The 144,179-nt window shown below is 40.6% G+C and overlaps 2 protein-coding genes across 31 annotated transcripts; one reads left to right on the top strand and one right to left on the bottom strand.

The window, feature by feature from the left end:
* Positions 1–42,697: 42,697 nt before the first annotated feature.
* On the bottom strand, positions 42,698–65,216 carry SLC38A4 (solute carrier family 38 member 4). 2 transcript variants are annotated; one of them, XM_082773301.1, is made up of 16 exons: positions 62,499–62,640; positions 60,775–61,005; positions 60,112–60,202; positions 58,865–58,980; positions 55,798–55,871; positions 55,574–55,666; positions 53,860–53,941; positions 53,676–53,758; positions 53,522–53,580; positions 52,847–53,125; positions 52,649–52,728; positions 51,482–51,582; positions 50,398–50,522; positions 47,895–48,039; positions 47,164–47,261; positions 42,698–45,690 (listed from the first exon to the last, which is right to left on the bottom strand). In XM_082773301.1, exons 2-16 carry the CDS (start codon positions 60,891–60,893, stop codon positions 45,589–45,591), a joined length of 1,647 nt encoding a protein of 548 aa, XP_082629427.1. In that variant the 5' UTR covers positions 60,894–61,005; positions 62,499–62,640; the 3' UTR covers positions 42,698–45,588. The 2 variants fall into 2 exon arrangements, with proteins under 2 accessions (XP_082629427.1, XP_082629426.1); XM_082773300.1 differs by lacking the exon at positions 62,499–62,640 and adding an exon at positions 65,063–65,216 and having other exon boundaries at positions 42,699–45,690.
* A 9,674-nt stretch (positions 65,217–74,890) lies between these two features.
* LOC309879335 (uncharacterized protein) lies at positions 74,891–134,915 on the top strand. Of its 29 annotated transcripts, XR_014317707.1 has the most exons (12): positions 74,918–74,979; positions 76,857–77,023; positions 79,052–79,150; positions 84,769–84,813; positions 89,327–89,499; positions 111,063–111,207; positions 112,192–112,341; positions 114,373–114,454; positions 117,856–118,020; positions 125,464–126,477; positions 129,084–129,138; positions 129,438–134,915. XR_014317707.1 is itself a non-coding variant. In XM_082762923.1 (7 exons), the coding sequence occupies exons 1-7, from the start codon at positions 105,783–105,785 to the stop codon at positions 129,493–129,495; spliced, it is 654 nt and encodes a 217-aa protein (XP_082619049.1). In that variant the 5' UTR covers positions 105,233–105,782; the 3' UTR covers positions 129,496–134,915. The 29 variants fall into 29 exon arrangements, 7 of the variants coding, with proteins under 7 accessions (XP_082619049.1, XP_082619050.1, XP_082619055.1 ...); XR_014317704.1 differs by lacking the exon at positions 79,052–79,150; XR_014317705.1 differs by lacking the exon at positions 79,052–79,150 and having other exon boundaries at positions 112,192–112,408.
* The last annotated feature ends 9,264 nt before the right edge of the window (positions 134,916–144,179 follow it).

Raw genomic sequence — 144,179 nt, 5'->3', positions numbered from 1 at the left:
GCAGTGTGGAGGGCTGAGGGCACTTCTCCAGGTGTTGTGGCTGGATTTGCAGGAGCCTGTCTCCCCAACCCCTTCTACATCATGGGGCTCAGGGGCTCTCCCTGGCAGTATGCTGAAAGGATCCTGTGCTGCCTTTGAGAGGAGGTGGTTAGCTGCTCTATAAAGTAATAGTTTTTTCCTGAAGTGTAATGTGAATGGATTGTAAGCAATGCACGTGGTTCCCTTCTAGGCTCACCATGCAAGAATGGTCTGTGTGTGTGTGCGTGTGTGTACGTTACCTCTTTTGCCTCCTCCCCAGCAGCCATTTCTTCTCCAAACAGTAACAATTCAGTTCCTCTAGTTTCTCATCCTAGCTGAGCCCTTTGATCAATCTAATATTTCTCTGAACCTTTTCCAAAGTTTCTGTAGACTTTCTACCTTGAAGGAGCCTCACAGAAAAATGTAAACCTTTTTTAGGCAGAATATTTCTTGTTCTTCTGCTCCTTTTTTTTTTTTTTTTTTTACTGAATGCTCACAGCACTTTATATAAAATCTAGTGTTGTAGGAATTTCTTGAGTATTTCTTCTCATTCCTGGTGTAGGGCCCAACCAATGCCCATTCAAATCTTTGGTGGGCTTAGAGCAATAACCTCTGTTTGAAAACTTACAGTGTTCCTTACTCTGGATGTCTGCTGTATCTCAGGCTTTCCCTTCTTCAGACATACCCTCTCCTACCTTGCTCCTCTTGTCACCTGTGAATGGCACAGATGGGGACATTTTGCCTGCAGGAGCTGTGCAGGAACTCTGTGAGTCCAGAAGGAAAAGCGGAGGTACTGCAGCTGCTGGCCAGCCTCTGCTCCTGCCTGTGTCTGCTCATGTTCATGCTCAGCAGCCACCCTGCTGTTAGATGTCAATTTTACAGCTGTTCTCAGACCTGGTTCTGTTGCAAAAAACATGCAGGAAGAATTGTTTGAGGGACTTAGACTCTGCTGAAACATACCTACTGTATTACTGCTGGATTTCCTTTTCTTCTTCACTGCCTTCTCCTTCACCCTCTTCTCAGTGTAGCGTGACTATAGGTTCATATAGTTGTGCAATGCAAAACACGAGATTTTAAAACAAAACAAAAACACAAGAAGCCTGAACTGAAATTGCCCCTTTAAAGCAGCAGCACGAAGTCTGGCCATGATCCAGCCTGGAGGCTTTCCTTGGAACTGCTCTTTAGGACACAGATTCCTGCAAGAACCCGATCAACTGGGCTTTGCCAGGCAGCTAAGCCCACTGCAGTCCAGCAGAGGATCTGCTTGTTCTCCTCCTACAGGCTTCTCTGGGGCTGCTTGTCTATAAGAGGGAGTAAAGAAAGGGAATGGGAGGACAGAAATGTAGCTGTGGTTTTAAATCCTCCTGCTTCTTGAAGGATTTAAGCCATGTAGGTGAAATAGTTCAAGCTTTCTTTATGGAAAATGATTATCTTCGTTTCACATGTTCTTTCTGCTGTGCCTCATTAAAAGATTGTTTTATTGTTGGACTGTGCTGAACTCTTACTGGGAAAATTATTGCTCTTTGTTTTCTGGCCTGATCTGGTTGCCTTTAGAGCAAAAAGAAATCTGTTACGTTCAGTGGGTATAAGTGGGGAGGTGAGAACAAGTGTTGCAAAACTCAGTGCGTGCTCTGAGCGAGCAGAGCCGAAGACTGAGGTCCCTTGTGTGAGCCACAGTATAATTGAGGGCAGAAAGCACATAAACAGAGTTTATTCATTTCTAATTTGGGCAGTGAAGAGTCTACCCACTTCTTACTGTCTGGCTCAGAATGACAAACAGGTGAGCCTGCCCGCTTTGTTTTCCACCGGGACATGGCTGGTTTGCAGGGCCACCTCAAAACCGGCGCATATGTGTGCTGCTCCTCACAGCAAGCGCTATTTAGGGGCATATATGCGCTGCTGCTATTTAAAGCATCTGTGCCAAGTCAGTGTTTGAAACCCTGCCTCTGACCTGGTTGGCAGGATTGGCAGCATGGAACGTATGGATCAACGTCTCCTCGCTCTGAGCTGACTCACAGGCCAGGTCTCTGAGGCAAGAGTTAACTCAGGGCATGCTCTCATCCCAAACGTCTCAATCCTGCTTAATTTCAATGAATCTGTCATTGCATTTCGCTAACAAGGGTGAAGCGATCGCAAACATTAGTGTAATCTCTGCTTTTATTTATTTATTTATTTATTTATTTATTTATTTATTTATTTTCTGCTGGGAATGAAACATTTATTTCTGCTGCTTAGAAAGCCCAGCCAAAGCTCATCCATATTTCTGATGCTGGATGCTGTCCACGAGTAGATTGTGATTTAGTTCTGTATGACATAGAGTTTTATTTTTTGTTTTTAAAGGATATAGTTTATATAATTGCACATGCGAGTTCTTTAAAAGCCCATCGACTGAGCTCTTTCTTCATAGTACTCGAATGAGAACACAGTGTTTTCTGTATTGTTTGGAATAGCCTGGGAAACAATGCCTCCCAGTGTGAACAGATCTCCTTCAGTGCGCTGGCAAACTCATCTCGGAGGAATGTGGTTATCGACTAACCCATGATTTCTGATAGCAATAGCTAAAAAGAGTGGAAAAGTACTTGGCTGCCTGCAGCCCAATAGCATAGCAGCTCAGTGACGTGCATGATAGAGTTGGTTCTATTTAAAATGGCCATAAATCCCCTTGGCCTAACGCAGCATCCTGGCTGGCCAGCAGTGGTAACACAACTGTGGGCGAAGGCCTCCAGAGGTGTAAACTGGTGCAAACTGGTGCAGTTCTGCTGGTGTCAGTGAAGCAGCCCCTTCCACACCCGCTGAATATTTGGTCCTGCCATACTTTAGAGCAGTGTCACTTGCAAAGTGCATATCATGAATTAATGCTTGCACTTGTGGGAAAACGTTTGGATGGAAAATGTAATCATCCATTGTTACCGAGAGTGTCTGGATTCAATGACTGAAAGTTGGCATCAGTTTGTAAAATATAAATTAGGGAACATGAGGAAAAAATACACTTGGAGAGAGATTATTTTTTTTTTTCCCCTGGGTGGAGATTGGGAAGAGAACAGGTTTTGAGCTATTTCTCCAATGAGAGGAAGGGAGCCGAGGGATTTCAGTTCTTGGAATACTACAAAGGTCACTGACACTTGTCCTTGCCTCAACTTGGAGGCTGCCCAGATTTTGGGAGCGAGCTACTACTTCCACCCAACGTCCTATGCGGACAGCATTCTGGTAACTTTCCGGGGGCGGATGAGCTGCAGAAGGGGGCTCTGAGGGGCTGCTCCCTCCCATGCCATGAGCTGTGGCTCACAGGGAGCTGCTGGCTGGTCAGTGGCAGATTTAGGAGTGGGCCATGGTGAGAATGGAGGCCGGTGGTTTGCGTCAAGTGGTGAATCAGGAGCACGGGACACTGATCTGATTTCCCTTTCCTGATTTTCCCTTTCCTCCCAGTGCAAAAGAGACATGGACATACTGGAGAGAGCCCAGTGAAGGGTCATGAAGGTGATGAAGTGACTGCAGCACCTCTCCCATGAGGGCTGGGAGAGCTGGAGCTGCTCAGCCTGGAGGAGAGGAGGCCAAGGGGGGATCTAATCTATGTCCATAAATGTCTGAAGGGAGGTTGCAAAAAACATGCAGTTAGGACATTTTCAACGTTGCCCAGTGTCAGGACAAGAGGCACTGGGCACCAGCTGGAGCATAGGAGGTTCCCCCTGAGCACCAGGCAGCACTGCTGTGCTGGGTGGGTGCCTGAGCACTGGCACAGGCTGCCCAGAGAGCTGTGGGGTCTCCTCCTTGGGAATCCTCTAAAGCCACCTGGACGTGACCCTGGGCAGCCTGTTCTGGGTGTCCCTGCTTGGGCAGGTGCTGGGGCAGGTGGGCTCCTGAGGGCCTGCCAGCCTCAGCCGTCCTGGGGTTCTTGGTCTCCACTTCCCCTAGATGAGCTGGGGCTTCCTTTCTCCAGCAGATGCTGAAGGCTGAGCTCTCCAGGCTTTGTCAGCCAGATGGACTTTGGGGGCAGAGGGAACATGGCAGGAACATGCTGTTGGAGCATCACCTGATGATGTTTTCACCGTTCTTCCTGGATTTCAGAGTGGTGTTTGTGAGGAATACCCGAAGAAGCAGAAATCTCTGCAAACCCAAAGGAAAGCACTTACTGCCCTGGCCTTTGTTGGAGTTATTGAGACCCAGCTGGGGCTGGCAGTTCTCTGCATTGCACAGCTGAAGCCAAGAGATGCTGCTAAAGCACCCAGCACCCCCAAATCCCCTGGGCCTTGTGTGGCTGGTGCCTGCATGAACACTGGTATTTGGAGAACAGCCTTGGTGCCCGCCTTCAGCACTCTCATTTGTTTGGCTTTTACATAAGTGGCTTTCCCAAGAAATATTTTAACCAGCAGAAAGGCCAACAAAAGGCAAAGCGGCACTGACACCACGGCTGCGTATTTCATCAGAAAGACTGCCCAGGTCTGGCACCGCCCTGGGGCCCCCTCTTCCTCTGGCTGCTGTCACCTCTCCCTCGGGTTTTAGTGCTGCAATCTCACATGCTGCGTGTATCGGGGGGAGTTCAGCTCCCTCGTATCAACATGAACGTGGATTTCCTGGGTTGCAGGCTAAAGTGCAAGTTTCGGAAGCTTTCTGTTTCGAAACAAAAGGATTTGAGTTCCTCTTTCTGAGGCAAGGCGTGTGCACAATGCAGTTGCTGGGAGCAGCCACACCACGGCACCAGCAGTGAAAATGGGCCTGCAGCCAAAACCCAGAGCTCATGTCAAAACACGCTACAATAGCACATTTTACTACAGCGCAGGAATGTTAATGCGATACAATTAAATATTATGTTGCAAGGAAATTACATGTCCCGAACCACTGCAATATGGACGTGTGACCCTGGGGAGGCTCGTTCTCCCCGCGCTGTGTTTATAGCCGTGCCAACCCGCCTTTCCCACAGCTCCCCTTTGCCATCGCCCTGCAAAACGCAACCCTCGCTCCCAGCCCGTCCAGGCTGCCTCTGGCACCCCACGTCTTGCGCAAGGGGGCCAGCTGACCTTGCTGCTTCGGGGAACTGCCAGCTCGTTTCGTAAGGAGACAACCCCAGAAAGTGTTTTGTGCGGAGCATCAACCAGAAAAGGGGGGCCATACCCCCTCTCGCCCCCCCCAGCAGGGGTGGGAACTGTGGGGCATGCGCTCCCCTGGCCCTGCTGCGGTTCCCAGGGGACGATGCTGTGAGCAGGGCCGGGTTTGCCTCCTCCCCATTAGGCAAGGCCTCGTCCCCCTGGCCCCATTCTCCCCCTGGGTCCAGGGGGACTTCCCAGAGAGGGGCTGCTGACGGAGGCGTGCTCCCACGTGAGGGCAGAAATAGAGCTGTGTAATTGCATTTCTCACGTTGGACGGGTTTCTCAGGTGTTGTGTCACTGACTGAGCGGTGCTGAGCGAGGGGAGGACACCTTAATTACCACGTGTCACTGCTGCAGAACATCAAAATGTCTTTAACAGTTGAAACGGTTTTCCTAGATCCTACAGACTGGGAGAGAGCCATCGCATGGGGAAGTGATGGATTTGCAAGCCAAAGCCTTACATTAGTCATTACTTGTCTCACTTTGCTAGTTCTGAGTTACAGGACCAAAACAGAATACGTCACAAAGAACTTTTAAGCAAGTCATTAACGTTTTTTTTTTTCATTTTGGAGGCTGGCAGGCCTGCAGGTTTTTGGTTTCTTTGTACGGTTCTGTTCACCACTTCTGAAATACACCTTGTTTAATTTTAATTTGCAGGGGAGAGGAGAGGAGAGGAGAGGAGAGGAGAGGAGAGGAGAGGAGAGGAGAGGAGAGGAGAGGAGAGGAGAGGAGAATCATAACTGAATTAAAACCTGCTCTGACTCCTGTGCATGACAGGGGTCTCTGGGAGCAGATAAGGCAGGCTGCCCCTGAGCTGTCCTCGAGAAATGCCGAGGCGAGCCAGGCTGCTGCTGCTGCGCTTTCCCCAGGAGAGCACACAGGGCCCGGATGCTGATCTGCAGCTTGGAAAGCTGAACCAGCCACACGAGCCTCACGCAGGCAGCAGTGCAAACCTCAGGATGTGTTTGTTGCCACAACTTGTATGATTTTCATCAGCCGTTCAAACTGGAGCCAGTAATTTCCATTGTTGCCGGGGGAGGTGGTTGGGAAGAGAGGGAGAAAGGCTGCATTATGGAAGAACTTGGAAATTTTTGTCCTTTCTTCTGTCAACAGATAATTTTTTTTTGTGGTCTAACTACTGAATGTTTACTTTTTGGATTTTTCTAAGGATGAACTGCTGCTTTGGGGAAGCAAAGCAGCTATGAAAGCTATAAATGGGTATCCTAAATTTCTATCAAAAAGAGAAAAAAAGTAATTTTGTCTAATTGCTGTTTTCAATGCTAACATACTAACTGGGCCTTCTTCATCCTCGGTGCTTTTGTCCCAGGAAATGAGCCTGCCTGTTGGCAGCCCAGGGAACAGCAGGGCCAAGGACCTCCAGAACCTGGGTTTTCCCCACCACTGCCTCAGGACACCATTCTCTGCTACCTGCCTGATTGACCCAGGATGCCTCCCTGGCCAGCTCCTTGGACACTGCCTCTTCTGTTCAGTTGTCTAGTTGAGCCTTTTTGGGGGGCTGATTTGGATCAGGTCTAACACTGATGCATTCAGTGCATTCACAACACAGTGCATTCAATAATATTTTTGGTGACACTGAACCTCAGCTGAACCAGGTGCATGATTGTCAAGACGTCTAGCATTTAAGGTTGAATGTCCTTTTGCCACTCCACAGAGTACAGGTACTCACATTATTGCCTTTTCCACACAGAAAAGGCAAGGTAAATCAATTTACACTGATTTACATCAGTATAAATAATCCCTTTTGGCAAGTTCTTCAGTCAAAAAATTAGCCTATGAGCTAAAACTGTGAGGGCAATTCCTCCATCTGTAATCCAAGAAAATGTCCTGAAATTCTGGGCAGTGGGAGAGAGACTCCTTATAGTTATGCAGACAAAAAATTAGCAGTCGCTCATTTTTCAGAGATCACCAAGCAGTCGTGTTTGCACTACTGGCTCTTTAGTGGTACTTGTGCTGACGTCTGTGCTGGACGTGTCCTGCTCCTGACGACATGCATAATTAGATGTAGCAACATCATGGGCTTTTTAATCTCTTAAAGACTCCTTGACTAATATTTATGTTAGTTAAAGTTGTAATTTAATAACATCTTATGCAAGTCCATGCACATTTTTATGCACGCAGCGGGTCAAGTTCTTTCCCGTAGGCAAGGTCTGCTGGTGACAGGTATTTGGAGAGCTGGCTGTAACTGTAGCTACCTACACAGCACCCTGCACGTTGTCCTTACCTGCTGTATCTGGACAATGCAGACAGTGCTGAAAAACTGCTGTGGTGTGACCACATCTTCTTCCTTACCTTTGGCTCCTGCCTGGCTTGTTGTCCTCAGAGCTGGAAGGGTGGTGCAGGGGGACTGATGCTGTCTCTGCAGCCTGGTCACTCGTGCTGCAGCAAGGAGATTCCCACTTGGTGTGGAAAGGGAATTCCTCTCCATTGCCCTGCTGGATAGCTGAAAAGGGAGGATTTGGCCAACCCTTTAGTCTGTTAGCTGATGCTTCCACCCAGCCAAGGGCCATCTCCCCATTGCAGCAACAGCAGCACGACACCAGGGGCATCCAGGCCCTTTACTAAATAAAAGGGGCAGAAGAGGCTCCTTGGCATCTATTTGGCAATTTTGCAGGTCAGTTTTTGTACTTGAGGTAGATTAACAGCAACACATGTGAGTTCCTCTGCATTATGCAGTTTATTTCAGCCCCCGATTGGGTTACATGGTGTGCACTATTCCTCCCGTGACACTTGACACAGCAGCTGCCAAGGTTGGTTTCTGGACAGGCCTGTCCTGGGAACAGAGTGTGCCGTGATCTCGATAAAGGGTGCTCAGCCTGCGTGTATGTCTCTGCTTGCCCCTTCCATTGCAGCTTTGTTGTGGGAACTTTCACGAAACCCAGGCCAGCTGCTTCCTAGCTTAACACAAAGCACGTTAATTGGGGCCGCTGCCTTTGGAGAAGCGGCCAGCTCCTACAAGTACTTGTTGTCTACATACACTGCTTGTCTCCACACATTGCAGAAGTTTACCTCATCCCCAAGTTTGATACAGAGAATATTAAACATCGGTAAATGGAAACATATAAAAACTTTGCAGCGAGTCCTTCGTGGTCCTGTACCTATTAAAAATAGATGTCGACAGATTTGATTTCCACTTGTCAGGGCAAAAAAAAAACTGCCAGGAGGTTCATCTGTGTCTGTCACTGACTATATTTTCTGGTTGCCCTTTTAGTCAGCTCCTTGCATGAGTTCTCCTCAAAAGGTGTGTATTGTATAGAGTATGGTGTTTAGTGTTTAGTGTTTAGTGTGTAGTGTGTAGCGAAGCTACAATAGTGAAGCATCCTGAATCAGTTCCTCTAAAAGGTTATCAGCTACTAAAAACCAAACAATTGCTAACTACAGATGTAGCAGCAGCAGGAGTGGAAATATTTGCATCTTCTTACTATGCTTAACTTGATCATATTTCTGTCTATGTGTTTAAGATGGTTCTTTGTGCCTTTCTAAAAGATTCTTACAAATTACAATTTCTGTGCACCTTTTAAAACACATTAACTTTTCAGAATTATGTAAGACATGTTGGCAGGCAGAGCCTGTATCTTGTTATGGCACCTTTTAGTTTTAGGATAATCATCCCCATGCTACGAGCTCCCCCAGCCACTTGTGCACCAGCACCTACCAGTGAGCACGGTCGGTTTTGTGTTGAGAGTCACTGTGCAAACCCTTCCAACCCATTCTTGCCCTGCTGTGACCTCCTGAGCCCCTCAAATCAAGGGCAGAGCTCTCCTGACGTTAACAGCAAGGATGAGCTCCTAATCCCTGTAAGCACCTTTTCTTGATGACCCCTTGGTGCCCGTGGTTTGCTGTTGACTGTCAGTGTACTTGGGGCAGCATGTCTCTCCCAGCATCACCGGCACCCACGGGTGACCTGGGCGAGTGGTGAGGAGAGACCGAGGCTGGGGCCAGAGGTACCCTTTGGAGGCAGCCAGCGGGGAGGTCCAGGGGTGCCAGGAGCACACATGCAAGGCTAAAGCAGAAGGACTCGATGCTCACAAGCCACAGATGCCTAACATATCTAACATGGTAAGCTCCAGTCCTGCTGCCTGGTGCCTGGGTCACATTAGTTTCAGCAGTCAAGCGGCTGATTGCACTGCCAACTATTTTAGCTCAGTGACCTTCTGGAGAAATGAAATAGGAACTGAGCGGTTTTGTGGTTCAGAAGCACCAGTTTGTTTCCTAGCATGACAACACTGCTGCTCTTTCTCTAGGAAGGTTGCTTTCTTGGCTAGTACCCTGGTGGCAGCAGCCAGAATAATATCAGCAGCCTCATGCCTCAGTTAACTCGGCTGTATATGACATTAAAGAGCATGCCAAGGCAGTGAAAATGGCAACCTGAGCAGTGGTGGGCGGTAGCCATTCATCTGCTCCTTGATGTTTTCCCTGCTGTAGAGCCCCTGTCCTGGTCTGTTTGCCCCTCACAATGGCAGGATAGATAAGGCCAAGTAGAAACTGCACATGAGGAGGAATGGCCTCTTGTCCTGAGGGTGTTGTGTTTGTGGCTTGTGAAGTCATGCAGTGAAATTGTCTGGGTTTGGACAGGGTATGGAGAGACCACCCTGCACTGCTGGCTTCGTGGAGTGCTTGGGATGGCAGCTAGGCTGGTTTCCCTGGGTGTCTGGTCCATGCTGGTGGTGGCTTAGCTGTGGTATGACTTTACCACAGCCTGGGGAGGGATCTACGGTGTACAAGAGAAAATGCTGACCCCTGTGCCTGGCCCATCCCTCTGCTCTGTTCCTATGCAGCCAGCTGTGCACCCCAGTCCTGCATGGTGTGGGGAGGAGGAGAGGGCACAGGGGTCTGTGCCCCTTGCACAGAAACCTGTGTATGAGCCGTGAGCCAGTGCAGGGGCGTGCAGCAGGGAGCAGGGGCAGCACCGTGCCAGCACAGCGCTCCCCTTGCTCAGCTTGCAGCCTGACAACATGTAGGCAATGAGATCCAGAGCCAGGAAGATGCTTAGTCCTACCTGAGCAGTGGGGTGCACTGGAAACCAAATGCTCCCAGAGGAACTGCCACCATGCCTGTGGGTGCTCCAGTTTTCACTGGCAATGTCCTGGAGATGCTTTAAGTTTGGTGGAGCTGTGTTGTCTGATGCTGGCTCCATTCAAAATGCTTCCCCAGCTCAGGCCATGAGTGGTTCAGCACCATGTGCTCAGATTTATCTCCCCAGCTGTGCGGTTGTCATCCCGGGCTCCTTTCCTAGGCCAGGAAGGGAATTAAGTGTGTATGGAGAGAGCTTTATCTTATATTAAAGCGGCTGTTTACCATCATTCTTATCCAGCAGCTCAATGCCTGCAGACCTGCTTGGGGTGTGTGTGACAGGGCTTGGGGTCCCCTCTCTGCCTGAGCCCCTGGATCACTGGGTATAAACCACCCTGCAGGAGAGGTTTCACGGCAATGCCTCCTTGCCTTGTGATGCATGTAGTATTTTTAAAAGGCTTTTTTCCCCAGGCCACTGCTTCTGTGACCCCTGTGCCCACTGTGTGTGGGGCTGGGCACCCTGTGGGGCAGCAGAGCCCTGAGGGTGCTCCCTGAGTTGTTGCCCAGAGCAATGCAGGACACGGCCTCATTATCCACCTGCTCCCCACAGGGATCACCTTTACTGTTATTGGCACATTCGGTTAAGACTCAAAAAAGAGGCTGTCAGCAGCTGATCTTCCCCAATTTTTTGTCTCCGTGTGAAACATCAGCAGCTGCCCTGGGCTGCCTCACACCTGTGTTAGCACCTTCGCACACACTGGAAATAAAGCTCACCGTTTTATTTCTCCAGGATACTTTTATCGCCTGCAGAGAGATGCTGTGCCCTGGTCTCTGCCGTGATCTGGCCAAAAGCAGAGGCTGTGCTCCTGCAAGCATCCTCCTGGTGCAGCCAGCACAGGGAATGCTTGGGAGGTGCAGCCACCCAGAGCACAGCGCTGCCCAGTGAATCTCCCAGCCCTGTGCCTCTCCCCTGAGCCCCAGGGCCCTGATGCTATTTTCTGGTTTTACTCCCTTTCCTCATGCAGAGATCAAGACCCCAGAATGGAAAACAGAGAGCAGCCTCCAGCCTTTTTTTTTTTTTTTCCCCTGTTAGTGTTCAGGGAAAACAGAACTGAAACCAAGTGCTTGGGGACAAGCTAAAATTAGAATTCCTCATGAATGATGACATTCCCACCAGAGAGGAAATTAGTTAAAATATACTTCTTTCCCCATGGGGCCTGAGTCTTCCCTGTGGCATACAGAGCTTTTCTGTGCAGCAGGGAGATGCCCAAGTATGCTGCTTCCACAGCAGAGAGCTGGCTGCTGCTTCATTACAGCAATTAAAAATGGAGTTGGTAACACAATAAACACACTTATCAAACGAGTTTGCTTTTTAATTCTCTGGACTTTTTTCTGTGAACATGATGCTGGCAGGAGGTCCTGTTGAAGCCATGGGCATCTGATTCATGTCCCCACTGCCCATGGGCTGGGGACTGGCTGCCCCACTTGGCTGAAGCCCTGAAGCCCATCCAGGGATGCTGGGACACGTTCTGGTTCCAGATAAAACTGCAGGAACTGCTGCTGGTGGTGCCCCCTTTTTTCATGAGCCTTAACAAAATGGATGGGTCAAGGAGAGAAAGATGCCCTCTGGATTCTTTGAAGGGCCATGTATCTGTTGCATAAATCAAGTTTAGAGAGCTTTTCTACTGTGTCCTCAAGAAAAGAGCTGCTGTGGAGCAAAGGAGCTGAAGTGTCTGCTGAAGCATCTATCATGACACCAAGTCTCTAGGCTTTAAATAAAGGAACTGCAGCTGAATGAAGTAGGCTGACTAAAGCCAATCAGCCGCTTGTACTTTAAACAAAGAAAATAGATTAAGGTCTCTGCCAGCCACGTTGCTGGGAATAATGGTGCTGTGCTACATGCACTGAACCTGACCTGGGATATGCTGATTTATCTGCCAAAGCCAGGCTGGGTTCAATGGCCCTGCCTGACTGCAGGGAGGCTGTAAAGATGTACACTCTGAAGAAGGCAGCCCTTGCTTGCACTGAGGTGGGAAATGACTACTTCTTTTGGACAGCATCAGTGCCAATCAAATCCTAAAGATCAATAAAAATGTGCTGTAAAAAATCCCCACAAAACGACCAGTCCAGCCTGTTGAGGGAACGGCTCTGGATGGTGACTACCATACTTATAGAGTGAGAAATATTGATATAGGCTGCATTTCTTTAACACATATTAACAATAGAAGACATATTTTCAGGTTTGGGATTCAGATGTTGAGGTAGGTCTGTGTGGCCAGATTCCTTGATTCCTGATTCCTTGGAAGTGTGGTCAGCCTAGGACTTGGGGGCCCAGCACAAAGTGGTGTGAGAAGGCCTTCTAATGCTCTGTTTGCCATGAAAATAATAGAAAAGCCCTTAAAATAGGCTCTCAGTTCACAAATGAGAGGTTGGGTGTGAGGAGGGGTAAGTACATCACATCTTTTCTTCCTATCAGCTGTGTACTGGTTAAAGAGGAGAAGTTCAGAGCGTGCCCGCTACAGATACCAAAGAACTAATGAAGCAGTGGATAGATGGAGAATAGCTCCTCTGGAGACAGCGGCAGGCATTAAGCCTGTCCTTTACATCAGGCAGGATCCTGAGCAGAACTGTTAACGGGCTGCAAAATACACGTGCTTCTTTCATGACCCTCCTTCTATGGACATACCCTTTTTCTGTTTCTGCAGGATGTTTTCCAAGCAGTAACTCCTGCTCCCATTGCAAGGTGATACATCTCCTGAAGATGAAATGTTTCCCCACTGGTATTTGTCAAATTAATGTAAAAGTTCTCTTTAAGCATGCATATGTTTAATGCAATTTTAGAGCCTTATTTTAAAACATGTCTGTTTTTGTTTAGGTAAGCGTAGCAAACTTGGTGGTTAGGAAGTAATGCTCATTGCTACTGCTATTATGGTGATAGTTAAGCCAAAGCTTTTCAGCATGAGTGGGTGAAAATAGAAAAAATATCATGTGGCATCATGTCTTCATCTCATGACATGGATTTTTCTCTTCTCTTCTCTTCTCTTCTCTTCTCTTCTCTTCTCTTCTCTTCTCTTCTCTTCTCTTCTCTTCTCTTCTCTTCTCTTCTCTTCTCTTCTCTTCTCTTCTCTTCTCTTCTCTTCTCTTCTCTTCTCTTCTCTTCTCTTCTCTTCTCTTCTCTTCTCTTCTCTTTTCTCTTCTCTTCTCTTCTCTTCTCTTCTCTTCTCTTCTCTTCTCTTCTCTTCTCTTCTCTTCTCTTCTCTTCTCTTCTCTTCTCTTCTCTTCTCTTCTCTTCTCTTCTCTTCTCTTCTCTTCTCTTCTCTTCTCTCTTCTCTTCTCTTCTCTTCTCTTCTCTTCTCTTCTCTTCTCTTCTCTTCTCTTCTCTTCTCTTCTCTTCTCTTCTCTTCTCTTCTCTTCTCTTCTCTTCTCTTCTCTTCTCTTCTCTTCTCTTTTCTCTTCTCTTCTCTTCTCTTCTCTTCTCTTCTCTTCTCTTCTCTTCTCTTCTCTTCTCTTCTCTTCTCTTCTCTTCTCTTCTCTTCTCTTCTCTTCTCTTCTCTTCTCTTCTCTTCTCTTCTCTTCTCTTCTCTTCTCTTCCTTCCTTCCTTCCTTCCTTCCTTCCTTCCTTCCTTCCTTCCTTCCTTCCTTAGCTGGCTCTGTTTGCCTTTTTTCCTACAGGGTGCTCATGGCACGCGGAGATGCTCACGTATAAAATAGGACAGGGGTTTCTGTCCTGAACTGGGGACAGGGCAAGGAAGAAGTCTCTGGGGGAAGATCAGTGGGGATTTAGAAACTGGCATTCTTGTGAGCAGTCACTGTGAATGTTATAAATTGAATTCTGTTTCATTGGAAAGCTTTTTATATGGTCTGAAACCCTTCTCCAAAGTAATTACAGTATTTATTAAAAATTTTTACAAGGCTACGTGGTATGGAGGGGAACACATACATAGCAGGGACAAACCAGGAGAGGTTCCTTGGCAGGAGTCATTAATAAGCTCAAAGGGGAAGAGACTGTCAGAAAAAGGAAATTCTCTGGCATGGCAGAATGGCAGGTAATTAATAATTACTGCAATTATAGTAGGTAATAACTACATATATTCTGACTGCTCATCAGTGGCTTGCCAGGCTTCATTGCTTGCAGATTCTTTCTGGTTAAAAAAAAAAAAAAAAAAAAGCAAGCAAATCTCATCAAGTTTTGGTGTGAGTGCAGCTCTTTATGAAATCTGCTGTTTGATATCAAGCCAGAGCAGCTCTGCTTTCTTAATGGAGGCAGAGGAGTCCTGAAGGCTTCTGCAGGCTGCCCGGGGCTGGCACCAGGGCTGCCAAAAACCCAGGCTTCTTCTGCCGAGCCTGCGGGCAGCACTGCTGGGGTGCGGGAGCGTGGCTTCTCCTCACACCCATCCTGCCAGCACCCAGCACATGCTGGCTGTCCTAATAGACCACACGGCTCTGTTCCTTGGGGGCCAACACAATGCTACGGCCTCAGGAGATGGAACTGGAAGAAAGTGATTTGCATTCCTGAGGCATTAGGAGAAGGGAAAAACTGGGAGGTGAAGTCTGCCTGTGGAGGAGAGTTGTGTCTTGTGGCAAAAAGCGCCTCAAAGTGAGGCTTTTTGTTAGTGCTGCTGTCAGAAAAGGTCACACTTCCAGGAGCATTTGCATCATATCCAGGTTGCATGAGTGGTTCTTGGCAAAAGAAGTCCCTGTTGCTTACACAGGGATGTCAGAGCTGGGCAGAGAAAATAACAGGGAAGTGGATTTCTCTGTGCTAAGAGGCAAAAGTGCAAGAGAGCACCTCTGCAGGAAGACCTCAGCTTCAAAAAAATAGTGGAATAAGGGTACAGGGATTAAGTAATAAGGGTTTTGGGTATGTTAAAAATAGGAAGTTGAAGTAGTTCTCAGCAAAATACATGCTTTTTTAGACCACTGATCTCTGACAGCCATTAAAATTGAGTAGGGAGAATGATTTATTTATGTACATTCATGCAAAACAATCAGCTCTTGTATGCTGTGATCTAACTGTATGGGTGAGAACTGTTCAATCAGTTGGCTTTTGTGGAAATCCAATAAAAAAGTACATGCAAACTTCTTAGCTAACATGGGACATGTTTCAAAGACATCACGTTTTTTCTTGACTGGGGAAAGGTCAGCTACGCAATAGTGAAACGAGCTGGGAAGCTTGTGCACTGAGGACGAGTGTGCAGCTCCAGCGACTTAAATGCTGGTGGGTACTTGGAAAGGTTGATTTGACTGATGGGGAATATCCCCAGTGCTGAGAGCTGTCTGCCTTTTATCCTGCTGTGTACAGCAACTGGCATATCGAGGAAGATGTCGTTTGCAGTGACAGTGCTGTTGAGCCATGGCTGTGTCAGCATGTGCCATTTTCAGGTAGCATCCCTGGCGACCCAGGACAGGAATGATTGCCTCGTCTGTTGTACAATGGATTACACAATGTCTCATTGTGAACAAATCTTGAAGATAAAGGATGGCTTCTGAATATAAGAAGAAATGTGACATATCTAGTGGACAATTTAAGGCTGAAAAAGTGCTTTAGACTATGAGATGCCCACAGTATTGTTCATAGCACACACTGCAGAGGTGCAAACATTAGTACTTGTCAGTGAATGTTGGAAAGAAAGGAAGGGGTCCAGAATTCACAGGTAAGGTGGCAGACCTCAAAGGGGGATGCAAAGCTTTAAGCAGAATTTGTCACCTCGCTCAGATTCCTCCCTAGGAGGTTTGGGTTTGTGTCCTGAGAGGGTTCTGGAGGGGTGCAGCCTAGAACAGGCCAGTGATGCCCAGCAGGCTCCTAGGTAGGAGTTTCAAGAGCCAGGCTGTTTTGTAAACAATTTTACCACTGTTGATGATAAACACAGAGTTTTTGGATGTGAGGGGTGCCTTTCCCATGAGCTTGATGTGGTAAAAAGGTGAACAGCCCCACTGAAAAGCATCTGGCCATTGTTATTACCAGATTTTTCTCAGAAAAATGAGGTCTATAATGAGATCTGTGTGGTACCGGGAATTTGGCAAAATAGATTAAGACCTACAGGTTTTCAGAAAACCAAGCTGATTCAGTGAGGGTGTCCAAGACACTGACAGGACTCTCCCACTTAGTACCCAAAAGAAGAGGAACAGACTGCCCATCCTGAAACTGCAAGTAACCAACACCAAATGTGTTCCCAGGTTCCCCAAATCCATCGTGGTGCCTCTCAAAGGGCTTTGGGGTTGTAAACATGCTGAAGGGGAGTGCTTCCTTCAGAGAAGGATGTCTGTCTGTTCCTCAGTGCCTTGTGTATCCCAGATAACCCTGCTGCACATGTAACAAGAAGAGGTGTAATGCTGGCATTTGGTCCATGGAAAATTTCTGCGTGCCTTTGAAGAAGGGGGGCTTATATTTAAGGGGCTTATATTTGCCAAAATTGTGGCATTTATATGGTGTTTTTCTCAGAGGGCCAGACAAGTTCCCTTACACAAAGCACCCATTCAATGCAAGCTGGTGGTACCAGGATTTCTGCTGTGACTTGAAATGGGAAGGACAAATGGAGCACGTTCTTGTTTGTTAACCAAGACAGAGAGAGATGACACATCTGAGAGCTTTGTGAGGAAGCAGAGTTCTTTCCAAGGCTGGAGAAACAAAACTGATAGTTGCTAGGTCACTGGCACAGGAATTGAAGGAAAACAGAGGGATGCCTTTAACACGGTGAGAAACAAAGGCCATCTTTGGAAGGTCTCCTAAAGAGTTAGCTTGTGACAAACACAGGCTGTGACTACTATTATTGTTACTATTGTTGTTGTTGTTATTATTATTATTATTAAATGGAATGGCCTTTGCAAAGGGGTTTAAGTGGCACAGGAGAAGGGTCTACTGATGAGACACGAGATAAAGGGTATTATATTTGTACATGGCAAAGCAGGACGTCTCTTTTCTGACTCTCTTGAATGCTGTCACATTTCCCTGTGCACTATAAATGGTGACTTGTAAAGCCCTCAGAAAACATACCAGATTCCTGGTCCTAATTGGTGACCTGATGGTTGCTGAATTCCTCATCAGGAGCCACTGAAATGATACCAGACTCCAAGGACCACTTGTAAAGCCTCTGCAAGAACACATTTACCAGCTGTTTGGAAGAAGGAGATTAATTCTTAAAGTTGAAAGCATTGCTAAAACAACTACTTGTGAAGACACTGAGTACATTTCCCCCCATGTCATTCTTTGGATATTTTGCTTTGGTGACTACCAAACACTTGTGTGCCCAACACAAGTTTGTTCCTCCTGCCCATCTTCCTAAGCAGGTATTTGTGTGGGAGGCTGTTTATGGATGCCCTCTTCCAAACACAGCTGCACTTCTGATGAGATTAGTTCTGGCAGTCGCCCATCCTCTCCCCTGTGACCAGCCTGTGAGCTGCAAGGTGGCAACCTCCAGCAAGGCACAGCAGCAAAGTGCTGCAGAGGTGGGATGTAGGGGGCAATTGTGGCTTCAGGTGACTTTATTGCTGCTGAGCCCTGGAAGGAACTGTTTCACTAGGCCATCTGTCAGGCATCAGAGACCCTGTGAGCCACAAGTTAAAATACTGCAGAATTAAAAGTTACATAAACTGGGCTGTTCTTCCTGTGGGAATCCCTTGGAACAACATTATTTGGTATAATAATTCTTATTGTTCCTTTTTTCTTCTGTGGTGTACAAACTAAGCACTATGGTGTTGAAAGGCTCCCTCCAGCAGCATATTTTACTGGGCCATCCCAACCACTTCACCCCAGGCTGTCTCCTTCCTTCCTCAGGGGGAGCACAGTACAGTACAATTGTCATGTACAGTTGTCATACAGTACAGTTGTCATGTTTGCCTTTACCTACTCTTTTTACATTAGATAGGATTTTTCCTTTTTCTTCTATTCTGTCTGTTAAAAACTCCACAGTAATTCTCTCTCTCCCTTTACCTTTCAAGCTGCATGTAGGCCTCTGCCTCTCAATGATGGCTATATCCAGAAGGTTTATACTGTTTTAATAAATGGTTTACAAGCCTGCTTAAAATTCTTTCCTCTGTTTAATCTGCAATTTTTCAAAACAGTTTAAAAGGCCTTAGGGATTTCATTGCCCGTCTTGTCTTTTTAGGCTTAAGGCCCAGGAACTTTTTGATAGACTGCCTGCCTCACTGCAGATGTACTTTTAACCACAGTTTTGTTTGGAGAGGTAATGCATACCTTCACCCTGGAATCTCCCAACATGAATCTGCAGTTGATCCCTCCCATTGCTTCTTATAAAACTTAGTTTTGGGGGGTTTAGGAAAAATATAAACAGTCCATAGTTAGAAAGCCATGTTTTTACCTGCTTCTGAGTTATGATTTCTGGCTGCCGCAGAGGGGTTAGGTCCTTTCAGTCTCAGAACCTCACTGGGCTGCAGTAAATCCTGAAGACCCCCTTCACTGTAGACATGTCTGATAGCTCCAGTGTCACCTGCAGGACTTGCTTGTACCACAGACACTGACATCAAGATAAAGACCATTTTTATTAAGCAATTGGTGAAAGATATCATTTCAAAGCAGTCTGAGAACAGAAGACACCTGTACTGTTAGAAAGTGAGGGTCACTTAAAGCTATGTTCATTTAACATGCCATCTTAAACATCTGTGCCAAGGACAGGGATGGAAAAAAGCAGCTAGAGTCTGCAGCCAGCCCCAGCTCTCCGTGATCCAGCATGCTCCCGAGAGCTGCCATCAGCCTCCCAGTTTAGTGCTGTGGAGTGGGCTTGAGTCCCATGGGAGACCTTCTGCAGAAGATCAGCCACAGAAGATCAATGTCAAGATGGGCATACATGGCCTATACCATACTTCTAGTGCAGGCTAGGTAACATCACGTTAGGAGGTGTACAATCTGCTCAGATGTTTATATGTAACAGACCAAACATTTATTAGGATGAGTCCCAGCTTTCTACTCCCAAAGCTGAGCTCAGCTGCAAGCTGATACACATCTGAGGATGCCTGTAATAGATACTGGCTGAGTCTCCTGAGATGCAGGAGGCTCTCTTGGGCATCCAAGGGCTGTAACCTTGGAGTTATTGATCCCTGCTAGAAAAAGTTTCCAATATGATCTGAGAAGGGATTAGGAAAGCCTGGCTGCTGGTTGAATTTATGTTGCTGTCAACTTTACAGCCATAGAGAGCTTTTATTTCTACATGCAAGTTCCCCTTAGAATGAAGAAAAAATACAGATTTTTGTTTTCTGCATTTAAATCTTTTGGCATGTTTAGGAAAGCATTAAACACCTCAGCTCTTTCAAACTGCTGTCTGTTTCTTTGCCTTTGGAACTATGACAATTGACACCAGCTGAAGCCTGCTACGCTCCAGCTCACTGATGTTCCCAAATGGTGCAGCCCCGTCAGAGAGGCAGCCCCCTGTAAGGAGTCTGGCTGTAAAAGATTGAATTACTTATTTGCAATCAGAGCCACCACTCAAGTCTCTTCTCCACAACGTACTTGTTCAAAAAGTAATTAAAAAAATGTTTGAGACTTTTATGTTACCTTTAACATACACCCAAATGATACATCTGCTATTCCTGTCTGAAAGCTTTGCCATAAACTCACTGGGCCAGGGATTTTCATGGCTCTTTTCATTAACATCAATTCCGGGACAAGCAAGGAATGAATAATGCTCCTAATTTCAAGCTGATATTTTTGATTACAAAACTCATCCCATAATTGAAGTGTATGCTTCTTGATATTTCTTAAAATCTGCTGCTCAGAGCTTCTGAATATGCATGTAACTGAGATCATAATTGTGCTGCAGCATCTTAAAACTGTTCAATTTTGGACTCTTTGAAGTCTTGTACATCTCTATCTTCTGCAACAAAAATGAAATCAGAACAAGACATTAAGATTTATTTTTCCCATGAAAATAGCCCATTCCAGCTAGCATACTTTTAAACAAGAATTGGAATGTGATAACACATGCTAGTGCTATTTGAAACTGCCTATATTTGCTTTTCTGTTGTGTTCTTACAATAATTGAAATTAGGTGGAGGGTGAATACCAGCAGGTGTCCTAATTTCAATTCATTTTTTTTTTTTTTAAAGACTAAGCCAGAAATGAATACTAAAAAATGTGTACACATTTGATTCTAGGAAGATATCTGATATATTTGAGGCAACTGTCACCTTTTAGAAGTTGAAAAACTTATTTTTGGCTGCCCATTATCCCTATTTCGGTTCTGCGAATAACAGCAGAAAATTAAGAAGTGTTTTGATAGAGCAAAGCTTCCTTTATATGTTAATGTGAATTCCAGAAGGTTTGTGCAGTCTAAATGTAATGCTTACTGGGCAACTGCTGTTGCTGAAAGGGGCTGCAATAACAAGAGCCTAGCAGTTAGTTTTGGTACAGGGAGACTTGCAGGAGCCAGGAACTTCCTGAGAGCACAAGTCAAAGGGGCAACTTTTTAGATTTTTCTCCTAAATATAGCTCTTTTGAGCAATCACAGGAGTTAAACAAGCATTAAATGTTGTTGTTAGGGTTGCTGGAGTGAGGCTGTGAGGTATGTGGGAGGCTCCACCTTGAACTCCCCTGGACTCGGGGCCAGGGAGCAGAGGTGAGGGATGGGTGAGGTGGGGGTGCACCCATGCCCAGGGAGTAATTCAGAATTTGGATAACCTAGCAGGAGTCTGTCTCGATATCATCCTGAGGGATGGGGCTGGAGAGGTGAAAGAAGTATGAGTTACATCAATAAGGGATTTGCCTAAGCTCCCTACAGGCTCTTGGTTTTGGCTATGTGTGACAAGGATGTGCAGCCCCTCCTGTCTCACGCTGTGATTTAGAGCCATAGTCTTGCCTCTTGGTGGCTGTGGGGATTTTGACATGGACAAATTTTCCAGAAACTCATTTCTTAAATTTTCCCTCTTCGTCTGTGTTTGAAAAAATAAATCACTGTTGCTTGTCTTGAACTCCAACTGGATATTAAAACAAGCTGGACTTTTACTTTATTTTATATTTTTAATATCATCAAATAATTGTTGCTCTGCAAATGCATATTAGCTGTTGGTGCCTATAGATCAGGTTTGAATGATCAGAACATGGAAGAACTATTCAGAATTATCTGAATGGGTTGGTTTGATGTTGCAGATATGAAACAAATATGGTGAACAGATACATTCATAAAAGAAGCCAAGGGCTTAGGGGGTAAGTGGTGGAGCCAGCCTCTTCTTTCTCCCTTCAAATATCCTATAGTCTCCTGCCTGAGGTGCTTCCTAAAACAGTGGTTTGTAAACCTACTCTGAATTGGACCCACGCTCCTCCTCTGAACTTGTCCTACATGTCGGGAAATGGAATTTGGAGGAGAGCCTCTATCAGCTTCTGCAGTGACAGTGTGCTGTCTGGTGCAGTGGGAGATAAAGTAACTGAAAAAGGTTAATGTTTGGCAGCAATGTTAAATATATATATATATGAAAAAATCTCCAAACAGGTTTTTCTTCCATTTTCCTATTCTCAGTGTACCTCCTGTGCACTGGGAGAGGCTGTGTGTGTGTGATCTCTGGGGACAGTCCCGCCCTTCTCTTCTCTGCTGCAGGTTTTAGTAGCTGGAGATGTTTACCAGCAGCAATGTTTGTTGCAAAGACTGCTATTCTGTGCTTAATGGTGAAGAACAGAAATCAGCTCTGTCCTAATGTATCTGTTCAAAGAAGGAGGAGGCTCAGAGGTGTCATAAAGGAGCCTGTATTTCCAAACTCAGCTCTGAGGCACTCTGTGCCCGGTATGGTGCTATGAATCCTCCCACAGACTCAGCACAGCTTTCTGGACGCAGACCTGCTGGGGTGTGAAAGGTGCCAAGGGGACATTCCTCCCTCCATCTGGCAGCACCGCCAGCACAGCTGCACATTGTGGTGCTGAGGTGCCCCCCTGCACACACATACCCTAACCCTCCCCACTGGCACAGGGCCTTGTCAAGCTTCTGATGGAGAACATTTCTGTTCTCCTCTCCTGGAGGTGGCAGTTGTGCCTTGGAGCCACTCACACAGTGTTTGATTTTGATGCTGGGTCTCAGCAGGCTCCTCCTCAGGTGCCTTTGGACTTGATGATCCTTGTGGGTCCCTTCCAACTCAGATATTCTATGTTTCTATGATTTTGGAAAGCCAGCATTGCAAGGGGGAAAGCCAACATTGCAAGTGCAGTAGGGAAAGGCAAGGGTGCCTGCTTCTGGGAGGATTATGACTCACTGCAATGTCGATGCCCCCCATTTACCTTCTTTTGCCGTCAGCAAGTACACTGGCTACCCTGAGAGAGGCCAAGCCACAAGAGAACCATGTCCATTTTGCTCTCCTTAGGTAGTCTGGTGCCTATTCTGCCCATACCTGGAGCCAGCCCTGCCTCTGAAGTACCCTAGTGCTGGTGCTGCCGTGTGTGTAGCCCCTTCCAGCCAGCTACCAACCCAAGGAGCTCCCTAGATCCAGCTCCTCACTGATGGAGGGTGATACCTGTCCCGGTCCAACAGCTTGTCCTTCCTGGAGCACTTGTGGATGCTTATGGCTTGCTGTATATCATTAAAGAGCTTCATAACAAAGAATGACTTTTGTGTCCAAAGCACTTGGATTTCCAAGCCACTGATTTAAAACAGAAGTGTACTTACTTACATGCTGCCGTCCTGTACTCAGCTCTCATGCCCACAAGGAGATGAGGCTGTGTTCTCTGGGAGACCAAGCCGCAGCCTACCCGGGGCAGACTTCATGACTCTGTCAGTCTGGGTGAGCCTCAAAGAGCTTTTGCAGCCCTCTGTCCCTGCTCCTCCTGCAGGCTTGATCTTGACCCTTTGATCTCCGGATCCACAGCCTTAGGAAAAACAAGAGTTTCACTGGGGCTGGGGCAGAGCCGTCACATCTCCCAGGCTGTAAATCTAACTATTGTGTTTGAGCCCTGCCTGTGATGCTTCTTATCGAGGTCATTGTTCTACCCTTTCCTGTTTGGTTTCTTTCACAATTTCTTTTGAATGGGCTCCCTAGTAAGGAGCCCATCATAAACAAACACATCAAGCTTTGCACAATGCAAAATAACACTGATTTCCCAGTTCTCATCCCCTGCACTATAAGAAGTGCACCCCAAATTTAAAATGAAAGAATCCCAAAGGGATGGAAAACATCTAAGAAAGTCATGGCCTTGAGGGGCAGCCACCACAAGTAGCTCGGTACCCCACAAACCAGTTTCCAGCTTACCCAGGGTTTTGGTAAGTGGGGGAAAATATGGGTGTGGGCACATGGAGTGCCCCCCAGCCCCCCGGCAGCACTCCTGCTCCAGCCCTCCAGCAAGGTCTCGTGTTGATTCAGTGTCCTCTAGTGGCAAATCCGTGGCACAAGCGTGGCAACAGAGGAAAATGGGGACCCCTCCTTGCCTGGCTTCGTGACAATCAGCAGAGCTTACGTATCTTGCGGGAAGGAGGGGTGTTGCACATCTTGTCCAAGCCATGTGCGTTATGTGTAGCACCTGTGTGGTTTTCCCCTGCCACAGGTTGCTGCGGTCTGCTTTGGCCTTTGGTGTTCGACGCGCCAAGCAGGCTTCTGGAGGGTGCTGCTATTGCAACACTGTGAGATATTCTTACAGCTGGGGAAATGTCCACAATTTTTCAGGGTTGTTCACTATGAGCTAGATACTTCAGAGTAAAAACAAACAAACAAACAAACAAAAAAAATAAAAACAAGCAAACAAACAAACACACAAACAAACAAACAAACAAAAAAACAAACTGCTTCACCTGGATTAAAGATAAAAATTGAAGCTGAAACAGGGAGACTGAACTGGCTCTGCTCCTGCAGCTGGCAGGGAGTCCTGCAGGGCCTTTCTCAGCAGCAGCATTACTCAGGAGGGCTGACAGACCAGTCCCCAAGTCTTTCCCCTGCATGCACTGGGAGTAACACACTCACTCTTGATGTCCTCAGCATATTGGCACAAATTCTTCTTGACATATTCAGTATGAAGTATGAAGGCTTTGATTACTTAAAGAAGAATAACAACCAGACTATATTTAAAGTGCTTCTCTTGATCTCCTGCTTTAAATTACGCTATTTCTCGCTCTTCCCCCTTGCACTTTTATTCCCGTCCTCCCAAATTCTTCCTAACTCTGCTGTTGGATGCTGTTTCCCGACTTATGATTTAGTGATTTCAAAACCCTTCAGACTCTGGGTATGTTTTCTGTCTGGAGATGAACTCTGGCTAAGCTCATTTCTAGCGGTGACATGAAGGCATGACTTGTTCTTTTGGCATGCGGCACAAAGTTGATAGAGAAATCAAAAGATCAAATGGATCTCTGCATTAGGCTGGCTTCCTGGAAAAGATGATGCACTTTTGGTTGTTATCAACACAAGCTCCCAATTAAAAATATGTCCTAACACTACCATTGAGGCATAATGATTCAATTTCTCAGATAATGGAGTATTTCTCCACACTAGAAACACAGCATTTTAGTGGCTGCAAACGCCTCCCCTCTTCTCCCCCAGTGTCATTCTATGTTGCAAAAACACATATCAAACCTTTGGCTGTATTCATTCTCCCACAAATGTGATGTTGAGTACTATCTAGTGTTTTCCTTAAGCAGATGTGGAAAATTCCTTTTTTATCCATTTATTTATTTTATTTATTTATTTATTTATTTTTATGCCATTTGTCCTATTTCTGCTGTCCTGAAGAGGGCAAGGAAAACTCTTCAAAACGTCTGAGGCTTTTCAGATGATGCTGGCTGGCTGACTGCATTTATTATACCGGGAGAAATCAAGACTGCATAAAATTAATTTATTTCTACTTTTGTTTGCACAATGTTTTGCATCAGACAGACTGGTTTCAAACATCGCCAACAGATTTTTTTTCTCCAGCACTCCCAACTGTATGGATAAAATGCAGAGCTAGTTCTTGGAGGTGGTACAGGAGCTAGGCCTTCCCCCTGCCTTGCTAAGTGTTGAGAAGCTGCAGAGTTCATTCTAACACACCTCTGGTCTCAGTGATGCCTCTTTGTAAAGTGGAACAATTTCAGGCTTAAGGACTTCTGAGTTGATTCAGGTAGAAAGGAAGCTGCTGTCTTCTGGGAGGAACCTAGACCTGGCTCTGCACCTGGCTGGGGCTGGCACCAGCTGAGGACAGCAGCCCCCCGGGATGGTAAAACAGCCCTGGACTTATGACTTGCATGGACCAAGCTAGTGCCCTGGAAAGCTAGGTTTGCTGCTTTCTTGCACTTGAGGATGTGCAGAGGTAGATGCTGAGCTGTGTCTCTGCCCTGCACCATCCCTTCCTCTTCCTCCCCAGGTAGGACCATCCTCTTCTCAACCCCCTGAACATAGCATGGCAAAACCCACTGCTGGCCTTGAGGCTAAGAAGCCTAGAGCTGGCTCAGATGGAATCTGCTGTTAGTCATGGCTGGGGAATGGGTAGAAAAGGCAGGACTCACACTGGGGAAAGTTATTGAGGCTGGGTTAGGGCTCAGCTGGAGCTTTTGTCTGATTGGAAGTATTTTGCCTCAGATGCTCCTAATTCCTGCTGGTTGTAGAAGCCCAGGGGAGCTGGGAGCAGCTGCTTCTGTGCTAACTGAGCCAGGGTGCTCTGTGATGTCTGCAGAAATAATGTCCCTTGTAGCTCTTGGCAATATTTCCATTTTCCCACCATGTTCCTTGAACCTATGTATAGAACCCTGCCCTTTTCCCTAGCTGCTGGCTGGGCAAGAGGTAATGCATTTTTTGTCTGGCTGGAGGCACAGCCAAATGGCCAAACAGACCAGAGGAAGCAGGATCAATCTGCAGCCTTTCCCCTGGTAAAGGCCCTGATTTACATCCTTATTCTCTCCCTAGATACTCAATTTCATACAACTCTTAGAAACGTTAACTTCTTGAAGGCTGTTATGTTCTGTCAGATTGTGCTGAAATGGGCTAAAAACTGGTACAGAAAACAGCAGGAAGATCTGACAGACAGAGAGACAAAGAGAAATTGCATGATCTTCATTCCTGTGGGAACCCAGGCTGATGTGATGTGCTTTATCCTAGCAGTTCACTCTGAGCAGCGAGACTTGATAAAAGATGATATGGTTTGTGGAACCGGAGGCTGTAGCTTCCAGCATGGCTTCATGCCTCTGCGCTTCTCTGCCATCTGCTGCTCATTACCACCCCACATGGACCTCTCACCCATGCCAGCTAGGCTGTCCCCATGGCTTTGCACTGAGCAGCCTGCACAGGGGTGGTTCCCTGCCCAGCTCTCACACCCACTCACTTTGTGCAGTGCAGCATAGGTGGAAGCTCAACAGAGATTTGAAGAATTTTTTTTTTTTGACTGGAGTGTCTAGATCATACTTTTAAGTGCCCAAATCCTATAATTATTGGACGAGATCATTGTGATACTAAAACTACTGGGAAGCTTTCTGATGGATCCTATGTGAGAAATTCTCTCTGAGTTGAGGCAGCCTCTCGTGAATGAATAGTACTGATGGACCACACTTTTCATTTGATGCGATCTTTTGCTTCAGATTATGCAAAATGTTTTTTAGATGCTTATTTGCTCCAAATAGTTATGTAAGACAACTTAGAATCATAGAAACATCTAGATCAGAAAGGACCTTCAAGATCATCAAACCCACCTGTCAACCTGACCTACTGAGTCAGGGACACTAAACCATGTCCCTTAGTGCCATGTCCACACCTCTCTTCTATAGCTTCAGGGGGTGCCACACCTCTCTTCAATACCTTCAGTGGTGGGGACTCCACCACTTCCCTGGCCAGTCCTCCATTAGCTTACTTAATCCTTCCCCATTTAATCCTCTCAACTACCTCATTCTTCTATACTCTGGGGAAGATGAACAGGAATTTGATACCCAAGAAGAAATGGGAAGTTTCTACACTATTCTACTTGTGCCTTGTCACCTTTCTTCTTAGACAAGGTGATGTAGTGATAGTGCATATCCCTTCCTTTAAACGGGGTTTGAACAAGAGTCCCTACAATTAACTACACAGTGAACAAGTGAATAAAGATCAGGCCTGATCCTATAACTGGTCAAGAACAGGAGAAGCTGATCTGATAACACAGGGATCTGTCCTGACTGATGTTTTAAAAACTGTTTCTTCTTAAGCTGGTGGAACATGGAATAATGATGGCCAGATATAAAGCTGATAACATTTTATCTAGGTAAATAAGAATACTGTGAGACTCAGTTATTGGAGGGACCAAACTAAGCCAACCAACATAATGATACAGTAGTGTATTAAATGCTGTATATGCATTTGGGAAGAGTAATAGGAGTTGGAAATGATTTGTAGTCACTCAGGAAATCAGATGTCATTGTGGATAGCTCAGTGAAAACATCTGGTACAGAAGATCAAAGGCAAATGCTATTTTGGGTTGGAGTACAGAGCTATTGAAAGTAATATGATAACATAATGTTTCAATCAATACTGCTTGGTAAGTTGTGTTCAGTTTCAAACATAGATATACAGCCAAAGAAGCACAGTGGAAAGGACTAGATTGTCAAAGGTGGTGGTATTGAAGAGACAGGTGGTCGCTGGGGTCATGAGATGGCTGGGCTCTCTTCCTGATGCTACTATTGGATTGTGGGACACTTACATCAAGACAATATTTATTTATCTGCAGTAATGTAGGAATCCTTGGAATTGCTTACTTATGGCAGTGGTAGATACTACAACACTAGAAATCCTTCACTCAGGTGTAGATTTTTTTTTTTCCTTTGAGATTTCAGGGAGTCTTCTTGTCTGTGTTCTCATAAAGACAGGTAGTAGTCCCTAGCCTTTACGTATATCAGTAGGGAAGGAGTAAGAGGGGAAGGAAAACTTAAGAAGTTGAGTCACAGTTTACAGATGATATAAAAGATTCTAGGAACACATCTGAAGTAGGGGAAGAAATGTAGAGTTGTTTTTTAATGAGGAAGACTAGTGAATCATAGACACAACAGAATACCTTTGTTGCTAGCTCATCCACTTTTATGTGGCTGAGTTTCCCAGGTTTAAAATCCCCAAACTTAAAGTCTTTCAATCAAATTAGAAAATTTTTCCTTATCCTACAATGAAATACTTCTTATGTACCAAACCAACACCTGACCTTCTTCCTTTGGCCAGCCTGTAAAGGAAAACAGGTGGCTGAAGTATTTCATGTACTGTTTTTTCCAAACTTCTGGTTTTGATACGATTTTATCTATGAGGGGCTCAGAACGTGGATTAAAACTGTAAATATTTTGATAAATATTTATCAGGGGCTCATGGACATTAACATGAGGGAGAGGAGAAATGCAAGGCCTAAGCAGTCTAAGAGGGATGGACATTACCATGGTGAATTTCAAATTAAATCAATTCAGGAAACATCACTATTAAACTTCATCTAATTAATTTAATGACTCTGCCCAGAGAGGCAAAATCAAATGCAGCATTACAAATAAGGTGCAAGTGCTTATACAGCAGCAATGCTAAAGAAGGGATCTGGGTGTTACATAGGATCACAAGCCAAACAGCAGTCAGCCACTTATATTCAGAATAGGAAGCACGGGGAGGCATTTTCCTTCCTCTCTGCCCTCCATAAACCAAATTGAGTGTGAAGATAGACTGCTAGCCTATTCTCCCTTTCTGTATAAAGATTGTTCTGCTACTGAAAAGGCTGCAAATGTAATTCTGGAACATGTGAACTAGGATGCTGTGGGATCTGGAACAGAAAATACAGACAAATTAGATGGAGAACAAGAGGTGAGCAAGAGAAACTCCTGAAGGTTTAGAAAACAGCCCCTGTGAAAAACATTGAGAATATATGATTCTTTGGATTGTTTAAGATGGCTGAGAGAGAAAAAAAATGAGTAGAAAGTGGCCATTTTAATGAGCTACTCTGAATATTTAGCTTTGATAGCACAGGCCCCAGAATTTCTTATGGTAATATGTCCTTCATAGGTGATGTCATGCAGCCACCTAGGGGGTGTGTTTCAGAAGGGCATGACATTTTGAAATAAAAACTTGGAAGGAGGACTGCCCTGCTGGTATTGATGACATGAGCTCTGCATTTTCTCTTGGAGAACTGTTTGGATGTTCTGGATTTTGGTTCTGCGTTTTGGCCCTTAGATGGGGGTGGGCAGGGCAGGCTCCATGGCCCCTGGCAGCATGTGGCACCTACTACCCATGACTAGGAAACACAAAAGTGGATTTCATAGTGTTGTGCTGTTTTGGTGCATCAGGAAATGGAAGCTCTTTAGCAATGGGTTCCTCCCAAGGCAGTGTCATTAGAGAGTTGGCAAGCAGTGGCCACTGCTAAACACGTGGGGCATTATCTTCAAAGACTCTTCTTAGGCTCCTTTATGCAGGAAAGTTTAATAACTCATGAGAAGGGTATGTAAAATACAGAAGGGTTGATTTGGCAATTACGTGCTCTTTGAAGACTGTTTAGCCTGCTCTGGAGTGGCCAACCTTTCATAGCCTGGGAGACAGGAAACAACAAATATAAATGCCATTAAAGTGCCGTGGGCCTTAAAGCACTCAATTTATTTTTTTCATGGATGTTATGAATATAACACATGCTATTCACTCAATCTTTGCTTTCTTTGACTGTTTTAAAAGTATAGTTATTATTTATATATATTCACAAAATCCTGTTCTTGACAGCAAACTCATCAGTTCTAGTTGTCTGGAGGCAGAACTACACAAAAAAAACATCTAGAATTAGTCTGTGACTGTTTCATGCTACCCTGCAGCACTTGTAAGGCTGAAGTTCGGTACCCTGACAACTTATCCCCAGGTGTAGTAGCCTCTCCTTGAAGTACTTGGACCCTATATCTTTACTTTCAAGTAATGCACAGAAAAAGGATTATTTTAGCAGTTCTCAGCTGCTGTAAAACATAGTTTCCACTGCTTTCCAGGCTGAAAGAGTAATCCCCAGCCACTGAGCAAAATGCAAACATACTGGGGAGCAGTGCAAACTCAGATAGTTTTCTGGAAGGCTGACCACTGCCAAGATGCAACACAGCCTCAGGACACAGCAGAGATGACAGTGGTTGAAGAGCAGCAGCAGCACACTTTCCATCAGAACTCTTCCAGGTATTTTTGGTGGGAGGGATACAACAGCCAAGCAAAGTCAACTCTAGGACTTTGATACTGCAGATTGTGCCTTTGGGGTCTAAAACACAGCCAAAGCAGACAGGGTATGCATAGGTGGTACCACAGAGGGGATGCATAATTTTTTCCTGTCCCACTGAGGATGTGTCTGTTCAAGCATCTGAGGAAATGTGATTCAATGTGTTCAATATGGGGACAATGGTCACCAATTAAAAAAAGCCCCATGTGTTGCAATGTTTGAATTTACAACGTTATTGCCCACAGTGAGCAAAGCCAGTGTAAGACCACAGACTTAGTGAGCTGTTATCAGGACTTTTTAAGGCAATTGCTGCTGTACTGAGGAGTATCTCATAAAGTTGAGGGGTTGAAATTTCCCACTGTTCTGAAGATTGGTATTTATACCTGGGTAATGATGGACCCTTGTGTTCAGAAACACAGCATACAGCTCTGATGAGTCCGATGTGAAAATCTGAAGACAGTGTGGGTTATTTTTCTCAAATTTGGTGCCAATTTCCGAGCCAAGGTTGTTCAGCTAGCATTAACCATGTTAGCTGTAGGGACAGCCCTCACATGGGAACCTCTCCTTCTCTTCCCCAGTTTCCTGGTGTAAAAGACCAGTGGGTTACCTCTTAGCTGGGTGAAGTATCAGTGATCTATGGCTATGGGCTGAACTTGAGCTCCAAGTTGCAGATAAAGTCATCGGTGTGGCACTTAGCTTAGTGGAGCCCAAGCTAGCTGGAGCCTTTTAGCACAACAGCAGTAAGAATATTAATAATAAATCAGTGAATGGCTGAGGGATTTGCCCTAAAAGGAAATCTCTCCAGCTCTATTCTTTCCAGCTATGTTGTTTCTGGGATGTTGGTGTGCTGTTTTCCTACAAAAAAGGGCCCTTTTTTAATGCTTGATACAAGATGCCAAATCTTGAGGTCCCACTGCTCTGAATAATTGAGAACACAACGTCCTTTCCTACAAAGTGATTTAAGTCTTGTGATCCACTATGGTCTTCTCATATCTGATTCTTACTTTAAATGAGCAGATTTTGAATTCTATATGAGGGTGAATAAGTAGTTACTCATACATGCAACCTGATTTCATTGAATGGAGTTAGCTGAGCATGACTGCTTAGCTGCTGGCATAAAGAGCTCATGACCTGCCTGAAGTGACAGTACAGTCATTTTTAGCAACAGTACATTTTCCTTCCTTTTCAGACTTGAAGCAAATATGTTCCTGGATGCAGGAAAAAAAAAAAAAAACACAACACAGTACCCAGGGTCCCTTGCAAAATAGAGGAACTGACTAAGTGAACAAAAAAGAGGGAAAGAGTCCTCAGCTGAGCATGTCAAACCTATGAATCAACTTGTGAAGTTGTTATTACTTTTTTTTTTTTTTTTTTTTTTTTTTTTTTTTTTTTAAGCTAGCTTGCTAAAACAGTGATTCAACTACAAGGCTGGGGAGGGCAACCTGACCTCTTCTAGCCCCTGAGGGATTCCATTGCGCTTTTTCCAAAGTAGCAGGTGTTAATTCCAGAGTCCTGGCATAAGTGAGTTTGGGATTACGGTTTCTGTCCTTGGGCAGTGATTACTGAATCAGTAAAGCTTTCCTTCAGCAAGAGCTGGATGCATACCAAAGACGGTCTCAGGATGTGACCGTAGAGATCTTACCCTAAATCCTTTTTGTTTTCAGTTGACAAATCTATTTTGTGGCTGCTTTCCTTCCTGTAGTTTTGCTGTTGTGTAGTTTTGCTGTTGTGTAGTTTTGTGTTTCAGTCCAGAAATGGTAACATTTACTAAGCTGAAGTACCTCATCTGTTATATCATTGGCTAAAGAGGTGTTAGATAACGATACTTCATCAGTTAAAGAGCAATCCGGGACACTCCAGATTTCATGGGAAGATATATTTGTAGTTCTTAAGCCTGTTGATCAGATTTACTTTTGTGGTCCTAATTTCATGATAAAAGTAAGTTGTGCATACTCAGAAGGAATATAAGGTAATATAATTATTGTGCAAACCCCTATGAGAGACTGGGAGGCAATCTGAAAGAGACAAATCTGGGAGCAGGGGTATCTGGGAACTACTCTGCATAAATCCCCCATATTATCAAATTTCCTTCTTGGCCCCCACAACCAGCAGAATTCTCTCTATCTATAGAAAAGCTTATGGACAGCTGCCAGTAGATGATGCCTGGAAAACAAGAATGGGACAGCTGGTGTGGAATGTTTGACCTTGCTTTATGTGATCCTGATTTATAAAAGATACTGGAAATCTCAGGGCTCCCATGACTCCGGTGGGAATCACCCTTTCCAGCCCTGTGGAGCAACCTTCTCAACAAGATCTAGAAGCCACAAACAAAGTTTTCCACGAACCCTGGAATCTTCCTAGTCATTGATTCACACCCCCAATGGGAATTTCAAAGATGTTCATTGGTGGTGGTTTCATTCTGTGCAAACCATTTGTAGGAGACATGGAATAAATTATGTCATTGCAGCTTGAGAAAACCTACCTAATAATCATGCAAAAGATTCAGCAAATTGCTTGCACAGTGAGAATTTTAAAATCTCAGCATATAACCTGAGTGGCACAAGGGTTTTCAGAAGTGCATTAATAATGAAAATAATAAAACATGGAGGAAAAAGGATGAGATGTGTAGAAGCTCTCCAATGCTTTAAAATAGGGCTATTAACCCAACAAAATGTTCCTCTCTTTCTTCTTCTTTGTGCTCTGCTTCTGTGGTCTGTCTTCTCAATCAAACAAAAATAGCTCAGAAAAATTGAACACTTCAGACAAATTTTCAGAATTCCTGGGCCTTCCAGTAGAGGGAAGTATTGTTTCATTTCCTTTGGCTTTGAAAGGTTTTGTCAGTGAAATAAGGTAAAGTACAAAGAGATAATCAATACTATACAAACACAGAGATGGAAACAGTCACTTGGACCTTAGTCCTTCAGGATTATGTATGCCCCGTTGTCTTGCAGAAACAGATGCTCAAAATAAGTGAATGCATAAAAACTTGGGGATTAGGCCCTAAATCATTTAATATGCATGTGTAGGACAGAGAGACTGTACCAAACAAAAGTCCTGCAATGGAAGCTGAAAGTACAAGTTAAAGTTTATGTATGCTATTGTAAGCATTTTCCTGGATGACAATTGTTATCTTAAACTTGCTTATTTCCTCACTGCTGTAGATATATCCTGTCAGGTTTCTGCTACTGAAGGGGCTGGAAGACCCTCACAGTATAGGTATTGCATCTTCCTGAGGTGGTTCTGTGTAAAGCAATCCCAAATTTCTGCATTACACCACCAGGAGTGCTTGTTTGGGGATGGCTTCCCAGTTGTCTTGTGGGTGCCTGGAAGCTGGCTCACTGAGGACCAGAGGAATCAGATCTGAGCCAACTATATATATATATATATATATATATATAAAAACATATATATATATAAACATATATATATATATGCCCTCCTGCAGCAGAGCATGAGGGAACAGGGTGCAGCAGTACGGAGCCAACTCAGGTTCACCAGCACCTGGGGCTGTGGGTGTGCAGTTTCCAGCTGGCTCAACACACATGAACCTAATTTGGGAAACTCAGTTGTACTGAAAATATTAGGGCCAGAATACAGACCTGGATGGCTGCCCTTAATTGTTCACATACCCCTTGGTAGGATTTTCCCCGCTGCCAGTTACCAGTCCTGCAGACTGAGGTGGACGGGGACAGTTTGGACATGGGCTGGTGACCATTCCTGGGGGCAGTGTGGACATGGACATCTTGCCCAGGGGTGGAAGCAAATTTGTCACTGAATCATAGAATGGGTAAGGTAGGAAGGGACCTCTGGGGATCCAATCTGGTCCAATGACTTCTTCAAGCAGTGGCATCTAGAGCAGGTTGCCCATGTGGACGGTCCAGCTTGTCCTTGGGGTGAAGCTCAGAGACATTTTGTGTGATAGTATAGCCACAGCCACCTTGCCCTGAGTAGAGCTGGCTTGGGTATTTCCGTCCTGGGAGATGCTGTCTGCAGAGGAGACAATCTGCTGTCTGCTAACTGAGAGCTGACCAAACTGATGTTACTGCTGAGGGCAAGCCTGGCCACAGAGCCACTTGGCCCCCCAGCATGACTGCACCCCATGTGGCTTCATTCATTCAGGCAAAGATATGGTGTGTGGCCCACCACAGGCTGCAAAAGCAGCCTGCCACCCTGGGTGAGCACTGGGATCCCTTCTTCTGCTGCTCCATCTGTATGGCTATGGCTATCATTACCCCATCCAAACACCCTACTGCGCAGCTCATGGAAGGCCTCAGTGGTGATGGTTAGGTGAATTCCTCCAGGTCGCTTGCCCCCCCATTTTTTTTTTTTAAACACCTTGAAAACAGACAATGGCTGACTTCTCCCCAGAGGGTCAAGACAGACTCACCTGCTGTCATCTGCTTCTCCCCAGTTCAAAGAAGTATGAGCACAGAGACTGAGCTGGCATTTCCTCCATTATAATTGGAGTAAACCAAAACATCTCTGAAAATCTCTCTCTCTACTTCTGCTCACAGCTATTGAGGAAAATTTGTTATTTTAAATTTGTTTGTGCCACTCCTCCTGTGCTGACTACTTGGTGCCTCAGGAATGGTGTGAAATTACCTTTGCCACATGAAGCAGCATCTCATAGCATCTTCCTCAAAACGTGAGTCAAAGGGTTGGACAGACAACAGCCGCTGCTCTCTGTGAGGCAGTGTAGAACAGCAGTGACTGTGTATGACCTGTCACCATGCCATTCAATCAGTTGGCAGGTGGTGCTTTTAGGGTCAGGAGTGGGTATGGCAGAAATTCCTCCTCAGCTTGTTTGTAGTAGTTTTCAGGATTAGTATGTCATGGTCTGCAGTAACTGAAGAAGTTGTCATGCTCTTTACAGAGGCATGAGCAATCAGGAAACAGCAATTAGAGATTATTCAAAATTGCTCATTTCTCTTGTGCACATTGTGTGTTACTGCATGCAGAGCTGTTTGATCTCAACAGAAATGCAGAGAGAATTTTTCTTTCCTCAAACAGAGAATTATTTTGTTGGTTACAATAGATATATTAACTCAGAAAACAGATATTAGTCCATTTGTTTTAGTACCAGCTCCATTCTATTCATATCCCAATGTCAGGACAAGAGGCAGTGGGCACAAACTGGAGCACAGGAGGCTCCCCCTGAGCACCAGGCAGCACTGCTGTGGTGGGTGGGTGCCTGAGCCCTGGCATAGGCTGCCCAGAGAGGTTGTGGGGTCTCCTCCTTGGGGATCTCCAAAACTCACCTGGACGTGGTCCTGGGCAGCCGTCTCTGGGTGTTCCTGCTTGGTCAGGGGCTGGGGTAGGTGGGCTCCTGAGGGCCTGCCAGCCTCAGCCATCCTGGGGTTCTGTGTGATTTTGAGGTACCCTGTAAGTTAAGGGGTATCAGCTGGCTGCTGTCAGTAACCCTGCACACAATGATGGACAGGCATGCATTGTCAGAAGAAAGGGTTTTGGCACTTGAAATAGTGCTTTTCCTGTACAATTTACTACTGGCATTTGCTGGAAATTCAGTTCCTGCAGTGAAGCCTCTGGGACAGACACATGTGCTCATCACTCGTTTTGGATCCTGCTCATCCCACAGTGTTCATGGTGCTGCGGGCTGCCCCAGCAGGAGATGCCTGGGCACTTCTGGGTGTCCACATGGAGGTGGGATGTTGAGTAGTGCCAATCTGGAAAGTGCATTTAAGGTACAAAAAAAAATCTAATTGGTGCATAATAAACAGACATCTTGCCTTGTGTCAACAGTACTCTGTGCACATCACTACAGCTTCCTCCTACCCTGTGACTACTCTCGTATCTAGCTTTGCACAACAATGTTTAAAATAGTCACCCCCAAAGGCTGGTTGTCTTAAAAATGATATTGCTTTGGGCTGTGACTCATCACTATGATGAGAGACATGGAAGAAATTGCAAGATGCAATTCCTTATATTGCATAAACTTCAGCACTAGTTTTGTGAGCTCCCTGCTGTCAGGTTGCACCCCTGCCTCCCCTTCCATAAGGATGTAACCGCAAACAGAGGTGGCAAATGAGGTTATATCTTCTTTCTGAAGATGGGACAAAATCACATAGTAATAATAATAATCATCTAATATTTTTGTTTTCTGATTAGGATTTTTCCACATCGACGTTAAAATCTGTTTGAACTTTGGATGTAACTGAGCTGAATACTTTTAAAGGACACATCGATAATATCAGTAGATCAGTGGAAACTCAATCTAAATCCATCTGACAGTCAGCTCAATTTTCTTTATTCAACATAAATGTAAATATAAAGTGATTTTAACTCAGAAGTTAGAAACATTGCGCATTTTGTCACATATGTCAGGTGCTTGGCTCATCATATTTTAGGTTCATGATATTAATGAATGCCAGGGAACAATGACACCTCAGGAAAAAAAAAAAAAAAAAGCCCAGAGGATTATGCTGAAACTGATAGTTTATACAGGGGTGACAGGCTTGATGGAATAAAGCACATGCTTAGTGTCAGTCTGGGTTAGTGCTTGCATGATTTCCTTCCATTAAAAGATAACATGTGGGGGTCTTCAGAAGAAGGGAAATTATTTCAGGAACATGTTTAATGTGTTCCTTCTTGTGGTTTCATTGCCGCTTGTCTTTGGATGCACGTGAATTTGTCTGCCTGCTTTTTCTGGAGCAACTTCATGCCAGCCAGTATTGGATATATGGTGCATCAAGTCTGCATACCTCAGCAGAGATGATCTAATGGTTCAAGGCAAAATGTTAACTCCATATTTACTTATTCCTGTGCATTGCCATAGGAAGACTTGGATTTTGATGAATACATTTGCTACTTAGTTAGTTCTGGACAGTTTTAGCCAGACACTGGATTTCTCACAGATTATGTCCTGTCACTTGATTCAGCCCTGAGCAACCAGTAATTCATGCAATATACAGTGCATTGGCCGTCGTCAGTCTCATGGGATTATGCCTGGTCAGTCTCATGGGATTATGCCTGCTCTCTAATTGGTGAGCTGAAACTTTTCGTGAAGGGCTGAATGAGTCCATTGGGACTCAGACCTTTGTACAAACATATATCAGTGTGAGTGTTGCCATAGCAAAGTGTGTTTGTGTATTATCCATCACAGATTGCATGTCTGCCCGAAGCAGCAGTGACTACTCTGGTGAATTCGTTTGCACATCAGTGCTTTCCAGGCCATCTCCTTGCACAAACTGTCAGCAGCAAAGTATTTTTGTGTCTGGGAATGAAAAGAGCAGACAGTGCATAGGTGATATTTAAACAGATGTTGAAGAAAAGTTTGTATTCTCCTAGTTGTCTGCCTCGTGCACACCAGCTGAAAGAGAGAGGTTTTCATACCTCCCCTCCAAAGCTAGGGCCAGGTGGGTGAATCTGTCATTCTGCCGAACCTTTGTCCCTTGTCTTCTGTTCACCAACTTCAGCATAATTATATACCAATATGAATGTACTACTGAGTTTACGAGAGCAAGTAAAAGTTTTTATTTGCTGTTCCTTAAAGGAACAGGTATTGCTGACTCTTTTCTTTCTCTTCTTTTTTCTTTTCTTTTCTTTTCTTTTCTTTTCTTTTCTTTTCTTTTCTTTTCTTTTCTTTTCTTTTCTTTTCTTTTCTTTTCTTTTCTTTTCTTTTCTTTTCTTTTCTTTTCTTTTCTTTTCTTTTCTTTTCTTTTCTTCTCTTCTCTTCTCTTCTCTTCTCTTCTCTTCTCTTCTCTTCTCTTCTCTTCTCTTCTCTTCTCTTCTCTTCTCTTTTCTCTTCTTTTCTTTTCTTTTCTTTTCTTTTCTTTTCTTTTCTTTTCTTTTCTTTTCTTTTCTTTTCTTTTCTTTTCTTTTCTTTTCTTTTCTTTTCTTTTCTTTTCTTTTCTTTCCTTTCCTTTCCTTTCCTTTCCTTTCCTTTCCTTTCCTTTCCTTTCCTTTCCTTTCCTTTCCTTTCCTTTCCTTTCCTTTCCTTTCCTTTCCTTTCCTTTCCTTTCCTTTCCTTTCCTTCCCTTCCCTTCCCTTCCCTTCCCTTCCCTTCCCTTCCCTTCCCTTCCCTTCCCTTCCCTTCCCTTCCCTTCCCTTCCCTTCCCTTCCCTTCCCTTCCCTTCCCTTCCCTTCCCTTCCCTTCCCTTCCCTTCCCTTCCCTTCCCTTCCCTTCCCTTCCCTTCCCTTCCCTTCCCTTCCCTTCCCTTCCCTTCCCTTCCCTTCCCTTCCCTTCCCTTCCCTTCCCTTCCCTTCCCTTCCCTTCCCTTCCCTTCCCTTCCCTTCCCTTCCCTTCCCTTCCCTTCCCTTCCCTTCCCTTCCCTTCCCTTCCCTTCCCTTCCCTTCCCTTCCCTTCCCTTCCCTTCCCTTCCCTTCCCTTCCCTTCCCTTCCCTTCCCTTCCCTTCCCTTCTTCATTTTTTCATTTTTTCATTTTTTCATTTTCATTTTTTTTTTTCATTTCCATTTTTTCATTTCCTTTTTTTCTTTTTATGATAGATTCTGTAAAGGGCAGGATGGGGTCACTTTTTACTGGCTTCAAATGGTTTCTTGTGCAACTTTTTTTTTTTTTTTTCCCTATAGGGCAAAAATTTATTCCACATTGAAGAAGACAAAATTCTGTACCTGGCACCATGGTGCCAGAAGACAATACTTAGCATGCCGCACAGACCCTTTTCTCCTAGAATTCACATTTTATTGTATTACCAATAACATGCTTAGTTCATATTATTCACTGACTGTGGAGACTAAGGTAATATGAAAGGAAACTGAAAGTGAAACTGAAATTCCTCTTTGGTGAATGGAAACAATCCAGTTTGACTGCAAGGGAGTTATCTTATTCTCATCCTAGTAGTTTATTTCCTAGAATTTACAGTGATAATCCATCAAAGTATGCACTAAATATTGTAAAATAAGTTTTTAGCACATGCTCATAGCCATGAGGCCTTTTTCTGATTTGGCTTTGAATCTGGAAGATGTTAGCTAAAGGCTGAGGACTGACTTAACTCCAGTGTTTAAGTAACACAGCCTTTATGGTTGTTGTGCTTCTAAGCAGCTAGAGCAGGTTTAACTGGTATTTACTACACACTCCCAACTCCTGAAGTTAAGGAGGTGAGCCCATTGCTGCTGGTGGCACAAGGTCCATAACAGAGATACAGTTTTCAGTCTCATCCAGAGAATGCTGGTGATGCCCTCTTCTTTTACAGGAATACTGAACTTGTCCTTGTCTTGCTTTTGTACCTGAAGACAGGTAAAATGTTCCCGTGGTAACCAAAAAATCTGTTCATGACTCTGGCAGTGTGTATGAGTTTATATGAGACAATGAGCTGCCTTGATGAGGGTGCCTGACTCACTCCACCATAACAGCAATTACACTGAATGCAACCTGTTGTATTTACATAGCACCGTGTGGTCTTGGGCATTGAAGACAGTTTCGGGGAAACTCACAATTTCTGAGTAGTCTTGCCTTTCATTTCCCAATAGCTTTTAGGAACACGGTTGCTTTAATTTCCCGTTGCTGCTTTAGCTGCGTGTTGTGAGGGTGTTTGCACAGCTCACTGTGGGTGAAGCAGTACTCAATGTCCAGCACATTCTTAATGAGCAATGTAAGGAACCACATTCCCTGCAGCAGCCTAGGGTTTGACGTATGATTTCCTGGAGAGGATAATGGGGAATGTATTATTTCTATTGCGCCCAGTTACTCACAGATATAAAAGCAGGGTACTTCAAATGTTTGCTTTTAGGGTGGATTGAAACAGGTCTGAACTCTATTTTGTAGAAAGTTTATGAAATGATTTGTAGAATGAAAAAACTTTTTAAGGTCAGTGGGTGCTTTAAGACAGCTTAGGCACCCTGGGTATATTTATATTGGTTCTCTGTAGGTTCCAGATATATGTAGCTGATGGAGGGAAACAGGTGGCTCCTAACCCCTGCAACAAGGTTTTGAGGACATAAGTAGGGCACCTATTTCTGTCTACTAGCAATGCATTAGGCTGAAGTGTCTCTGAATGGTGAGGAGGTGTTTTTGCAAGCCAAGGGGAGAGCACCAAGTGACCTGTAGAAAATAAATAATGTGGGGTGTCTGAAAAGGTGTCTGCCTCGGCAGCTGCTGCTTCATGGGGAAATCCGCAGATAATAAGAGCTGGTGGCTTTGTTTAATTGTAAGGCTCTAATTTATTTGAGATGGACCAATATAAAGGTGGGTATTCAAAGGACAAATGTCAAATCTTAGTGTCTGCAGTTACATTAACCCATAGACGTGAAGCTGTGGGGTCAGTTTGACCACAGCAGTATGGAAACTGGGCCAATTGCTTGAAGTCCATGTATGAAAGCTGAATCCACCAACCTCAGGGAGAGAGGATGGGATGAATCAGGTGTTCTGTGATGGAAGAGGCAGAAGTTTCACATCTGTCAGAGAGGGAAATCAAGGCTGCCATAAGGCTTCTCCTGAGAAGGAGTCTGGACCCTACTTCTGGGAATAACCAGCTAAGTAATAAATTATACGTGGACATCCTGTTGTTTAGGACAGGGTAACTTTCCCAAGCCTTAAGACACACGTGCCAGGAGAGGTGCATGCTGTACGTAAAGATGAATGAATGCTGCAAACACTTTCCATTTGAGCACGTGGCATTTGAAGCATCTGTCTCAGAGTGTCCCAGAGAGCTCTGGCCAAGCAAATGTCCCATTATATTTAGTTTTGCTTCTGCTGGGAGATAAACACCTTCGGGTTTATTGTTAGTAACAGAACAAGGTCTCCAGGATGCTATATTTGTTTCCAAGCTATTTGCCACTTTACGATGCGTTGGGTTTAGCACTTAGCTCACCACATCAGCAGGGGGATTTAGCCTCTGTCTGACGCAGCTCCTCGTGGTGCCCCGCTGACGAAGACGGCTGCCCTGCAGCCCTCCGAGTGCCACCGGGTCAGGCCGTGGCAGCTGGCCGTGTTTGTGGGCTTGCTGCAGAGCCTCAGCACGTGGTGGGTGCATGCTGGTGGTGGCTGTGTTGTCACTGCCCTCCTCTAAGCCACTGGAGGCAGCAGCTCTTTGCAGGTTTAGTGCTTCTGAGAGTAGTTAGCACTGTTTTACCTTTTTTTTTTTTTTTTTTTTTTTTTTTTTTTTTTTTAATGTCTGAAATGACAAACACCAACCCAGGAAGGTTGCTTAATCCAGCTGTGGAACAGGAGATTACTTGAGACACCTTCCAGCTTTATTTCTTTTATGAAAAGTCTTTTTCATCCAGGTTTAGAACAAGCTTGTAAAGCATTTGCAATAAGTGATGATTAAATTAACTAAAAGCAGCTTCTGTTCTCCAGATTTTTTTTTTTTTTTTTTTTTTTTCAGGATGTTACTGGACACCACCACGTACTGAGGACATGTTGAAGGGATCATCGGAGCAGCACTCAAGCCAAGCTCCATGGCAGGAATGCCAAGCTGCCACCCACGGCTCACCATGAACCGCTAGCCAAAGCACCCAGGCTGGGAGCTGCTACCCTCAATGGAAAAACGGGCAGGTTTCCACTTGGGTCTGCCTGGGCTGCACCACAATTTTGTTGCAAGAGCACATTTTCAGGAAAACTTCCATTGAAATTTTAAGCCAAACGAATGGAAAATTTCCATCTCTACCACTGACTATACCTCTTAGTGTGTAGTTGCTGACTAGGTCTAATGACTATTATGTCAGCCATTGAGAACTAACCAAGCATGCCAAGGTTTACTGAAAATTAACACCAGAGCCAGCTGCTTTGTGGCTTATCTAGTTCTGCTGACTTTCTTTCAGATAGATGTTGTTTAACATCATCTTTGATTACTTATGGACTAGAGAGGACTTTGCCCTCTAATGAGTGTCCCTTGTTCCGCTTCTTTCCAAATCCCAAACTGATATATTTATTGATAATTTCTGTGTGTTTTTTTTTTTTTTTCTTTCTTTCTATATCATTCCTGACATTCTTATCATGTCCATTGAGTGACACAGCTCTATGTCTGCTAGAATCCCTAATACATTTTTTATTTTTTCTCCTTGAAGGCATGTTTTTTTCCTTTTCTCTAACTCCCCTCATTCACTTGCCTTAAATTTATCATGTTTAATTACACAGATTCCTGATGCAAGAAATTTTCAGCTCACAAAATATGAAGACAGAGCAAAGGAGAATTAAAGGATGTGTAACCACAGGGAGAAGATCCAGGAGGGCTTCATGTCCCAGACCAGCAGCAGGGCAGACAGAGGTGGCAACATGGACTACAGGCTGATGGTGCAGGAGGGGAGGTGAGAAGATGCTGAGGGCCGCCCTTGGATGCAACATTGGTATCATTCATGCTGTGGCAATTTAACAAGTTTTTGGGTCTACAGTGCCCCCTGGCTAGTGTGCAGGCTGTGAGTGAGGGCTAGGGGGCACGGGGAATGTGGTTCTCATATGAGCTCATCGGTGCTAGTTAGACCCATATATTTTGGGCTACGATTATACACCAGACAACTATGTAACAGCAGGAAAACCTACAGCTGCAGTGCTAGGAAACATTAATACAGAGCGCTACCATCTGGTGTGCGCTCCCAGCAGCGGCTATACTTAGCTGCTGTGCTGCGTATCCTGGCTAATCCCCTGCTCTGAAGTGCGACACATTCAGTGTCGTGCAGATAACCTCACTTTTAATGCCAGCCATTCTCTGCCCAGTGATGTCTGTGCAGCTCCATGAATAGATACAAAACAGGGTACGTAACAGGGTTGCTATATGAAGGGGCTGCCATATCTGGTCTCTTGCTCATCTGCAGATTGGTGGATACACAATTTTCTCTCCTAAAACGGAACACAGGTTTAGTGATGCTCATGTTCAGGCTACCAGATTGTCTCTGCTTGATTTCCAAAATATTCCTTCTCTTGCTATCCTAAAACAGAAGGAAAAAGATCTGCAGTCCTTGAAAAAAATCATTTATTGTACATTAGTGGATGGTTTTGTAATAAAAGTCCTCATTGTCAACATGACAGAACAAAGAAGAAACTCCAGCATACACCATTCTCAGCAGTGCCAACAAGTTACTGTGCAACACCAGCCTTACTCCCACCATGAGCAGCAGCTGCATATTGCTGTGAGCAGCACATGTTAACTGCAATATCTGACATTTTGCAGACTTTCTACCATTAACTTGGACAGCAATAGCTTTGTGCCATGGAAAGGTAGTGACTTGTGCCATTGTCCCATACTCTTTCTGTTACTTTTCTTGAGGTCATATATATTTTAGGTGAGCTACATGAATTTCTCAGCTTCTACACGCAGCTGCAGACTACATGTACTGTACTTTTGCTCTGAAATGAAAATGCAGTTACAATTCAGTCCTTCCATACACATAACTCAGTAACTCCAAGAGGAAGAGAGGTGTGTGGGTGTATTGCTATAACTCTAGTCCACATTATATGTCTCCTCAGAAATAAAGCTACATTCCTGGTATTAGTCTGCTTAAAATAGAACAAAGTGTTATTGGAACCTTTTTTTTTTTTCTTTCAAAAATGCAAAACCAGACAGCATTCCCAAGGAAGCGTGCCCCAGTGTATTAAGGATACAGTACTCAAGTGAACATAAAAGAGTGCTCATAAAGACAGCAGTTGGCAGGGAACATATCTCTGGTACACTTTTCTAGTCAACTTGTATGTGTACCCACATTTAGGTACATGAACACATAGACACACAGAGTGGATTTTGTGTGAAACTGACAAGTGGGCAGAGACATTTTTTGTGTGCTCTTTGGCTTTCAGAGTTCACATGTGCATGCAACAGATTTCTAAGTTGGATAATGCAAACTCCAATAGCAGGAGCCTGGATTTGTGTAAGCATGTTAAACCCAGGTCGCACCTTCCCACTTGTTCCCTCTGCTATGGAGCTTGTGTCACCTCTCTGACTACTCTTCCTTGGAGAAAAATAGTATGAAGTGTACATGTAGAGTGGGTACCCCACAGCACAGACAAAATTGCAGTCTGGAGGGTACTGAGTGCTAATTAAACATCCTTATAACACAGAGCTTCACTTTTTTTTTCTCTCTTGCACAGCTGCATAGCATGATACACTTGAGATTATCAGTAATTTCTTTTCCTTCGCATGCTGTTGCTTAATTATGCATGCTGTTGGATGCTGGCATATCCATAGCCAAGCTGAGATACAGCAACAGAGTGAGTTACCCAAATTTGTGTTTTACAGTGGTAATACAGAACTTTGATGCACATATTAAAAATTCTCAGGAGGAGAACATCTTGCAATTTATTGTAACATAAGTAGTAAACATCTGAATTTGTTTTTACACAGGTAATGGCTGGGGTTTGCAACAGGTATATTTCAAACACAACTGAATAAAGATGAACCTTTTACAAACCCACCAATCTAGAATGTTTTCTTCAAAATGATTTTAAATGTGTGGCTATGAAAACAGTGATGTGTAAAAAAAAATCAAAAATCATGTACCATAGGGTAACATTTTTATAACTGGAGGAAAACAAAGGATTATATACATAAATACACATATTTATATATATAGCAAATTACAGTTTCCTGCACTGAATGTTTATCAAATAGACAAGTACTGAACAATACTGGATAGGGTGCTTTGCCACACCTTGTGGTCTCCTTAAATTCCTGTGAGAATGGAAGACAAGTTTTTATGGACGATTCAACTTGTTCAGTGATGCGATCTCACACAAGAATAAAAAAAAATATCAAAGAAAACCAAAAAATCCACTCCAGAAGTGCCTGACATTTCCAGCACAGGCGTCTTTCACAGCAAAACACAAATGCTCAGCTGTTCTTCAAGCACTTGCCCCAGCACAGGGGCTCCTGTGCAAGAGAACTTTATCATCATGTGCAGCCATCACATGCCGAGGGTGACAAATTTGGGCAACATATCTGATGCTCAGCTTTTTCCACGGTGCTTTGGCAAGCTGTGCCAAAGCTGTCACCTTTCAGATAGACTGATCAGTGGAGAGCAGTCACCTTTCTGATCCCCTACAGAAACGGTACCCTTTATCTTGGAGCTGGGCAGCTGCTCCTATGTGCTTTGGGTACAAAACAAGGCACCAGCTGGTTTTCTGGCTAATTGCCTTTTCAGTGCTCTAGGAACTGTGGTTATTAATGTAACGGGAGAGGTCAAAAAGAGCGGGACCAAACTACTGTTGAGGACTATATACACAGCTACTCTTATTTGGGTTTTGAAAATAGAAAGCATCCACACCACACATTTCATTTAACCTGGCCAGAAATGCTAAGCTCAGGTTCCTAATGCATAAATAAGTCCTTAGTGACAAGGATGACGCAGACTCCATTGGGTTCTAGTGACCTTACCAGAAACTGTCTTCAGAATATTGCAGTTACTAGCTAGGAATAACAGTTCCATTCAGGTGTCCTTTGGAGCACACAATAAAAACATTGAGGGTATAAAAAGCACTTGGTTGTCTCCACAGGTTAGTGGTGTCTGGAACTTGGGGGGTTGTAAATCCAGTCCATTACAATGAGAGTCATACTCACAATCATGAAGATTATGCCAACTATAAGAAAAATTAGAGCCTGTAATTGGAAAATAAAATTGTATTAGTGAAGAAAGTGACTGAGCAGATGATGGTTCACAGACATTGAAATCACATTTATATAACGCCCAGGGCCTGAATTTGGGTTTTTCTCTGGGGTTAAACATAAGTAATACCATACAGGGCTATGTGCATCAAGTTAATTATATGTAAAATTTCAGTCTAAAAAGGCTGGACTTTACAAGAGCAAATTTAAGGAATGAAAAAAAAAAACAAAACAACTCCCACAGTTTTGTTAATGTGAATAATAACACAAAATATAACTGATTAACTTTTTTTTTTTTTAATTTAAAAATTGACCAATTTTCAGTGAATGTTCATTGTTTCTGCTACCAAGAACAGCTTGAATTAATCTTTTTTGTCCTTATTAGACAAACAGGTAAGCCCATCTCTTTTCTCTGAAGGCATTTCTGTGTGTATTAAAATGATCCAGATGCTTACTTTTCCCCTTTGCCTCAGTGGGGCTTTAGCTTACCCTAATCTGTCCACACTTAACAATATTCTGCATCACAACACAAAGATGAATATTGTGTGTGGTCTTAGTGCAGGGTATGAAATTCTAGATGTGCCTAGCACAGAAACACAAAGAATGAACAAAACGGCATGAACAAATATTCAAAGTCTCTCTCTAATGATAGTTCCTCCAAAAGTTGTCTTCATTTTATGATAATAAATCTTTCCTTTATACTTTCATTATGTACCAATAGAAATTCTTCCATCCCAATTAATTTGCTTTTTGTGAATGTATATACAGATGTACATATGCACTGTTTACATGATGTGTATGCATATACATTTCACCAATATATTTTCTGATTAATTTTTCAAAGGACATGTCCTCAGTGATGTTGTTAAATGTGCAGATGACTATTCATGTGAGCATTAATGCAAAGATAAAAGGTACTGCTGCAGCAGTCCAGCGTGACAAAAACATATGCTGCGTATAAATAATAGACATTCATATGTATCTCCTGTAGGTACGTGAATCTATCCCAGTGGAGAACTGCCATCTCTCTATCACTGCATTATCTCTGCAGTACAACCTCCTTCTTAACCTTGACCTCAGATCTTCCTGTTAATCCACAGCTGACCTTCCAGCATCAACCAACAGCTCCTTATGCACTGTTTAGGTATTGTTTACACAAGTGCAGGTGTTAACTAGAGATTAGACTGGATTAACTAAATGCCTTTTTCTAGTGATAAAAGACACACTTTAAACTAGACCCTTACTGAAGTTTACTTATCACTAGCAGTGGAGCCCTAAACTCTTTGGTTCATGTACCCTGGCTCTCCCTGCTACTGTGAACAACACTGCCCGACCTGTTTTGTGTGATCCCTGGCAATTTATGATCAACTGCCAGATGTTGCAGGTCAAAGCTCTAGGATTTGTGTCCAGAGAAAAGCACACACACTCCTATCATCCTTCCTTTGCAATTGCTGCCAGCATCCTTACCCCAATCTTCTGGGGAGAGCTCAGGGACTCCTTCTTAACGAGCCGCAGGTAGAAGGCTGAGGGGAGGATGAAAATCAGCATGGTGGCAGAAGAAGCACCTGGAAGAGAAAGTGGAGCTGAGTACTGTGGTGTGATGCACAGCTGGCATGGTGCATCTGCAAGGTGCAACAGGACGTGGGGCATTTGTACAGAGCTCTCCTGTGGTCACCCATGACCCCCAGAGCTTCTATTCCAGGCTGCAAAAGAGGTTGCTCTCTGGTTAGGGAATAATTTCAGTGGGGTTAATGGGGTCTGATTTGGGACATTTTCTTTGGAGTCCTATGGTTCCCTTCTTCTGCTGAGGCCCGTCCTCAATGGTAGCATAGAGATGTCCAAGCACTTATTTGAGTACTCAAATAAGAGGCTGAAGAAGTAGGAAATCACTGCCTGTGATGTAGATGTCCACATGTGAGCTGGCCAAGTGGGGACAAACCAATTTTTATCAGTTTTTATACTGGGTTTATTGAATTCCTTGATCTTCATGCAAGTTAGCAACAAAGGTGGATATCATTCAGCTTTGCCTGTCAGCTGTTTGGGAATTCCTATGTCCCTTTTAACTAAAACAAAATCAAATATGCATTTTTTTTTTATTCCACTCTAAGACCTAAATGGAGATTGTCATTCAGTCCACAAATGCAAATACGTTGTGGAAAGGATAAGCACAGTAAACAAAATGTATTTATGAAACCTACCGATAAATCCAAAGATGTCTTTAATAGTTGGGACGAAAATCACCAGCAGGTTATTAAAAGCAAGAATTACTGCTGCAATCAGGAAATGTCTTATCCAGCTGAACGGCCTTTTGGGAAACAGCAATGCACTGATAGATGAACGGATCTGTAAGATGAAAACCATCAGGGAAAGCAGTTAACAGCAGTTAATTTATCTTTGCTGTTTTAATGACCTATGCTGGTTACTTTTGCTGTGAGAAATTCTGACCAAAGAAATGTGTTTTCAGTCTTTGACTCCCTTTATATAAATCTCACTTTGGTGTAGGTCTTTGAGAACTGGGTTCACAGTTTAGTGCAGAAACTCAAATATTTGCAGTGTAGAAGAAAGACAAGTAAATAGGGTGTAAAATCAGGGAGATGAAATCTGCTCAACTGAAAGATGCTGGTATCAGCAAAAGAAAACAACAAAACACACAGACACACACAAAACCAAACCAAACCAAAACAAACACACACACATATAAACACACACACACACAAAAAAAAAAAAAAAAAAAAAAGAAGCCCCCACTATGAATACTAATCATCAGGCAAAAAATACATGGATGAAATATGAGTTGCTGTCTTCCAGAACCTGATCCCTCTGAAAATCCCACGAGTTCTGCAATTTACTTTTGTGAGAGAAAGAGCAATCTTTTGTTTTACTTACATTAAGTATACAAATATACATATGAATATGTATATATGTAAAAGCATCTCTTGCAATGTCATTTGGAAATTATATATATAAAATTATATATATATGTATAAAAGCTGTTGCAGAGGATCCTTTTTGCTTCACTTTCTCACACAAGAAAGAGGTTTTTCTTCATGAGATGGAAAGTAGGAAAAAGGTCAGCTGCAAATCCCTTTGATGTCAAGAGATAGTCTTACTCTGGAGTACTGTGATAAGCTTAGAAGACTTGGAAGGTAGAAGTTGAAAAAAAGTGTGCTTACACTGGAAAAAACCCTCAAAACTAACTTCTTTTTAGTTATTTTAAAACAAAGCACTTTCTGTATGAGTTTGGCAACTCCGTAAGTGTATGGAGTTCTGTCAGACTTGGAGCCTGTCATTTGGAAACATGGAATGAATTTTGCACGTTATGTTTTTCAGGTTGGTGTGACAACATGTTATGGAGAAGAAGGCAGATTGCAAAACTTTTGTCTGGTTCCTCAGTTGGTATAAAACCGCATCACCCCACTGAAGAGTCACTGCCTGCATTCTTGTTCACTTGCTGTCAGCATCCTCTGCATTATTTCTGCTGTGATGTTATCCATAAAATGAAGCTATCAGACTGAAATTTTACAGTCAGTAATGTTTTTTTTTTTTACAGTGACTAATGGTACACAGACCTATATTTATTTATTTATTTTGATAGCAATACATTTTTTTTTTTGGGGAGGGGGGGGAGGGCATGGGAGGCTGCCTGTCCTGATGGGCCATACAAAGTTGTCTAATATACTAGTTTTAAAGAATATGACATTTTCTCTGGGCTTTGATATTTTATCTCTCTCTCTCTCTCTTTTTTTTTTTTTTTTTTTAATAGAACATTTAGTGCTGTGGTATGTAACTGCTAAGCCTTTGTACACTATTTGGATATAAAAATAATTATGCAGAGAGCTAAAAATGCAAAATACTGTATCTGACAGATAGAGGCTTTTGCAATGCTTAGCTTGTTTTCCCATGAATAGCGCTCAGCAAGCTAAGACAAATTTAAGCACTTAAGTCATTGGCTTAAACATGACATCTGGGGCAGAGCGTCAGAGCACTCTTAGCTAGATGTACTGATTGCTGCGGGTACTTTAGACCAGGACATATTTTGTTTTGCAGGCAAGCTTGAGTGGTGATCACTGCTGTTAAGTATTTGCCAGCGAGCCTGGAAGAAATACGTATGCAGAGCTTGTGTTTGCAGCCGGGACAGTGGATTATCTCTTAGCAGACAGAAACATCAGGCCATGATGAAGATCAACAGGAACCTGACAGCAGCGTGGTGCTGGGCTGGTGTCTGCCCCACCAAATGGGGTGCCAGTTCCCCAGAACTCACTGGCTAGCACTATTTTCTCCCCAGCAGCCGGGGGAAGGCACGGAGAGTCATGGTCTGAGCTGTGTGCACCCTTGTGAGTTTGGGTGCTGTGGTAGGTGCATATGTCTGTATTAGGAAATCTTATAGGTGGTTTGACTACATCCCCAGTCCTCAGTATGCACACTGCTGCTCTGTTAAATATAGCACAGGGAGAGCCAGGGCGGTCGTTGCTGATTTATTTGTGATTTATTTATAAAGACTGATTTATTTCAGTCTTTCAAAGTTTGCAACCCTAGCTGCTGAAGGTTCTTGCTCCGGGCAAGCTACGTGTGAGAAAACTGACCCTGCCAAATCAACACTCAGGCCTGCTTTTCTTTAATGTTAGTTAACCTATCCTAAGTACCCACAGTTAGTGTGTATGGGCTGTGCCCAATTTCAGCTCCAGGAGCTCTGTTACTCACAGGGAAAAGGACAAGGGGCACAGTCAGGGTGACAGCCACCAGAACTGCGAGGCGAACAGACAGAAGGAGGGTGTCGAAGGTGTACACCTTGGTGTACGTATGAAGCAGCTCATCTTCGACTTCTCCTACAAAAAGGAAACAGAGACGAGTTGAGTGCCTTAAGCAGTATCTGCACATGCAAAAGGGAAACCTTTATCCTGTAGCCCAACAAGATTAGCTCCGGCCCAGCTGCTGCCATCAGATCCATGTTACAGGCTGGGCACGAAAGAGGAATTTTCCCAGCATGACTGATGCAAGTCCATCATTCAGAGACGATGAGGGTAACACAGCTGTGAGGTGATGCTTTTGTACTCCAGCATCTCAAATGATTTTCTCAAAGTCATTAGGTTGGTGTGGAACCTGAGGCAAAAATAATTTCTCTGTTACGAAACAGAAAACAACCAAGTGAACTGGGAACAGATCCCTGGACCTCCACCCAAGTGTCCCAGCCCTCTCACCACAGCAGTGTGGTGCAGGTTGTGCTGTGTCATTCACTTCTGTGCCGTAACAGAGGAACTAACAAGGTAAAAAGAGGTGCTGTTTGCATAAACTGGTGTGCTAATATAGGGGCTACTCTATTTACTTACCGGTTAGTCCTGCTCATCCTTATTTTCTTTACACTAGAATGGTTTGCACCTGTTTTTCAGCACAGGTGAGGCTGAATTAGTGGTGTCAGAGCCATGGTGGGTAGCTCTTAATAGCGTCGTGTAAAGCTGTTGAACATTAGAGTATTTTTGATTTTGCCACTCCCGGACTTTGCAAGAGCCAGGTTTAAAGAAGCTTTCTGTCTGAGTTCACAAAATCAACTGCTCCCACTGCTAGGTAGCCCTGAGACTCAGGGTGGGTGAGGAGCTTGTGGCCTGACTGGATAAGTCTCACCAGTTATGCAGGAGGTTACAAACAGCACATTATTTCTGGATAATGCTTGTGCATGAATCCACGCCCACAGAAAACACATGAACACTTGAGCCTACATGTGGTAAATCCATCTCGCCAGATTCAAAATGGGAGGGAAAATTCTGGAGAGAACAGGGTTTTGACCTACCATAGAAGGTAAGATATCCAAAGAGACCAGCCAGAAGATACATGATAAGCATGCCGGTGATGGAGATGTTTGAGACATTCTGCATCCGCTTTCGGGAGCGACTGAAGTAGGAGAGAAAGGGTAACAGTGCTGTTCTTACAAAGCCTCTATTTGCACAAGTACTCTGAGGAGCAGTAAGTTCATAGCAACTATGAGTTATACAGATCTCCTGAAGCTTCACAGCTCTGTGCAGAACAGCATAAAAATTAAATTTTCAATAGAAAGTTTCAATAGAAACTTCACTTCTACTATTTACTTGGTGACAACATGTAGATGAGCCACATCATTATTTCTGTGTCAATCTCAAATGATGTATTTTAAACAAAAAATGGAGTGTCTACAATTACAGGGCTGGTAACAATATTGAGACAAGAACTTTTAGCCAGCTTTGTATGAACATGCCCTTATATTTACAGAGAACTGTTCTGTAGGTTCAAGAACCTCCTGCAGGTCAAATCCTTTCTTTAGAGATCCCTTGGTTAAAGGGATCCCTTCAGCTTATGGTGCCTGAGAGCAAATTCCACGTCATCAGAAAATGTTTACTTCTGAGGTTAAACATATTAAAATAAGAGGCAATGGGTCTTGGTCTCCTTGAGTTTTACAGCACAACCTCCTGTAAGGTAATTCTTGTTTCTTAGCCCTTCCCAACTGTCAGCTCTGTGCTAGTTTAAGCAAATGTATCTGATTTTTGATATATAATCATCAAAACAGGCCAGGTTAAGAGTCTATATAAGACACCCACACCAATGGCATCCCAGGAAACTTTAAAAGTAAGCAATAGCTGACCCAGGCACAGAACTGATTAAGATATTTTTAGAATCCAGAATTCTCTGTTTCAGCACTGTCTGTTGTGCAGTCAAATTCCCCAATATATCTCATGTCATTCAAAGGACTGTCCAGACTCCTTCTTTCCTAAGTAAATATCGATCAACATGTCTCTCTGAACAGCGGCTCTTTGTCACCGGTATCTGACTATTAGGTGAAAGCAAAGCCGATATCTGTTTACTATGGCACACAATAAATCATTATTGGGTGGGTGTCTACACACCAGCAATCAAGGCAGAACAGGTAGAAAGTGATCTCTGTTATGGGTAACTGGAAGGATGGGACAAAATTTAAGAACCTTACTCTTTCAGTTCACTGTATATTGGTAGCACCTCAGGGTGGCATACGAATGCAAATGCCAGGATGGGTATTGCATAGGCAGTCTGTAAAATAAAGCTCCCATTAGTAAGAACGGTCACTGCTGTATCTCTGACTTTTGGCAGGCAGCAGTTTAGCTGTGGTACGAATGGCAGAAGACAAATTCTACAGGATCTCTCTTACCCGTGAGTTGAAGACAAAGTATTTGGGCTGACACAAGTCATTACTGTCGCTGTGTGCTTCATATTCTACACCACTTCTGGGGAAGGTATCTCTTGGCTCCTCAAGGCCTGGCATGTGCCCAGCTGTGTTGTCCATCATGAAATTCACACCAGAGCTGAATGACTCATTTGGTAACATGACCAGGTGCATTGGCACTGTGTGATTGGTGGCTGTCCAGTTTTCAACCCCGTGCGCCATGATGGGGAGAGGACAAGGTATTTGGGATTTCTTGAAGATTACCTGCAAAAGAGTAGACAATGTCATCAGAAGAGTATTACCATAAGAGATTACATTTATACCCATGATAAGCCAACAAGAATAAAAATAGACACACAGAAGTGAGAGGAGAAAGAGAGGAGGCACGAAACAAACTGTTATCACTTCTGCTTCTCCTGCGAGTATTTATTGTTACTCTAGTTCTGTCACTGCCCTGCTTTATATTTCATCCTTTTAAGTGTTGCTTTTTAGGCTGATTTTTTAAATCTGGTTTTGTTCAGCACTAGGCTTGTTGATTAGATTCACTTGCAGGTGCTACTCTAACATCCACAATAAATTGTTATGGTAAGAGATTTAGCAGTGTTGCACAGTTTACAGGCTCTGTATTTGGTTAGAGACAAGTCCTGAACAGTAACCTACCACACTGACAAAGAAAACCATACAGGTCAGCGAAAAACCACTCGTATAACCAAGATAACCTGTGAAGCAAGAAAAAAATACACAGTTCAGCAGCATATAAATTCACAATCCTAACAGAAACAAGAAAAGAGGTTAAGTGGGATATTAACCTTACCTAAGGTTTTTAGAAGGGAGAGGGGAAGAATAACCCCAACTGTTACAAGTATAACGAGGTAGTTCCCATTTAGGTACCATTCTCTGAAGAGAGAGAATTAAAAACAAAACCAAAAACAATAATTACCATCGACAATGAAGTGAAAAATTTTCATCTAAGGGTCTGGTTGAACAAAGGTACTTACCCAGAATTCTCCTCGAGTTTCATAAATGCTCTGATCACTTCAGGAAGTTCATATTTAATAATAAAGAGGTAGCTTGACATTGCTGAAAAACAAGCAAACACCTTCAGGGAAAACAGTATAATTCCAACAAAATAATTTGTTTTAAAAAACATTGGTGCTATATGAAAAGCATACAGTTTCAATAAGTCAGTTTTTGCTAAAATGGAGAAATGAGTTTTTTCAAATAGTGAAAATAAAGAAAAGGTATGTTCTCTTGATATTGTTCTTTGATAAACAAGTCCTGAATGACATCTAGCATTTAGCCTTACAGTACAATAGCCATTACTCAACTAAAAACATACTCTAGTCACTGTTATGAAATTTACACTTTCGAAGTTTTCTTTTGCTTTTCTGCTCTGTTTTTCCAGTGGACATCATCCATCTACTTTTTTTTTGTAGTGACTTTGGTTGTCACTTCCTCAAAACCAATTTGTCTCTCTTGTGCCCTCTATTTCTAACTTCTTCCTTCCAGTACTCTACTCCATATATCTAAAAAGCTAGTTTTCAGTATTCATGGTGGAAGGGTCGACTTCTATATATCTCGTTGAAATCTACTTGCAGAAGGCATGATTTTTAAAGTTATCTTACACTGGCCACAGAGAGTTCTTTGGACACCTATGGATCAACCTGGACAGTAAGTTGAAAACCACTGGACTACAGGAACAGCTATTCCTCTCTCTCAGGGAAACATTCTTCCTTCAGTTCAACAACAATTAATATCCAGGCTTGGGGAAGAAAAGGAAGACCATGGAATAAGAGCTTTTATGAACACAATCAAAAAAATCCCAATCAAAAAGTGTTTCAATACAGAAGAGATATGAACCACCTCTATTTGGGTAGCAAATATGCTCCAAAACAACAGTAGAAATTTGTTACAAAAGATTTGCGAAACATTCCGAGTTCCATGACAGAGGCTAGAAAAAGATATATGTTTCATTGACTAATAATGCATCATTAGTCAATGATAATATTTATAGTGATAATCACAGAATCATCTAGGTTAGAAGAGACCTCCAAGATTACCAAGTCCAACCTCTAGTGCAATAATAATGCAGCTTCTGTCAACTACCTCTCCTGAAGAAATCAGGAAAAAATGTACAAACTCCCCTAAGCTTTCTAATACAGTGTATACAGTGTTCTCCAGTATCCTAAAAGGTTTCTCCCTGGGTAGTAAAAGGAAATAAGCTTTGGTGCTTGAACATGCAGGCTTATGCCTGCTACTTATGCCTGCAAGTAGATTGTCTCCATTCTGAGAGGACGGAGGTTGCTTGATAGATATTTCACAGGAATTATCCTTGTGGATGAATACTTTCAATGATCTTTCTCAACCACCCAACATCTTGGAGAGATCACAGTCTAGATGTGTTTTCAAGCAGAGAATTTAGTTGGCAAATGAATTACTGAAGAGCTTTTCTTCTCTGGAGAAGTCAGTACCATGGGCTTCTCCTTTTATGTGGGATTCATCTTTTCTGACTTGAGTAAGATGTCTTGTCTGAGCCATGGTCAATGAAGAGAAATGGCCAAGCCAAGCCATCCTTATGGAAAGGATAATGCATATTGTACCCTTCTCATCTCTGATGCTGTTTAGTCAGAGAGAGGAGAGAAAGTACTTGTGCTCTGTAGAAAAGCACTGGAGGGTAGAAAACCTTTTTTTCTAAATACTTCTTACCCTTACCTCCAATATTCTGCATTGTAACCGAAATGAAAACACCACACTTCCCAGGCCATCCAAATGCCTTTTCCCCCAGTTTTTCATATATTAATGAGCCTGAAAAAAATAATAAAAAATAAAAATAAACATGGGCCACTACATTGGGTACTCTTGATGAATTGCATTCCAAGGTAAAAAAACGTGCATGTAGTAGGGACTTTTGGTCAGTCACAACCTGATCTTCATACCTCCTTCTTTTGATGTCTTCAGTAAGAGGTGGATGGAGTAGAGTGACAGTATTGCTACACAGAGCAGCAGAATTCTGCAAGGCAAAGCAGAAATTGGAATCCCATTTAAGACATCAGAAACACTCAGTTAATTTGAATGTATGCTTGTTCTCAAATTTTTACGTCTTAGTAAGACTCAACTAAAATAAACAGATCTCTGTGCAAGAGTCAGGTCTTTGGTCTCTTACTAGCTCATTGACCTCTCCTTTAAATCTCTCTCCTAATGCAGATTTAAACAAACAAACAAACAAACAAACAAACAAAAACACAAGCAAACAATAAACCAACCAACCAACCAAAAAAAACCAGCAAATCCAGAACTGTGTGACAACTTCACTGCCAACTTATGCCTAGACTTCTGCCATTTTACCAAGTAATCATGAAGTTGTAGAGCTTAGCTTTAAATGTACACTTTGCAAATTTCATAAGAAATCTTCCATGGTGCTAAAAAGTGTCATGACACTGGAAAACCTGCTTTTGGAGAGTTTGCAGCATTCTCTTCCGGCCTAGTTTACTTAAAGGTACTGGTGCCTCCCTTCATCAATTCTGATTACGGACATATTCCTTCTACACAACATTGCACACTAAGTGATTTCAGCTATCATCCTCTCACAAAATACTGGCAAAAATTGTAGCTTTATATGACATTTTCAGGGCACAATAATGTGGGCAGCATATCTTATTACCACAACCATCTTGTTGTCAGCCTGTGCAAATGTTGGGCAGAAGGGGATGTGATGACATGACTGACATGACAGAGCTAGGAAATACTTACTCTACATATGTCCACTACTCCATGGCTGAACAGGAGGTTGTGCCTACACCTTCCATTCCACTGAATGCAAGGTTTGGTATAAATATGGGAGACACTGATAACTAAGTTTGTAAATGAGTTATAGTCTAAGAGGAGACATAGGTGTAGGGGTCAGGTGATGGTCTCCAGACCATGTTTCTTTCTCCAAGAGAGACAGTCAATGCTAGAGACTTCACGTGAGTGGGGTTGTCTCTCATGCTGTGGGTTCATGCTGTACAGAAAGGGGTGATCATGTCTGAGGCTGCAGTGTATCCTTCCAGGATGGCATCTTTCTCAATGGCACCCATGCAGCTGCTATGCAGAGACATGGTCTCTAAGTCCTGACACATGGGGTGTAGCTATAGTAAACTAAAGCCTACCTGGTGACACTTCCTGAATACTGCCAGGCAGCAGAGACATTCTGGTGTTTGGCCCATGCCAATGGAAACCTTCCCCATGGCAGAGGAGGATGTAATGGGAGCTGCTGGGGAGCTTCTGAGTTTCTAAAACTCAGCCCTCTTCTTGGCTTTACTGTGTAGAAAATCTTCCAGCATGAGAGTAGTTGGGCAATATGAGAACCATAAATGAACTGCTGCCAACATAGTCTAAATTAGAATTAATGTACGTCAGCTTCTATTTAGTAGATGGAATTTTTCTGTCCCACTGACACGAACGTCATGATCTGACAGAGGAACCTCTGTCAAGAGGATGCATGCCATGGGGGTAACAATATCCCTACAGAGTTCTACAATTTAAATAAAACTCCTTCCTCCACCAGAAGGGAGAATGTTCTCATGCAAAAAGTATGGAAGTAGAACAGAAAAGAAAATGAGCTGCAGGGTGGAGAAATCCTTTGTTTTTACTATATAAGACTCCATAGGGTTGCTGTAGCATTTCTGCAGGGTTGCCAGCAGAGCACTTCTTTAGCACTGCCAGCAGAGCTAATGTCATTAGGTTCACATCCGACTTTTTTTCAGTCACTCTTGTGAATGAACAGAGCCCAAAGAATAAAAATATTACAAAGGTAATTTTTTTTTTTTTTTCCTTCTCTCCCCAACAAAGCTTGATGTATCAGTTTTCTCTCCAGTGATAATTTATGGTATATTGGTTAGCACGAGTGCTCAGACAAAGTTGGGGGAAAAAATCCTACATTTTCCAGACTCTAATGCAGTCACTTGTAGAAGTATGTTCCATTTTGTATCTGTAAATCCTATATCTAAATTATTCAAGTGCAGGTGCTGGGAAGTACTTACCCAGGAGAGTGGCAGCATTTGCATCTACAATTAATTTTCAGTTATAGATTCTACTGGAAAAAAACAGGAGGTGTTTCTTAGCAACTGGCAGCAACGTGTAGCATTTCAAATGCTGTTGCTGTTCTAGTTAAACAACCTCCAGAAGAAAGAAGCCACACAGAGGTAGCCATACCACCTGATTTAGAGGCTTGTTAAGAGTTCAGTAATGTACAACAATGGCCTATTGTCATATGGTACTGTCATACTGCATTCCAGCCTAAAAGGGGGAATAAAATTAAGGGCCCGAGTTAAGATTAAAAATGATTATTAAAACAAAACTAAACCAAACCAAACCCACAAACCTTTTGTAGTCTCATTTGACAGGGTTAGCCATAGATTAAAGAACTTCACAAGAATATCTATTACTGTCTATCAAAACCCATTCTGTATAGACACTGCATGTCAGCCACATACCTCTGCAGTCATCTGTGCACACCAAGTACAAATAGATTGGGGGAGCGGCACCAAATCTGAAGAAATCTGTGCATGCCTTTGCATTCAAAGCCTACTGCCATTTCAGACTTGTATCAAATATTCTTCTCCCATTTCTACACAGTGATTGGATAGTTAGGATGATGTAAATATATACTTCATGTGTGATTTATTGCCTTTGTAGAATTCCCATAATGAACCAGCAAGATTGCTGTTGTTATTTTGGGACCAATATACTGTTCTGCCCCTCTATTTTTTTTTGGACTACACAGCATCAATGGACAGTTGTGTTCCTGAAACAAAACAGGGCTAAAGAAAAACAAAAACGGTTTGTCAGCAGTGGATGGCTCCTTGCAGGGCAGCTAAAATGTTTTCATTATAGAAGGTCTTACAAAACATTTCAGCTAACAAAACATGGCTCTTAAGCTTAACTTACCTCTCTAACCACCCCAAGAAAAATAACTCTACCTCACTGCTTATATTCTATTCACTTTTCTTTCTATGTACTTACACAAAAAGGATAATTCCTGTGTTGGCCATGGCATAGGACAGCCCTAAGATGCCACTGCCCATAATGGCATTGCTGAGGTTGAATGAAGACATGCCAAAGGAAGCTCTGCCCCGGTGCTGTAGGGAACAAAAAGAGACATTACAACTAACTTGCATTTTATTGAGCGCAGTGGGCTAATTGTCCTCACTGCTGTTTTTCCCTCTATTGATGTCTTGATCCTTAGAGGAGGAGCCTTGTGAAGACAACAGTCTGCTGAGGTGAGATAGCCACAGCTGTCTGACTGCTGGCCAGCCTCTATAGAAACACATGCTGCTATCTAATAGATTTCCCAGTTACTGTTTTGACAAGTTCAGATGATTAACTTAAAAAGCAATTCAGCCATTTCCTGAGTTTTTCTCCAACTAAGATGTATTACTTTCTCTATGGAGCTAAAAATGTGTCAGGGGGCAGGGTGGAGTGTGATGGAGGAAGGTCTGCGTGGCTCAGGTGGGGGGAAGGAGAGTGGAGAGGACAAAAAACAGGAGGCAGGAGATGGTGTGTGAGGGAGTCACACCCGCTGCCAAGTGGGAAGGGATGAAGGAATCTGGCTCTTAATTTTAACTTGCAGTTACAAAGAATATTCTTTTCTTTAACTGGATGGTTTTATTTGAACAATCCTAATAAAATATGTAACATGACCAGTAACATAATTCCTTTCTTTGTCATCAACTTCAGGATAACTTTGAATAATGTTGAGCACAGATAACCACAAACACACCCCAGAAACCTTTGCTGTCTTGCCATTTTCCTGTGGAGTTGCCTACAGAGATGGAGGAACACTGTGCCTGTTGTGTTCAGCACTGCGAAGCTGAACACGAGTGTCCCGTCTTTCAAGGAAGGCAGCTGGGTGTAGTTTCCCTTACATGGATGCTGGAAACAAGCAGTACAAAAGCTAGGGCCCACCTCTAACTAGAAATGGACAGCCCCCCCCATGCGGGACATCTTGCGTAGTACAATACAGTTGTCCTACTAAGTATGAGTGTGAGCTGAGGAATTTTTCTGATTGCTTGGGAAGGGAATACCCAGCTTTACTTGCAAGACAACAGAAAGAGATTGCTGCGCTAACTGTTAGAAAATGTGTTTACTCTTCCAAAGCCAAGATTATGCTGATCAAGCTCCAGAGTAACTTCGTTTACTGAAACTTTTGGAAAATGATTCAGGTCAATATGATTTAATTGTAATTACCCTTAAAAATGAATAAAACTTACATATTCTTCATTATAGTCTTCCAATTTCTTTTTACCCAGATATCCATTTGTAAGGAACTTCTGACTTTCTGCATCATCAGTAGCAAATGGACTGAACAAAAAGAAAAATACAAAAACGTTAGATAAGGCTTATGACACTTGTTCACTGTTATGACAATCATTGCTTTTGGTCATTGGATGAAACTTTCCTTTGGCATTGCAATGTATATTTAGAGGTCCTCCAGAAAAAACAAACACTTTTTTTTCTCTTGTTGCCCATGCCCTGGCCAGGGCTGCCCCTCTCCTTAATGGCTGCAGCACAGCGGGAATGTGCTCAGCTCACAGTGCATTGCGTGCATATCAATTTACACATTGATTTGTGTGGCTGGGGTGGTTGGGAGTTACCAAGTGAGTGCTCAGGGCTGCAAAGAGAGCCTGCAAAGGTCACTTCAGGCAGTGGCCGGCACAGGGCACCCTGGGCTGCCCCTGCTCTGCTGGGCACCGCATCTGTTGAGCGCAGAGCGGGGAGGCTTGGTGCAGTTGGAAAGTGCTAGCTAAACAATCACACTAATTTCAGCATATTACCTAGGAAACGTTTTGAGTCCCAGATGCCATTAGTGAAGCTCGTTTTTCAATCACTGCTTTTTAGCCTTAACAGAAGAGCCTTCCCATTTAAACGCTTACCTCCTAATTGCAGCCTTTTCTGAATCAACCAGCTCCGTGTAGTTGTCTTCGAGGCTTTCCCCGCTGTTGCTCTGATCGTCGAGCTCGATGTTGACTTTTTGCAGCTCCATGCGATCCATTAGAGTGGTCAGCGCTTTCCAGCACACACACTCGCTCCTTCAGGGTAAACAGCACTGCAGCGCCTGCCTGCTGGTTCTCCCTACCATGGGGGGGCTGCCAGAACACTCTGTTCTGCAAACAACACACAACAGGACTCATTACAGTTTTCCTCAAATTAGAAAAACGAGTGTGAAGCATTGGTTTTGTGTTTGTTCTCTGTAACAGCATTAGGAGAGGAGGCTGTTGCAGGCTGGGAAAATTCTGGGCAAGCATAATGTTCCTTTATGTGCCAGCACTTAGCCCCTCTGTCTCCCTTGAAATTGTGGAGAGGGCAGTGGCCAATAGATGCACAGTGGATGCCCAACATCTGGCAACATTACAGAAACAGAAGAAAATAGTTACTGGAATTGCTGTTTTTGCATTGCAAGTGATGGCTGTGCAGAAGCTGTCACTGTTAGAAATGAAGGGAGTATATCAGGGTTTCACTACCATTGCTTTAAAACATACATACACTTTAGGGAAACCCTTAGTGTTTTGAATCATTTGTTATAAGATGAATATTGTCAGTTTTAAATGTCTTGAGGATTTGTCCCCTTTGCTGGGTTCTGTCTGAGAAGGCGACTATGTCTGCATGATCTACTTTGATAATGAGGCGGTGCAGTTCTGTTATAGCAGTTTCTGTTCTTCAGAATATCTGTGTCTAATCCTTACCTGTCCCACATCTGGGAGATCTGTCTCACACATGGTTTTAAACAGGTATAAGATTCACGATCTTTACCTTTGTCATAAAAATTACAGCTTTTAAAATTCATATGAATAAATGCTCAGCTCTCTCTATGAATTGAGGGAAATTGTCCAAATCAAAGTTACAAAAAGGACTTCACCCCCAGGATTTCAGCTCTTTCTTGTTAGTCTCATCTTCTGAGACATTTACGTTCAATTGCTCATTCCCACATTCAGGAGGAAAACATTCTGCAAGAAACTTTGCAGTTTTACAATACTCTTCCCTTCCCCAAGATACTCCTTGAGGCACCTTGCATCTCCATTTCACAGCTGGGGAGACAATGGAACACAGCAGGGAGGGGAGCGAGCAGAGACCAGGTAGCATTGTAATTCCTGGCACAGCTGGGGCCAGCCCTGCAGCCTCCTAGCACTTCACCTTCTGCCTCACAGTCAGGCACACTGGCTGGATCCATTACCTTTTTCACAAATATCACATGCTAAGTACAGACCAAGGCTTCATAACAACATCAGAAAACATTGCAACTAATAATTTCCATGTCTGGCCCTTTGTAGCACTAAACTTGCAATTATTGAATAGCCTTTTTCCTGGTTTTGCATTTGTGCATGTGTAAGTCCTCTCTTGAGGACCAGACCTTCACTAGACTCTGCTGCTGATCACATGCTGTCCTTAAGAGCATCTACAAATGTATCTGTAGTGACAAAATGTTAGAATGCATGGGCTTAAAATGTAAACACAAACTTTAAATACCAGTCCTGGAGGCTAAAACCAACCATGGGCCAGAAATTTAAGTCAGCTTCCTTACTTCTCTCTAAAACCATCCACCCAGACCAGACAACCGAAAAGGAAAAGCAATATCAGAATGCATTAGGAGATTTCCTACCAGAGGACGCGGCTCTGTTTACTCCTTTCTGCTGCCACTCGGGGAGTGCGAGCGAGGGTGATGAGCGCCCGTGGCAGCAGGGCAGGCTCACGTTCCAGCGACCCGGGGATTCTGCCCAGTCGGGGTATGAATAACACCAGGAGACTAACAAAATTAAAAAAAAACTCCAGACCCTCCCAGCTGTGGCTTCATTCACTGAACTGTCTTCAAACGCAGACGCTGCCCTGTCCAGGGAACAGAGTCCTTCCAGCTCCTGAGGCTTATTTTTAATCTAATGTGTAAAAGTCAAGCAGGCACATCTGCCTGCTCTTAGCCCTGCTCTGATGAAATGCACGCTACCAAGTGCTCATTGGAGAAATGTCTTTTCCAGGAGTGGCAGTCCAAAATATACACATCTTCAAAGAGTTGGGAAACAGAAAAAATAAGCCAAAAAAGTTTCCAGGAGTTAAGTTACACAGAGGTTAGACTGAGCAAGAATTCTGTACAGCACAGCTAACACAGTTTGGAAAGGGGAGCAAAACTTGACCAGAAATATGCGTTACAGTGTAAGAATCATTTGGACATTGTCCTGTCAAACATTTACACAATGAGTAATCTGATTTACAGGCGTCATCACGAGAGGCTATGGAACTACTGCATAAAGCAGTGATTTTCAATATACATTTTTTTTTTTTTTTTTAAATTTGTGAATTCCTAAAAGTCTTCCAGTGAAGGTGCAAACACTTGGGTGGCAAAATTAAGACTATTGAGTACACAGCCACTTGCAGTTGTCACTTTTTAGAGAGCAGTTGGTAGAGCTCCAGGGGTCTGCACAGCTATGAGCTGAAAGCCATTGGCATAAATGTGGGCAGGATGAGACCCATCAAAAAAGACTCAGCACTAGGTTTGAATCCTGCTAATAACTTTGACATTAACTACAACCAAGAGTGTCTTTGATCTTCAGCAGGACTTGGCAGAGCCATCCCTTAGTCAGTGGAAATCCATTTCCTGATGCTCCCAGCATTGCAAAAGACCCACAAAACTGAAGGATTTGGGAGGATGTTGAGGTCTAACGTGCCAGTAACATGTGCCCCCCATGTACTTAGAAGGGGCAAGCAAAGCAAGGGGGGACCACTACCACGCCCCTGCATGACCACGCAGCCCTTGTGTTTCTGTTCTACCTGCGAGCCGTTATTTAGGAGCTGGGGGATATGCTAGCTGGCTAATGTTGAGAAGAAAATCCTGGCTGCAGCAGCCTGCTGCTCCCAGCCCAAGCTCCCTGTAAGGGCTGGTAGATGGGCATGTGCCAGTGCCAGGGCCAGGGCCAGCACAGCACGACATGGCTACCAAGGCCAGTCAGGCCTGTGCCCTGCCAGAACACAACTCCTCCCATGAGGTGATTTTCAGGTAAGCCAAAGGTCTGCTTTAGCTCCCCAGTGGTTTAATGCTTTCTGCTTCAGAATTGTGAATTTGGCACCTAAAACCCATTGCAGAAACCTAAACCCATCAAAATCTACCCAGCTTTGTCTCACTTCAGAATAATTTTGTAAGTTTGAAAGAAAGCAAAAATCTCTCCACTTCTTTTTCTTTCAGTTAAAATTGATAGTCTTTGGTTATATGCAAGAAAAATCTCTTAGCTCTACGGCATTCCTTAAACTTGGCTTTCAATATGGTGATGCATTTGCTGCTTCCTATGGCATTCTTCTAAACAGAAAAAAAATTCTGAAAGTATTGCATTAAAATGGAAATACTGGTTGCAAAAGATGTCAGCCTATTATTAGAGGAAAGTTATTCCTTCTTATACAACTATTTTTTCTGCTCAAATACAGGGTACAATTCTGCTTTGTTATTAAATAATGATTTTCATAAATGACTCAGAAAATTATGATTTTTTTTTTTTTTTTTGGCATCTGATAGCACAATGTTATTGATTTCCATCTGGTCTGCTGTTAGAACATTTAGAGAAGGGACAACCACTAGGCAAATCGTGCCAGGTCACAGATATGACTAACAGAATTTTTGTAGGTTTTGAAGTATCAAGATTTGTAAGCTCCACCATGGTATCTGATTTAGCAGACTTTGCCAGATTCTTCATCTTCATGACAGAGAGTTTGCAATGTTACTGTCTGCACAGCTATTTAAAAATGAAATAAGTGTTATCACTGTGAAATAAACAATTAAAATGCAAAGCCCATTTCCACAAATTCATTTATTTACTGGAATATTAGCCAAGTAAATCAAGAGCCTTGAAGTCAGCCAAAGGCTCCAAAGGAAAGTGGGCATTTATTTCTTAATTGTCTGGTCAATTTCAAACAACTCCTGCAACTTCTCTGGTTGCTTACATTTTGTTTGTCCATATATAAAAAAAAGAAAAATACAATGAAAAGACTAAATTTAATTCCTGAAGAAATTCCAAACATACTTGCCAACATAAACAACTATGTCAGTAAATCTTAAGGAGCCCATCCTTCAAATTACACTTAAATTTACATATTAATTGCATTTTTAATTCTCAGTTTTTGAAGATGTGGACAGTGTCTAAAATACATTGACTATGCATTGTAAAGGAAAAGTTTTAAGTTTACCTCTGAGTCAAGCTGGTTCCCTTGCTTGCTGGCTAAGCAGGTTCTGTCTTTTAGGATTTGCACCTGTAATGAAAAGTTTGCTCATGTGCAACCTAGAGCAGTTGGACAGTGATTTAAAGACAAATGGGAGTGTATCAGATGAGCCAATCAACATCTGCTACACCCCAACAACTCCCTTTGACAAATTTGCGTCAGCTCTTTTTAAAAAAAAGGGGAAAAAAAAAAAAAAAGAAGAAAGGTAAATCAGTTTATTGGAGCACACTGAGGGCAAACATCTCCCTTACCAGAGCTATTTGCTCTCAGAGCTTAGCACTATTACAAAATGCATCTCTGCAGAATGCTTCACCCAGGCTCGACCATGCTTTCACTTGATAATCTTGAGTTCTGAGCCACCCATGCACATTAAGTTTGCAGCAGCACAATACCAATATGCCTTGAAAACGGCGTTTGGGAGAAGTAGCTGAGGGCTCCCACATGGCTCTTATCTCTGCAACTGCAGAGACACCTCTTGAAACAGCAGTGGGGTGTGCGGCGGGGCTTAGTCGGAAGCTTTCAACCAGGCTGGCTGACCTATGACTTAGTTTCCCAGTTGAAATATTTACCATAAGAGCAATTGTGGAGGTGTGTGTCAAGTGACAAATACTATTCATTTAACTGCAATATAGGCCTGTGGAGAACTACTTCATTATCTGCAATGTGACTGCTATGCTACAGAATTTAAAACCTTTTATCCAATTATCTAATGACCATAATTAAGAAAAAAAAAAAGATATAAAACCAAAAGCCCACCTGCCTCTTTCCTTACCTCTCTTCCTCCCTCCCGTGTAGGCTTTGTGATTAAAACCCTGTAATTTTTAATTCCTATGAGTCCCTGTGGAGCCCTTCAGACTGTGTTAGCTCAGTTTGGGTGACAGCCCGCAGGGACCCAAGCACACGCTGCTGTAGGTAGCCGGGCAATTTTCCCTGCTGTGTTTTCCTCTGAGCTGGTGCTGACTCATCAGAGCTGCAGCCACCCCAGGGGCCATGTCTGTTCCCATGAGATGTTGTGGGGACCTTCTGGGTGTCCCATCCCAGGTGCCTCCATCCCAGGGGAAGCACGGAGCTCCTGCCGACTTGCTACAGCCACAGACTGTGGTGTGCCATTTCATGATCTCCCACTCCAACAAAATCTGACTTCCAATATAGCCCCAGACAAATAGTTTAACAAAAATAATCTTTGCCTCCTTCAGCTCTGCATTCCCATGAAAATGCAGTTGATAATGAGGACTGTTAGGCCAGAAGATGCCAAAAGCAGCACAAGGCAAATAGTAAGAAATGAAAGCTTTGCAGCCAGAGGTCCCGTCTTGTCTTAAACCTGTTAGAAAAATGGATAAAATTCTGGGGTTAGACTTGCTGAATGGACTTTGAATCTCAAAGCTGTCCGTATATTCCTTTGCATCAAATGGTCTAATAAAGGAAACAGACTCTCCCTCTAAAGCATATGGCACAGAAAAGGTGCCCTTAATAAATTAAAGAAGTTCACAGTTGCCTGAAGGAATCACGTTATGGCACCAAAATGCTGATACCTTTGTGTAGATGTGTTGTGTTGCGAGAGGGGCTGGGAGGGGAGCCCTGTTTGCTCTGCACACTGACAGAGCCATGGGTATGGGCGGTTTCCTCCCTGCGCTGTTGTTCATGCGGGTGTCTCATGTAACAACAGGGGAGAGAAAAACATTTCTTTAAACAAATGAAAATAGGATCGTAAACCATAAAACAAACAGCAGGGAGATTTGGGGACAGATGTACTAGCAAATCAGCAACAGCTGTGAAAATTACTTTGGATATGTTTTTTTGGAACCTGATTAAAAAAATAATAATCAAGATGAGAGTTCATTTCCTTTCCAAATACCACAGATATCAATACCTATGTCTAACACCCATCAGTGGGGCATAATTTTCTCCAGGGCCACATCAGGGTGCTTTGGTGGATCTTTCTGCTGCATATGGGGGCATCAAGCCCACAGCATTTGGTGGGAGTGCCCCTGCCCCAGCACCTGGCACTCCAGAGATGCCAAGCACCATCAGCAATATGGGCAGGTGGGCCTGGCATAAACCGTCCTCATGCTTGTAAGAAATTTTGTCTGCAGAAGAGGAGACAGCTGTGTTAACATGGGGTTTCTTGACATTGCCAGTTCTTTCTGCTTACCCCTAAGCAGAAAATACTGGCTAGCTTTTTCTGTGAAAAAAACACAGCAGAGCAAATGTTGATGTGCAATGTTCAGCCAGAAGGAAGACACACTGCAACCCTTAGGACTGCAGAGCCCTTTCTATATCATGTCTTCAATGTGCCTGTGTTTGCTTTCACAGTTTCTGAAAAATAAAACTATGCATTTGCTAGGATTACTTGAGATCGTGCATGAGTTTAAAAACAAAAATATAGTTTCTTGTTTCTAACAAAGAACAGGATTAAATTATTGATTATAATGTTCGAAACACAGTGAACAAAAGAAAGGACAACCTTGGAATATATGTGACACCCATACCTGGTTGCAGCTGGTGTTAGGTCTCTGTGAGACGTGTCTTTGCTACCAACACTTCGCTATCAGAGGAGCTTCCCATAATTTCAAAGAAAGTCCAAGCTCACTACATTTGATCAAAGCTCAATAAAACTGCTAAATAAATCTCTTATTTCTCAGTTAATTAGTGGTACTGCCATACAAGCTCTAACAGTCACCTCAGTGTCTGCGGAGCCCCTCAGCAGGGAGGGCTTCCCTGCTGTGTGCAGACCCGTGTTTGCCCTTTCTCTTAGGATGCTAAGTCAACTGCAGCTAGAACTGCAATACTTGTTGGACAGTATATTATATGTTCCTTCCTCTGGCTTTTTCGGCTAGCTACCATCTCACAGAGACAGCACGTGATGCAGTAACACTTGCAATCATTTACAGGAAAACATTCCAGACATGGCAGGTCTGAGGACTGAGGGCAGATTTTTCACCCAGAGAAGCCTCCCCAAAAAATCTACTATAGTAAGGAGGTGTTTCCAGAGAAGAGGCTTGCAGGTGGGACTGGTGCTAGTGGTGTTGGTAGTGCCTTTATATAGAGCTCACCAGTCCGAAGAAAAAAGCAACCAAGGTCTGGCTGTGTGAACTGGAGGCATTGGCTCAAGGACAGTCCATCAGGTCCCTCAAACATAAGGAGCTCTGGGGCACTGAGGAGGGACCCGGTGCTTTCTGCCAGCTACCTCTACCCCAGCCACTGCCCCACATGGACAGTTTTTTTTTTTTTTTTTTTTTTTTTATTTATTAATAGAATGTGAGGTTTTGTTAACTGTTTTATTAGCATTTTCTGTTTTTGAAAAACACAGGAAATCCCACTTTCACTTATTAACTAAAAATAATAATGGTAATATGAGTGTTTTAAAGTAACTGCTGCTCTCTGAATCATACTGCCTTCCTCTTGCCTTGTGTCTGTGCTTGCTTTCAGCTCAAATACTATTCTCTGAAAGAGCAGGAGATTTTGTTGGAGCTCTGAATTTAGTTTTTATTCTCTACCCATCACCATTGGCATGGAAGCACACAGTCTATAAGGAAAAGCAAAGTGTGTGTTAATACCTTGCTGTGGCTGTCTGCTCTTCACCAGCACACTAGAAAACAAAGTGATCCTGGTTTAGCACCACTTAGCATCAGCATCATTCAATCCCCTGGTTTTGAAACCAGATGTATTCAAAGCACCTTTCCCTATACAAACATCTACATACGAGTCCAAATCCACACTGTGGAAGGTTAGTACACCTTATACAGGGATCATTTCAGCAATAGCTGACACTTGATACTCTTTATACTTAGCAACACACAGGAATCAAACAAACACACAAACAAACACCCCCCCCCAACTGATCATTTCACAAGTTTCTTTTTAAGTTCAAGACCAAAAGGGGTAATGTGATCTCCTGCCACTCAAACACCCTGAATTCGCTCCCAAATCCTGCAGATCCAAGGAGACACATGATTCAGCTGCACTAAAACATTTGGATTTTTGGAATAAAAAAGTTTGGGAAGAAGGGCTTATTAAAGCTAGCAAAGGGGAAATCAAGGGGGACATGATAGCAAGCTATAGTTATTTAAAAAGTAGTTACAAAGATGACAGAGCCAGATTCTTCTCAGCACTGCCATACTGGCCAGACATGGGTTCAACAGCCACAGAAGGTGCAGGACGAACATTAGGAAAAAGTTTTTCTATAGGCAGGTAGTGCAATTTGGGAAGATGTGGCTCAGGGATGCAGCGGAGTTGCTGTCATTGGATATTTTCAAAACTTTGCAAGGCAAAGCCATGTTTGGGCTGAGCTGGTTTTCATGACAGCCCTGCTTGGTGGAGGCAGCTGTCCCCCACAGTCCTCTTTCAGCTGATGTTTGGTGAGTCTGAAGCTGCTTAGTGACATGAACAGAAAAGCAAAGATACTAAAGATGCCTTCAAAATTACTGATGGCAGGAACGTGATTAGGTGAGGCATGGCCAGACATTAGGCAAACAACATTCCATGCATCAGAAACAGGTTAAAAAAACGACAACAAGCAACTCAATTGTGCATTGATTTCTTGAGGAGATTTGCCATAGAAAGTACTACAGGTTTTGGCTTAGGAAAACTTTTCTTCTTCACACATACACTGTAAATACATAACTACCTACACAGAGCTGAAAGTGCTCTTTTAAAATAATATTTTCAAATTTTGCAAAACAAAACTGAGGATAGTTGGCAAATGTATTAAATTCTTTGTAGCAGAATAACTGGTATGTTCTGAAAAAAAGGCTGTTTTTCATTTCCAAAAATATAGTTCCTTCTTATCCTCAAGTTTATTCCAGTCTCTCTGAAACTAATGAGCTTCACAGGACAAGTACAAAAAGCTGCATTTGCAATTGCCCACAGTAAACTGAGGAAGAGCTAAATTAGACTGTTTAATTAAACTCAAGTGATTCAGTTTAAGAAATAAGATTCCTCATAATAAATAGAGATTTCAGAACAGTGTCTATAATTTACAATAAATTAATTTGTTTACTATTGTGCTTTGTGGCAATGTGCTTATCACATTCTGTATAGCAGAGGATATTTATTTGTGACATTACTGCATCTCCCTATTGTAATGATTCCTGCCAATGCACAGTGTAAACATTTATTATTATCCAATATTTTTAAGCAGAAGTTAAAGACAGAGAGGTTCAGATTCATAACACCTAGCAAAAGGCACTTCCCTGCCATGGCTGACCACAGAGATAATTTGCCTCGGGGTCTGTAAAACTGCAGTATTGGGAGACAGAAGCCCACCTGGAGCGGGCTTACCATTATGTCACCAGCCAGCTTCTTTAATACACTTCAGTAAGTGCTTGAAGGTTGGTGGTGTGAGTCTGGTCTTTGGGAAGGGTATAGATGTTATTTATAATATTTAAAAGAGGAATTAACTATGAAAAAAAAAAAAAAAGACATTTCTATTTGAATATCAGGAAGGGACAAAAAAGTCCTCTCTACATTTTTGCCCCAGGTCTTCTTGTTGTTCCACACCCTCACAAAAAAAAGATTACTTCAGTGGTGGCAATCCCCCCTCCAATATTTTTGGAACACATTTGGGAACATATTGCACTGTCAGGACAATTATTTCTGGCTTCAAGCCTGTCTGAGTGGAGACAGGGGCTACCTGGAGATTTTCTCTGCAAGCCTGTGTCTCTTGTTTGCTCTGGAAGTGCCCACATGTGCTAGAAAGAACATATTGTCCATGCTTTACATGGAAAGAAACTGAGCAAACAAAGCAGCAGGGCAGAGGAATGATGAATTCACTAGATAGTGAATAGCCACTGCTGGGTAATACGCAAGACAATACCACGGTTTTATATGCTTTATAAATATAATAGCTCACAGAGAAATTTCATGGAGAAATTTAGAGAAAGTGTTAGTTCAGTTTAGCCTCTCTTCTTGCTATACAGGTACTTATAAAAATGCTAACATCCTGATCATTTTGAGCTACATATTGCAATTTATCTTTGCACTGTGGCATTTGCTAAATGCAGAGAACTGCTTTTTAAGGTGACTAAGAGAATACCAGTGCTTTCTCATAGCTGCTGTCACATTCTGCCCCAATGTGAGTGAGTGACTGCACTCAAATGTGCCTGCAGACCGATAAACATGACTTGAATGAGTGGCGCTGAGACTCAGGCCCTAGGAGCATCCAGAGATGTGTTAAGGAGCTCTGCTTCTTTTAGGATCTGGAAAAAGTGCAGGTCCAGATCTGTCAGGATGAAAGGAGCTAAACCTAGTTTGATATTTTGGTATCTATGCTCATTTGAGGTGGATAATTTTTGCAGCAACTGCAGTGACCTCTGGATCCTGAGATACTTGTTAGAAGCAGCCTAGCTCAGACATGACCTGCTGGAGTATTTCATCCAGCTGGTCCTCAGTCTCTGCTGCCATGTCTTATGGAGGCCCTTTAGATCTGAGCACTTGTGAGCTAGTCTGCTGCCTGCCACCACTTCCCTGGAGCCCAGTAGGGCCTGTGCATGAGCAGACATGTCCACAATAACCGTGGTACCATGAGCTAAATACACTTGCAGTCACACAGGACTGTGGAGAGCTCATCATTTGTCATTTAACAGTGAACATACACACACAGTTTTGCTCAAGCCAACTAATCCAGAAAAGCCTATGTTTATTTGGCAGTGCACAAATGCCACCATATGCATCATCATGGTGTGCCATCACTACTCTTCACCTCAGGGCCACAGACCGAAGGGCTGAAAGAGCTCTCATGGAGCCATCTGGATTGTATTAGCTAGACTAGAGCAGGTCAAAGGAAAGGAAGAGATTATTCCCCTCTGGAGCTTTTTGTAGCTCCCATGGTGAAGAAAAAGAAGCAGGTAAGGGGACAGGGCACGGCTTTTATCAGACCAGTGACTTAACTGGAAAAACTGGGCTACCCTTCCCAACAAGCAATTGTCAAGTCTATCTTTGAACATGTTTGTGTTAACCATGATTTAGCTGTCTGTATTTCGATCATTGTTAAATTAGGAGCCAACAAGCTTTAATAAAATTTATATTAAAAACAAAACAAAACAAAAAACACTGATAACTTACTTTCACCAGTCATCTTTAGGATCCCATGACTACATTTCTGTTTATAAAGATAACAACATGTTCATATAAACTAGATGAGATTAAAATCAGTCTATGAAAACAATCAGAATTCCCTTTCATTAGCAGACTCTGTGGGAGAGCAGTACTGTTATTTGTACTGTCTGAGTGGTGTGTAATACTTTGCAGCACTTAATAACATTACTTAGACCCTGAGAGCAGAGTCAGCTCTTTAGAGGAAATTGGGATGAGGTACCACTCTTAAAAAGGTTTTACATTTACATGAGGGGAAAAGTATGCGTTCAGAGACCTGTGGGTGTTGACAGCTTACAGGGATTTCCCATTTATTAAAATGAGTAAGAAAGAGGTGAAACTGATACATTACTTGTCCAACAGAGCAAGAGAACATTTTTCTCTTCTGGCAGTGAGAGGAAATGCCATGTTTCCAATCCTGCTCTCTCCAGTCTGTATGGGAAGGGTGCCCTACAGTTAGGTCAGGACATAAAACTGAATTCCTTGTTCTGCTGCAGACTTTTCCTGCCTTCTTGAACACACCTCTAGGAGAGCTTAGGCAGTCAGAGCCCCCACCAATGTGTTGGGCACTGGTGCTCTCCCTGGGGAGGTCCCAGAGGTGTGCAGAGCCCTCAATGGCATGGCCACCACCCAGACACGGCTGGGCAGCTCAGGATCTGGGCAAGTCAGGCTTCACAAAATCAAAGGTTCTTCACTGTTTGGTCTGCCCAGACACACCAAGCATGTACATGCTGTTAAGGGCTGGACTGGCTTTGAGCATGGGCAGTGTCAGTGCACATCTGTCAGTGCACATAATGCACCTCACAGGCAAACTTTCAGCAGCTGAGAATAAGATGTCTCAATATCCTCCATGGATTTAATACCCCCTCTGTTCCCCAGTCTTCCACCTGCAAAACAAGTGATTTACTGAATACCTGTTTCACTTGAACATCATAGAGGTAAGTATGTTCAAGACTAAGCAGCAAAAGAGTTTGCAGGTCCTCAAGGGAAATTGGCTGCCATTTATCCTCTGCTATTTAATGAATGAAGGATAGAATAAAGACATGTAAAAGGCAAAGTATAAAAAGAAAGGGTTAAAAAGATCAAAAGCATACACTCTATGAAACATTTTTGTTCTTTTTTTTTTTTTTTTTCTTTTTCTGTTGACACTTCATATCTAGAAAGCTTTGTCTCTGTCAGTTCCACATACTTCTCTTGATAGTGTTCCTTACCCCATGGTAGTAACTTTTTGTAATGCTTTATTAGTTTCTAAAATAAAATAAAATAAAATCACCAGATGACTTGCAACGATTCATGTTATTGTTATTGCTCATTATTTTCATTTGTCACATGAGACAATGCCTGGCTGTGCATTTTTCCTCTTTTAAAAGAGAAATCTGGCTCAGCTCTGAAGGCCTCAAATTGTGTTTATTATACTAGCTGGGACATGTTTATTACATTGTCATGTTTCTATATCCCTCCTGCTACCTTGTGAAGAAGATACTTTTGCTCTGACTAAACTGTGAAAACTCTGCAAGGTTTTGTCCTCTCTGATCAAGCAATCGATCCACTGAGTTCAACAGCCTCCTGTGATGGTAACCAGTACCTGACCCAGCAGATTGTCCCCTACCTTTCAGTACTGCACCTAATCCTGAGGCACTCCATGGTGAAGTCTTTTTCCAGACTTCCAGTCCTAATTAATGAGATTTCCTGAGTTTTAAACTCTACTCTTTCCTAAAAAAAGTGAGTAAGAAATGGTCATGTATTGCTTGCCTGTATGGTTGTTAGCATAATGGCATTTGATCAAGAGGAGAAGCTGCAGGAGACATATGTAATAGCTAAAAATAACAATGATAAAGCAGCAGTAATGAGAACCTTACCTTCATATTGCAGCTGCAGTGAATTTGTGCAGAACCTTGGCTGAGAGGCTTTCCAGGCACTTAGCTGAGCTTTTGGGCTCCTGAGCCTCAGCACGATGGCAGAAACACTGCCTAGTTACTTCTGAACACAAACAGCAATCAAGGAAATTCACCTTATGGGAACTGCCTTGATTGTGGACCATATCTGAAAGTTTAACAAGCTCTGTCTTTCGGACCTGGCACCTGGAGATGTGCATGTTCCCTCCTGAGTTCTGTGGCTTGACCTGATCAGCTTCACTGCCTTTCCCTACAAATCCTGTGATGTCAAGATTGTCCATGCCTTGATAACTAGTGGGATGTTGCTAGAAATGCACTACAGGTTCATTGTGGCATGAAAACCTCCCAAACGTGTCTGCTTGGCTTTGCGGTGATGTCAATATTTATTGTCACTGTCAGAGACCCAGGAAGATTACATAGACATGGTCAGGACACTGCACTTGTGGTTCATGTAGGGTTACATAAAGCACTCTCCCTCTGCTTTTGAATTTTAGCACCAGAACTGGGTTTTTCAATCACTCCAAAAACTGTTGGGAAAGAAAGAGAACCAGTGACAGACATATCCTGTCTTCTGCTCCTTGCTCCACAGACCCCAGCTGGGTATGAACCCCAGCGGAGCCTTTCTCACATTATAGTCCCACAGCTCCCTTAAGTCAACATAGGCAAATGCTGATGCTAAAGGAGGCAGTGCCAACTTCCCACTGACCCAATCACTATTTTTACTCACCTTGCTTCCTCAGTGACTGCAAATAGTTATAAATACATATGGGAGGAAGAAAAAGAGGCTAGTTTTAACCCAGAGCATAGCCCTGTTCCCACTCACTATGTTGCTGCATGAACATCTGGCAGAAGAGGGAGATGCCAGGTCAATAAGCAGGCAGAGGTGAGGACTGGAAGGTAAGCCAGGACTGCTTATTCCAGTTTAAACTGATTGTGGAGCTTGCAGGTAACCTTGTATTCTGTTCCCTCAGGGTGGGTGTCTGAAAGCGGGAGGCAGACTTCACTGGTCCATTACACCCCAATTAGGCAGACAGGATGAAACCAATTTTGTCTCCCAGAAAATGCCATCAAAAATGTTTAAGCTAGTCTAAACATAGACTAGAGTACCATTCACTTACAAAGTGCTTCACATTATCCATGATGACATCTAAAATCAAGTACCGATAATTTCAAGTGAAACACAACCTAGTCAAGTTCTTTTAAATCAAAATTGGTCTCATCTTTCTCTCTCTCTCTCTCTTTTTTTTTTTTTTAAATGAAAATCATTTGCCTCATAAAAAGTTTCTGTGTTTCAGAAAATTTTATTGAGAATAATGTTTCTTAATAATGAATCTTATAACAGCATTACTTAAAACAATTAAATCAATTAATTCAATAAAATTCTTCAACTGAACTGCAATATTTTGGCACTGTGACTGATTAAGTTTACTGCCTTTCCAATTAATGAAAGATTGGTTCCTTTAGCAATTACACTCTGATTAGTCCACAGCAAGAACATTTTCCATTACTCATCCCCCACTGCTATCAAAGGACCTTTACTGCTGTCTTTTCATTCTGACTTTAATTCTAAATTAACAGAATTTATCACAATCCTTGCTCAGTAGAACTCTTTGAGAAAAATTGATTTTGAATTTTATCACTGCTAAAACCTCATTGACACAGGCAAATCCAATGACTAACACTGTTAGCCAATGAAAGATCATCCCAGCCACTACCACCTCATGTTTTTAGCTTTATTTTAAAAATTGTGTTTGTGGCTGTTCAAGGTCAAATAAGAGTTAGTGTCAAAAAGTGGGACAAAAATGTAATTGTTTATCACAAGATATTACAAAATAGCCTGAAGAATCTTTTCATAGCCCAAGTAATCAAGCTTCTGTCAAGGTAAGATAATTGTCAATCAAGCTTTCAATTCAAACACAGCTGCTAAAAATCAGAGACAAGTGAAGCCAGGCACTTCACTGCAGTTTGAGCACCTAGCTCAGAAACAGAGTATGGATGGAGGTTAGCAGTAGCTGAGAACCCGTTGTAACTCCATACAGTTATAAAAGCACTCAGAAGAGATGTCTGTGTTGTGAAGTTTTTTTTCTTGCTGAAGCTGAAAACAAATGCATTCACTATGCTAGTTAAAATGTTACTTAATGAGAAATTATTTTAGCATATTAGTTTTTCCTGTATTAAAGGAAAAAGAGGTTCTTGATTTCCAATAGACAATTAACATTTCTTTTAATGAAATCTGATTAGTATTTTTTTTTTTTCTGGCTCAGCAGACTGAGTGAACATGCCAAAGACTTTGAGCATACCTCAATGAACTGTTGCCATTCCTCCAAATACTTACACTTCTTTATTTCATACTTGCCTATTGTTTATAATTTGGAATTACATACACAAGTATCGCTAAATCAGAAATATATTTATATTTTGCTTTTGTAAGCTGTCACCAGTAGTTCATGTGTTTTTTTTTTTTCCTATGTTAAAAGGTATTGTGTAAGTTTTGTCATCTACTCTTCTTGACTGTTTTAAGTAGAATTCAAATTAAAATCTAGAAACCAACACTTCTCACAAGAAATTAACTTTCTACTTTTATGTACAGCACATTCATACACCACTATTGTTTATTATACTGTTGTGTAATTTTGCACATTGATTAGTCATTTCGTAAATCTGGAAAACACAATTCCCAGGTGATGACCATGACCCTAGAAAAAGTTTAGAGAAAACAACCTCATTACGAGACATACCTTGCAATAGATGTTTGTTTAACTGGAAATCCACAGGAGCAGCTGCCCAGTGCAACAGTACATATTTGCTTCTGAATCCTTTCTCAAAGGCACTATTTAAACATGTTGATGAACTGAACTGAATTTCTCCCCACCTCCATTTCAGCAAAACAAGGAGACTCAGAAGATAAAATTTGTTTTGATATTGCAAGTAGTGCTATGTGGTAAGTGAGAAATTTGCTTTCAATAACCCTATTTAAATAGGAATGTGAGAAGTTTCCATATTCCTGTACAGATGCAATGTCTCTGCGTACTGCTGCTCAGTCACATTTCTATTTGAAAATGAATTAACTTCTATTTCTAGAAGTGTTTGTGTATAGAGCTCCTACTTGTCCATATTTGGCTTGATATTAAAGATCTGGCTACTCTAGCTTCACCACTTCGGCAAGAAGGAAACGATAATTTCTGTGTAGAGAATATCAGTCCAGTTCAGGTTATACAACATTTCAGATCTTGTTCTTATGTATGTTAAACTGCAAATCACTGACATTGCTAACAAAGGTTTTATGATGTTTACAGCTGGACTAGCTATCACTTAATTTCAAGCAGCATGCTGAGCAGCAACTAGTGATAACAAGATTTTCAGCCGCCCCTGTTCTGGGCTAAGTTCAGTGCTGTGACCTAGAGGGGAAAGTTTGTGTCTCCCTAGCCAGTCACACTTTACAGTTCCTTTCTGGGCTCTGTTTTAGCCTTTCTTCTGCCAATGACTGCATGGGAATCCTTTCAGCTTGTCAACACCTGGCTTTAATTAGCTGGAGAAATTTCTCAAAGTGCTCCTTCTCACTTAGAGCTGCTTTCTTCAACAATCATAGCTCCAAAGAAAGGAATTGGGAGTGACAATAAGCAGATCATCAATGCACCATGGCTGAGATGGTGTCACTCCTCCGTTCCTCCACCCTTAGCCCAAGATGTAAATCATCAGATAGAGCTTGATCCAATGTCCTTTCTACTCCTGTGGACAGCATTTATGCATGTGATCACCTTCACTCTTGCACAGAAGATCTGAGCTAATTTAATGGTGCACTAAGTGCCTCAAAAACAAACTTTCTCAGAGCAGGAATGTTTTCCACAGTGAAATAGAAACAACAAAAAAGCACAAAATGAATCATGTTGTAAAGATGTGTGAGAGTTGTCACAGCTATATCAAACAAAACTAAAAGTGTTCATCAGCCACTTATTTTTTCATTTGCTTTGTGTCTTTATCTGCACCCATGTCTGTGGAGAGTAAACCATAAAGCAGAAAAACAGACTGAATCCAGAAATACTCGTGCAGGCTAAACTCTTATTACAGGCAAAGGAAGGTCTATCTGAGTAACCTTATCATAACTTTTTTTTTTTTTTTTTTTTTTTTCTGTAAAAGGGAAAAAATGCTAAAAAATATAATGTTCCTGCTACATCCAGCAAATTTACTTCTCTCAGTTTTTAATTAATCAGAACATTGCACACCAATCTGTTTTAAAGGCAAAGTGGTAAAACCATGCCTCCTAACAAGACTTGTGCTAGGCTTGAGAGCCAAAGGTTTTTTTCTTATATCTCATTTTTTTTTTTTTTTTTCACATTTAGTATAATTTTCTGAGTTTTGTTAACTTACCATGTCTTTTTACCTTCTTTACAATGCCTTTAACATATGAAATATGGTGCTTAAATTTTTAAATCTAATTGTTGTATGAATTAAAGAATTGCAGAAAACAAATTATATTAGGAATCAAAAGTGTTCCATTAATTAAGGTCATGAATTGCTAGAAAAACAGAAAGATAGTATATTTTTTGATGCAGTGTTAAGAAAATGTCTTTTTTTTTTTTTAAATCAATAATTTGAAGCAAAATGGGCTATAATAATGTATAGAGAAACAGTCCATAGTGGTTATAAAATCCAAATCATCCGATGAATTATCAAAGCAAGATGGTAATCTTGACTACAAGTGCTTGCAAAACTCATCAGTGGCAATGACATTACACTTCTTTTTTTTTTTTTTTAAAGCTTTAAGGAGTTTTAGTTCTGATGATAGAAAAAGTGGGATAATTTTCTCCCTATTTCACAATGATTTTGTGAGAATCTTAATGCTTGCAGAATGCTTTGATTTGTTAAAATTCTGTATGAACACTCATCTTTTAATTAGTCATCTGATCTTAATGTAATATTCTTAAACATTCTTAATGTATTTCTTAATAATTTTTATATGGTCTGTCAGCTGATATCTTTTACAAGGCTGTGTGTACCATGATTTGAAAATGAAATTCAAAGTATTGACAAGGTGATGAATCTTCTCCTCTGAATTTTACATACTCAGGTAATACTATTGATTTTTCTAATGTGATTAAAAGTCTCAGACTGTGGTTCTGCATTCTTGCTTTCTTGTGATAGTAGTTTAAAACAGACTACAATCATGTCAAATCATTTACCAAGGTTATCTGTTGCACGATTTTCAAGATATAGAATCTGTGGCCCAATGGTGGCCTGTAGGTCTTTTCATAAAGAGGCTGAATTTCTGGATTTATCTGATACATTTTCTGTCATAAGAATAGAGAAGGTAACAACAAGCCTTACAAACCACTACTGAAGTTGACTAAGTGCTAGATTTCTCATAGAAGAAAAGTGATGAATATTTATGGTTAACTTCAAAATGATCCATTGTGGCTCATCGTGGAATAACAAATGCTTCATGTTGATGATTTTTTTTTTTTTTTAAATCATCATTTGGATAGGCTCCAATTTTTGACATATTTTGTTTACAGATGTCTCCCATAAAACCTGTAGAATTCATTATGTTCTATTATTCCTTTATTTATAACTCTGGATAGTATTTTCTAAATTTTTAGTGTTGCAGATTTTGACCCTGAATGCTGTGAAGTTAGATACTACCTTATATTTGGAAAGAAGGCCTTACAACAGAAGGCTCAAAGTACATGATCTACTTCTCATCTTCTTGTACTGTAATACTTGATTTTGTGGACCTTGAGATCTGCCTTATTATAAGTTGCTGCAGAAACCAAACAACTATTTAGGCAGTAAAATCTGAGTCCTATAGCTGTTCAAAACAACCACACCCCCAAAACACTGTCAAAATTACTTCAAGGATCTCTGACTCTATTTTATCATCAATGGCCTTGATTTATGTTGGGCAAAAACCCATTTTCTACAGTTTATGATAAGGCAACATCTAAAATGCATCACATCTCTCTCTTTCTGACTATGGGAGTAAATACTTAAAAAATATCCTTCCCTTCTTATTACCAGCTAATGATGTATATTTATGCTGTGTTTGAGTTTCTCCATCCAACCGTGTTCATGACTTACAGGAAAGATGTGTTTGTTCAGCTTCACTGTTCAGCCAATTCATTAATGAGTATACACTCTTACTGGCTGACATGAAGCACATAAGAAACAGTTCCACTTAAACCTATAGTCTTCATAAGGTCAACATACAACTGCATATACAAATTCCTATATAATTATCTGATCTCACAGGCAAGTTGGAAAAAGGTTATTTTTACTCTAAATTTTGACTTTTCCATCCAAATCCTTAATCCCTGCAATTTTGAGCAAAAATATGTGCATTTAAAAATACTTTAGTATCATTTTTTTTTTCCCTCCTCAGAAATAGTATTTGGTATGAGGATTTTTGATGAATATAGACATTTCCTATTCTAGTTAAAAAGAAAAAAAAACTCATACAAGAATAACATTCAATCAGGTCAGCCTACAAATTTATACAAATGCATAATGCAAGAGTTATCCTGGAATACACAGGAGATCTCACAGAGAAATATCTTCTCAGAAAGTTACTTACTCTTTTTCAAAGTAAATGATTAGAGAAATAAACAGGTCACAAAAAGATAAACGTATTTGATTACTTCCAGCAACACACTTCTTTCTTATATGTTATCCTGGAGAATGACTTAAATAATTGCTAAAAAAGAATGCACTGGAGTCTACAAGTTACATTTCTGATGCCGTTTAGTTAAAATGAGTCATTAAATACAAGAACTAAGGACCTGATTCTCCTTTACACAAAAGTCTCTTTATGCCACTCTGGCAGTACAGAAAAGCTGTAAAACAAGTAATGCAATTAATGCCTGACTGAATGCCTACTGGCACAGACTGGAACAGTGAAATGAAAATTAACCCCCGATTTTTTCTAAGCATTTTTCTAAATGGAATGTGCTATAACTGTCATTAAAATCACTAGCTACAAAAGAATAAAAACTGATTTTTTTTTTTTTATTTTTATTTTTTTTATGACAGAGGATTTCAGAAACTAATTGAAGCTGTGAAAAAAATACACCAAAAGAGTGAAAAAAAGTTCTGTGGATTTCATTTAGGAATAGTTTTTTCTTTTTGGATGAGTTGCAACATGAAAACAAGTATTTATGATAGAAATGCTGACATAACTTCACTAATAGCACCTCTAGCAGAGATTGTTACAATGTGTATTTACTCAGGTACTGCATTAAATAAGAGATGTGAACTCACCATAGCAACTCCTGCATCACATTGCAGATATGCTGCTTCTAAGATACGGCAAATGTTTCTGAAGGAATATACACGAATATTAGGTAAACATCAATCAATTGCAAATTGGGTTTTAAAAATACTTTGCTAAAGAGTATTATAAAAAGCAGTATAGCTTGATGCTATGTAAATTAATAAATTATGGCTGGACTTTGCTTTTTATTTTCTCACAATTGTTACATCAAAATGTAATTTTAAGCAGCTCCCAACTGTCTATGAGAAAAATAGTGGCGAGCGCATTATTGAGATCTTCCAAAATGTGACCATGAATCTTTACCCACCCAGCAGACTCATCTGTCCCTTTCAGGCCTTCTCTTTCTGCCATCCTGAGATCTTACTAAGATACTGCTCCACAGGAGATCCAGAGGAATTATATAGATACAGTCAAGACTGGAAGTAGGTTTTCTACTGAATGGCCATAGTCGATTTTTAAACATATGACTATTTTCTCTTCATTATCACTCTACTCTTACTTTTCAGTTTGATTTTGATCCACTAATATGTATTCATTTAACTAGTCTTTATTCAAATGGATTTCTATTATTTGCACGAACAAAATATCATTATACTGACAACATTACTTTTTTTTTTTTTTTTTCCCTTAAATTTTCATCCTTTTAGTGAGTCTCCTAGGATCGATATAAGTATTTTCTGTGTGGAGTTTAGTTTTGGCACTCTTCTTTTGGTGGCCTTAATGTTCCAGTATTATATCTTAATGAAAAGCTTTTAAGTTGCTACTGAGGTACCATCAACTTCAGCTTGACCAAAATCCTTGGCAGGTTGCCTGTTCATATATATCAACTTTAAATTGCTTCTGCAGTACCTAAAACAATATCCTGATGATGTGCAGTGGGTAGTCATGCCTGCTGCAATCAAGATTTTGCTGTGAGATCTTCCTTATACTCTATCCAAAAATTCTTAACAGACAGGAAGGTGAAGTAAGTGATCACACTTGCTTTGACCTTTTCTTGGTATTAAGCAACTGTACTTTTCCTATATCATTTGTACAAAGGGAATACCTATTTTCTCACATTACCTGAGAAGACTGATAAAGAACATAAACAGCACTTTTTGTTTTGTTTTGTTTCTGCCTTAGTTTGCCTCTATAGGTTCTTTCATCACTGCTGGCCAGCTTTGTTGGAAGACACATGCAGTATCTTTAATCACTTGGTTATGTGTCCAGGCACAGGATCTCATGTGAGCAGCTCAAGAACTGTATGCAGCTTGAGGACTGCAGGCTTCCGTCCTCTCCATATCTAGTTTATGGGGAGGAGGAGACTGAGAGAAGGCTGCTAGTTCTACCAAATTACTACTAATCTAAAGACATGGTTATCTTTTCTTGATCCTTCCCCCAAGTCTACTTTTGCCTACTTGCATGGATCAACTACATGATTTGTCTGTGAACTGGGTATTTGAAGATATCCTCTATTTTCTGAAGACAGGAAGAGATTACACTGGGTGTTGTTCAAAATAGTGGTTCACCTGGATGCAAACTGACATATACATTGCATTTGTGAATGTTGAGGGCCAGTATACTAAGATGAACCATAACGTACCCAGATGCTCACTGTCTGTAGAAACATGGGGTGTTTTACCTACAGATTTCTTCCACAGAATGTCACAAAACTAAGAAAAACTTAATTTCATGATTCACCACAGAATCATCTATGGGCCTAAACCTCTGAAGTGTTATCCAGTGTAATCAATAGCAATTATTTTCTGCACTTCACATCAGAAACCTCTGCGCTTCATGGAAAACATCTTGGTAGTTCTTCTATACTTGAGCATTGCATCTGCCTCAACATCAATTGCAGGCCAACAGAGAGATGCTTCCTGTAAGAACACTTTGCCACCCTCTAACATCTATCTGTAGTATAAGAGAATAGGTATTGAATACCAGGGTAGGCCAATAGACCTGTGTCCAGGACTATGTTAAAGTAACATAATATAATACTGCTGTTTATCTAAAACAACGGGTCTGACAAGCGTTATTTTTAGTCTTAGAGGAACTGTATGAGTTCATGTGCATTTTTACTTGATTTTTATTATATTTCAAGCATTCAAAACTTCAGCAGAATAAGTTGTGTGAAGAATACCACCACCTGAACAAAGCGATAAATGAATTGAGTCCTTGTTCTTGGGACTAACAAGGAGAGAAAAAAAGCTGTTAACTGAAAATATTTAGGCATCTTCAATGTATTGAAATTTCCATGAAATGCCAAAGTCCAGAAAAGACAGAGAAATTATAAGATCCAACAGTTATTGTTCAGGTGCATTCTTGATTCATATCCTTCTATTTACTATTCTGAATTATGTGTTGGAGATGTTATACATCTCAGACAAGAAGAGTGAAAAATCTTAAGCTATGTTAAAACAAATTAATCTGATAAAATGTTATCTGAAAATTATGAAAATGTCAGTTTTTGACAGAAAAAATAATGTGAAAGTCAAGCAAACACTGTAGCGCTCTAAAACAACACCAGTGGCACAGATATAAATAAAGAAATATCAAAAGAATTAATACAGCTATTAAAATGCAAAAATAGTATGTTTGATAACAATTACTAAAATGAGTCCTAGTAAGCAGTATAACCTATTTTTTGTAAGAACCTCAGTATACATGGATGTGCTTCCTAAATATAAAAGACATGTAAAAACTTGTTTGGAACTGGCTCAGATAAATTATTCTTTAAGGTTTCTGGTTTGTCAGAGTTGAGGTGAAGGAGTAAGGATGAGGAGTAAGATGAGCAGTATGTCCCTGGTTAGAGTGTCCTTGCTATTATTGATAATTACAAGCTAACAGATACAGATCTGGGTTAAAATGGTGCTGTCATCAAATTCCTGAAATTTCTGCCTGTGATTGTACATTGTCATTCATACTTAAATAATGAAATTTATCCTTTGATACACAAGAAGTGATGGTTTTTTACCATGAAAACTCACACATTTGTGTGAATTTTCAGATCTGCATGGCTGGATTTGTAGAATGAAAAAAAGTTATATTTCTTGATATTATTCTAATAAATTCTATATGGCTAAAACTTATTTTCACCTTGCTGATATTGGATGCCAAGGTACCAAAACCATGATCAGGTTTTAACACTTCCTTTCCTTTTTCCCTGTCCCTAAGCTTGTCTCACATGCTGTTGAGGTAGCAAACCCATTCACTTTGCAGTTTTAACAGGACCCAAACTGTTATTGGCGGTCTCTTGAAAAAATACTTGTTATACAGTCAGCAACTAATACCATAAGACAGACGGAAATATGTTGACAGTATAATATAGGTGCAGTTTAATGAAATGCTTTATTTTTTATTTTATTTTTTATTTATTTATTTTTTAAGTAACAACATTCCCTGTAATAGTAAGCTTGTTCTTCATTGTTTTTGATCTGCAGAGTGATGCTTATTCTACCTCACTGTTACAGGCCACAGGTGAGCAGGTGAGTCCTTTACTGCCTTTCCTGGCTTTAAATGTTTGAGTGGTTAAACTGAACCACCAGGATTTGAGTATAAATCTTTCAACGGGTACTCTGAAACTGCAAAAAATATACCTTTCCAAACATATGATCACATGAATATATTCAGTGTTGTTCTACAAACTTGATTTACTAATGATCTAAATTTACTTGATTAATGATACACTTTGCAGTCTTTGGTCTTTATCTAGTCACTCTGGGATTGTGTCATACTCTTCTAATTGACTTTCATATCAGTTTTCCCAAACCAACTGCTTAAAAAACATGTATAGAGACCATAAAGACCTGTCAAAAATATAGACATTTAAGTTTAGAATGACTGTGGGAATATATACAAGCTAGTGGGATGTTGAATACAAGTGATCAAACCAGAGCAATATCATGTGCACCCTTTTGCATTCATCAGTCAGGACAAGTCAGTTTACACACAGCTGTAGCAGAAGTAATCAGCAAATTTCAGAATAAAAATATACTCTTGTTGACCTATTATGATGATATTCTTTATGTTATGATTTGATTTGTTTTAACCTACAGTATTTCTACTTGAATTTATATTGATGAGTTTTAACTTTTCTGCTGTACCTGATTATAGTCATATTTATCACTTCCTTATTTTACCAACAACTTTCAATTATTTTGAATTTCCAGACTTCTAATGGCTTTTGAACAAATAGATATTCTGTGCAGTGAATTTGATCCTAGTGTCAAAAGCCTTGATTTTCCAAGATACCTAAGAAACTCTGAAAAACAATCAAGGTAAAGATTAATACTGCTGTATTCCACAAAGCCTTCATTGGCATGCTGGAACTCCCAAATTCTTCCTCTTTGCTAGGCAGTGAACTATTTATTACCTTGGCATACTCCTTTCACCTATCCTAAGAATTCATGTAATTCCAAAATAAGACAGTTCGGGAAGGTCTTCTGCAAAAATCTTAACTGCTGTGAATAATTTTGGTAGCAAATTTAGAAATGTTGTTAAAGGCTCTGCATATTTGAATAACTCCAAAGGCCTCATCATCAATGAGAGTATTTCCATTCCACCACAAGGATTTTTTTTTTAAATGAACTAATGTTTCTTTACCAAAGATGTTAAAAAATCTTATGCAGAAATCTACCAATGAAGAACCTCAAACGTAATTTATTTCAGTTACAACACTGTTGCCCCACTGTGTTTTCTGTCTCCTTGCTCTTATAGAGGGTTAATAATGTCCATGTAATCCTCAGATGATTGAAATAATAATACAACCTAAATTTATTATAAAATAATTATAATCTAGGTTATGTTTCAAGACCATTCACATGAGTTTAATACATGGAAGTAGCCTAGTCACATTGGCTTTGATTTTCTTACATTGGCTTGAGATCCTTGTGATTAACTGTCACAGGGGTATATCTGTGCCATCACTTGTTCTTGTCAATGCAAATGCAGGTCACTAAACCCTCTGAAACCTGTATAGAAGTGAGCCAAAGGTCTGCCTATGTGGCTGTCCAAACAAGTGTGACTGAAGTATACCTTTTTCTGTGGTAGCCTGGGGTGTGACCAGCATCTCATTCAGCTGCCTTTGAATCCCTGGCTTGAACAGCCAAGTTTCTATTTATATCTGGATTTATTGAAAATGGCCTTTGGCACCAGTACAGAGCAGAGCTTGGACTTTGACTTTTAATCTGAGGAGGAGGTCCCAACCCCAACCTCTCCCCCACATGAAACAACCACAATAGTGAGCCATGGAAATAAATCATCAAATACCACTATTCATATTGTTGTAGATATTTATCAGGTGCATCCATTCATTAAGAATCACATCACATCTCTTTGTCTTATTAACTTTGCATCACAAGAATTTATTTCTTCTTTACTTTTCCCCCACCTGCTTTCCTCCTGATGGAAACAATCCATTCCACATATTGTGAATTGATGTCATAAATGATTGTTTTATAACATTTAATGTTTTATTTTCCTTAAAGTCTCAGTTCTTATTTTCCTTCTGAAAAAAAAAAAAAAAAAAGTTCATGTCAGCTTTACAAAAATTAAATGTCAGCATTTAAGTGTCTCAGAGTAGTACCGCAAATGTTACACTATTGCCATCTTAGGTTTTTGGACAACGTGACAAATTGTTTTTCTGTATCTCTGTTTTTATATGGTGCTTTCATTTGCAACATTTGAAAAAGGATGGTTCTCTTTTGCAATAAATATTTCTGTTTGACATCACATAGTAATTCCTCATCAATAGTGTTTCAAATTAGCGAGCCTTAGAGACTGGTATAGTATTGTTTAGCTTACTGCTGAGTATGCACTGCACACCAGCCAAGAGAATTGGACACCCACAGTCTTGAGCAGATTTATAAAACAACTAAGCTTCTCACAGGCTTATTGGTAAAAATGTCCATTTTAAAAATTGCACTCCAAAGCCAAATCTGTCAATTCATATTTCTCCCCTTACGTCTTTTTCTTTGAAATTTGATTTTCAGCATTTTGATTCAAAGGAACAAAGAGATCAAATAATCTTCAGTTATCTTTCTTACTGGAAGTATTTTGACTATTTTTTTTCTTCTCATTTTCCCTGCCAGTGCAGTAATTTTTCCATCGAATATCATTGCAGATACATTTTACAATAAAGTAATGACTAACACAACACAAACACATTCATTCTTTTAATTAAATGAGCTGCAGCTTTTTGGCTGAAAAAAAATGATAATATTATTTATAACTCAAATTACATTACATAAAGAGTGCTCCCATCTATAAAGAGACTATAAATGACATGGTAGGGTTCCATATTTGCTTTTTTATTTTTATTTTTATTTTTTACCCCACGACTTTCCTGTTGACCTCTCTTTTAATTTACAAATAAAACCATGACTTTCTTGACTGCCAGCACTGAAAATTCACCCTGGGATGTGAGATCAAGCTGTGTTCTTTCTGGTTTATGCCAAAATAGACTCTGGTTCACCTCCCCAGTGCTGAGGTGGCTCTGCAGGGCTGACAGGAATGAAAAGCAATAACAGTATTTTTGCCAGCAAAAAGATGAAGTGAACAAATTCTCTCATATGTAGGAAGATACCAATTTTCAAGTCAGCTTTATAGAAAACAGGTGTTTGAAACAAATGCTCACAGCAGAGCTGGGGTGGAAAAGCTCATTGCTTGATGTTCCTCTGCAATCTTCCTTCATTTCTTTTCCTCTTCAGTCTTCCCAGCTCAGTTTTGGGCTTGCAGTGATTCCTGAAGCTGAGCTGCCTATGAGATGTTTTTTTTCTGTCAGAAGTGATGGACTTAGGTATTTCTGCCCTCTTCTAATTGCTGGCATGCCTACATTTGTGTTGGTATGACTGTGTCTGGGACAGCTCCATGCAATGGATGGAGATGATTTTTGTGGAAGTCCCTGGGCTCATTGTTTTGGAGCCAAGTCTGAACCCAACTCTGCAAACTGTTGCACTGTCAGGCTTATAGCCTCATCATCCTGCTTCAGGATTTGTGGGACACGAGATGAAATCTAAAGAAAGCAGTTTCCTAATTACTTTCACAAATCTCAGCCAAAGATAAACATTTATTGAGTTCTTTGCAATTAGGTATAAAGCTGCTCTCTAAGGAAAATGATAAAGGTAAAGCCAAGTGATGACAGGAATGTATTCAAAGCCACATGTGAACCCTCCCCATTCTGCACTGCCGTCAGTCTCACCATGCTTTTGGCAGAACTTACCCTCAGCTGACTAATCCTGTAATTCACTGTGTTGTATTTCTCATTTGTTAAAGAGGACAGAGAAAAGGTAATGATGCCTGACAAAGACTGAGACTGCTGTCCCTGGAGCTCCTTCAGGCTGTGGGTCACAAAATCCCAAATTCAAACTGTGGGAAATATTTGGCAAAATTTAACATGGTTCTTAGGGAAACACATAGAAGGCAAGAAAACAAACATGTAAATATTGTTATCTGCCTTCTGTGGGGCATAGTTGATGACTGGACCATCAGTTCTTGTTGTGTCCAGGTGTCCTATTCACTGCAAGCCCATGTGCCACCCACTGCTCTGAGAGCAGTGGGCCTGACCTCCAGTGCCACAAGACTCCTGGAGAGACTGAGGAACACTGAGAAGCATAGATGTACAATTATTTGCATGACATAACATGACATAGCTAACAAGAGAAGAGACTTTGAGCCATGGGCAATGTGTGCTGGCATTTACAGTTCGCTCAGCTGACATGTCCCCTGTGAAAAGTCATTCTTTGCACTGTCTCCTTGAGTTTAAGGAAAATGAAATTTAATGGAATCTGATTTTGATTTTATATGTAATTCAGCCCATTGGTTATGTACTGACATGTAAACTAAGAGAAAATGAAGATAATTACAAATGCAGATTAAAATAGCTTCTAAACAAAATGGAGATATATGCAGAATATCTTTCAGAAGAAATAACTCTTGTGCTTGCTTTGGCTGGCGCTGGTACAATGCACTTAATTTCTTTTTCTTAATGCATTTTCATAGACTACTTCTGCAAAGCTGTAGTAGAGACTTCATTTTAATAACCGCAGCAATTTGAATATGCACTTGTTTCTGCCTGAGGGATAAACATCTGCACGTGGTAGAAAATGGATCTGTGACACTGAACTCCTGCAAAGCTCTGCTTTCCCACCTGCCAAAATAAAATAACCAAACAGGTAATTCTTTTTTAGGAGTGAAACCAAATGCACATAAGTAAAGACATTCACAGTTAAGACAGCAGCAATTTTTACCTCTTAGCTCAACATAATTTGTTTATGTATTACAGCATCAGCTGTAGGTTACGTAAGATGTGTTGCAAGATCTTGTGATATCTGATGAATAAAGGACAAAGTCTCAGTTTGGTTTTGAATATTCAGGGTTTAGTGCATTATCTGTAACTCCCTCCTAGGTCTTACGGCTCTGGTTGCTACAATTGCAAATGATCTCTTTCTATGATTAACGGCAGAGATACGGCCACTGAGCACCTTTATGTTGCAACCCTGTGTTAGGGGCTGTACAAGTGTAATCAAAAGACATTCCTAATGTCAAAGTGCCAAAATTCAAATACTATTTAATGGACCAATGTACTTTTGAATTGGATGAATGGCTACATTACATTATTTGAAGCAACCTTTGCATTTTATGAGTTATAAGTCATCTAAATTATAAGAACAATCCTCAGAATCAAAATTCTCTCCTTAGATTACATCAATACCCATTTTGACCTCACATAAACTGGTTAGCAATCAGTAAGCTTAATCCTATTCATTTGATTCAGATGAGTAGTCTCCCTGGGGTTAACTGAAGCTCTCATAAGAATAATATGAACATGGTTACTTCTTGCTCAGGTAATGGTAAATCATTTGATTAAATTTCTTTTTTTCCCTCAAGGCCACTGACAAGACAAGTTAACAAGACTCACAAATAGCTAGTTATGATCTAAAATCAAATATACATACTACATAAATTTCAAAGGGAAAAAAAAAAGTTTCTTTGACATGAGAAGCTTGATGCTTTTAATATCAGAATGGGGACAGAGTTACACTAATAGATTAACATAATTAATTAGGCTAGCTTGCAAAAAAACTATGCAGACAAATTACATTCATAAGTTAAGTGGATTCTGCATAAGAATTAATTATTTTGCATGCTTTATTTGCAAATGTACAATTTTTTTCTGGGGAAAAAATGAATGCATGCTCATTTAATTGAAGAATGCATCCAACTACATAGCTAAGAACATGCAGAACAACAGGTTGCAGAACACACGGACAAGTTGCTTATGGCATTTTTTGATTTCTTAGCTCTTGGCAATTAAAACATTATGCCCATTGCACCTTACAGGTGAAATGCAGTTTGGGAAAACAGATTAATATATGCTCAATTACTATTCATTATTCCACTGATGTATAAGCTAGAGGAGGTGAATATATATATATATATATATATTTAAAATCAGTATTAATATATATTTTATCAAGAAGTGTTAAGATTTGTGGAGAGATCTCTTCACACTGAAGACCATTTTTAGTAAGAATTGCACCTGGAAGTGTGCACTCTGTGACAAACCCTACTAACAATCACATTTTGAGGGCTACTGGTAAACAAAGAATACATATAGTCATCTATTCTATATTATATTCTAAATTATGTATTTTACAGGTTTTTCATTTCATAAGCTCCTATTTTCTATTGCTTCAGTAATAGACTGGGATATTAGTAAACAAAATGTTGACCTGTCCCACAGATGAAGCTGGGCAATTGTTCCAGGGAGCACAGCGGAATGGGGACATCTCTGAACAGTCCTTTACTATGGCTTCTGCTTGAACTGTTGTAGCTGTGCAGCTACAACTGTGCAGCTAGCTAGGCAAACATGGAGTAGGGAACAGCATCATTTATTTTGGCTAAATGACTAATAGCTATGGTAAGAATAAAGATTCAGTGAATTAAGGTTAAGCATGCAACCTTTGGCATTTTCTGCCTCTTCGGTAAATAACTATTACACTTTGCTCATTTACTTAAGTAGTATTTCTAGGTCTCTTTATTTATTATTTATCTCTTTAAAATACAACTCGACACCAAAAAAAGTCATCAGGGAAAGTTTAAGTCTTTTGGTTCTTTAAATTTTTTTTATTTTTTTTTGCATGGCTTATTTATACTCCATGTAAAAAGCTACCACTTTCTTTTGTTCAAACTTTCCAGGACATTTCACCTTCAGTCAGAGCCCAAACAGAAATTTTTAGAAAGAGGAGATTTTTTGAGGTTACTGATATGTGGTAACACAGCAGAAGCAGATAAGACATAGTTGCAGTGTTCTGAGATAACATGTTCCAGCAGGTACATCACCTCTTCGCTTGGAAAATTGGCCTGTGTTTTTCTCTCGGAATCTCTTATCACCATTTTTTATTTCCTTCTTCAGTCCTTCCTTTCAGACATTCTGTGTTTTTCTGTGTGAAAAGAAACTGTTTGCTACAGTATGAATGAGAGGGTAGGATGACTTAGTGGACAAAGGAAGAGAGGGATGGGTATATACCAAAAAGAAAATCATGTGATAAGAAAATGTTGGAGCAGATTGTAGAAGGCAGGCAGGCTGTAACTAAATTTAGGCTGATGCTGGGATGAGACAAAAATAAAGTATTTAATGTATGCCTGTGGCAATTATTAATATTAATATGAATTTATAATGGCTGTTAGAGACATAAAACTAGGTGAATAAAAATTGATCATAGAATTTATACAAACCATCATGGTGATTTAAATCCTCACGATCAGTGTTTACTTATGTCTTAGGGTAGAATAATGAACCTTTAATTGCAGGCAAGCAATTTTATGTCAGAATAAATCAGAACTTGGGTGCAGTGATTCCATTTATCCAACAATGCAGTTGATTTTGGCACTCATTCAGCATTCTTTATATTAAGTTTTAATGCAAAGCATCTGAAGTACACTTAATAAAGCCATTAGATACAACCCATACATGATGAAATGTTCCCCATCCTTTCCCCTTTTTCTCCTTTCGACCCACACAAGGCTTATTTTTACAATACAGATCCACTTTTTGATCTCTAAACTAAAAGATGCAATGAGCCAAACAAAACAAAGCACATATGCAACAAACGTGGTTGGCTTCTGAGGCTGAAAGGGTGAAATGCAGAATGAATTCTTGTTCCAGGAATGTTTTGTTAAGCATTCAGAAACATTGTTTTCTGAAGGAACTATAGAGATTAAATGGTCTGGAACAATATCATATGAAAAGATAGATGACTGTGTTTTAAAAGCAGATCTTAATCTTAGTCTAGAAAGGAGAAAGAGAATTATCTTTTAAAATTTATTTATTCTAGTTTCAGCATATATTAAACATGATGTGACCTGTCCTGAACTTGAGACTCATTTAAGAAGTAATATAAAATGTTATTAAAGACCAGACATGCTAATAGGATAGCAACAAAACCTCATGTCAATGCTGACTCCTGGATGTCTCAGGCAGCTCCCGCCAGAGCTCAGAGCCAGCAAACTAGAAGACTGGGTTAATGTGGTGTAAATGCCTGAAGTAACTAGGAAAATAAAACTAACATTCACATTTTTAGGAAAAGGTACAGCATTGAAGAGGCTTTCAGGGTAGGGCATAACTGCTTTATCTGAGCGTTCCCTAGGCTCCCAGCCTTAGATGCTATCGCGCTGGGGAAACTTGGTGTGCTAGCTCTAAGGAACAGCACGGAGCGTAGAGTGGAGTGGAGACACCACGGCTAGGCTCTGTAATCAGATGGGGCCTCGATTGTTCTTGTGCACAAAGCTGCACTTTTTGCCACCCTAAGCCAAAGACCTGTCATGTTTTGACAAATGCTGTACCCTAGTGTACTTTTTGCTCATTATAATATCATTATAATACCAAAACACACCTCCATCCCAAAAGCTACCCGCCTCCAAGGTGCGACCACCCCTCACTGAGCATGCGCTCTGAATTCCTCGGAGCCTATTACTTTAAACGGAGACGGGAAAACTTTACACCAATCATAACTAAGATATGCTTGACTAGAGCCACTCAAGCTCCACCTAAAAGACAGAAAATAATATAAATTGGCCCAAGAGAAAGGGGATGCTAGGGAAGATACCACCGTCAGGGGAGATACCATCCCGAGGACAACATCCTTAGGACCTCCTGACTCCTGGGATCAGTCGACGGGCTGAGCCTCTCTTCCCCCCCCATTGGGACGCCTTTAGGTGAGATCTAAATACTTGCTTATAAATCTCTATAGAGTCTTTGATCCTTTTAACGCGTTTATTTCTAGGCTGCGCACCTGTAACATCTGTAACACCTGCAACATCTATAACATCTATAACATCTGTAACACCTATAACACCTGTGTATTTTATGCATACTAGCTTGCTTTTGCAGACAGTCACTATCGCCGGCAATCCAAAAGAACCTAATTATCTGTTGCTGTAATAAACCATACTTGATTGCATTGTGATAACTCTCATTGAGTGCAACGAGGGTGAGGGTGGTTATCCGTGATAGTTCAGTATTCTGAATCTAACCAGACCCCCAGGCGGTTAATGCATTTTTGGTGAATGTCCGAACGGACCCCCAGATGGTTAATGCGTTTTTGGTGAATGTCTGACTGGACCCCCAGACGGTTAATGTGTTTTTGGTGAATGTCCGACTGGTTCAGTATCCTGAATCTGACCGGGCCCGTAACGGTTAATCAGCTACACCCCTTAATGCGACAGTTAAACACCTAAAGCAGTCTGAGTTGAGGGTCTGAGAAAGTGGCGTTTCTTTATTTTAGTCATTTAAAGGCAGGTTTTGTGGCCTTTGCCATGCAGCTGGAAGAGCAGTAGTGTGCTTATGGGAAATGTCCTGTCCAGGGAGCGAGTAAGCTGCTGTTGGGGAGAACCTGGTGTGTGGAGGTGGTGGTGGGAGCTGCTGATGGCCGTTGCTTTGGAGCTGGCCACAACACCTCAGTTATCTGTTCTGGGCAAGCTAGTGTTAATGGGCAGGTCCTATGTGACAGCTATCTCTAATGAAGAGGCAGGAGCACTTTTGTCCACATGAGTTGGAGTCACTGGGGTGGCAGCAATGTCTTCATCCTGTTGAAGACTGTGAGTTGCAGGGAGCATGGCTGGAGATGCCACCAACATCAGGTGGCTTCCATGCCTTTGGCACAATTTCAGTTTGCTGTGCTGCAAAGCAGCCATCCTAGCAGCTACATCAGGAGCAGCTCAGCTCTGCAGTATCAGGCACAGAGATGACTGGTAGCAGAAAGCTGAACATCTTCCTCAGTCATATGTCCCTGTGCGTGAGACAGAGCCCTGCCAGAAACTGCTTCATGCTCTTGAAAAAAGGAACATATTTAAGCATTCCTTAGGAGGATGGGGCAGCTTTTGATCAGCATGCTGGTTAAAAAAAACACACATGCTTTGAGGGTTTACAGTGCAGCTGTTAAAATCTCTACCAGAATTACCGATGCTTGAGCTAGAAGGTGGAAAACCATAAGACAAAAGACAAAGTTATCGATGTTAAAATCAAGACAAGGTAACTATAACAACCTTCCAGAAATTAGCAGTCTAAAGGAAATGAAGTTCTATCTGTTTGTATGAATATTGAAAGTAAATCAGAGGAAATTAGGCAACAGTATCTAAAAAGACATTCTCATTTTCTGGTGGATGATATTTTATAATGGCAAAAACCAGAACAACCTAGCCCCCAGCACCCTAAAATGATGATGAATTTGCACATAAATTGCAAATGTTTTGGCAAGAATGAGTATCAAGGTGTGGTGTAAATGCCTGAAGTAACTAGGAAAATAAAACTAACATTCACATTTTTAGGAAAAGGTACAGCATTGAAGAGGCTTTCAGGGTAGGGCATAACTGCTTTATCTGAGCGTTCCCTAGGCTCCCAGCCTTAGATGCTATCGCGCTGGGGAAACTTGGTGTGCTAGCTCTAAGGAACAGCACGGAGCGTAGAGTGGAGTGGAGACACCACGGCTAGGCTCTGTAATCAGATGGGGCCTCGATTGTTCTTGTGCACAAAGCTGCACTTTTTGCCACCCTAAGCCAAAGACCTGTCATGTTTTGACAAATGCTGTACCCTAGTGTACTTTTTGCTCATTATAATATCATTATAATACCAAAACACACCTCCATCCCAAAAGCTACCCGCCTCCAAGGTGCGACCACCCCTCACTGAGCATGCGCTCTGAATTCCTCGGAGCCTATTACTTTAAACGGAGACGGGAAAACTTTACACCAATCATAACTAAGATATGCTTGACTAGAGCCACTCAAGCTCCACCTAAAAGATAGAAAATAATATAAATTGGCCCAAGAGAAAGGGGATGCTAGGGAAGATACCACCGTCAGGGGAGATACCATCCTGAGGACAACATCCTTAGGACCTCCTGACTCCTGGGATCAGTCGACGGGCTGAGCCTCTCTTCCCCCCCCATTGGGACGCCTTTGGGTGAGATCTAAATACTTGCTTATAAATCTCTATAGAGTCTTTGATCCTTTTTAACGCGTTTATTTCTAGGCTGCGCACCTGTAACACCTGCAACATCTATAACATCTATAACACCTGTAACATCTGTAACACCTATAACATCTGTAACACCTGTAACATCTGTAACACCTATAAACACCTGTAACATCTATAACATCTATAACACCTATAACACCTGTGTATTTTATGCATGCTAGCTCGCTTTTGCAGACAGTCACTATCGCCGGCAATCCAAAAGAACCTAATTATCTGTTGCTGTAATAAACCATACTTGATTGCATTGTGATAACTCTCATTGAGTGCAACGAGGGTGAGGGTGGTTATCCGTGATAGTTCAGTATTCTGAATCTAACCAGACCCCCAGGCGGTTAATGCATTTTTGGTGAATGTCCGAACGGACCCCCAGATGGTTAATGCGTTTTTGGTGAATGTCTGACTGGACCCCCAGACGGTTAATGTGTTTTTGGTGAATGTCCGACTGGTTCAGTATCCTGAATCTGACCGGGCCCGTAAAGGTTAATCAGCTACACCCCTTAACGCGACACAAGGTCATGACTAAGGTGTTTCTGCTTTTATCTGCCTCATCTACTTATCGTATCATCTGCAATGACTTATGAGATATGTTTTTGATTCTTTGTTTGTTTGTGTGTTTTAAATTAGACTTGTGAAATACATACAAAATCAGAAAAAAATCCTGAAGTAAAATAAAAAATGTAACATTTCTGTTTCAGTTTAAACAAGTGTTCACTGTATCACCGGGATATTTATCACTGGGAGGAACTGGAGAAGATAATAAGTCAGAATGAACTGTATGAATTTCTGAACAGTATCAGAGCATTATCCTACTTCATATATGTATATATATATGACATTATATATATATGGTATTTTAAAATTTTAGCAATATCAACATAGTTTATTTTTTAACTGTTAATAGTTAGCTTTAATTATAACAGTATCTTACCAAGTGTAAGCAAAAATAAAGTTTGAGTGCCTTATTTTTGGGGTAAATGCAGTACTGAACTCTCTAAGTTAAAAGCATTTCTTTACGAATTGAAATGGAATCTCAGCAGGACTTTATGATTAAAATTGAAATCATTTGCCATGCCTTATATATAATTGGGCTAATTAACTGATGGACACACATAAGGGAAATTTTCCATGTAAACACCTGATGTACGGTATTTTGTCTGGTGACTTTCTAATTAATACTGAAAAATACATTACCTTCCTCTCCCCCAGCATCCCTTAACAGAAATCTAAGGTTGTGAGGTTAAACACTTGAAGGATAGAAAAATGCAAGGCTTAAGGCTGTCAGTGTACTCTCAGGTCATATTCTGTTTACAAATGTTCATGACCTTCAATGATGTGATCTTTCCCTGTTCACTGTTGCTGTGCCCACAAATACAGGGGTGTTCAGGTGGTAAAAAATTTCTGCAAAGTCCTAGTCAAATTTTGTCACACAAATTTGGAACATATGACTGCCAAACATTAGGAAGTATTTCTTCAGTATATGTGAACTATGTATATATATATATATATATATATATATATATATTTTTTTTTTTTTTTTTCAGAGGGTTTTGTTTGGTTAACTCTGTAAAGTAATAACTCTGTCTTAAGACAGAGCACTGTCCAAGCTCTTTTTCTTTTTTTTTTTTTTTTTTTTTTTTTTTTCCCCCAAACCTAAGAGACTTACAAAAAGTCCAGTTCCTCCTTAATATCATTCACTCAATAACATCTGAATCATGAAAATTACATGTAGGCATGTAAAGTATTGGTCTGAGGTTGTTATCCATCATGGAAAAATCCAGTGTGGATTTTTATAACTGCATGAGGTTAAAAACACTTAGATAACAGGTTGATAGTGGACATTATTATGGATATTAATTATTATTATTATAATTACTATTGTTATATGGAATTATGGATAGGTTGATGCTAATGGGAGCTAAGACTGACAATTTCTGCCTGGACTGAAACCCATAACAAATGTAAGAAAATAAGACCCAAAACCATTATTGGTTTGGTACGCTTTTCATTTTTTCTTTTAAAAAATCAATTTTCAACAGCATGGTATGTCTATGTTCTTCTCTGTCTTGGACAGCTCTGGGAATATGTCTTAAAGGATAAAACACAGGAAGAGGGACGGATAGATATGACCACTAGAGTGACATATTAGCCATTTTCACTCGTGGAAAGCAGCAGCTTGTAATCTTCTGAGCTCACAGAGAAGTCAGTATTTGATTCAGAATAATTAGAAAATGCCATATGAGATGGGCGTAAGCTAACCATAAGTTCGCAAAATGTTTGAGCCTAAAAGTACCCTGAAAATTTGTAAAACCTTTATTCTGAAAATTTTAAGACTGAAAGATTTCAACTTTCTATTTTGAAACAATTGCTTTGTTTCAAAATTGACCAAGGTGTTACAGCAATGTCAAGGAAGGGTTAAATAACTTTGGAATTAAATGATACAGAACAATGCAAACATCTAGTCTTCTTGAATTGCCACAGGCTACTCCATGGCCAACATGAAGAAACCACTAACATGTTTGAGTCTCCAGTCTACCAAAGAGGAAATAAAAATAATCACATTTTGTGACAATTTAACATTGTTTTAAGTTATGCTTTTGCAGAGTTGAGCCTGGCATGATATTTTATTGTGATCAGTCTGCCTTGGCTTTCTAAAGAACAAAATGCAAACAGATTCAAAAGAACATGACTTCATCAATTTGAATAACTGCCCTAACTTGTGGTTGTCATTAGCTTACAGTTGTTGATCAATGAGACCATCAAAATAGTAACAATTAATGGCTGATATGGGCTTTTAAAATCCAGAGACAGGCCTGTAAAATTAATCAGCCATAGTTTTTTGGCTAGGGTTATTCAGGCTTTATTTTATTGTGAAATATGAAATGACCTGACACCTATTTTACTTGTCAGTGTTGAAGTAATGATATTCAAAAGTAGAATGATAGTTAAATAGTCAAAACATAACTTTATTATTATTATTCCTAATCACTGAAATTAAAAGAACCTTCAGGATTCTGGAGTAGAAAAAGCCCATTCAGTCAAGGAGTCTGACAAAAACTAAACATTCAATGCAGTTCAGATTCTAGTGTGCAGCTCAAACGTATCTCTTGATTTGGAAGATCATGTAAACACATACATCATTTTCTTGAATCAGAAAAGTTACAGTACAAATAAGACAAACAAAACTGCCACATATTTAAAAAACAAAACAAAACAAAAAACATTAAGAATATGTCTGGTATGCAAAAGAAATTTGAAACTGACATCAAAGGAACAAAAGATACTTAAAGAAGTTCAGATTTCTCACAGAATCATAGAATATCCTAAGTTGGAAGGGACCTATAAGGATCACAAAGTCCAACTCCTGGCACCACACAGGTCTATCCAAAAATTCAGATGATATGACTAAGTGCACAGTCCAAACGCTTCTTAAATTCAAACAGGCTTGGTATCATGGCTGTGTCCCTGGGGAGCCAGTTCCAGTGTGTGACAACCCTGTTGGTGTGAGCCTGAACCTCCCCTGTCGCAGCTTGACTCCATTCCCTTGGGTGCTATCGCTGGTCACTAAAGAGAATAAGTTGGTGCCTGCCCCTACATTCCCCCTCATGAGGAAGCTGTAGAGCACAATGAGGTCTCCCCTCAGCCTCCTCTTTTCCAGGCTGAACAGGCCAAGTGACCTCAGCCGCGCCTCGTGTGTAGGCTCCCCTCTAGGCCCTTCACCATCTTCATAGCCTTATTCTGGACACTCTCCAACAGTTTCACATCCTTTTTGTACTGTAATGCCCGGAACTGCACACAGTACTTGAAGTACTCATTATACTAAAGTGGTACATTACATGTTGCATAAGAAAAAGAATATTTAAAACCTAACTCTCCATATGCATAAATTTTACACAAGGTAGATTTTTTTTTCTTTGCAGAGTTATTCAAACTCTTTATTGTTTGCAATATACTTGGTAAAATTAGTTTAAAATTAGTTTAAGTTTTTTAATTTTCTATAACTTGCTATTTTGTTGTTTAAAAAATATTTTACCACCACTGTTTTTAAGAACTTATTTTGTCAGTGATTATTTGAAAAATTTGATTTTCTTGATGTCTGGATTAGCAGAGAAAAATATAAATCACATTCACTTCAAAGAGATTTCAGCTAGGTGTAAGCCACTTACTATTAATAGTAGAAGAGTTGAATCTTATAAAGTGCTTCCATATAAAAAATAAATAATTAATTAGAGACAAAACTATTTCTTTACTACTTATCAAATGTGTTCAAAATTTTCTGTGTGGATATTGCAATGAATAAAACTTCAATCACCTGATTTTGTTGAAAACAAAACAAAACAAAACAGAAATGAATGAGAAAATGAAAGCTACCACCTTCACAGAAGATAAGTCACAGAGACAGCATTTCAAGACACAATACAGTAATTTAAAGTGCCAAAGAATTACTAATAAAGAGTCCTTATGACAATCAAGACTGAGACCTCGTAATCAATTTCCTGTGGGGGCTACGGCTGTGACAACTTCTGCTGAACATTGGTGTAAGTTATAAAGTATCTTACTTCAAATTATATAAAAGAAGAATTTACTGCTTTCAGTACCTCTACACAGATTCATACATTTGGATTAAAAGTGCCAGCTGACAAACAATTTCTGCTGAGGAAATGATAAGGAATTTTTGAAAATCTACCCCCATATTCACTTACATGTACTTGGATGACCATTAGTTTTCTTTTCTTTTATCTTTTGGAGTCATGTGCCTTGATGCAAAGAGAATAGGCATTGGGATGGCCACAGGAAGAGGAAGAATAAGCTTTAGCAAATGCAGATCAGTATCATTATTGAAGAGTTATGCATGTTGGTTGCATTTTAAATGCTTCAAATTACTTAAAATCTTGTCTAGATCCTTCTATATAACTAGTTATTATTCAAGAGCTAAAGATAATTTTAATTGTCAGTTAAAAGCCAACTTCCATCTTAATTTTTATTCAATTTAAGTTTAATCAAAATTTCTTGACATGTTAAGGAGCCAAACAGAGCATTATTTTTGCTTCTTAGAAGAATTGATAACCTAAGTAAGTAAAAAAGAAGTGTAATTGCCAGGCAAATCTGTTTATTCAAATTCTATTCTCATGGACCTTCTCTCTCTCTCTGTTTATATGTGAAAAAGAGAGAGCAAGTGAAAGTATTCATTGTTATGTCAGTTTCCATCTACTTTCTCAGTAGGGCAGCTCCTTAGAGTAATGAAAAAGAAAGCAAAATAAGATTTTAAAGTCTCAAGTCCAATCTGTTTTTAAATTATGTCAGCTCTTTCAAGTTTTCTATTTATATTTTTTAAAAAAGTGATTTGCTCTTTGGTGAAGCTGTCTTTGATTATGCTCCTTAATTCTTAAGCTAGTTAAATACACTAAGTTTTGTAGTTTAAATAAATTCTTAAAGTTCCAAAATTTGCAATGGGCCTATTTTTAGAAAATCTGTATAACCTGATTGAGAAAATAGTAATTCAGTAAGTATGTTTAGCCCTCCAGCCTGAAGAGCTTATAAAGCTTCCTTTGTTCATATAATGGATATATTTTCCAAATTTCTATTAATGTAAGTTGTGAAGCCCATGACTTCTTCACAGTCAGAGAAATAAGTATAAGTGGATGGTATGATGGCTGTCTGCAGGCAGAAGTTCCCTTGCCCTGCTCATGGTCTGAGTCAAGTGAGAACTTTTAATGGCTCTAGCTAATAGCTATTAGGCCTGTGCAGTTTGCATTAAATGCACCCACATTTGGCTCAAAACATGCGAAGAGCAAACAGATCTGCCTCTAGAAGACCTTGTAAATATTGCTGAGGATATTATCTTGAATCTATCTCCATGTAAAGCAATTAATTGAACAAATAGTACAGTACTGTGTTGCCACATAAAGACTCCTTGGTCTCTTTCTTTCTATAGTTGCTGGGGGAGAGACATTCAAGCCTGGATTGTTCTGAAAGATGACTCTTGAAAGATGATTGCCTTGAAGTCTCCTTAGGAATGTTTAAAGCAAAATGCAGTTTTTGTTTAAAGCAAAAACAATTTTTGGAAAACCTCAGTCACCCATAAGTTTGGAAAAGAAGTCAAGTGTAGAGGCCCTCTGCGGTCTTTAGGCACCATGGGCTGAATGTTGATGGCCACTCTTACTCTAGATCTCACACTTGTTTCCCTGGGTGGAGCCATATCTCTGGTAAGGCTCACAGGCTTCCCAGGAAGCAAACTGGTTAAATTCTCAGGGATGTGCTGTAGCTCCTGTCTGCAAAGAGCAGAGGGGGAGGTTTGGGATCACTGAGTCCACAACAGTGGTGGGGGTGACCAAAAGGCAGAGCAAGGGCACATTGGAGATCTTCCCTACTCTGGGACTTGCCAATGGAAGCCATGGAAGCCTCCTTTCCCATGACTTGTTTCTTTATTTTAGCTGCTATTTGTTTAATGCAGAATGCAGAAATGGTGCTGGGAGTCAGAGCGTTCCTGTCATGCTAAGTGCTGACTTACACAGTCATGTGTCCTTTTTGCCCTCATCTACTTTGGTAAATCACAGGTTTAGAGGGAGGCATCAGATCCTCACATGTCTCTAACGCTTGGCTAAGTTTCACCTTGCCCCTACATCAAACAGTCCTGTATCACCAAGATACTGAAGCGTGCATTTATGTTATGCACACTTTTAACAGGATAATTTAACATCATTTTGCAAATAAACACTAGACCAAGAAATGCACTTTAGTCTTCGAAGATCAGACAGAAAATTAATTTTGGATGAGTTTGGTTTCCCTGATCTGGGAAGAAACTTAGCATGGACTTCTGCACCTGTTCAAAAACAATCTCATCCAGTTATAATTCTGGAGCTGGAAAACAAAAAAAAAAAACCACAAACATAGTGAACTGAGATGATTTTATTAGACTATCCTGGGCAAACCATATTAAGAAATTATATTAATAAATATTAAGATATCTAAATTCAGTGTAGTATGAATACTGTAGAAGCCCATTGTACCTACTGGAGTTTTATAACGAAAGGGTTCTACTACCTTCCAGAATCAGATAATATTCAATACTTGATATTCTTCCTCCAAAATGTTGTTATTCTGTTCCAATGGTGATGTAAAATGTATTAGTTTGAACAGCTCAGAGGAACCAAACAATAGGAACCAAGGAACCACACCAAGGAACAGTTACAGCAGTTTTGTGGTTGTGGTAACTTGCTGAAGAGCTTTTCTCTATGTATGCAGGAAGGCAGTATCTCTGGGGCTCTGACTCACACAGAGGGGATGTTGTGTCTCTCTGTAAGTTCCCCACCACTCCAACTGGGGATCCTACTCTCACTTTTAATTCCCACAAGATACACCTTTTAAAGACCAAGGTATTGTAATTCTTCTGTAACACCAGTGATGTTTTCAGGGACATGTTCCCTTCTTTCTATTGACATGCTCGCATCTCATTGTTAAAAAAAATACTAAAAGCATTGGTTTGGTAAAAGTATTAGAAAATAAGCTATTGCTTTATATATAGGAAATATCATATGTAGCTAGTATAGTCACTACCAGGAGATTTGGACCCTGAAGATAAGTATTAAATTTAAGAAACAGGGTTGCTAAGTGGAGGTTTGGTTTCTCCCTTTTTGGGTTCAGCTACAGTATGAAACTTTCACAAAATAGGAGAATCTCAGGTGTGTGAAGATGGCCTCACCAGGATCATCTCCCTTGCCCAAATGTGGGGGAAGAGAGGGAAGTTCTTCAGAGGAAGAGAAATTCCCAGGAACAGCAGTCAAGTGCTACTGGTGAATGTACTGAAGATGGTGGATGGCAGTCGGAGGTGTCACAGAAGAATGGATAGGGAGCTGTTTATTTTACATCAGAAATAGCCTTCATTTAGCACAGACACAGCTTTGCATCTGACCAAAACACATATGTGTTGGATGCAGAAATAGATTTTTTCTCAGTGTTTTGTCAAACATGGGTTTTCGTACATATTTATCAAACTTTATTGTTGAAAATCTTTGGAATTTTGTACAACTCTGGCAACTGTTTCCATACGTTCAAGTTATCATTTTAAAAGGTAGAACCATTCCCAGTATTTCTTTACTGCTGGCATTTATATTGTGACCATGCTGAAGAGGTGATGCACATGCTACATACAGGAACCAGTGGTGCCTGGCTAAACTAGCTTGGCATAGAGACGTGTGATCTGGCAAAGAACAGACGTTTCCTTTGCTAATGAATCTGTGTGAGCAGTTCAGCTTAGACAGAAACAAACCGTAAAATGCCAGCTCAGCAGGAGCACTTCCTCGAATACATCAAAGCTGTTCCTTTCTACATGGCACAGATGAGCTCTTTCCAAGAATTTCCAGGCCAGTATTCTTGCTTTTCAAAGTGTTTTTAAATGGCTACAAATCCCTCCCCTCCTGAATGCCCCAAAACAAACATGTAAAAATTAGAAGCATAAAAATATTAAAATCATCAGTCAAGCAAAGTGTGAACACAGCTGGAAGCAGTGTCCCCTTGAGATTTTGCTTATATCCTCACTATATTTAAAAATACATGTAGCTCTTATTCTTGGGAAAGCAGATATACTAAACTGTGTTTTCTCTATCTGGTTACTTACTGTATATATATATTATATATATCATACTGTTGAATTCCCCCTAGATCTAAGCACTAAGGCACTAGATACATTATTGACGTGGGATAGATCTCAGCTGCAGCAGTAACTGGGTTGTAGTTTTGCTTACTTCAGCAGGATGTGATATAAGAATCTGAAGCAATATCAGAAGAAACACAATAGCTGAGTTATAAAGTCTTACAGCTTTTCTGAGGCCCACTTCTGCGTCATGTTTGCATGGCTGTGAGGTGTAAAGGAGCAGGAAAACAGCAAGTCAAGTTGTTAGTAATTATACAAAAGTAGCTGGGTTGTCACCTCTGCCCCCCATGCCCTAAGGCAGGGAAAAGGCAGTGTGTTGAGAGCTGTGAGCTCTCTCATTGGTCTTCACCAATTGTTTCACAGTTTTTGGACAAATGGTGGCAACTGGCTGCCTGTCATGATAAAGACGGGGATGGTGAGTTGTGATGGGGACATTGGGCTCATAGGGAAGGACTCAATAGCTTCCAGGCTGCTGGTGTCTTGCTGCATGCATTGGAACAGGAGAAATGGGAGAAAGGAAAGACAAGTGGGGTTTCTGACCAAGGCTGGATTTTCATCTAAAGCCCTGAGCAGTGTTGGGCCTGTGTATTTACTTCATCAGAAAGATGTACTGATTCAGATGCTGGCATGCCATGGATTACTGATCTGCTATGGAGAAAAGTGAATTATTTAGTTATTATTTTTTTTAATGAGAAACAGAAGTATGCTTTTGTAAGAAGTAAGAAGGAGAACTTGGACATGTTAACAACTGGACTAAGGTAGGTCCACTTGATAAGCCAAACTGTAATAACCCATGTACCGTGATTTTCAGGTTTTGGTGTTGATGTATAGCAGTATAGGGGTAGTGGTCCCACCAGAGCTGGGTGCCATGAGTGTGTGTGTGTGTGTGTGTGTGTGTGTGTGTGTGGCATAGTCAAGCTCCCTGCACAGAGCTGTGTGAGAAAAGAAAAAGAACATCAACATGTTTCAAGAGTGGTCAAGCACCTAAGCCTGCAGCTATTCCTGATTGCCTCTGAGATCTGCTGACAGAGCACCACTGGTGTGAAAGAAGAATCCTCTAGGATGCAGACAGCTCCTGGGATTAAAACTGCTCCTGTTATTTGTGGGTGAGCAAAGCAAGCATCTGGAAAAATGTGGAGGGCTTGTCCTAGCATCACAACTGGATCTCCCTAGACCATCACAGCTGAATCTGCTGTGCTAGTAAGGCCCAAAAGATGGTCTGGAAGATGGCCTGCACAAAGATGGCCTGCATAAAGATGTCCTAGAAGATGTGGAATGAAACAGGATGGAGAGGAAATGAGGGACCAGGAGGAAGAGAGGACTGTGAGGTAATGAGGTGGGGACACCTAAGGAGAATATTAAGTCTATCAAAACAAAACAAAACAAAACAAAACAAAACAAAACAAAACAAAACAAAAGTAATATCATAAGATATACATCAATAGGGCAGAAAATGTGCCCTACTGTCATCAAAAAAAGACTATGATGTTCTTTTCTGATCACATGCATGGAGACTTGCATGGAGATCACTGATGCTCAGAATTAGAAGTGTCTGCAAATTTTTTGGGAAAACGATTCCTTAAAAAAATATGTTCTTTTCCCACTGAAATTTTCTCACTGAAGATCTGAAGATAAAAATTACCCAAAGATTTTCTCCAGGATACTTCTACTTCTACTTGCTACACTAGTAGAGTGTAGTTTTGCTGAGTCAGTTCAAGAAACCTTTTTTTTTTGTTTTGTTTTGTTTGTTTGTTTGTTTCTGAACTGAATCAATGTTCATTTTTAATACTTTATAGCTCATTTCCACAAAAAATAATTCTGGAATTTATCATGAAACAGATTGTGTAGTTTCCATTCATGTGATACTTTCATTGAAGATGTTGAAGATATTGTTTAATAGAAAAATGACCAGAAAGGTATCTTTAGATATTTACGGATAACATAACTAAACAAATAAACATTTAAAAATTTAGAGGAAATATAATTATAGACAAGCCTTTAATTAAAAGCAATGTGAATATTCTTCATGCTGTGTGATTAAGTCAAATTAAGGTTGTAACTGAGAAAAGTGTGACTCTTGTCTATGTGCAGAGCATGGTTCAGATTCTTCACTCATTTTAGGGGCACATAGCTTCATCTGAAGCCTCCAAGTGATTTGGATCTCTGGTCATCCAGGGTCCTCTTCCTGACCATAATTTTCTGTGCAGAGTAATTTGGCACCTACGTCTTTTTTCTGAGGGGAGTTGAGTTCCAGAAATGAAGTAAGCCCATGCACAAGTAAATTTTCAGGCTTACCTTGCCTGACAAAAACAAGCTTCCTTCAAACATTCAGTAATTGCAAGTATTGATGGAGATGGCAGTAGTTTCTTTATATAATGACCTCAAAAGGAGTGAGATGTTTGAGTTCAGATTCTTAGTTGGCTCTCTCCTGGGTCATAATTAGTTCAATCCCCTATTTCCTACTGACCAAAGGGTAGAAATCATAAGAGGAGTGGAAAGGCAGAGAGGATCTGAACAAATTTTGTTGAATCAGTGACATCTTGAAGTAAAGGATGTCTCTTCATGGCCCCAGAAGGAGAGAAATAAAAAAGGGGAACACAACATGTATCATAGAGGGGGGAACCTGTATCACAAATGCTTGACTTGGGATTATTGCAAAAGCTGTGCTTAGAGTGGAAGGTGTAATATTCTCATCCTCATTTTCCTAAAAATAGGAATCTGGACAGGCATTTAGAGTAAATCTGATTTCAGTCATTTAATGCATTAATTCTCCAAATACATAGATAGGGACAATAACAGCTGCCACAGGGAGGATGTGAAAATAATTTCTTGAATGTATATGAAGCTCTCAGGTAATATTCTGATATTTTCCATAGCAATGGTTGGGAGCAAAATGAATCAATCTGTCTTTAGATAAGGCAGTGAATCAGTGAAAAGCTAGTAAGGATAAAATAAAACAGTAAAGAGCTGCTCATACCTTTGCAGTGATCTGTTATTAAAATGAAGTATATGTGATAATACTATGACAAAGAGTGTGATATGATAGAAGTCTTTACCAGATAGAAAACACTGTTCTCTTTAGCACTTAATGTCTCTGAAAAGATGAATGAGCTAAATTCTGCTTTTCACTGCTGATATTTAGAAGCAGACAAATATCCTGAAAAATCCAAAAAGGTGCCTGTGTCTATATCCAGGCTGGATGGCACAATCCTGTAAATGTATTTTTCTGATAAAATACTTACATAAAGTGACAATCAAGAAAATTTTGTATGTCCTGCAAAAGGATGGAGGTAGCATCATTCTCAGTATGAAGTCATGTCTCTGTGACTGAGCATGCCTGCATTCTCTTTTTTACTCTCAGTCTGCCATGTGGCCTATATTTAATGTGACATAAATATTGTATCTGTTTTTAGACTAGAGTGGTCTAATAAGGGGTAATATTTGAGGATGTGGAAGGTCTTGTGACAGATGGGATCACAAATACGAATAAAAGGCACACAAAGGAGCTACTGAATGGTCAGTGAGCAATTTCTAAGAAGTGGTATGATAGTATTGTTGAGAGAACCACCCACTTCAAACTTATTCAGCATTTCATGAAGGGCCTTGTTTATAGAACTGGTTGAAAATTTTTGACCAGTCTCACTTGTTTGCACACAAATTACAGCTCTGCATTCACAAATTTTGTTTATTGAAAGTTGCTTTAGAAGTTACCCAGAATACTTGTGTACATCTGTACTTACTGTATATTGAAAAGTAATTTTTAGTAGCCCAGAAAAAAATCAGTAAGCAGTAAAATGGAAATTTAATAAAAATTTTCACTCAGTAAATTAGGGGATTCCCCTTATTCTATTCCATAGGAATTTAAAGTTCTCCCTAGGTAATGTTGTTATTGGAAAGCATCAGAAATACTGTTTGAAGTCAGTCATTTTTTACTTAGCTCTTAACACAGATGAATATGTGTGCATATATATTGTACCATATAGATGTGTCAAACCTTCACTTTTGATGCCCTGTATTTTTCATATTATCCTGTTACTTATCTATATGACTGTGGTTTTATGTATTGTATGGGAATGCATCCATCATGTCCTGTAGGCATTCTTTTAACACACCTAGGTATTCAGCGTTCTCTGAGAACTATTAGCAGCGTATGACACGGTTAAGGGTGCTGGTGTTTGCAGGATCCCTGTGGGCACTACCTGCCCAAGTCTGTCCTCTCCTCCCTGGGAAGTCTCAAAAGAAAGGGCTTCAAGAGGAAGTGTTCTACATAGTCTTCCTCCTAGCTGCTGCTTGCCTTCATGTGAAACCAGTGGAGGAGCCAAACTGACCTGGGACACTACAAAGAATCTTGAGACACTACAAAGTCATCACCACAAAGAAAATAAGCATCCTCTCTCTCTCTCTCTCTTTTTTTTTTTTTTTTTTTTTTTTTTTAATGCCCTCAGCTGCCCACCAAACATGACAGATGATACAGTTCAATTTTTTTTTCTCCCAGTATATAAATGATGTAAGTCTTGGATGAAAATTGGCTGGAATCCTGTCCAGGTAGGGTAGATGAGATACTGATAGATGAAGAAAAGAAATGGCTTTAGATACCAAACTATGGTGGAAGAACTTGTACATGCAATGCATTGTTGTTTTGTTGTCCTTAGTTGTTCCCAGAATCCTATGTATCTTCAGTGTTCTGTTATTAAAATTCTCTCTCTCTCTCACTTGTTAATATTTATACCAGATTCAATCAAACATAAAACTCACCTTTGTGCATAGGTTGTTAGGTATATGTTGTCTTCAGTTTGGAGCAACCCTTGCTACACTGTGCTAAGATTGAAAGGTTACCTATCAGCTATTAAAAGTGTTTTCTGGCTGGTGAGGATTCAAAAGTATAGAAAATTTCAGTGTCCATTGGGCCAATATACTTCAATTCAGCTCTTATTCTGTCATTGCTGGAGTGGTAATGCAGAACAGCTGAAATTCTTGTGTTAATACTGTCTCCATCTAAAATCTAGATATGGGATATTTGTGGTAGACAGATCATGTGACTTCACTTTATTTGTGGAGCCACCAGAATTTCCTGATCTTCAGAGTCTTGTATAGAGCTCATCCTATCCCTCAGGCTTTTTTGTAAGAGCATCTGGTGTGCATAAAGAAAGTGTTGAAATGTGTGGAAAATTCAGTCTTCAGTGCTTCTATTTGGAAAAGAGTCAGTCACCACTTAGAATGAGAGAACACACCTTGGGGAGACAAGTTCACAGGTGAATGCAGGAGAATACAGTAATTCTTCACTGGAGTAACCTGAAAAGAAAAAATAATATAACTACTTTCAGGTGTATGGTCTGAAGGTTGAATGTCTTTGCTATTATAAAAAGTGGAGATGTTAATTCAAATGAAAAAATGATTTTTTTTTTTCTATTTTTCCCTCTAAATTAATGAAAGGAATGCAACTCTTCACAGGTATTATAGTTATAGTGTCTCTGATTCTGTGTCAAAAACGAAATTTCTACACAACATCAACTAGTAGCACAGGTGTATTTCTTTTCCCTTCTTTTGAGAAGGGGAATTCACTGTCTCATCTGTCTTTTGTTGTTGTTTGTTTGTTTGGTTGGTTGTTGTTTTTTTTTGTTTGTTTTTCCACTTTCTCCCCCAACAGCTTTGCCACCACTTAATTTTTGTTTGACATCTCTGTGCTGACAGAGAAGTTAAGATTGATGACCTCGTATGTTCCAGTGGGAGAAGATGAATCAAAGTAACTTGTTTTACTAGTTAATAAAAACAACCCACTTATTTTTTGCAAAACTAATATAGAGTAAATGATTTTAGGAAACAAAGATTGGGGAATGACAGGGGAGGTAGTTGGATGTAAACTAGTGTTGTTGGCTAAAAATTGAAGTTGGCTCTGGGCATCTTGCCAGTTTGTTCAGGCTGAGACTTTGCTCTCAGCTTTGAAGCAATCATCTGAGTCCATTAAGTTGATAATATAAACGGATGTAAGTTTGGCTTTGTAACCAGTACAAATATGTTTTTAACAAGACAAGCCATTTTTACTGCATAATTCACCATGGGTACACTTCTGCTCCTTTTCCATTTACCAACAGTTAAAGAACATATGATCCTTGGATACCAAGCTATAGCTGTAGGAAATAAAACCAGTAAGCCTCCCATTTTTTGTTTTTGATGGAAGAAGCTTCAGAACATTTGAAGAAAGGAAAAAAAAAAAAAGATGATAAAATCCTATATGTGATAGCTGTTCTTCAGCCTCAGGACCATATACTGTTGGTATAAAACTTGCTTCTGTTTTGGGACTCAAAGATTTCTCTTTGGAGTAATCTCACCAGTGATCACTTGTAGCAGGCATCAAGTTACGGCAGGATTTGAGACATCCCACCAAAGCAGTCTTGGGCTCTAATATAAGGAGTATGTTCTTGCATTTTTATTAACTGTTACATTGGTCAAAACCCTGAAGGATTTCACTGTGTTTTGTGCTGGTAGAAAATATCCATGTAATCTGTGGAACATTTTAAGGTTTTCTTTTTTGCCTTCTTCTTTGAAAGGTGAAAAAGTCTTCAGCTTGGGAGGCAGTGTGTTGGTGTATGCTGCGTGTCCTCCAGAAGGAATCCTTTAACCTCCAAGTAGTGGTGGCCAAACAGGGAGGACACTATTCTCCAATTCGAAATCTTCATTTAGTTCATCACACAGGTGCACATGTCTTGTGTGTATTAGTACTGCTAAATTATTTAAGCCTAATTCCCAAGAAAATCTTCAATAGTTTGTAGATTTTGTTCAGCAGATGTGCAGTCTACTGAGCCTGAACCAGAGCCTCCACCTGGCATTTGCACAAGGAGCACTCTGGTATCTCCTCTGTCCTTCAGCCTCAACTATGCATTGCTAGTTAGGTCTTTCTCGAACCTTTGCACTTGCCCTTTTCCAGACTACTAGGTCTTCTGAAGCCTATCTAAAAACCAAACCCAACCCAAAACAAAACAACCTTAAATCTAAGGGAAGCTCATAGATCTGGTTATCTTTTAGCATGAAGATAAGGCAGACACCTACCCAGACAGATGTGTTCCCTGTGTTCCCTTGCTAACTTGGAGTGGTGATTAAAATTTGCTAAGTTCTTTACATAGAAACATATCTGTATTTGAAAACAGATATTTTGATGATTTTCTTCACACTCTGGCCATATGCAATTAGAATACCGTAAAGTGGGGTCTGATTAAAATCCCTGTGAATATTTTAAGTTTTGGATCACTGCTGACATCTGCTGTTTATTCCTACCACATACATGAAACACAGAACAGGGAATTATTTTCCGAGTTGTTATTTTTATTTTTATTTTAAATTTTTTATTTTTTTGGGGTCTCAATTCCTTGCTTTGTTTTGCACAAGGTAACATTAATAGAATCACAAGATACAGGAAAACCTCCATGGTCAATAACAGTTCTTACAGGATTTTGAGATATGAAATAAGGAACCGGAAACAAAGATGAAATGGAATATTTATCTTTATAAATGACCATTTATTATTTTAAGTGTGGAAAAAGCTCGAGGTAGGTGGCCTAAGGAATGAAGCTCTCAATGTACAGGGCAGATATTTTGTCTGGAAGCTCCTTAGTTCAGGAATCACTTTTATGTCACGCATTTCTGCTGGGTCCCCTAAAATGCTGGGCTCTTAATCCACAGCTGGGCCAACTGGCTGCAGGCCACTGCAGGCTGGAGGGGTTATGGAAACAGTGCAAGAACATGGTTGCTTCATCCTCCTTGCACTCTCCGAGTCAAGCCCAGCACCACTGGTCCAAGGGGGCTCAGCTGCTAGCCTGGCCACCAGCCTGGGTAATGCTCCAAGTCACCCAGGCCTGTGTCACCACTTGGCGTCACTGGGACCTGCAGGAAACAACAGGTGTGAGGCACTGACTTGTTTCATGTAGGCTATTAAATGCCTGTCATGGTCACATAGTCACTGCTGGGCTGGGTTGGATCAACAATATGTAATGTACTTTGCATTGCAAGGTACCTTGACTCTTCCTGCTCTTGTCACTCATCCTCCCTTCAAACCTCACCCAAACAATCAAGCGGGATATAATAGTTTTAGGTAACATGATTTTCTCTGTGGTAAGGTCACAATTACAACAGACATCAGGGAGAAGACAAGCAAGGGGTTCTGTGGAAATCCCAGATTAGTCCCAGTAGCGTGGCACACAACAACATTATATTTCTGTTCTTAAATGAAAGCCAATTTCACTCAAATGAAGTCACCATGTGCTCTGATCCCAATACAACTATAAATTGCATTTCCTTTAAAAGGCATTGGAATTAAGCACAAAAACATTCCAAATTTTAGGATTTTTTTTCCCCTATGTTAAATATCGTGAGTCAGAGAAGAGCAAAATTTCAGGTTGTTTTAAAATCAGAAAAACTTCACAATAATATTTGGATTTTTTTTTTTTCTGTATTGTGGTATGACAGTCCATTATAGTTTCATTTTTCCAAATTTTTCTCCATAACCATTAATCCTATAATACATTTTTTTCTTTCTAAAATGCTTCGTTGTCAGTCCCATCAATTCTGGATCTGGGTTTTTAAGTGATTTCCAACTAAATTGGGAGAATTGGCAAAAGAGTGGTCCAGACCTCCTGAAGGAGACTGATAACATTTTAACACTGCCACTGCTGAGGTTCAGGTTTCTGGAGTCTCTCCAGCTTTGATTCTGTGATGATGTCCAGTTACTCTGGCTGGAGTTAGTAGGGTTCCCTCAGGAGAATAGATGGAAGCAGGCTACACTACTGGAAAAATTTTAGGTCATATAAGCAAGACAAAACCAAAATATTAATTTGGGGAAAAAGCTGGGAATGTTAACATTCTTTGTGCTAAAAAAAGTAGTATTTGTGTTACATTTCTCAAGAGAGTATAAAGACTGAAAATAGTGTGATAAAAAGACAATGATATGCCTGACATGGAAAATACTGAACTTTTTTTTTTTTTTTTTAAGAACTAAGTTAACAAATAGAGTTAGCCTCAAACATGTTATTATGTAAAAGTAGTAATACTGAAATTTAGAAAACTCATTTAAGTTGTATAAGAGGTGACTTTACTACTGCAAATTTGAAATAAGAAAATGACAGATGACACTAATTGTTTTGGATTAGAAGAGATCTGTACCTTTAAATTACAATCTCAGTGAGTATAAATAACGTCTCAGATGCCACTGAGATTTTCAAGAACCCAAGGCTAGGGCTGGCATTACATCTCCTTCTCAGGCCCAGGTCCCCTGCACCCTGAGACCAAGGAAGGGCAGGACAGATTTCCAGCCGCCCATGTGTTCCTTGAGAGGCTTCCATGTGCCCAGGGATCCAGTGGACATGGAATTACCATCTTTGCTTATGTCACTGAAGGTTTCTCTGGGTGTGCACAACCACAGTGCACTTGGGCTCCTTTTCTGTTGCACTCTGGGGTGGTGTGAGTAACAGGAGGAAGCAAATCCTTGCCTTGCTCGCAATCCCTGTTCTGTGTACAGCTGGTGATTGCTTATCCCATTGGTACATGAACACACTGTCCTTTCTTGAAGGGGGGATGGCAATAAGTACATTGCTGCATGAAGGTATTTCCATTACATTTTAATTATATGCAGCTTCAGCAAGTGGTACAAGTTGTTTTACTTTAATGACTATATAAATCACAGAACTGAGAAGGCTACTGATAATATGACAGAAATTACAGATCAGACCTAGGGGTTCAGGGATATTTTTGGTCTTCTGTGCTAGAGAATCTTTGCTATATTAAAAACCAAATATATATATATTTTTCCCCAGATTGTTTAGGTTAAACATTCCTTGCCATATCCTCAAACATCTTTTTCTCATTTAGGACTCAGAAAATGTCTATCTTCTGCTAATGTGAATTCTGGAGGTCAACTTCACCTTTGGCTGAATCACCGCATTTCGTCAAGGTGCTCAGACATGACTGCATTATTGACATGGGAGTAGAGGGATGGTGTGCTCTGAGTGCTGCCTTTGTCTCAACTCTGATCCTTGAAATGGGACTTGACATTTGTGGTCAATTAGAGAATTTGGTTTAGAGCTGGAGAAAATGCAAATTATTGTAACAACAGAGATGGTCAATGACATTAACCTGTTCTGATTCCTTTCATTACCAAAAAGAAGCTAGGGATGAAGAAAATAAAGCTGAGGCTTCAATGTTATGACAATCTGATGCAAACACATTGCAATCTGAAATGGCCATGGTAATAAATTGTAAACCAATAAATAATACAATTTTCATCATCTATTTTAAACATAAATTTGTCTTAAACTCTTATTATTTTAATGGGATTTGATTGAGAAGGATCTTCCTACAAGTTCAGTTGCAGGTGCATGTAACATATCTGGCCTGCACAAATACCCTCACTAAGACTGAGCCTCAGAAAGGTTTCCCATAAATATGTTCCTGATGCTCAGTAGTGTTTAAGGACTGTTTCCTTGTGGAAATACACTAGTTGCAGCATTCCCATAGGAATGAGTATTAATTGCAGCTCTACTTCTACTTATCCCAGTATACTGACTGCTGTGCAATTCATAAGGGTAGATTGCCATTACCCTGATTTAGACAGGTGGTTAGTTCTTCTTTCTTTCTCTGTCTCCCATCTTTACAAACAGAGCCTCACATCCAATCTTGCCATTGCATAGACTGAGGAAGTGATTCTTACCAATACTAACAAGGGGTTACAGTGAGGAGCAACATGCAGTACTGCAGTAAGGAAGGGAAAAATCTGTCCTGTTTCTGCTGCTTTATGACAAGTAGTGATAGGTATTACACTGCATCAGGAAAGATTCAGGATAGACATTAGGTGTAAAAAAACATTTTGTAAGAGCAAGTACAGGGAAGTGCTGGAACAAGTTGCCTCAAGAGATAGTGAAGGAAGACCAGGAAAATGGGGTAGACAAAGACAGTCAGGACTGATATGGACAGTGGTGCTCCTGCCCAGCTGGGGGCTAAGGGATGGGATTTGTAACCTTTGCAGATCCCCCCACAGAGGAATTACTTTGCCACTCAATTTGGTTTTATACACGTAAGCTGCCATTACTTCTGCCTGAACTTTGATACCTTTATGTTACTGAGGTTGGGCCTGGCACTCACGGACACCCAGCTGGATGCCAACTAACACCCCGTTTCCTTTCCTGTCCCTTTATACAGCTGATGCAGTGCTATAGCAGCAGGTTGTGAATGGAAGCTAGGTGAACCATGTTTTCACCCCTCTTCCCTAAAGAGTCTTTTAGCATGTTTCAGCAGCATAAAAGCAAGAGGAGCTGGACTGTAAGTAGGAAGCAGGAAGAATCAGTGGTTAGGAAAGTAGCCTGCACCATGTGTAACTGTGGTTAAATTACTGTGCTCTTTCAAACATAATGCTTTGCAAGCTCTCTCTTTTGCCCTTATAAAGTCTCATACTTTGTGTTTCTGCAGTTCACAATTCAACAGTGCTCTGAGGTTTTAGTGTACTGCCGTAGCAAGCTAGAGTGAAAGGAAGCCATTCTGTGATTCTGTGTGATTCTGTGAAGCATCCATGGAAATATTGCACCTATGCTCCATCCCACTATAAGAAATCTTAGCATGTGAAGAGCTGCTCCCTCTCTTTCTGTGTTTGCTCAGCCAGGTAGTGACTTTTAGCATGTATATCAAACTGAGCAAACAAAAAGCACGCAGTAAGTGTGGTCTACATATGATATAGTTTCTTCCTGCGTTTTCAGGTTTGAACATTAACTGCATACAGACAGGAACAAGTGTGAGTAACACAGACAGGAAAAACTAACACGGAATTATTATGCTAGCCTAGAGTCTCTACATTTTTTCAAAGAGACTTTAAAATACTGCATCAATACAAATGACAGAATACATCCAAGATGGAAGAGGGTCTTCATATGTATCATTTGGCAATAGTGTATAATGGTTATAATACTTGTAACAGCTGCTAGGAGCTCTGAAGCTACACTGCATTTATGGAATTTTCCATTGAGCTCTAAATATTCAGGTCACATACACAGTTAAATTTCCAGCAGTGGCAGTACAGATAAAAGCACTCCAACCATATGCCATAATTGTGCTCTATTTAGAGAGTGCAGCAACTCAGGCATTTTCACAGCAGTCGTCTTAGATACGGTATACATTCTGCTTTATAAATGCCAATTCATTAGCGCATGTAACACGTTGCATGCTGCTCGTAAAAAAAAAAGAGGGATAGGGCTGTGTTTCAGTGAGGAAGAAACATACAGAAATAACCTATTAGAAGGAGGAAATGAAAAATGGAAAGAAAAATGTCAAATTCAGTTTCATCTTTTATATGAAGATCTGTAGAATACCAAAGCCTATTTTGTAAGAAGATGTAAATAAGTGACAGCAATTTCAGTATCCATCAAATAATATTAAAAAGGCTTAATTGAGAGAGGAAGTGGTTTTATAGTATAGTGAACAAGTATGTGCATTTTGTAAATTATTGGCAGTGATACTAATCTAGCTACAATTTCAGGCTGAAAGAGTTACAACATTATTTTAATGTTTCATGCTGAAGGTTTTTTTACGTTCAGCAAGTACTAAGCTAGCAAATCTGACCAATACCAGATACTAAAAATGAAGGAAAAATCACTCTATGACTGTAATGAATTCAAGTAAAACACAAAGAAGAAAACACTAGAGCCAAAAAAAAAAAAAAAAAAAAAAAGCTTTAGTTCACCACTCTAAATTGGCCAGGAAGACATGTTCACGTGTTGTACTATCAGTTTTGAGACAGCCAGCATGGCTATATGAGATCAGGTGCTCATGAAAAGTAGGTCAGCACAGTCAATCAGATAGAGTTCCTAGTCATGTTAGACTTATGCATAGAACATTTTCTACCTCTGTCTACAACTGAACATGGTCCATCTTGAGCGGCAAATACATTAACTGGATTTAAGGTTTACTGTAATTGCAAAATTTGTCTATGCCCAAAATGTTGATTATTAGACTCTATTTGTAAGTCACCTTTCTGTGGCCTTTCTTTTTTTAAATTCAGTACATATTACAGGAAGGTGAGAAATACATTGACCTTGCACCTTCTCTGGGCTAGAAGCTCAAAGGAAACAGAGAGGCTTTTTGCTCACTCCTTTGGCCCTGTCCTGTCTTTTGTCCCATAGTGTCTGGGTAATATGTCCTATCCAGAAGCGTAGCCATGTCTCACCCAAGAAAACGTTAAGGAGGTCTGTGCTGCAGTGACACTTGGGATCAAGGTCATGTCTGGTACATGCCTACAATCTTGGCTGCTGGATATATTTTCTGGAGCCGGAAAAAATAGTTATAAAGCAGTATTTATGTTTCTGGCAGGCCTAGCAGAAGAATTTTACAATGTTACTGCCCCATTGGCCACCTTCTTCCTCTCTCACAGGAGTTTGCATCCTCTTTGCCACAGCTGGGAGAAGGAAACACCTGGTTCACATCCCCCACTCCAGCTCACACCAGGGAATATGGGCCTGAATTGCTGGCAAACAGGTGAGCAGCAAAACCTTATCCTTGAATTGAGGATAGATATATGTTCCCCATGACCTGCTTGGCTTTGGATCCAGTCAGCTGGTTGGAGGAATGGGAGGTAAGGTGCTAAGCTTGCTCATCTTTGCTCTGTGGGACTCAGGCCATGCAGTAGCTGCAATCCCTGGGCTGGGCTATGTCAGGACATGGGGCTTGAAGAAAGTATCAGGGCTCTGCAAGCCTCCTGGAGAGATACCACAGCTGCTGCATGGGCTCCTTTCCACACCTCAGGCTGTTGACTGCTGTAGTTCAGGTTTCTTTTCCTTCTGTGCACACCTGGCTCACCTGTGGAACTGGGCAGGAACATTATGTAGCACCTGAAATGTGACAGAAGCCAACTATTCAGCAGCTCCCAGGACTGCTAACTCTTTCTTCTCTGACCTTGACATCCAGATCTATTGAATTGTCATTCACATTAGGAGGAGATGTTTCTGCTCGGTGATACCTACTTAAACCATTGCTCTAATTAGAGCCAAGGAAGGTCAGGAGAAAATGAAAGGCAGAAAACCTAGTCCTCCTTCTGTAAGATACTAAAGCCTTACAAAGAAATTACAGCAACTTACCCATAGTTTCAAGACAGAGAGCTGATTCTTGCTATCCTAACTAGATTTTGACTGTTAAAGGAAGTATAAGTTTTCTTTCACAATGTGAGGAGCATGAAATTTTTGTGGAACAGCACCCAACCTCTGTTGGAGGCCTCCTTCCAGCTAATTGCCCTCGGAAGACTCCAAAGCAAATATGAATTTCCAGACCCATTTAACTGGCTCAGGCTGTTAAAAAAAAAATACCCCAAAGTCAGACAAAATCTCACTTTAAGGAGCATCTGGACAGCAAAAGCAATGACTAAATGGCTTCCCAAAATCTCTATCCCCAAACTTAATAAAAATTTTCAGTTCATCTAAGTTATATGTCTGGATGTACTGGGCCTAGAGATCTTTGTTTTAATACATTGATTTGAAGTTTATTATAGAAATGCTTAACACAGGTGTCACAGGTATAGAGAAAAAATGCAGGCATATAAAGAGGCAATCATAGAAAAACAGCGAGACATATATACTAAGATATATACGTATACAGTGTCTTATAATAAGGTGGTTCTAAACAAACAAACACAAAAACCAATTTTCTTCATCTGTCTCAAAAGAATCACAGATGCATTTGAATTTGCCAAGACATTCTGATTTATGAACGATAAATATGAAACAGGCATTAGAAGCTGCAAACAAGGCTTGATCATCCATCAAGCAGACAAACGTGATGGCCTGAGAAAGCTACTGATTGTATCAGGGTTTTGTTTGCCTGCTTTTCTTAGTTACATCTTTTTTTATGGGCAGTCACTTCCATTTTCAACCATTTGTGCAATCTATTTTGCAGTTAATACAGGTAGAAGCAGTTACTGCAAAATCAGTGAAAGAGGCAACAAGGCAGTTCTCCCTGACCCCTTTGATTTAATTTTGCTGTGTCCCTCTGTCCACACACTGCAGCATAAAATAAAAGGATTTGAAGTTGAACAGTCTGAATACACTCTCATTGCTTGTAGGTCATCATATCATTTTTCTGGAAGGCCCTAATACATAAGCTTCTGAGCTAATAAACCTTGGGAATGTGTGGCTCAATTTCAGCATCCAAAGCTAATGTAAATTAACCATCAGGCTATTTTTGTTTAAGTTTTAATTTTTATTCCCTTTTACCCACAGATGAAAATTAGAGAACGGTTTTATCACAAAAGTACAGACAAAATTTCAAATACTGGCTCTCTTTAAACAGCTAAATGACTGCATGGAGCTAACCTTCATGTTCCTCTGAGCCAAGTCTCTCTTAACTTTCAAATCCAGTTAAATCTTATTATCAGCTCATTTGGCAGAATTAGCATATTAAAATGGACACTTTCCAAGTGTTTTTATTTATTTATTTATTTATTTATTTTACACTCTTTCTATTCTGCTAATTCGATTACAAATTATTTCTTTACAAGGCTTAATAATATATAATGAATTAATATAAGAAAAAGACCAAAGAATATATGATTGACCATGTAAGAGGTAAGTAGTCTTATAAGCTGTATATTTATGCTGATAGATTCAAATCTACATGACATGTAAAAAATGAAACAATCAACCTGACCCAAATCTATTGGAAACGAGGATTGTTTCATTATCACATTGAAATACCAAAAGTTGATGATGTTAACGTAAGTCTCTTTGGATCCTGTTTTGGATCCAAATTTAGCTACTTTGCCTGCTCAGTCTGAAATACTAAATGTGCTATAATTTCCTTATTTAGCACCAAAATAAAAATAACTTGGTTATTTACTGGTAATCAATGTTATTCTCAGCATAGATTCTATTAGAATTGTTTTGACCACACCGGGATGGATAACAGCTGTAAACTGTTGTGCTGGTAACATGCAGTGATCTGAGCTCAAAGCAAAGATACAAGTACAATTCGTATTTATGTGTTGTCCAGGAAACTGTTTCCACCAAAAATATTGCTACCAAACATAGAGATGTGAAGAATGCTCTAATTACTTTTGTGATGGTAATAGGTTTTCTGTGAACTTTTTCAAATCTAGGATGTGACCATTATGATCAACTATTTGAAAACTATCAGCAGACTTCAGATTTGGATTTGGACATTACAAGATGACCTATAATTGGAACACAAACTATCTTAAAAACCTTATTTGCAAAAGATGAAGAGGTGCTTTTAATACCATGTGAATTGAGAATTCCAGATCTATTTACTTAAATCCTCATTAAAACTAAAATACAGAATCATAGAATCATTTAAGTTGGAAAAGACATTTGAGATCATCAGGTCCAACCATTAACCTTGCACCACCAAGTCTACCACTAAACCATATCCCTAAGCACCACATCTACACATCTTTTGAATACTTCCAGGGATGGTGACTCAACTACTTCTCTGAGCAGCCTGTTTCAATGCTTCACAACTCACTCATTGGAAGTTTTTTCCCCAGTATCTAAACTAACATCAAAAGGCTCAATTGACACTATTTCCTCTTGTCCTATCCCTTGTTGCTTGGGAGAAGAGAGTGACCCCCCACCCCACTACTACCTCCTTTGAAGTGATGGCAGAGAGTGATTAAGGCCTCCCCTAAACCCCCTCCCTCAGCCACTCCTCAAAGGACTTGTGTTCTATGCCTTTCACCAACTTCATAGCACTTCTTTGGACATGCTCCAGAGCCTTGATGTCCTTCTTATAGTGAGGGGCCCAAAGCTGAACACAGTACTCAAGGTGTGGCCTCACCAGAGCTGAGTACAGGAGGACAATCACTTGCCTGGTCCTGCTGGCCACATTATGTCTGATACAAGCCAGGATGCTGTTGGCCTTCTTGGCCAGTTGGGAACACTTGCTGGCTTTCTTTGCTCACATTCAGCTGGCTATCAACCAATATCTCCAGATCCATTTCTTTCAGGCAGCTTTCCAGTCACTCTTCCCCCAGCCTCTAGTGTTTCATGGGGTTGTTGTGCCCCAGGAGCAGGACCCGACACTTAGCCATGTTGAACTGCACACAGTTGGCCTCAGCCCATCAGTTCAGACTGTGCAGATCCTTCTGCAGAGCCCTCCTAACTGTGAGCAATACTTGTGCCTACTTTGGTGTCATCTATGAACTTACTGAGGGTGCACTCAATACCCTCATTCAGGTCACTGATGATGATATTGAAGACAACTGGCCCCAGTACTGAGACCTAGGGACACCAGTAGTGACCAGCCTCCATCTGTATTTAACTTCATTCACCACATGTCTTTGGGCCCAGCCACCCAGAGAGTTTTTTACCCAACAAAGCGTATGCCTGTCATGTACGGCACATGAACCAGGATTAAGGGAAATATGTTGCATAAGAAGGCAATAAATCACTGCACTGAATGCAGAAGAAAGTTTTATTGACAAATTTGGCCTTGAGATTTCATGCTCTTTACCGCCACTGAAAAAAAAAAAAAAAGTAATATTTTACCAGGCAGCCTATGGTGTTCCTGGCCTACTCATTTGTGTGTAAAAAAAATACTGAAAATACCCACGCTTATTACTGGGCTTTTTAGCAGTTCCCCATGAACTCATGAGGCAACCCTGTCTCTTCTAGAGACAAGCTATATTTGATCAGCAGAGATAAATTGGACTTCCAGTTTCTTACCGAGTTGTCCTCTGTTCCTTCCTGCACTCTGGCACTACTTATGAGTCAAACCAAATGGGTCTGTGGTTTCCATTGAGTCAGTGCTGCAATCCTTAAATTAAAAAGTTTTATTACTTACTGATAGGTATACTTGTAGGAGGACTGTCAAGACAAATTTCTCTGTCTCATGGAGAGGTAATGGTCTGGGATAGTGACCAAGCATGCTGAAGAAACACATCCTAAGTGGATCTACTGCTACTTATTTCCAATGTGGTTTACAAACCCTGGCATGGGCCTTTATGATGTAGTCATTTTCAGCAGTCACTTTGCTGAATAAGACGTGTCTGGTACTTTCATTAACTTTCCTTCTACCCAAAGACATATAGGATATGAAAATCCAGTAGATTATTTTAATTCTTCTGTCATTGGAATTTTAGAATAGACTCAAGCAGTGATGTAAAACCAAATTGAGAAGAAAGAATGACAACGTGACAGGTCAAGTCCAGAGCTGTTCTCAGAGCTGAAAATGTTTCTGGAATAGGAAATCTCTGTTCTGGTCTCATCTTAGCCCCCAGCTCCCTCTCAATCGAAGGCCATGCCTTGCCATTCTCCTGGAACGGGGCTAATATTCATCTATGTCATGGACAAGCTCTTATGCTGTTAGCAGTTAAAGACCACAAGAAGTCAGTATATGCCCAAGCTGTACATTGCTGGGAGTGAGCTGGTCTGGGTAGCAGTCTCCTACACCTAGCTCTGTTGGGTCCCCAGATGAAGTGCTGAGACATCTTCCAGATCTGTGCCAGGTAATTAAGCACCAAGATGAGAGACACACATACACTGATGAACATGACTGGACCCTTGTTGCACCTGGCATTCTTTTTCAATCCCCCAAATAAAATAACAACTTATTTTTAATTATCTCAGGGAACTGTGGTCTCCTACAAGAGTGGTTGCTGAACTGGAGTTCTGATCACCTTCTTCTTACATAAATGTTTAACTCTAGAAAACAGGATTGTAACTAATCACTTGTTCTTCAGGCTATTTTTTTTTTTTTTTTTTTTTTTTGTGTGTGTGTGTGTGTCTTGCTTCTTATTCTAATTCATGAAATAAATTAATTAGTATAACTGGTCATGAATGTTTTGTGTATGTTATTTTGCATGCTCACCCCTTCTTCTGCCACTTATTTTGATTGATCACAGCATGTATACATTCTTAGCAGACTTAACCACTATGTGTAATGTGCCAGAGGGAAGAAAAGTCTCTCAGTGTTCTCAGTATTTAACTAAAAGCATTTGAAATAGCAATAAAACACACATGCTGCAAAACCAGAAAAGAGCAGGGCTCTGCAAACTGGAAGTTCTGTCTGCAGGCTGGGTTGATTCAGATCAAGGTTTTCACAGCCTGTACTTGAGCCTGAATCAAAAATTAGTTGTTTTGTTACATAAGGTTATCATATAAGCTGGTATTGTGCTTATTGTAAGCAAATTATAGGTCTTCCAAATAAATGTTTTTAACTATCACAACTTAGATATGTGATCAATGAGACAATGTTGAGTGCACGCCACGGAAACTGCTATCAAGAGCTATTTTACAGTCTTACCACTTCTGAAGCATGTTTTTTTCAAAATTGTCTTGATTCTTCAGGTCCAGTTGATGTCTACAGAACAAACCAAAGCCCATGCCAAAGGCAAGTGGCAGAAGGCCCAAGTCCTAAATCAAAATTTCTGTTTCTGGGTCTTTTCAAATTATTTGAAGTCAAGTAGCCTTTCTGTCTGGAGCATGTATAGCCAGCTATTTACAGTGTGGGTATTAGGGATCTTCTGCTCAACGGAAATGTTGAAATCCAGCTTGTGTGTGTACAGGAAAGTCCTTGAGTGACTTCTATGGAGCCAGCCCAGGTGGGGCTTGCAGCAGCTTGACCAGAGCCATGATATGTCACTGAATATTGTTACTCCATGCCATAGACTGTGAGGGGTCACTGCTGTGGGCAGCCCTGGGTACAGGGAATCACCCTGACATGTGGACATATGGACATGCACACCCTGTGCTGAATCACCTGGTGCTTGGGTGTCCCAGCCCTGAGTGTCCTTGTGAATCACATCGGCTGCCTGGACCAGATAGGACGAGGAACTGGTAAAAGTTCACTGAAAAGTTCATGGGGTGGAGAAGTAGGAGCTGGCCCCACATGCACCCACTGAGCTTCTGTAGGATCTTTATCAGAGTCTGTGGAACATAAAAGCAACCCAATTGCTTCCAGATCCAAGCCAGATCTGGAGGCACGTCAGGTGCTTTTGTGTGGTGCTGCATTTATAGGAGCAATTCAGCCAATTCATGGTGATGTTGCATCTGCAGTGGGTGCTGACCTGCCAAGCTCTTTGCCGGTTTTGCAGCAGGCTCCCTTCCTGACCATCAGCTGCCCATGGTTTACTACAAGCCCCTCTTCCATATGGATGCCTCTCATTATGAATACTTTCCAAACAGAAAGACACAAACATGCTAGTGTGATATATCAAGCATAAAGGAGAGCTACCTGAAAGAAATCACACAATCACTGCCACCTCTCCCATTTTAGCACTATAAAACACAGTCAGTTTTATCAGTATCATAAAAAGTAGGAAAACATTACCAAAAATTGCAATATAAGATAACAATTCTGTTTTAAGAAGTTTTATGTTCCTTTTAATGTGGACAATGGGGTTCTGTGTTAATGATATAGGTGAATATTTTTTAACATATCTAAGGTATAGTTAAACAACTCATTGTAATAGGAAGTCAACAAGAAATTACAAACATAAATGACTTACTAATGACAAATTCCTGACTAAGAGTCTCAACAATGCCTGTTAAGTATCCTGATCCAAATGTAAACTCCATCTCACAACTTGAAACTGCTAGAAAGGGAGGTGTTATCATGAAAGAAACATTGTGTAAGTGCTTTGTTTTTAATAAGCATTTCTTAAGCTGACATCTCAGATACCAGATACAAGAATAGAAGGAGTCTCACTCTGACCGAGTTGGATTTTAAATGTTTGACCTTTGTCTCATGTATTAACTTTCCTCTTACCAAATGGAGATCTTGTCATATAAGACATACTTGTTAGCAATGTTTAATATGTGATTCCAGGTGATGGCAAGCAGGATTTGCTGAAGAGAGACTTTGCCCATGCCACACTTTCAAAAGGTTTTATTGAGGTGTCTGTGGGAGCTCAGCTGGGTGAGCATCACTCAAAATCTTGGTCACTAATGCTGGCTTTTTCTTTCATGTGTACAGGAAAAAGGCTAAACTCATGCCAGCTGAGATCACTACCCTTCAGAAAATGATGCCTGAAATCTTATTGTGCAATGCAGAAATACAGAATCCACATCACTTGTTTCTGGAAAAGCATGGCTGGGATTTGAGAAAATCTTGCAGAGGAGAGTACAAGACAATGGAAAATGAACTTCAATTTCTAAACCTATAGTGTGCTTTTAAATGGAAAATGAGACTGCAATGACAAAGGCTTGGGGGAGGGCTATTTCTGTACCATCTTTGGGAAGCCAAAGTGGTCTTCAGCCACTGGTGTTTTTGTTAAGTATGACAAAGGAGAAGTTTCCCAGTTCAAACGTCACTTGTAGTAGTTACACATCCAAAAAGTCAAGTAACCCTGCTAATTACCTCTCCACAATATCTGGTCACTCTGGTCACCAGTATACAGCCACAACATAGGCAATTTCTGCTCAGCTAACTTGCAGATTATTTTCTAGTTGTCCAACTGACAATGAGTTGTGAAGGTCATGAAGAGTTTATATTTGCTTAAAAGAAAAATAGATTTTTAACAGAAAACTTTCCCTGAAGCAACATGATTTTCCTGTGAACTGTTTTCCTTCCAGAGGCAGTGCTCAGCTGACAGACTGACAGCACCAGTGATTGGTACTACTTGCTCCTGCTGGCTCCAAGAACAGTCAGCCCTTAGCTTGTCTGTGGTTTTTTTTTTGTTTTGTTTTGTTTTGTTTTGTTTTTGAGCAATGGCAACTTATATATCTAAGCTTGCAAGATTAGCAGCCTCTATGGAAGTGGTACAGAGCAGGCCCCAAAAGGAAGAAGAAAATTGAATGATGCCTCATGTATGTCTCATGTATCTTAGCTGGACAGTCTAATTTTTGAATTCTTGAAGCAGCAGCAGTATCCTGTGCACTTTTATGAATGCAATCTGCTCAGTTTTGGAAAGAAATGTTCCTGCTTTCAAGTAAAAGAGAGCATCTGAAGAGGCAGCATGTGATACCTCATTTTCAGCCTGCTTACTAGGTGAATGCAAGGCAGGTTTGCTGATTTGACCTCACTTGCTGCCCCAGGAGACAACTCTTTTGAACTACCACATGCAGAGGTACCCAGGTTGTCCCCTGGCTGCATACAGATCTTGTCTGTCCCAGGGAAAGCACTGTGATCTCCATGATGTGCAAGCTGCCAGAACTTGTCAGTTATAGACCAAAGTCATTCTAGTCCTGGGAGACAAAGGCTTTCAGGATGAATATAGACCTTAAAGTGTGTAACAGAAGAACACAGCTATGTCTAATCATTGATGAAGCTTAGTAGCTTTTTAAGTAACTTGTCACTGGTTTGTTATTGGGATTTGTTATTCTACAGGTATCCAGAGGCTGTGTCTTTTCTATTAAAATTTTCTGTTGTCACACCAGCAGTAATAACCATTAGTTTCATGTTGTGATGCACAATTATAAAATCTATATTGAAGATGAATTATCTTGCTATGTGCTAATACTGCTGTACCCTTTGGTGAAGCTTTGTGCATTGCCTACATCACTTAAATCTAATGTGATTCAGCTTGAGCAGCCTTGATCATACTGTGTGATGATACAACTGATAGACTTGCACTCCAAATAGATAAATATTTAAAAACAAATTGTCATCAAATATGACTTTGGAGATTTAGGGTTTCTGAAGGCAAATGTAAGGCACTGGCAGCTGGATGTCATTTTATAAGTGTTCCCTTCTAATATGAGGCAGTTACAGTGCAGGTCAGTATGGAAATTTAGTATTTAATTTTTCAGGCTCCAGTTTGAAAACAGAATTTCTGAATTTCTTGACAATACTACTAGGGATTGATGGAAGACAGCACATATCACCCTTTAATTTCTTTAAGCCTGCAACAAACTCTTACACATGACAGGGCTTAAAAATACAAGTGCTAGGAGGAAGCCCTCTGGAGATCATCTCTTTACTTACCAGTGTGTGAAAGAAAAGGTCAGGTTTATTTTTTTGGATCTAAAACTGACTGCTTTACTAGAGGGAAAATCAACATTAAAATTGTTTAGCCATTTGCAATGCTAGTCGGAAGAATATGTACAGCCTTCTGTGGTACTGTAGCTTAGCAAAGGTCATTGAAATGTTGATTTAAAGGAGCCCCATCTCTAGGATCAGCTGCCTGTGGTTGGATCCAAATCAATGTCCTTCAACCCACAAGAATGTATATTTAATATGGTAACTTATTTTGTGTCTAACATCTGAGTGATGTTTTTTATAACTGAGTGAGGCATTCTCTTTATATGACTTAATCTCTTCTGGTCTGTCGTTATGCTTTAGATATGATGTCATAGCCATAGATCCCATCTCATTTTACAACTCATATCTCCATGTCTCATCATGGAGTTGGAGGATGTTTGGGTCTGACCTGGCAAACCAGTCTCTTTCCTCAGGGGTTCTGACAAACCCTTGTTCTGCTCTCTGCATGCCCAAGGTGGTGTTCTCAGGGATGATCCAAGGCCCTCTTGGGTCTGTTTTGCCAGTGACACAGTGGAAAATCCTTGGATTCCCTTCCCACCATGAGCTGAAACTAGAAAAACTCCTGCAAGTCCCATCTCGTTTGCCTCAGTTGTGAACTGAGGTGCTCCATGGTGACCTGATGTAAACTCACTCTCACACGCCAGTTAACATATCCTGGGTTAACTCTCACATGCCATTTAACATATCCTGGGTGGCAACACTGACTTAGCTGCGTGCTGTGCTCTGGTACTCATCTGTGTGTGCAATTAAGACTGCCAATGCCACATCTTGTATTTCTGAGCATGCTGAAACATTCTTCTGTGGTGGAGTTTTCTGGGGCTGAATTTTCCTGTGCCTTTAAGCATGCAAAAGGGAATGCGATATTCTTGGAGCTAAGGGCATCTTATTTTATGTCCTTTCATTGAAATACTTGTGTGAAGTGCCTTTAAATTTTAGCTTATAATCTGTATTGTTTTAGTCAACATAGTTAAAACATCCCTGTGGAGGAGTAAAAGGTTATTGTATAATGGCAACATGTGACCAACAAGCAGTACTTTGGTATATCTCAATTAAAGTTTACAGTGATTGCATTGTCACAGAGATAATTTTTTTCTTAAAAATGAAGCCAAGATTAGAGCTGCATGGGTAGCATATGTTTATCTTTTATACCCATAATGTTTAATGCAAAATTTGTCAGTAAAAATTTAATTGAGGAAATTGAATTAACTTTGTAATAATATGAGAAATGAAAAAGACATTGTCAGGGGTTATCCCTCCTGCCACCCCTTGGTATTTTAGTTAGCATAGCTGTTTCCTAGCAAATATCTTACCAGTGGTGAAACAGCAGGTCTTATGTTAGAAGAATGACCCCTACGTTTTCTGTTCTGTCTCAGAAGGATGGAGGGTTGCCTGACACCATGCCAGGTTTCCAAATAGCCCTAGCCCACCTTACACTGTTATCAGTACAGAGCTATCAGTCTTCATAGTACTCCTGAATCTGGGATCAGAAATTGCTTTACCTTTGATTTTTCTTTTTTTCTCTCTCCTTGAATGACACAGCATCAAAGAGTGATCTGGTTCTGCAACATTCTTGAGATTTCCAATTCCTTTTTTTTTTTTTTTTTTTTTTTCAGGAGAAATAGGACTTGGCAACAACAATAAGTATGCAAAAAAGAATGCAGAAAAGAGGTAAGTGAGCAGATGTGCAGAGAAAATCACTGGGCAGAAATCTCCCCCTTGGGCCACTAAACATATTGTATATGAACTCTGCATAAAAGCTCTGTATCCCTTGGCTCTCTGATGGCAATTATCAGCAACCTGCAACCAAGCAGCTTAAAAGACTGCTCAGCAGCTGCCTTTGCTCAGAGTTCCCAGAGGCAGCCGTGAGTCAGAGGAAACAAACCCAGACTGTGTGACTCTGTGCAGCCTTCTGCTCACAATTACTATCAAGATGGATGGGTGACACTTCTGTTTTTTTCTCTCCACAGTGGGACCCTTTGGAGACCACACATTCAGTACTACAATTACACTATGACAAGTCAATAGCAGGACAGAAAACTGTTAACGAACTATTCAAGATTACTGTCAGCCAATGCAGTGCCATTAAGAAACAGATACAAATGTACTGGTAGAGTTGTCAAAAAAAAAAAAAAATCCCGAAAGCTCTATTTCCGTAGAAAAGTTTCTTTTTCCTGCTTTCCCAATATCCTCATACCAAATCTACATTAAAAATGCCTACAGGTCTCTGTATGTGACTAAAACACGAAACACAGTGTCCATAAAAGCAGGTTGGTACCACACCTATAATACTAATGCCTTTTGTTTGCGCTGTAACTACATACAGCCACAGGAATGGCTGTAGCACACTAACACAGACATACTGCTAGTTTCAGTCAGGCTGAGTACCAACAGCAGATTAGCAGGACAGGTTTATTTTGCTTCTGTTATGTGTTTCCTTCTGTGTTTTGGGCTACTGCTGTTGGGCTGGCACAGGGCAGGAAGTGGGTGAAAACCAATATAGGTTAAAAACTGACAATGTTGATTTAGGACAAACAAGATCTTGACGCTCCAGTTCTTGTTGTCTTGTCACACAAGTACAAAACAAAATTAAGATGCATTTTTCCAAATTGACATCCACAAGAGAAGAACTGGACTCACAATGCCCAAGCGTCATCATACAGTGCTTGAACACATTCAGCTGAACAAGTTCCCAGTGGAAATCAAGTCCAACATCAACTACCATTACTCCATTCTACCTTTTCTCCTCTTCCATATTTCAGCCCTGGGACCTTCCACCCAAGGAATGCATTGCAGCATGCACCTGACAGCTCTGCCACCCAACATGTCCAGCTAAATCCACTGGCCTTCCTGGCATCTGTACTTTCCTGTTCTGAAGTAAATACAGACAGGCTCATCTGAACCCAGCTGTTATTAGGAACTGAAAAACAGCAGCAGCGTCACAGCTGTTAGAGATGTTGCCCTGGATGTCCTGCATGACATTAAGAACAGTGGGGAATAAGGCATCTGTTTTCTACACAGACGTGGGAGAAGAGGAGGACATTAAAAAGATCTGCGATGAGGGAAGTTTTACCACACTGTGTTTTCCCAGCACAGCAGGAGTCCAGAGGAAAATGGGGTTCATGTGCCAGCACCAGAAGTTCATGGGGCAAAAGCTACATGACCAATTGTTCAGGCACAAGCTGGTTACCCTTTTCCATCCAGGACAAGAGTGCAGCAGCAGCATGTGTCAGTGATGAGTGTCAAGGCTGCAAACTGTCCCACAGCTTCTAGCAATGCCAGAGATATACCAAGTGGGCACACAGTGATTCTGGCTTGAGGAATTCCTGTGCATGCCCTCCCTGGATACCCAACTCTGGAGTTCTGTAGGGCCTGAAGGCAGACCTGGGACAGCCTACTAAGAGCAATTATAGTGCTGCAGGAAGCTCCAATACAGACTGGAAACCTTGTGGGATGCTGTATGCATAGAGACAGCACCCCAGACCTGGCTGACTGTGACTTCATTGCTGCTGGCACCTGAATGTATGAAAGCTTTGAGCTGCTGTTATGTATCAATCTGAATGCAGAGGAGACTTATGTTAGATCTGTGCTCCAGAACACAAATCCATCTTTTCTTTCCTGATCTGTTTGGTGTCAGAGTTAGGGGAAATCAGGCTGCTTGGACAGTAAGTTCTCTGAGGCATCCAGTAGAGTGCACTGTTTATAGTATATCTATTAATTAAATCCCCAGCAGCAACATGTTTTAGTCGAGAGCTTTAGATACTAACCAGCAGCATTGCTGCTTAACTGCCAAAAGGGAAGGCGGGTTCCCAGCCCCTGCAGTGTGTCTGAAGTCTGCCTCTGTCTGGTTTGCTCTCCTGCTGGCTCTGCTGCTTTTGCAGGCTCAGCTGGGCAGCGGCCCGCTTTCCATGGGAGGAACGAAGAGTGCCCCTCTGCAGTCTGGAAATTCAGATGGATGGATTGTATAAACTGGTGTCCTAATAGTACTGCATTGGGTAATTACTGCTAATGCATGTCTTCCTATAGCACAGTGACATCTACAGTCCATGTTCAAAATGAGGATAATATTTTACCAGTGTCACACTGTTATGCACTTTAGGGCTGTTCTGTTTAAAAAGCAGTGCTGGCACTGCCTGCCGTACCTAAGTGCTGTACTGCAGGATGCTGCAGGATGCAGTGTGCTCAGGTTCCAGAGCAGCAGGACATGAGCCAGCTCCAGCCTATAAGCTGTGTGACTTGTTACTGTCATCCTGAGCCTTGCTTGTGGTTATGCTTCCCATAATAAACATACAAGGTCTCTACACACCTGACTCAAGCAGTCCCTTCTTTTCCGTGTGAGTATCTTGATGTTCATCTCTTGCTGGAGTCTGTAACATGTCTCAAGCATTTGGCCATGACTTCCCATGCTCTTAGGATATTTTCTTCCTGTAGCCCTTGCAGGCTGTTGACTGAGGCAGCCCAACTAGATGCATTTTCCTGAGGTACTTCAACATTCCAGGGAAACTTTTTTCCTTCCAGTGTTCTTGGGACAACAGCCCCTCTATGCACATCTTCATTTATTAACTTTTCCTCTCCTCTTTCACCTGTATGAACTTAACTTCTTGTTTTGTTTATTTAGCATTAAACCATCAGCCAGAGCTTTTTCCTAAGTTGTTCAGAGCCATCTGTCATGCTTTTTGCTATATAAATACATAGTCAGATCAAAATGTCATCTATGTAAACTTTAGCACATTGGGCTGTTTAGAATACAAATACAGAGAAAACTTGTGGTTTTTGGTGAAACACCTGGAGTTGAACCAACTCAGACCATAGTCTGAGACACAGACAGTAACTGTCAAAACACTTGGATGTGGGAGACCTTTCAAGATCTTAGGTTTGGTACACTTCCAGCTCTGGGCTGACCTTGGATGAAATTGAGGACAGGAAAGTCAACATTTTCCTTTCCACCTTCCAAAGCTTTGTTTCTGTCAGGTCCCCGGTCTGAACAGCAGGGAAATAGATACAGGGCTGAGGAATTTCCACAGACTGCATTTGCTATTCATCTGAGATGCAGACAGTGTTTCCCAAAGGAGGTGCTGAATGAAAACAAGTATGATCTATTGTTTTCTTAACCCACCCATCAGACCCAAGCTGATGTATCAGGCATGGAAAAAGCATGGACATTGATCATCTGTCCCAGCATTTCTGTCTTTGTTGAAAGCTGAAAATGTTCCTTTTCTGTGTATTTGATCAGACTTAATTCCAGTAAGTGACTAGGCGGAATTTAGGTGCTTGTGTCCAAAATGTGTGATGACATTGCTCAGCTGCTTCTTGACTTCCTGGGGTGAGTAACTTCCAAGGGCACTGCACATTTTGTCTCAAAGGCCTGTAATAATACCTTCAAACATTCCTGAACCATCTTCCTGAATGGTTTGAACAACGTGACATTTAAATCAAATCTGAGCTCAATCAGGAGCCAGAAAGTAGTTATTCCTCTGCCTCTGGTTTTGACTTGTTCAGTCCTGCTGAGTTTATCAGGTAGTGGATGCCTTCCTTTGAAATAGTTTTGGAACCACTTTTGCCATACCATTTATGCCTGGATGTTCGTGGAGAACAGGGGGAGATACTATAAGCATGTAACTTTTTGGGCTGCCTGAAGTAACTAGCAGGTATAAATCAGAGTACTTAGGGGCCCAACCTTATGTTTTTATTGTATTTATTGTATCTTATTTTAATTTTATTTTATTTTTATTTTGTCAATGAAGGATACGTGATAATGTAAAAAATGTGATAGCAATTCACTTAAAAGAGTATGTCTCCCTCCATGCTGTGTTCCTGCTTATGAAAGCAGGAATCTTTGCAGCTTTCCTTGTGGCTTTAGGCTGCGGGATACTTTCTCAGGGGCATAGACAGGACCTTTCCAGATCTATTCCTGTGAGACCTTTGCAGCCTTCTACAAGACATCTTCAAGCTCTTTCCTAGTCTGGCTGGTCCACTACGCTTCTCTGGCTCTTGTCTTTGATGGAAATAAGACCTTGTCATCCAGACTAAGACAATTACAGGGCGCTTCCTTTTTCTGTGGCATGTTAATGAGTCACACTTCTTAAGACCTGATTTTTTTCACTGATCTTTTGGTGTTGAAATGACTGGTCCTTGTGCTATGCTGGCTTGGACATGTTAAATGAATACATGCTTCATGTACTTTCAACACATTGGCATATTCCTCTGTTATTTCCAATTTCATCTCTTGTCCATTAATCTCTGACCTTAGGGAGACTTCATCAGTCTTATTGTCTTTTCTCTGCATGTTGAAATGGCATCTGCAGTCTCTTGCAAAGCTGATAATTCATTCCAATTCTTGCATCATCTTCCAACATTTCTTTGTCAAGACTTGCAGAGTTTATTGTGGAACATCTGTTCTTGTGGACTGTGATTTTTAGATTTTTTTATATTTTTAAATGTTTTTATTTTTTGCCTTGGGCCTATTTTTATGCTCTCTTTTATGGCAAATAAGAGATTTTTTACAGGTTCAGATGGTAGTTTTTGAGAGTATGAGGATTTTTATGCTGGGACTTAGTCCCCTGCCAAAAGGCAAAGTTTTGCTTTTTTTTTTTTTTTTTTTTTTTCATCTCACAGCATTCCCCAACATGGTTTCAATTTCTTTTTGTCTGACCTTTACAAACCTTGTCCTCCTGTGGGAGACACAGCTTCTTTCACTGCCTTCTGCCAGCACATTTACCCATAACACAGCAGGGTCACATCTGAAATGCACAGCCATGACCACTGGTCCCTCTGAGGTGCCTACTTGCCTATCAGAGGCAAGAGAGCTTGCGGGGTGTGTTGGCTGGATGGCCACCAGGAGGTTTTTGCTGGGGAGGTGCAGGGTGATGTGTCCAGCGGGTGGACCTGGGCCAGGGGCCGTGCTAGGTCCACAGGGAGGTGGGTTCTGAAGCCAGCCCTGGTTCCTTCTAGACCTCTGCTGGCACTGCATGGCTCCCTGCAGTCTCAAATGTGGGGCACCTCCTCACCATCCCTACCCAGTCCTTCTCCCTTTGCTGGCACCATTGTAGCTACAGCTGCAGCAGGGCCTCCCCCCACTTTTCTCTGTTTTCTTCACTCTTCTGCATGCAGATGTTATTTATGGCTGGGTCAGAATGAATTACCACCTGTGATTTTGGACACAACCAACACTTTCACTGTGCTATACTTCAAGAAATCAATCACAGACAAAAAAATGTAGAATATGATAGAGCCATTGCAGACTTGTGTTGTTTGGGGAGTTTCATTACCTCCTAGAGCTTTCCCCTTGAAAGGAGGGTCATTATTTATTTATTTAATTATGGTTTGCTTTGCTCTGTTGTTGTTCTTGTTGTTGTTTGACTGTTTGCTTGTTTCCAAAGATTTTTGTTCTGTCGTGTCTTCATCACTCGAAACAGTTGTGTCTGGTCAGTTGTGTTGTGAACCGCCACTATAAAGCTTTTCTTACAGTTAATCAGAAAGTTATTGAGAATAACTCCAGTATGAATCAAGGGGTGTATAAATACTTAGTGTAAAAATTGTAAGCAATGATTTGTATTTTTTAACAAAGATTTTCAATAGTGATTATAATAAATAAAAATATAAGTAGGGAAAAAGAAAATTCAATCGCAAGAAATTTTTACAGATTTGTCACACAGAACTGCTTCTCACAGATTGTTATAAAGTGAAGTAGATCCTAAATATTTCCAAGAAATTGCCTTGCTGAGCCTTTCTTATTATCTGAGTAGTTAAGACTGGATTTTTATTAACAACTGTCCTCTAACCATCTCCTGATGATGGTTAGAGGACAGTTGTTAATAAAAATCAATACATGGAAAACATTTCAAACTCCTGAGAAGATATCAAATGTTATGTCTGTTGCAATCCATTTGTTTAATTACAAAATATAAAATGATCAAAGATGTGATACAATAAAGCAAAATGAATAGAATCTTTTCTTCATCTCCTCTAAAGGGGGTGAAAAGCCAAAAAGCCATACCCTTCCTTAAGGAGGGTAAACCTGTTGCTGGAAGCAAGAAGACCAGTAAATCCTGGAGGACATGCTGTCACTCTTCACTCTTATTTTAATGAATGTTTACCAGATTTGGGGATGGGGGTGATTTGAACCTTGTAGGATAAAGTTATAAAACCCTTGGAGGCCACAGGCCTTTCAAGAGTGTGTGCATCAGCCGTGCCACAGAGTTATTAAGAATTTGGTAAGAGAACCTGCATTTCCCTCTCCGTTAGCCTAGCTGTGCACGTGAGAAACAATCTGCAGCCAATAACACAGGCTCAGGAGGGGATCTCAGTGAAGCAGCATTTTTATCTGTGATTGCAATGGCAGGAGTCCTGCAAGCAGGAATGTGCACCAGAAGTGTATCATAACCTTATATCTCCTATTACCCGACGTGTGATTCCTCCCTTGTTTCCTCACTGGCTGAGTACTACAGGTTAACAACCTACTCGATGCTTGTTACTACCATACCATATATGTACACATTTATTTGACCAACCTTAAATTTCTCCTTTCCCCTCCCCCCCCCCCCCCCTTTTTTTTTTCTTCTTGTCTCATGACTGGAGGGGCCTGTGATGTTTTGATTTTGCTGATTCTGCAACTGCTTGTCTTGTTTTCCTTAGCCATCCTCCTTATTTTGGAACAGTGGGACCTTCTCCATCCCCTTATCTGTTTAACATTCCCCCCACTGTTATGCCATTGCTATGCCTGCACAATCACTTTTGAATATGCAAGGTTAGTGGAATTTTCCACTGTAAAAACACAACTTTAATTCTCACATGCAAAACCTCATTGAGGTTAATGTGTGCCGTTTGCCTTAGGAGAGAAGTTGGCTCACTAGCTATGTGATTTTTTTCACGCTGTAGCTTAAAGATTTGGCAGCAGGAAGTCTTAGGCTATTTCTAAGCAGAGCTAAAGGAAAAGTAATCTCTTATTGCCGATGGTATCAGAATAAAACAGATTTTTCACAGATTCCCTAGCTGAAATGCCAGCAGCTTGTATCCTCACCCTTATTAGTTTGTCATAGTCACTATCATTTCTGCTGCTTCCCCTGTGAAATTTTATAGTGAGAGACAGCAATTAAAATGTCATTTACATCTTGTTCTTCCTACAGACTTTCTCAGAAGACAAGAGTAGCAAAGAGGCAGGGAAAGGTTGAGGAAGAACAACCTAGAGTTTGTAATTGTGACTTGGTCTCTACAGACAGCAGACAACAAATTTTTCATTTATTTATTTATTTATTTATTTATATTTTTATGTGGGAGGACAATACGGAGAAGGGACTTGTTTCTTGGACTCTTAGACCTGAAGATTTTCTTGACTGACTACACATGTGGCCAGAGAGTGGAGTCTGGCTGCTCTTAACTCTGAAGCCCTTGTAAGGCAAGGAGGTGACTGCAGAGGTTAAAAAATCTGACCTAAAGAAGAATGCAGTAAGAAAGGTTGTTCAAATTCTGTTTGCTAAATGTTAGGGGAAGATTTTCAAAGTCCTTAGCAGATTTGGAAGAGAATCTTACTAAAGGACTGCATGCACCTAAATCACTTCAGAGATCTATCTTGAGGAAATAATTTTTGAAAAGTAAGTGCACTTTCTTCCTCTTGAAGATAGATAATAACTTTGCATTAACTCATCCTTTGAAACAGTCCAATTTTAAAACTGTTATAAAGTAATATTAAATATATCTTGCACTGCTCCAGTGTTAAATTCAATATGACATGATATTTTAATGTAGTTAAGCTTCACGTGTTTCCTTTTCTATTGCCCTTGTGGAACACCTAATCAGACAGATGTAAAGAAGATAGAAGTACAGATGAAGTCAGACAAGAGTGGTCAGACACAGAATCAGTAGGTTGATTTATGTTCACTTCTCAATAGGTCTTTTTTGATGAGTACATTGTTTGTTTGTTTGTTTGTTTTTTCTTCCTGTGGTCTCATAAGTTCATGAACTTGTCTGTTTCTTGTCTGTTTAAATACTGTCATGTGTGGAGGTGCCACATGAGTCAGTGCCTTGATTGTTTTCTCTATGGAGCTCTTGTACTGGAATGCTGACAAACCTGTTTTTTTTTTTTTTTTAATTTTATTTTTTTTTAATTTTTTTTAGGGGAACTGTAATGAAATGATAGCTTAGGCTGGTGTCTAATATATAGGTTTAATCATCAAATTTTGCTCCATAAATGACAATTTTCTCCTGGAAGAAGACTTACTGACTTTGCATTCCAACTAGCTAATATAAGCAAGAAGTTAGTTATTTTGTTCTCTGTGAGTGTTATTTAGGACTTCAGAATGTTTTTGCATTTGGGTTTCTGCTCTCACTAGCACTTTAAAACATTTGGAGAGACATTTTTTCTTCCAGAGTTAAAGAGTATCTGAATATCATTAAATGTTCTGATAGCAGAAAAATTAATCTGAATTTTCTTTTCCTTTGCCCTTTAAACCTATGCACTTATAAAACTTAGTTTTAAAACTTTTAATTAGTTTTTTTAGAATGGTTTAGAAGAACCCTGGAATATTAAAGTATACTTCTAAAATGAACATGCTGAATTTCAGAAACAAAACTGTCTGTAAACTCATAACGAAGATTTTTCTTTTAAATTTTATACTTTTTACAAATATGCTTTAAATAGAATGTAAATATTTGAACAAGTGCTGAATTTTTAATTTCAAAAATTCCAAAAGTAAATGGAAATTTTTAGCTAGTTCTTAATTAAGGTTCAGTTTACAGTTTGGTTTTGACGTAGTTGAAAGATTGTTACACTGATATCTCAGAACTGCCAGCCTAATGTGCAGTGTTATGACAACTTCCAGATGAAAGATATCCACATCCATAAATCATTTCAACTGAAGAAATCATATTTGTTGTCTCTCATGGTTACTTGAGGTAGGATGGGGCATATTGTCACATTATGGTTGAGACAAGTTTTGCATTAAGGTAAATTTCTAATTATGAGGAAACAAATGTACAAGAAGCAGGTAATCAAAATTTTTATAAATCATGGCAATTACGAAGAAAGAGAAATTAGCAAGCAAGAGATTCATTGAAGAGATCTTATGCAAACATGACTAATCAGTAATTAATGATTACTTTAAAAAGAATTTATTAATAAAGGTGATATATGAAGAATATAAAGCAGAAAACGGTATTGTTGATAGGAAGAGAGAAGCAGAACAGAAGTTACACAACACAAAGTGAAGGTAACTTCTCCTGTGTTTTTCTGATACAATCTATGATTTCTTTCTTCTTTTCCCATCATGGAGGTGCTCTGGATTTTTTTTCCCCTCCTTGATGGACATGGCTTATCACAGCAAGATTGTTTTCCAGTTTTAAAATTCCAAACAATGAAAAAACAATCTGGCCCCTTTCCGTTTGGGGGTGTTATTAAACTATCATTTTTGGATCTAGAAATATACCTATAATATGTGTAAATTTTTCTTTAAAAGGTTTTCTATTTTTAATTCTGATAATCCAATAATTTTAATTTCCTCACTGATTAAAACAATAAGTACTAGGTTTCTTTTAGCATGATAGTGGGAATTTTTTTTGCTGTTGCACCATGTTTGGTCAATTGGCTGACCTTCTTTTGGTCCTACACACCCAGTAAAATCTTAAGAAGTTACCTGTTGCGCAAAAGACTATTTTCTCTCTCTCTCTCAATATTTATTTATTTATTTATTTTCCCTAAGCGTGTCTGTATTTGTTCTAAGGTAACATTTGACCTGGTGGTTGAAGTGTTTTCTTTCTCTTGGCTGACATAGATGTGCTCCAAGCAAATTTAGCCAGAATATTTTGCCAAAGAATTATTTACCTTGAGTCACTTTTTTTTTTTTTTTTTTTTTTTCCCCACTGCAAATTTTGCTTCAGAATAGCAGTAGATATTCTGTGATATTTGATGTTGTGATATTCAAACTCTAACACTTTGCTTTTGTGATGTGAGACACCAGAATTCCTCACCGATCTGGGTTATTACCTAACATTGCCATTGTATTATGTACTTTATTTTATTGAATAGGAAGAAATTGCAAACCTATCTGACACTGACAAAAGCTTATGTCCTTGTCTGTAGGTAGAAAACCTTGTTGAACAATGTCAGTATTTTTCTGAAATGGGAGATGGGGATCACAAAGCAGTGCAGTTTTCTGCCTCACATCTCACTGCTCTTTCCCTATTTACATTATAGTGTCTGCCTCCTACATTTTTTTCTTGCCTTTTTGCAGACTTCTACATGCATCTGGCAGTTATCCACAATGACTCTAAGCACTTCCCCTATAAAACTAACGATCTCGATCTCTTATGTCTTTGGGTTTTATTTTTGGTTGGAAGGTTGGGTTACTTTATTATCATATAAGAAATAAATCTCGTGGAAAGGGTAAAAGTGCAAAATTCTAAGATAAAATAGCTTTTATTTCTTACAATCTATCTCACAGACCTGTGAGATCATGAGAAAATTTTGATTTTCTCATGATAAGTTCAGAGAAAGAAGTAAATGAAGAACTAAAAATGTAGTGTACGTGCAATATACACTATACTTTTGGAAGTATAGATGCAAACAGTACACTCCAAATTTCCCTGTCTGAACAAACGTTGTAATCGTCTTGGGAAACTGATTACGTCTAGTAGGAATAAAATTGTTTTACAACTGAAAATGGAAAATTATTCCAAAAATACTTTAGTAAAAGGAGTGAGACTTTATACAAATTTAGCCAAATATTGACAAATCCTTTATTAAGAAAAATGAGAGTGATGTATTTTCTTTCCAATAATTGGGTGGAAAAATGAAAGTGACCAATCTGAAAGACAAAAATGGAGAACTGTATGTTTGCCTCTGGATGAAATTTTCTGCTAAGGCCACATACTTAATGAGTAGACTCAAGATATCCTGCGAAAATGCTGAATAAGGGGTAAGTGGCAGTAATGTATTGAATTCTTTGGAACTCAGTGAAAATTCTAATGTTGAAATAAATGTGTGTTTGGGCACAAGTTTAAAACATAGGAGGCTTGTGGCCATAAGATCAACCTTAACTGCAAGTATAGATATAGTTTAAATGACTAAAATGAAATTGTTATTGAAACATATGTAAAACTCCATCATCTATACTTAATATCTCCAGCTCTTGCAATCCAAGAATGGGCTTAAAATAAACTTGTTAAAGATACCTAAAGTTTTTCTGTCTGATAGTTCTAAGGGTGATTCCTAGGTAATGCATATGACCCTTTGTTATGATTAAGGATCTGAAATATATATATATATATATATATTAAATTTAGACCACACCATTTTAAATAATGGTAGTATTTAAATAATGTGTTTTTCCTAAATCTGTGCTTTCTGGACAAACAGTTTGGCATCTTCAAAATCCATACTGAAAATAAAAACCATTTAGGTGAAGATCTTGATTTGTATCCATAGACTTAATTTTGAGTTGAAGCTGTAAATCAATGTTTAAATGGTATGTATGACACAACTGGGAAACATCTGTAAAATCATAAATGAATTGCCAGGCTTATTGATACATGATGAGATCCAGCCTACTGACTTAGTTTCCACACAAGAATTTTCCATGCTGGGCCAGTTTCAGAAACCTAAGCAGACACAGGGATTTCTTCTTGAAGACTCACTGAAATAGCTATGACTACTTAAGACCATTCAGGGTGAATAAAGGTTTCAGAGTCCAACTTGTGGGTAGGGAAAATGAAATCTTCGGGTTTGAAAAGTAAGGCTTTTCTACTCCCTTTCCTCCCCTTCCTTTCCAAACAGCTGTTTTTACACTAGCATGCCAAAGAGACAGGTAGAGAAAAAAAAAAGTCTGAACATTGTAAGAATGCATGATTCATATAAGCTGAGAACTAGTATTCAGATTTTATTCCTGCTCCCATGATTGGTGAGAGTGAGGAGAGTAAATAACAGTCATTAGAGTTAAGCATTTTATTGGTTGCTCTAATTCAGACATTCCTCAAATTTGAGTAATGAATCAGTCTAGCTCTGCTTGTCTACTACCTCTTGATTGAGAGCAATTAGAACGTAAGATGACTCAGAAACCACATTGGTTTCAGGGAGTTCATATGGTGTAAATTCAAGGAGATAGAACTTAATTCTTGCAGTCAAGCAAAAAAGGTGTTTCTGTACTGGTTGTAACAAGATGAGAAGTATGTGATCATGTAGAATGGTTTGACTTGCTGTAGCCTTCATTTTTGCTGTCATAATTACACAATATTTTTTGTGAAGAAAGGGCTGCGTAAGATCACTGACAGACATTACTCTGCTGTTTTTCCTCTGGCAATCCTGAGTCTATGAAAATAGACCATCTTGGCCCTGCCTTGTCCTCTGCCTTGCTCCCAGTTTGGAGGAGGGGAAGACTGAGCACGTCTCAATAGCTGAGTAGCCATGCGGCCTTTGCACTGATCATCACAATACCAGAGACACAGGGAAGAGCAGAACCACCTACCAAAGAAATTTGTTCACCAGGGGTGCTAACTCACCGAATCGTTTGTCTGAACTTCGGAAATAATGACCTCCACCATCTTAATTCCCTCATAGATTTAACTTCTCATTACTTGTGCTAACCTGTCTCTCCTTTTTGGACCACATTTCCTTGAATATCAGTTCTTAAACCTGTTTTGGACTATCTTTTTACTTTTATTTATTTATTTATTTATATATATATAAAAATTTATTTATATATAAATATATAAATATATATATATATATATATATAAACTCTATGCTGAGTTCCAAGTTCAAAATCTTTTACACTTTTGCACTGCACAGCTTTGATTTCCCCATGTATAAAGCTATGTGTTTTTTTTTTTTTTTTTTTTTTTTTAAGATTGCTGCCAAAACCATCTCTCATGTCTTAACAATACTGATGGAATAGACTGAAAAAGTAGGATTTTGTAGAAACTCTGAAATTTTGATAAGCAAGGTACTTCTCTCATCAGGAGAAAGGGAGCAAAAAGAATTCAAGATTCTGTAGCTTTCAGTTCTAGAACAAGAGGAAATGCTAAAGTTGACATTTAGGAATATATAACGGAAGGAGAAATGAAACACATCATTCTTGTTCCTGGTTTAACCACTGTCTTTTTTGTTTGTTTTATAACTTATCTAAAGTCCAACCCTTTACAAATTAACATGGCCAAACAGTGTTCTGATTCTCTACACAGTGAAGATTATTTTCTTGTTTACAATATTGATCTTTTTACCATATTAATCTTTAAGCAATTAAGGGCAAGCTATTAATATTTATTTTATTTTATTTTATTTGGTGGGGAGGAGATGGTGTAGGGTATAGTGGTCAGATGGCATGCCCAAGGTACTTACTCTTTCTTCTGATATCATTTCCTAATTGAATTGTGGTGTCAATGGTGTAGTATTATTGCGCTACGAAGCACAAAGTTTTCCAGGGATATCCATGGTAACTCACTGACCAAAAGCAAAAATTGTTATATTTTCTGTCTGGTTTGACAATGATTAGCATTTCCTATATGAAATCGGGTTTGTCTGCTGTATCCTGGAAAGCATTTGAACAGACGGTGAAAGACTAAGGTCAGAATCTTGCCCCTAGATAATAGTCATATTCCAACTCTTTCCCCTCAGATCTTTTTCTTGTCTTTTGCATGTTGTAAACCTACAAGTGAAGAACAGGAAGAAGAAATGTCATTCTGACCTAGGAGAAACTCACTGCTTATTGAAAGAAGATATTTATGGTCAGGTAAGCACAGGGGTGACATCAGAACTATGATCTTGGGGCTAAAATGTCTTCGATGGGTGACAAGCTTTTTTTTTTTTTTTGGGTCAAACCACTGAAATGGTGTGGGAATTAGGAAGTGAACTAATTCTGATTCATGCTTACATAACTTAGGGGTTTTCCTGATCACTTTTTGATCCAGTAAAAAACATGCTTTCTGGCAAATCTATGTGTGTCCTGTTTCTATGGCACTTTTGATCTCATCCTGGATAATGTAGAACAGTTTCTACTTGTTTCTCCATGACTGGAATGTAAAACTTAATACTGAAAATCTGCCTTGCAATTACTGCATGGAATGCTTTATTGAATTGTCAGCAGAAACTGCAGAAATTAACTGAGCAATAAATGAAGTAGTTCAAAGTATTAACTATAGTATGCATTTTCAGTAAAATCACATTTTTTCTCACAGTTCTTGAGTGAAGCTTTCTGACTATGTTGGGAGATATCTTGGATATCTTATTTCAAGACTAAAGGCAAACTACATAAAAAATGTGAATGGAAACAATTTCTCTCTTCAAATTAATCTCAAACCCTCCAATATGAAAGTAATTATTATACACCCCGAAGTTCAAATGACTGAGTATTTTCATTCAAGTGAATCATGTTCAAATGATTAAAGAGCTTGATCACTACAAGTCATATACTTCACAGGTAGCATGAATAATGACAATGAACAGACTTTTTGTCTAGCCTTCTTTTTCAGCCGTCTTGTCTTCTTAAAAATATTGTTAAACGTTTATTTAAACTTACTTAGACTAATTGCCCCAAAACAGTAAAGAATCTCTGCTCCATAAAAAAGAGAATATACTAACATTTCTTCATATTCTCCCCTTTTCCTATTATCATTTTCTAGCTTCCTAATAAAAAAACAAACAAACAAAAAAAACCACTCTTGTTTTGAATTCTGTTGTAATCCTTAACAAAAGGACCTGAAATTTATATAATTGTACTCCCCGTGAA

Source organism: Aythya marila (genome assembly GCF_965140915.1).
Source record: "Aythya marila genome assembly, chromosome: 1".
Taxonomy (NCBI): Eukaryota; Metazoa; Chordata; class Aves; order Anseriformes; family Anatidae; genus Aythya; species Aythya marila.
The sequence above is the reverse complement of the archived record's forward strand: the minus strand, read 5'-3'. Positions and strand labels throughout refer to the sequence as shown.

What these genes read in the sequence shown, in the direction of transcription:
- SLC38A4 (XM_082773300.1), bottom strand. Translation starts at nt 60,893, where the DNA reads ATGGATCGCATGGAGCTGCAAAAAGTCAACATCGAGCTCGACGATCAG. An exon ending in AAGACTATAATGAAGAATAT is followed by an intron (nt 58,981 to 60,111) that starts GTAAGTTTTATT and finishes TGTTCCCTACAG; the next exon opens with CACCGGGGCAGAGCTTCCTT. An exon ending in AGACATCTTTGGATTTATCG is followed by an intron (nt 47,262 to 47,894) that starts GTAGGTTTCATA and finishes TTTCTCTTCCAG; the next exon opens with GTGCTTCTTCTGCCACCATG.
- LOC309879335 (XM_082762928.1), top strand. Translation starts at nt 105,783, where the DNA reads ATGTGGAATGAAACAGGATGGAGAGGAAATGAGGGACCAGGAGGAAGA. An exon ending in GAGGAAGAGAGGACTGTGAG is followed by an intron (nt 105,843 to 111,062) that starts GTAATGAGGTGG and finishes CTTCTTTGAAAG; the next exon opens with GTGAAAAAGTCTTCAGCTTG. An exon ending in TCATTTAGTTCATCACACAG is followed by an intron (nt 111,208 to 112,191) that starts GTGCACATGTCT and finishes CTTAATCCACAG; the next exon opens with CTGGGCCAACTGGCTGCAGG.